The following is a 144179-nucleotide window of genomic DNA, read 5'->3' as shown; positions in this document are numbered from 1 at the left end:
CCTTCCCAGGGCCTGCTGGCATCCAGAGAAAGGTGGATGTAAGGCCATGAGGGCCTGGACACCTTCGCTGTATTTGGCGCACCTCTGAAGATCCATCCAGCTCCAACTACAGATTGCTAGAGGCTGGTTGTGGCTACAATAGAGCCCGGCTCCAAAGCTTTGACCACATTTTCACTGTGAGCCATCACAGGAGGGCAGGTGTGGAATTTTCCACTTGCGTCATCTTTTCAGTGCTCAAAATGTTTCAGAATTTGAAGCATTTTGAATTTTGGATTTTCACATTAGGGATGTTCAACCTATATACCCATACTGGACCCTTCATTAAAAGCAGGTAGCATAAGGAACAATGATTTCGGACTGCAGGTAATGAGAAGCACACAAAAACCTGAAATTTCGTTTCAGAGTAATTGTTATTATATCCAGCTGATCAAAACTCATAACTAGCATTTAAATGATACTTCAACTTTGAAGATCAATGTGAAAAAGACAAAATACAGCAATGGAATACCTCTAATTTAACATTTGCCTCTTTGAAAATGATTGCCTAAACTCCTGAAGCTAATTTACAAAGCATAATTGAAATAACAGCTTTAAATGCCTATTTGTCTAATCTAGAAACAAAACATGAAATCATGAAAAAATACAAATTGCAACATTTTCCATACCAGATAATGAAAGTTACTTTTGCATGTTTTATTACAACACATTACTTAATATTCCAAAATAAAATATTTCATTGTTACTGATTTATTTATTTTTAAATCACTTTTCTTGTATAATTCATTTAAAATAAATCCACCAAAGACTGTCACTTATTAAAATAAATTAACCAAAGGATGTCACACATTAGACAAAATGCTAAAATTTGTCTGATGTGTCTTAAGAATGATAATAAAAATATATTAGGATTGAACATATGATGCTAGTGTGCCTCAGGAAACACTGTTTCCTGGTCTACCTCTGCAAAGAGAATACATTTAAGTGAAACACTGGTGCAATGTCCAAGAGAAATTGGGAGGCAATTTAAATCTTTACTGCTGCTTTTGGAAAGCATTAAAGAGGAACTGTATTTTTAACAATGAGCAAAATGTGTTAAAATCTCTTTATCTGAGACTCTCTTTTAATCTTACACAGTGTAGCAAGATAGTGGCTATCAATGTTCCTTCTCTCTCTGTCCAGCTCCCTCAACTTTTTCTCTCTATATTGTTGCAGTTGCTTCCATTGTGGTGAGAAACACATAATTTAAAAATAATAATAGAAGACGAAGAAAGTCATTATATAATGTTAAGGGGTTAATTCAGCAAGAGGCTATAACAATTTGAAATATATATGCACCCAACACTGGAGCACCCAGATATATAAAGCAAATATTATTAGAGTTAAGAGAGAGATAGACCTCAATACAATAATAACTGGAGACTTCAGCACCTCACTTTCAGCATTGGACAGACCTTCCAAACAGAAAATAAATAAAGGAACATTGGACTTAATCTACGCTATAGACCAAATAGCCCTCACAGTTATTTACTGAACATTTTATGTAATAGCCACAGAATATGCATTCTTCTCAGCACATGGATCATTCTCAAGAATAAACCATATGTTAGGCCACAAAATAAATGTTAAAAAAATTCAAAAAAGTTGAAATCATATCAAATATCCTCTTTGACCACAATGGAATAAAACTAGAAGTCAAAAACAAGAGGATTTTTGGAAACTATACAAACACGTGGAAATTTAAATAATATGCTCCTGAACGACCAGTGGGTCAATGAAGAAATTAAGAAGTAATTTTAAAAATTTCTTAAACAAATGATGTTGGGAACACAGCATACCAAAACCTATGGGTTACAGTGAAAGCAGTACTAAGAGGGTTTATAGCAATAAACACCTACATCAAAAAAGTAGAAAAACCTCAAACAACTTAACAATGCATCTTAAAGAACTAGAAAAGCAAGCGCAAATCAAACCCAAAATTAGGAGAAAAGAAATAATAAAGATCAGAGCAGAAATTAATGAAATTGAAATAAAGAAAGCAATACAAAAGATTAATCAAATGAAAAGTTAGTTCTTTGAAAAGATAAAGAAAATTGACAAACCTTTAGTCAGACTAAGAAAAAGAGAAGACTCAAATAAAATCAAATATGAAAAAGGAGACATTACAGCCAATGTCACAGACATTCAAAGGATCATTAGAGGCTACTACAAGCAACTATATTCCAATAAACTGGAAAATCCATAAGAGATGGATTTTTTATACAACTTACCAAGATTGAACCATTAAATCCCAAACCTGAACAGACCAATAACAAGTGACTAGATTGAAGACGTAATAAAAATTTTCTGAGCAAAGAAAAGCCCAGGACTTAATGACTTCAATGCTGAATTTTACCAATTTAAAGAAGAACTAATACCACTCCTACTTATACTATTCCAAAAAGTAAAGGAGGCAGGAATACTTCCAAACATATTCTATGAGTCCAGTGTTATCCTGATACCAAAACTAGACAGTGACATATCAAAAAGAGAAAACTACAGGTCAATATCCCTAATAAATATTGATGCAAAATCGTCAACAAAATACTAGCAAATCAAATTCAACAACACTTTTAAAAGATCATTCATCATGGCCAAGTGGTATTTATCCCAGGGACCCAAGGATAATTCAACATATGTAAATCAATTAATATGATAGATCATATCAATAGAATGAAAGATAAAAACCATATGATCATTTCAATTGATGCTGAAAAAGCATTGGATAAAATTCAACACCCCTTCATGACAAAAAAACCCTCAAAAAACTGGGTATAGAAGAAACATACCCCAACACATTAAAAGCCATAAATGACAGACCTGTTGCTAGTATCATACCGAATGGGGAAAAATTCAAAGCCTTTCCTCTAAGATCTAGAAAAAGACTAAGATGCCTACTTTCACCACTATGATTCAACATAGTTCTAGCAAGAGCAATCAGACAAATGAAAGAAATAAAGGGCTTCCAAATTGGAAAGGAAGAGGTCAAATTATTGTCTGTAGGACTCCACCAAAAAACAAATAGAATTGATAAATAAATTCAGTAAAAACGAGGAATAGAAAATCGACATACAAAAATCAGTAGCTCAGGTAATGGCTTCACTAAAATCTCAGACTTCACCACTACACAACTTATTCATGTAACCAAAAAGTACTTGTACCTTAAAAGTGTTGAAATAAAAAGTACTTTTTAAAATCAATAGCATTTCTATATGCCAACAATAAACAATTTGAAAAATAATCAAGAAAGTAATCTTACTTATAACAGCTACACATAAAATTAAATACCTAAGAATTAACCTAACCAAAGAAGTAAAAGATATCTGCAATGAAAACTTTAAAATATTGATCAAAGAAATAAAAAAGACAACAAAATATGAAAAAAATTGATATTCATGGATTGGAAGAATCAATATTGTTAAAATGTTCACACTACCCAAAACATTCAATGGATTCAATGCAATTCCTATCAAAATACGAATGGCATTCTTCACAGAAATAGAAAAAAAATTCTAAAATTTATATGAGACCGCAAAATACTCAGAATATCCAAAGCTATCCTGAGCAAAAAGACCAAAACTGGAGAAACCACATTGCCTGACCTCAAATTATACTACAGAGCTATAGTAACCAAAACAGCATGGTACTGGCATAAAAGCAGACACATAGACCAATGAAACAGAATAGAGAACCCAGAGACAAATCCATACATCTAAAGTGAACTCATTTTCAACAAAGTTGCCAGGAACATACATTGAGCAAGGGACAGTCTCTTCAATAAATGGGGCTGGGGAAACTGAATACCTATATACAGATGAAAGAAAATAGATCTCTATCTCTCACCATATACAAAAATCAAATCAGAATGGATTAAAGACTTAAATTTAAGACCTTAAACTATGAAACTACTAAAATAAAACATTGGAGAGACAACAGGACATTGGTCTGGGCAAAGGTTTCTTGAACGACACCCCAGAAGCACAGACAACCAAAGCAAAAATTGACAAATGGGATCATATCAAGTTAAAAAGCTTCTGTACAGCAAAGAAAACAATCAACAAAATGAAGAGACAACCCACAGAATGGGAGAAAATACTTGCACACTGTCCATCTGACAAGGGATTAATAACCAGAATATATATGAAGTTAAAAATCTAATAAACCAATTTAAAAATTGGCAAAGGATCTGAATAGACATTTCTCAAAAGAAGACATAGAACTGGCAAACAAATATATGAAAAAAGTTTTCAACATCATTGATCATCAGAGAAATGTAAATCAAAACTACTATAAGATATCATCTCACCCCAGTTAAAATGGTTTTTATCCAAAAGACAGGCAATAACAAACGCTGGCAAAGATGTGGGAAAAAAGGAACCCTCATACACTGTTGATGGGAAAGTAAATTAGTACAATCACTATGGAGGACAATTGGAGGTTCCTCAGAAGACTAAAAATAGAGCTACTATAAGATCCAGCAATCACACTGCTGGTATATACCCAAAATAAATGAGTATATTGAAGAGATATCTGCATTCCATGTTTATTGCAGCATTATTTACAATAGCCAAGGTTTGGGAGCAAGTGTCCCTCAACAGATAAATGGATCAAGAAAATGTGGTACATATATGCAATGGAGTACTATTCAGCCATATAAAAAATGAGATCCAATCATTTGCAACGATATAGATGGAATTGGAAGTCATTATGTTAAGTGAAATAAGCCAGGCACAGAAAGAGAAACTTCACATATTCTCACTTATTTGTGGGAGCTAAAAAGTAAAACAACTGAATTCATGGAGATAGAGAGTAGAATGATGGTTACCATAGGCTGGGAAGGGTAGTCAGAGAGGGAAGGGATGGTGGAAGTGAGGATCGTTAATGAGTACAAAAACATAGAATGAACAAAATCTAGTATTTGATAGCACAACAGGATGACAACAGTTAACAATAATTTATTGTAATTCTTAAAATAGCAAAAAGTACTGTAATTGAATTGTTTGTATAACAAATAAAGAATAAATGCTTGAGCTGATGGATATTCCACTTACCCTGATGTGATTATTATGCATTGCATGCCTGTATCAAAATATCTCATGTACCCCATAAATATATACACCTACTACATACCTACAAAAATTACAAATTAAAAATGTATTTATTAAAAATCAACAAATAAGCCGGGCGTGGTGGCTCACACCTGTAATCCTAGCACTTTGGAAGGCCGAGGCGGGTGGATCAGAAAGTCAGGAGTTCAAGACCAGCCTGGCCAAGATGGTGAAACCCCATCTTTACTAAAAACACAAAAAAATTAGCCAAGTGTGGTGGTGGGCACCTGTAATCCCAGCTACTCAGGAGGCTGAGGCATAGAATCACTTGAACCTGGGAGGCGGAGGTTGCAGTGAGCCAAGATTGCGTCACTGCACTCCAGCCTGAGTGACAGAGCAAGACTCCATCTCAAAAAAAAAAAAAAAAAAAAGAAAGAAAAAGAAAAAAAGAAAAAAAAATAACAAATAGAAAAAAAGTCCTGAAAGCTATTAAACAGTAAAGGAGTTTTTCTTTTAATGTGGGAGTGGGAAGAAAAATTGTGGATGTTCATATTCAATGCTTTTTCTTTGATCTCACAATTTCACTTTCTTCCTGTACTCTTTTGTTAAAAAATTGATGTGTAATTTACATTCTGTAAAATGTACATACCTTCAAATGTACTGTTTAATGAATTTTGACAAACACATACACCTGTTAACAATTCCCAACTTTCAAGCTACACAGAACATTTACATTAACCCAGAAAGTTCATTTGCACCCTTGTCAGGCAGTTCCCCACAATAACAGAGCTGATCAGTATAATGATTTCTACCACCATTTTATGATTTGTCCATATTTCTCATGTATCAGTATTTCATTCATTTTATTGCCGAGTGATATTCTATTGTATGCATACATTATTGCCTGTTTATACTTTCTATTGTTGAAGTACTTTTGAGTTTTTCCATTTTTTATTCTCCTGCTACTTTGTGTTTAATAATATATTAAGTGTTTTTACTTAAAACCACTTTGTTAATTTCACATCCATCATACCAGCTCAAATTTAAATCTAACAGTACTACATTTTAGGAAGATTATAAAGCAACTATAACTCTTATATTCTACTAGATGTAAGGTAAATTATTATCACTTTAGAGAACATGTGGCAATATCTAAGAAAGCTAGAGAGGCACTCTTCACTCTCTAGTAATTCTACCCCTAATTATATGTTTTAAGAAACTCTCAGATACATGCATAACAACACATATACAAAAATGTTCATAAGTACCATGTTTATGAAATAGTCAAAATAGCATAAATGTCTTGTAAACAGAACAATTAATACATTGTGATATAACCTTAAAATGAACACGATATGGCACTGGAATAGCTAAACATGGGCTCCTTGTATCTACTTGCATAATTCTCACAAATATTGAGCAAAGGAAAAAAGCAAATTTAAAAGAATGTTATACTATTTATTCAAGCACTTAAAGTAATAAAAATAACAGCACAGGTGTAGAAAATGTATCAAGAACGATATAAGAATGAAAATATCAAATAGAGGATAATAGTTACCTCTGCACAAATGGAAGTGGGCTAAGAGATGGGAATTTTCCATTACTTTTCTTTACATTGGGCTGTGAATACATGAGAGGTTATTGTAACAGCCTTTGTGTCTTGTATTATGACTGAAATATTTTACAATAATAACAAATTTTCTTTTATAGTACTAACCCACTCAGAAGTGAACACATGATTCAACAAATTCCTAAGAGGACCCTTTAGAAAGTATAGTAAGTAAGAAGACTTTAAGCTAGAATGCTTGGGAGACACAGAAGTAGCTTGTATTAATCAATTCTCATTCTGCTATAAAGAACTCTCCGAGACTGGGTAATTTATAAAAGAAAGAGGTTTAACTGACTCACAGTTCAGCATGGCTGGGGAAGCCTCAGGAAACTCACAATCGTGGTGGAAGGCGAAGGGGAAGCAAGACATCTTCCTCACGAGGTAGCAGGAAGGAGAAATGCTGAGTGAAGGGGGGGAAAGGCCTTTATAAAACCATCAAATCTTGTGAGAACACCCTCACTATCACGAGAACAGCATGGGGGAACCGCTCTCGTGATTCAATTACCTCCACCTGGTCTCTCCCTTGACAGGTGGGGATTATGGAGATTATGGGGGTTACAATTCAAGATGAGATCTGGATGGGGACATAAAGCCTAACCATATCATAGCTGAACTTCCAGGCCCTTCATTATGTGAATCAGCATTACCAACAGCTAAATACAATGTGTAAGGGACTGGATAACTATTTACTATTTATATTGGGTAACTATTTTTATGTACTGGGTATACTAAGAGCATGCGGTATTTTTTTAAGACTGGAGCAGTTGCTTTGAAAAGACGTTTTGATTTTTTATTATCATTTATGCTATAACATAACACATTTAAATATATCAGAATGTATATTAATGTGTAGATAATTGGGAACAGTGGTATGCTGGTTAATGTTTAACCACCTGCTTGGGGGAGAGGAGGACAATAAAAGCCCTGATTGGTAGCGATGGAAAATTCCAATGGTGTAATTACTCCCACCATGCTTGATCTATGTTACCAACTTCTCTTTGACAAATGCAAAGTTGGGAGGAGATAAACACAGTCAGCTGGCATGAGCCAGCACTTCACTGCAGCGAGCTGAGGTGTCACAGAAGACCTCCCCAAGACAGTAGAGCTGTCTGGCACTATGGAAGTCACCCACTGCCCAAGATGATACTGGGATATTCCCAATGCTCAAACGAATGCAAAATGACTCAAAAAAATACAATGAAGAAAGTATAAAAGGGCAGAATCTTAATAGAGAAGTTTACTACTTCCCATGTTAACCTAACAGTACAGGTTTGTAACTTTTCTCGGATTTTGTAGGCTAAGCCTTTACGTTTTCGGAAAGCAGATCTATTCCCAGTGAGATGTTCCCAATGCCGTGAAAACTCTAAATTGGTGGTGGTGGTGGTGGTGGTGGTATATTGTTAGCACAATAAAATGGTAATGTTCTTGATGGAAAGAGGTCAACAAACACAGTTAAAATAGCTCAGCTGACAGCAAAAAATATAGGAATGTATGGATTTAGTCACATAAGGAGATTACACAGAGGTACAGTTTCTCAGTTCCCAGAAATATCATGGAAAGAGCTAGGGAAACACAGCTGTTCATGCTTCCATCTGTGAAGAGAGAGAATACAACCAGATGCGAGAAGTTTCCCATGCATTTATTTAGAGGTTTTAGGTCACACACACACACACTCACACACACCACCCCTTCTTCCCATCACTGAATTTTTGGAAAAATTCAGACTTTTGCAAAGAGTCTACAAGCCCAACTGGTGCATAAATCAAGTGTAAAGCAACCACATAATGTTTCTAATGTTTCCTGACAGGCAGGGGTCAATATTCTGGGCTCTTTCCTAAACCCATCCAAGTTTAAGGCCTGCTTGAGTTTTACTCCTGAAGACAGATTCACACTTTGTGGTAAGATTAAAATTTTAAATAACATGGAAAATACTGTGATTAAACCAGAGTTTTTGTCTTGTGTCTCATTACCTTTAACTCAGCACACCAGCAACCTATAGTCATTAAATGATGGTGTTTAATACGCAAACTTTTTCTTTAACCTCAGCTGAGACCTAGAAAGAGGATCCCAACTTTCTTTTTTTTTTTTAAGTAAAACAGGATGAAAGCCTGTACCATGCGGTTTTACAAGATCCTTTTCCAACCCAATGCCCCAGCACTGAGGACATCCTTGGGAAGAGGAGCGAATGTTGGATTGAGAACTTCAGGGACCATATTCTTACCAAGAACATTACTATGTCAGCTTCTTTGTTAAAGAATTCATATCAGATAAGTTTCTAAAATTTTAACTGGGAGTGTTCCGTAGCTGGCTAATGGTAAATATTGTTACATATATGGCTTTTTGAAAAACTTCCATTATTGCCACAGTGCCATAAAAATAAATTTTGCTGTTCTCACTGTTTAATAATAGATTTTTAATTACTGCTTACTTTTTCCTTGGGATTTGGGGTTTGTTTGATTTTCTGCCTACTTTATGAAGAAATAATATACTTGTGAATTATTTTTTCAAGGATTTATAAACACATTCAAGAATTTGTTTCTTATGTTGGTTCTAGGATCTCCCCAGCTATCAAGGCTATAAGGCATGTTTAATGCAAATAGTAATGCAAAAGAGAGCTGCTTTAGTATTTTTTCTCATTTTTATGCCCTCAACTAAAATGCCTTTTAAAATGTATTGTTTCAAAAATCTAAACTCTAATTCAAAATACTGTCTTAGGGACATCTGTTTAAGAATGGCAGATTACACAGATATATTTTCCCATGCTGCCTTCAGAAATCTAACCACAATGACATCAAAGAGATTTTTTAAAAAGTAAAAGTCAGAATCTCACACAGATAAAGAGAGCAGTAAAGAGACAAGTGCAGACAGGTCAACACAATTTTAGAAGCTGGAGAACAGACAGATGAGTAATAACGGATTTAGCTGGCCAAAGAAAGATGAAAGCTACCTGACTGCCCAGAAAGCAAACCTGCTGGCCCTGCTGAACTGCTAAAAAAGTTAAGGAATTGAACGTGATGGGCAGATTGAGCTCCAAACGTGAAGGATGCTTGAGATTCCCTATAAGAAGCAATTTAATAATCAATCTCTCCCCAACCCAATGCCCCAGTATTGAGCACATCCTTGAGAAGATGACTGAATGTTGGATTGGGAACAGTGAGAACCATATTCTTACCATACTCTCTCCCAAACCCAGACAAGAAGGAGGGAGGGGGCGGAGGGAGAAAAATTTTACTTCCTTTTATACCGCCCCATTGTGTAATAATGAAGCGCTGAGGTCAGTACTTGGATTTAAACAGGCATCTCTCTTGGGAGGCTGTGGCACATAACTCAAATGAGCATATAATTAAAAAATCATTTTCTATTTAGCTTTGAACTGCATTATGAGGATTTCAGCTTTTTAATTTTTTACACATTTTCTTAATTATGTTTTGCCTTGCATAATATTAAAATTAGTTTTAATTTCCTGTTCACTTTCTGATGGAGAGAATGAGGAGACGCAGTGGAATGGGTGCTTAAAAACATATCTACAAGGATGGACGTTGGCAAACACATACTTGCCTACAATGTCAATTAACTTAAATTTATACATGGCCACTAAAATGAGCTAATAAAATCTCAGCCATCTTAAGAACCAATAACAGTCAGTTATGATTCTTGGAATCAAGATGATCATTAAGGATAATGTTTATTCTAAGTGCATTTACTGAACAAAAGACACATAACTTGAATCCAGAGCAAAATAGTCACAGAAAAACATAAATGCAAGGAATGACTCATCTAAGCCAGCTTTGTTTCCTAGAATGGAGGCAGAAAGCACGAATGTAGTCAGCAATGTATGCAAAATGTGTTATCCCCATCCTATTATTTAACAGATTAAAATATGCATATCCCTACACATTAATTTTGCACCATTGGTTTGATGTGAATATTTCTTATTAAAAAAAATGCAGGTCACAGACTTTTACTGAATTTGCAGTAACAATCACGTGCCCCAGGTGGATCTTCAGCACGTTTTTGTGAATCGCCAGAGTGATTGGTAGTCTGAATTTTCCATGAGCTATTCTCATATTCTCTTTGCTGATTTATAAAACGTACCCTTTCACAAAATACTTTATCCCAAACCAGCTTATGCCCAGAGAAAAACCACCTCTCTCTTCTCCCTGCCTCACTTTATTTTATTATTTATTTATTTATTTATTTATTTATTTATTTTTTAATTTGAGGGAGTGGTGGGTTACTTCCGTTGGTGAGATGTCAACTACCATAAAAATAATTAAAACTACCATGGAAATAGATTGAGTTCCCCATCACACAGGGTTGCAGTGATATTTGACTTCTGTCGAATATCTTCCTTTCAAACCTAATTCTTTATGTTTAATGTAAATTAATGGAGGAATAGAGTGTTTATAGAGAAAAATGTTATAAAGTTTATTCAAATAAAGTAAATATGTTTTTCTTGACATTTTGATGATCAACCTATCAATGATTTAGAGATCATCTTTCTTGTTATACTCATAGGTGTTAAGACTTTCAGTTAGGGTTGCTATTTACTTATTTGATGACTGTATTTATGTCAGAAACTCTAATGAAGGGATTACTGATAAACTAGGCCAGGTCATTTCATAAATCTCAAACTTGAATCTTACCACTGACCACATAGAAGAAAAAGAGACCCAAAAGACAACAGTGCCAGGGTTCCAGAGGGATGGCCAGTCCAGTCTCAGTGGAGAACAAACACGACTAATTTTACCAAAAGATCTCAAGGAGAAAAGAAAATCAGTTGAGCTGGGTGAAGGAGCGCCTCCTGTAGGCATGAATCGATTGTAGTGCATCTTTTTTCGCCACTGCGGATAAGTGACAGAAGACAGAGCCATGACCATCTGTGCACCCATCTGTGCACAAGGTCACCTGCCCACTTGCAGAAGTGCCCCCAAGTAAGGTCTCATATTAATAGTCCATCTTCCTTGAGTGAGGAAGAAGCTTCCTCTCCATCCCCACCACTCTAAACTCAAAAAAAACCTCTTAACCTCACTCAGGGCTGACACCCAGCAGAGAACCGTTTATGCTTTTGAGATTATCAGAAATTTGGTCTTCACTAAAAAACTTCTTCATTTTGCCATTGAGGATACTGACTGTCAAAGAGACTAAGCAACATCCCCAAAGGTACGGCTCTTTTCTACCAGTATAATCTCATATTAACACACAGGTAGTCATTTCTATGGTACTTTATATCACAACCTAAATATTCCTAAATTGTCCTCTATGTGGGTTCAAATAAAATCTTGGACTTTGATTATAATAAATGAATCAATGTTTTTAATATTTCATATTTTAATGTCATGAATTACGCCTTTATAAGAGAGAATCAATCACAGCCAACATGTTCACACCTGGATTGAAGCTAAGTATTTTTTATGAATCAATAATTTTCTTTAATTATACCACACCCAGAAAGAAAATGAATGAATGGGCTAATTATTCTTTTAGTTGCCATTAGCTGGCATTAGGTTTTAGATTTGTCACTATACATTATTAATGTACTTTAGGTTTTGCTAATTTGTTCAGCCTTAGAAAATTGTCTTATGATGTTGTCATGGACCAAATGGTGTCCCCTCTAAAATTTATGTGTTGAAGGCCTAAACCCTCAATGTGATTGTATTTGGAGATGGGGCCTTTAAAGAGCAGTTAAAATTAAATCAGGTCATAGCATGGGATCTTAAATCAATATGACTTGTGTCCTTCTAAGAAGAGAAAAAGATGCTGGAGATGTGCACACGGTGGAAAGGCCGTGAGAGGACATAGTGAGAGGGCAGTCATCTGAAAGCCAAGGAGAGAGGCCTCAGGAGAGCCCAACCCTGCCAACATCTAAATCGTGGACTTCCAGCATCCAGAACTGTGAAAGTAAACACATTTGTGTTATTTAAGCTACCCAGTCTATGGCATTTGTTACAGCAGCCCTAGCAGGCTAATACAGATGGCTATTTTCATATACTTGCTACTACCTTCCAAACAAAAATTCTTTGCTCTGAAATTTTACCTTTTGGCAGACAGATGATTCCATATACACTTTATTATAGTGTGGCTAAGAAAATCCAGTAAAGGAATATGGATCTGCAGCAATTGATGAACTGAAAATGCTTCTTTCTATAGATGACAATGCTTATTATTATTTTGTCTAAATTCCCAAGGATAATAATATTGATTGCATAAAGTTTTAACTCTGGATTATAAAAACCAAATGTACTATTGAAAATATTTTTATTCTAGTGTCTCAATATAATATGGAAAATGGCACATTAATTACTATTAATAGTTTTAAATATTTCTATATATGTCTAGCTTTCACAGAGTCAGGGAATCATGATTTAGAGGGATGTAAGAGGCCATTGACTGGTAGAAATAATAACATAGGTGTGTATATCTTTTGCATATATCATTTAGTTATTCTTACTATGATACCAGCAGAGAAGATAGAAGTGTTCTCCTTGCACTATCAAAGAAATAAAAACTCAGAATGGTAAAATAATATAAGAATCCACTGTTAGTAAGCATTAATCAGGACTATAATCCTAACTTTCTGATGTCTACTGTACTGTTTCCCATTTTTGTAACCTGACTCACTATTTTTTCCACTTTCATTCTAACCAAAACTTACCTAGAAATTGCTTTCTCAAATGTGGTCAAAAATCAACATCCAACTTACCACTTATAATTCCTGGGTTTATTTTTTAATTGATCACTCTTTCCCTGCCATTCCTCTGGCAATTTCATTATCCCTCAGAGGTTACAAAGAGTACAATAATTATTTTTTCACTGCATATTTTCAGGGTTAGAGGCAAGAGGTATTTTTTATTGTGAGGCAGGAGGGGAAATGAAGGACTATTGAAGATACTGTTGTGTTCTCTAATCTAAAAGGTAACATGCCTGTGAATGCCATGACTCTGAGTCCATTTAATAATCTTCCAATTATATCTCTAAGTTTCCCAGGAGCCTTTTTCACATGTGCTGGCCTTCTCATGGAGTTGGTCACTGATGCTCTGGCATAAGATTTACACTCTGCCAGGCCCAGCCTGGTGCCCATCTGGTGCCCATCACTGGTGCCCATCACTGCTATCATCATCCTAGGCACATCTGCCTATATTTTCAGTCATAGAGCCAAGAAAAGACTGAATATTTTAGGCCTTACTGGAGATTCAACGAAATTACAACACAGAGATTAACTATCAACTTCTGCTGTATGTAGATGATCTCACAGTCCCCAGGTTCAGGCCCATTCTCAGGGTCATACAATCTTTCTAGCCATATGGGATACACGGACTTATAGCCTCTTGATCATAAAATCCATGTCTCATATCATATATGTAAAGACTAGCCTATCTTCAATAAGAAACATGACAATACCAGGTCACACCTCTACAGAGTGCCAGCTCATACCTCTACAGAGTGCCCTGACTATATCATACCCTTGAGTTTAATCTTCACTGCCCCAAGACCTTAAATGGGAAAAAAAGTCTTCCTTTCACTATACCATGAGCTTTGACTTCTTGTTACAGGATGTTCATTTTTCCTAGTCGATTAGCTGAAGAAATATCTTCTCCCTTAAGGACAGACCTCACCTTCACAGAGATGTGGCTCTTCCTCTGGCCCCACCAGGACAATCATATCTGAACACAACAGTTCTCAACAAAGTCATTTCCCAGCATCTAGGTCATTTCGTCTTAGACAATGCCACTGGTAAGAAATCAAGAATTCCCTAAAATGTTCATACACACATAAAAATGTCCTTCCTTTTATGAGTTCTTTCAGTATCAATTTAAAACTGTGCCTATATCTCTTTATTAAAGCCCTCTTCATTTGAGATCCTCATTCCAGAAAACAGCTGCTCAAGCAAGAATACATGCAATCTCAAAGAATAAATTACAGTATACAAGCAGACTACATTATAAGTATATTCATAAAACAGAAACATATCTCTCAAAGAAGCAACAAAATCTGTAGAGATATAGCTTTGCCAAAAACTTACGCACAACAGTTAAAATTACCAAAGATGCTACACAGCTTCTCAGTTTATAACATCTGCAATCATGTTTACATACTGAAGAAAAGAGCCAAAGGAAAAAAAAAAGTCTAAAATATGAAATAAGAGATACCTATAGGGAAAAATATCTTAAGGGGATAATAATTAAGAGATAGAAGGAGGTAGAAGTCAAAACACAAGTGTATGGACCAACCTTGGATCAGAAGAAAAGCTGATCTTGGCTTGGGAGTAGAAACCTGGGAGAAGATTCTATACTAAAATTGAAATCTCTAGTAAGACGTGGAAAATAGGCAGGATAATACATTAATTTTTTTTAAGACAGAGTTTTGCTCTTGTTGCCAAGGCTGGAGTGCAATGGCATGATCTCGGCTCACTGCAACCTCTGCCTCCTGGCTTCAAGCTGTTCTCCTGCCTCAGCTTCCCGTGTAGCTGGGATTACAGGCACATGCCACTATGCTCAGATAATTTTTTTTTATTTTTATTAGAGATGGGGTTTCACCACATTGGCCAGGCTGGCCTCAAGCTCCTGAACCCCCGTGATCCACCCTCCCCAGCCTCCCAAAGTGCTGGGATTATAGGTGTGAGCCACCTCACCAGGCCTAATATATTAAATTTATTTCAGTTTCACAGTTAACTTCTAAGTGGTTAGTAAACAAGCCACTTTACATCTGTAGGTTTGAATTTACTTTATAAGAGAGAAGTATTGCATCCCTGCTTACTTCTCACTTTAGGATACAGAAATATAAAATGTGTGATCATAGATAAATAGAAAATGGCAAATTCACATTAAGTTACATAATATCCTGTTCATAATCAAGATGAAATATATAAGAGAAGATTTATATGTTTACTTGATAACTATGGAGCAGAGGCATTAATATCAGTAGATAAGAGGTGAGTTCTTCCTTATCAGCTTGAACATCTTGTATTGAAGGTAGGTTGATCATTAGTCCTATGATACGAAACATCGATTGTATCAAATGTTATGAATGAGAGGCTATTCATCCACTAAAGCAGAATATCGCACATCTGGAACGTTCATTTGTAAAGGCTGCCATATCTCAGAATTGGCACGATGGGTGGCAGTGGAAAGAGAGTAAGTTTTGAAGTCCTCCAATCTTGCTTAACATTCTGGCTCTACTGTTTATTAGCTATGAGTAGACAAGTCTATAATCCCATTTAGTAAGATAGTAATACAAGAAGCGCCTCACAAGTCTGCTGTCCTTTCTATCTCTTCTCTTAGTAAGGCAGCAATGGTATGAGTCATTGTAAAAGACATAAGCACAAGGACAATACCAGGTGTGTTAGACCATTTGTGCATTGCTAGAAAGGAATACCTGAGACTGGGTAAGTTATAAAGAAAATAGGTTTAGTTGACTCACGGTTTTGCAGGCTGTACAAACATGGCACCAACATCTCCTCAGCTTCTGGGGTGGCCTCAGGGAGCTTTTACTTATGGCTGAAGGTAAAGGGGAAACCAGGGTCCTGGTGAGGATGGGAGCAATAGAGAGAGTGGAGGTTGCGGGGAGGTGCCACACACTTTTAAGCAACCAGATCTTATGAGAATTCACTGACTATGGCAACGACGGCACCAATGCAATAGTGCTAAACCATTCATTATTTATGATCATGAAATTCTTCTTGAAACTCTCAGTATCTTCCTGCCATATTTGGAATGAATTTTGAGCTACTCATCATGGTCTACCAGGACTAACAAGGCTTTAGTGCGATACCACCATCTCATACCACAACTCCCCCTGCTTACATTAGTGCAGTCATGCTTCCAGTCACTGATTCCAGAAAGTCTCTTGTTCAAATTATCCAGAGTCTGAACATGAGGTACTCGTGGTGGTCAGGGAGAATTAGGAGTGGAGAAGGAGGGAGAGGAAAAGGGAAGCAATGCAATGGCATTTCATGGCAGAGGAGATCTGGAATCTACCCACTTTTATATACCCATTTTAAATCAGTCCTTCTCTTCTCAGCCCCAATTCTTATTGCTGCCTTCCATTTTACCTGGTACCTTCAAGCTCTGAGCACTGCAATTGAAATACCTTTCACAAGTACTCAGGTTAAATTGTCCATTCTTTTCTCTAGGTCAGGTACTATACCTTGACCGACTTTCTAGCTTCCAAAACTCACAGCAATCTCTTGTCAATAGTTTTCTTTTTCTCTCCTATTTCTTTGACCTTATGAACTGATACATTTTTAATTCTTCATTCTTCTTCAGTGAAGTTCGGGAGAGTAGATATATGTATATGTTCAATCAGCCCACTTAATAGGAAGTATCCTGTCTTAGATCATTCACGCTGTGATAACAAAATACCTAAGACTATGTAATTTATAAAGAGAAGACATTTATTTTTCGCAGTTCTCAAGGCTGAGAAATCTGACATCAATTTGCCAGGAGGTTCTGTTGTCTGGCCAGGGCACTCTGTCTCTTCTTCTAAGATGGCATTTTATTGCTGCATCCCCTGGATAAGACAAACATTGTGTCTTCACATGGTGGAAGGAATGAAAGCGCAAATAAGCCTAGCTAGCTCCCTCTAACTCTTTTTTTTTTTTTTCAACAGGGTCTCACTGTGTCACCCAGACTAGAGTACAGTGGCAGGATCATGGCTCACTGCAATCTCAAACTCCTGGTCTCAAGTGATCCTCACCTCTCAGCCTCCCAAGTAGTTAGGATTATAGGTGTGTGCCATCACTAATTTTTTAGCTCAGCTATTTTTTTATTTTTTTATTTTTTGCAGAGACAAGGTCTCACTATGTTGCCCATGTTGACCTCGAATTCCTGGCCTCAAGCAATCATCCTGCCTTAGCCTCCCAAAGTGCTGGGATTACAGGTGTAAACCACCATGCTTGGCCTGCCCTAGCTCTTTTAAAAGGCACTAATTCCATCCCTGAGAGCAGAGCCCTCATGTCCTAATCAACTTCTGAAGACCCTACCTCTTAATACTGTTGCCCTTGGGATGCAGTTTTAACATGAATTTTAGAAGGGACCCAAACATTCAACCCATAGCACATCCCTAGGATTAACTTGATTTCTCCCAACTCTTCTATTATAAGTTACAGAAAACCCTGGGACTTGAGGGCAAATCCTACATGAAATCCTATATCTGATACTATATCATCTGCTTAAGAACAATGATAATTTAGTCAGTTTAGACAGCATGCCACCTTAAAACAGGGTTTCTCAACCTCAGCGCTATTGATGTTTGGGACTGCAAAACTCTTTATTGTGGGGAGCTTTGCTGTGCATTGTAGAATGTTCAGCAGCATCCTTGGTCCCTATCTCCTCTTCCCTGCCCAAGTTGTAATAACCAAAACATCCCCAGACATAGTCAAACATGTCCTGGGGAGAAAGTGCCCCTGGTTGAGAACCAATGATTTAGAACTTGAGAGTATCGTTACCAGAGTGAGGAGGGGGGCAGGTGGCAAACGCAAGAAACGTCTCTATTTTATCTGATCAACAAAAATATAACTTGCAAAACCTTGTGGCAAGACATAGCCTAATACTTTTGACCCTGAATTACTACATAATCCCAGGAAAAAGATATCATACTCCCAGGACAAGTGGAAAATGGAGTGAGCCAAGGTAGTGCTAAGGATCTCAGCAGTAGAATTCTGTGATCCTCACACAATCTTCATTTCCATTTCCATAACTGTTGACAGGCTCACCGGCTTTGCAGCTCTTGGTATTTTTTTTTTCAGTCTACCAATTTTGTTTCCTATGTCATCTGCAAATTTATATTTATTACATATTCTTTTAACAGATATTTCCCACTGAAAGAACATCAGGTACCACTGCAGACACTGCACATAGAGTACTGTATGTGAGATATACTCTCCTAATTTCATGCTGTTTATATTCATGTAGGAGCAATTGACAGTAAATCGTAAACCAATCAATACAAAAGTTAACTCAGATAGTGATAAGTGTTATATGGACAATAAGAATATATTGTGTTAGAAATGAAGGATGGGGCCAGGTGCAGTGACCGATGCCTATAATCCCAGCACTTTGGGAGGCCAAGGTGTGTGGGAGTTCAAGACGAGCCTGGTCAACATGGTGAAACCCCGCCTCTACTAAAAGTACAAAAATTAGCTCCGCATGGTTGCGGGCGTCTGTAGTCCCAGCTACTCGGGGAGGCTAAGGCAGGAGAATTGCTTGAACCCGGGAGGCGGGGGTTGCAGTGAGCTGAGATCACACCACTGCACTCCAGCCAAAGAAATAAAGGTTGGAGGGGAAGAGGCAGAGAAGGCAAGATTAGACTAGGAAGTTAGAGAAGACTCACTAAAAAGGAGACATCTGACTCAAAGCCAAAAACACAAGTAGAGGACGTAATTAAAAGTTTCCCATACGAAAATTTAGAAATACAACTCCAGGAAAAGGGAACATTCAGTGCTGTGTGTGTGTATACACATATGTGTGCACATGTGTATGGATACATATATACATTAAATTGACATTTTTCTCTACTTCCTTGTTTCTGTTTACCCATCGCCGCTCCTCCCTCATTAATTTAGGCCAAAAATGGCTCGGTACAGCTGCATGCTCTCCCCTCTCTCACACGCTGCATTTTCAGCTCCCACTGTCACCTGCCTCATTATTTTGTTGTTTCCTAATTTTAATTCTCAACTATTCTAATCTGATGGGCCAAGCTTATCGTTTTATTCCAAGTAATGCTGTAAACTGCTTGCTAGTCGAAGGATTGACTACTCTGGGATCAGATGCCCTTTCCTAATCTAATCAACAAGGCTACAAGAGAAAAAGGTCATTTGGTACCAAAACATCTGCCTGAAGTTTCCCTTCGGTATGACTGCAGTCAAGTCAATTTTCCTTTAAAGAGCGAGGGTAAGCAAGCTTCCTGATTGACATATCTTGTGAAATCACCAGCTGAATCATCCTTTGCTATGTACTCAAGGTCATCCTGCCCTTCAGCTCCGCTGTAATTCATGTTTCATTTTTAATTTATCGTCCAGAGAAATCCCTGGAAGATATCAGAAAAATAGTCTTGGCAGTAGCAGAGGTTAAAAGCAAATAGATAAGTATATGTCTTCTCCACAACAGTGTAAGATTGAAACTAATTTTCCCCAGACACTGAAACGAACATATGTTTTATATTACTTAGTTCACTTTCCCTGGTGTAAATCATACATTCATTTATTAAAGCAAAAATCATTGCACACTTATAGAAGCCAAACCATGTTTACAAGCTCTCGATAAAACAGCCATGAACAGAATGGATCCAGTCCCTGCCTTTGAAGGCTTACAAAATAATAGGCACATACAGTGGATATAGGAAATATGTCTTTGAGTACCCAGCACTTTTTGAGTTTTTTTTTCCCATGTCTTGCAAATTTTCCAGGTAAGGAGGACTGCCACCCCCATGAAGATTCCAGAAGCTCCACATCTCAGAGTTCCAACTAGAGCTCAGGCATGATTTGGCTCTTCCTATCCAATGCATTCTTGCAATATTAAGTGCAAATGAAAGGGCATGGAGATGAAAGCATAAAGAGTCTACTTTTTGTAAGTGTGGACTGGCATGGCAAAGTCATCCAGGCCCAAGAGGGAGCAGCAATAGCCATTCCCATAATGATCTTTGGTACCTAAGATGTGGAGTCCTCACTTGAGCAGCCTCATGGCATAATCTTAGTATTACCTAGATTTGCACTGTCCAATATGGTCACTACTAGCCACATGCATCTTAAAATATGGCTTAAATCATGGCTACTTAAAATATGAATAGTGCAACTAATAAACTAAGTTTTTCGTTTTATTTCATTTTAATTAATTTAAATTTTAATTTAAAAATACTTCAGTTACTGGAAAACTGAAGTAGAATTGAAGCAATTTTGATATGTGAATCTACTTTTTCAAATGTACATTTTTTGAAATGTAAATATAGGTCAGGTATCTTTGATAAACATTTAGTGCCCAAGTTGAGATGGTTTGTAAGCGTAAAAAGCACACAGGAGGGCCGGGAGTGGTGGCTCATGCCTGTAATCCCAGCACTTTGGGAGGCCGAGGTGGGCAGATCATGAGGTCAGGAGATTGAGGCCATCCTGGCTAACATGGTGAAATTCCATCTCTACTAAAAATACAAAAAATTAGCCGGGCATGGGGGTGGGCACCTGTAGTCCCAGCTACTAGGGAGGCTGAGGCAGGAGAATGGTGTGAACCTGAGAGGCGGAGCTTGCAGTGAGCCAAGATTGCACCACTGCACTCCAGCCTGGGTGGCAGAGCGAGACTCCGTCTCAAAAAAAAAAACAAAACAAAAAAACAAAAAAAAAACAACCCCACAGGATTTTGACGACCTTGTGTTAAAAACCATGTATTATATTTCATCAATAATTATTTATATCAATTACATGTTGAAACTTGTTCCTCATTGAATCAGTAAAAAAAGAAAGAAAAAAATTAATTACATGTTGAAATATTTCAGATTAATCAAGGTAAATACAAGACATTGTTAAATTCACTTCTTTTATTTTATCCTTTTAACATGGCTATGAAAAATTTTAAATTACCTATGTGGCCCACATATTTTTATTAGACAGCAATTTTCTAGACTAGTGGTTCTCAAATTCTCATCAGAATTACCTAGTAGGCACGTTAAACCAATATAATGTTTTGATTGAGAATGAGAGAGTGTGAGCCAGGAAGTGATCTCTGACAAAAAGTGATAATTAAGGTGAAATCTAAAGGTGAAGATTTGTGGGGAGGATTGCTACAGAGAAATGAAACAGCATGTGACAAGGAAATGATCAGTACTTCTGAAAGGCTCTTGTGGTCAGATTTAGGGGGAAAAGAACTCAGAAAGGCAGAAGGGAACCAAATCATGTGTGACTCTTTAGGCCTTGGTACAAAGTTTGAATTTTATTCAAAGTCTAATGAGAATGTCTGAAAAAGTTTCAGTCAGTAGAGGATTGGAATACATTTTCATTTTTAAGAGATTACACAAGTAATGTCTGGAAAACTATTTGGATATGAGCAAGAATGGAAATTGAGAGATAAGTAAGAAGGCTATTCCAACAGTGAAGGGAGAGCTGAGTAAAATAGCTAAAACAACCTGGTGGAATACTAAGCAGCTATGGCAAATAGCAACTATGGAGGCTTCACAGATATGGGAAATGCTTAGGATACAATATTAACTTTAAAAAGAAGATAAAATTATACAAACATTATGTAAGCTTCAATTACGTGAAGTTATGTATGCCTATAAAGTCTAAATAAGAAAGTAACCCACCTCCCTCAAAAAAGAAAAGAAAAATAGTAGTAAGATGGATGATACTTTTCCTTTTGCAAAATTCAAATTAACATAGTGTTATTTTACAAACATAGAGAGTGGGAGACTTGCTTTAATTAAACAAAGAATGTTTCCCATTTTTTTCTCTTTGTATGGTGAAATATTTGTATGATCCAAAAAGACAAAATTGTCATAATATGAATGACATTTATATTTGTTTATTACTACAGAATAAATTTCCATGTTTTAAGCAAACAGGCATTCCATTAGTTTTTCCATATCATTCTCTGTACTGCAAGCATAAATAAGATATCATCCACTAGAAGAATTTCCAGTTGTATTAAAATCAATGCATCAGACCTTCAATTGGAAAACAATGATAGTCATCAGATTTCAAATCTCCACATAGAACCTCTCACCAACAAAAGAAACATAGCTTTACCTAGTTATAATTCATCTATTTAAACGGTATTTGTTGTTACATGCTAATGTATATCCTGCTACCCTACTGACTTATGCATCTAACAACACAGAAATAGAAATGTATAATATGAAACTGCATAAGTATTATTATTGAGGGTAAGTTCCTCTACAATCTGAGAGTGGAAAAAGACTTTCTGCCCAAAACTTCACAACCCAGACACCACAAAAAGAAAATTATTACATTTGACCTCTTTAAAATTAAATCCTTTGTAAGGCATGAACACCATAAGCGAAAGAAATTGCAACATATACCACTTTAAAAAATCTAACATCCCTAATATACAAAGAAATTTTTAAAATTGAGGGAAAAACACCAAAATCCTAAAGAAAAATGGGCAAAGATTTGAATAAGTAACTCACAAAAAGATTATAACTAACAGTCCTGTGATGTTCAATTTCACTCATAAGAGAAATGCAAGAAAAATCAACTCTTCCATCAAATTGGCAATAAAGAAAAAAACCAAAAGCTCAGCAATATATTATGTAGGCAAAGTTGTAAGGAATACATTACTGCTGGGAATGCAAAATGTCACAGTCCCTCTAGAGCAGGATTTGGCAATATTTAGCAAAATGCATTACCACCTCTGCAAATTTACCCTGAGATATAGCTCCAACAACAAGAAAATACATATTTTCAAGGTTATTAAGGTTATTCATTGCAGCATTATTTGCTATTGCAAATACCGATAAGTAAATATTCAAACATATGAGAAAACAATGGTACACATTTCAGGTAAACTATGGAGCAACAATAGATGAATGAGGACAATCTCTAGGAACTGATATGGAATGATCTCCTGGATATATCATTCAGTACAAACAAAAAACAAAAATAGTGCAAAAGAACATATACAGTATGCTATCTTCTGTGTAAGAAGGAAAGGGAAATAATGAAATCTATACCAATAACTCTAATTTCAATCCATCACCACGAGGTTCTTCCTTGCTGTTACCCATTCCACAATCCTATAATACATCTAAAATAATTTCAGAATTGCTTTGCATATATCACCACAAAAAGCTACTAAAAAATCTGCTTATCTTTATTAAAAAAGAAACACGTTAGAGAGAAACTAGAAAATCATGACCACTGGTTATGTTAGAGGAACAGGGAGATTGGAATGGAGGCATACGGGAAGGATTAACACTTCCCTGAATATAGCCCTCGGTATTTTTTTTTTTTTACTTTTAGAAGCTCTCTAATGTTCTACGTATTCAAAAAACAAATCGACAATGATGGGAGAGAAAACAAAGCAAACAATAGCAGCACCAATAGCAGCAACCTAAGTAAAACCGAAAGCAAATGGAAATAAATGAACCCAAATGCATTTCAAGTGAATTAAAGTTGGCAGGGGTAGGGGAGCACTAACTCAAGTAAGTGATGAACACAGTAATTGACTATATGCCCTCAGTCTTGGGCGGAGTTGGGGGGAGAATTAATTGAAAGCACAACCTAAATTCTTTTTAGTGTTTTTTTTTTTTTGTATTGTTATTTTATGTTGTGGTATGGACAGAGCAATTCAATTCTGAAACTGTTTTAGATGTATTACAGGAGTGAGTGAAGAAATAGCAAGTGTAAAAAGAGTTACAAATATGGAGTGAGAGAAGTCAAGGAACAGCCCTATGGTGATGATATATATATACACACATTATATATATATATACACACAGCTACATATATACATATATATCTACATATATACATATATATATCTGAGTGCCCGTGTGTGTGTGTGTGTAAAACATGCATATATTTCCTAGCTCTTATACTGAAAGAGACAAGATACAAAGGCACTCCAGCAGTAACATGCACTTTGATTTCTTTCTTTTCCCCATTCTTTTTTTTTATTATTATTATACTTTAAGTTCTAGGGTACTTTGATTTCTAAGACCATTATCCACTAAAAGGAGCCAGAACTCCTCAGAGAAATGACTGATTTCAGGGCTGGAGCAGAGAAGATTCAAAATGAACCTGGGATATCTTTTATGTCAAAAAGTTAAGAAATTCCCAAAACACTTGTGGGGTTGTGTCACAAGGACACAATAGCTAGCTTGAAGATGCTCCACTGGCCCAAAATGGGACATTTTAAGATTAATGAATTATAAACTCTTGAAAAAGTAGGAATTCTTAAGTCCATACTCGTAATCAATCAATCAATGAGGGAGAGGCATTCTTATTTTGAATGACGAGCAACAACTGGTGAATAGACAGAGGGAAAGCTGGAGTTCAAAACATGATAATTTGCATCCATAACAGTAAAGATTGCTTCAAGCAAAAATTTCTAATGTGTGTTAAACCTAAAGGAGGAAAATTTGCTGAAGAGCAGGATATTTGCATGGCTTAATGTCTCCCTGTAGATTGCATATTGGTAGGAAAGGAAAAATTAGCAAATATAGGTTGGAAGTTTCCAACAGATTAACACACATACTGAAATATTTAGGGGGAAAGAGCTACAATGTGTGCAACTTACTCTTGAATGATTCAGAAAAACAGTAATATGTGCACAGATAGAGAAAAAGAACAAATGGCAAAAGAGATAGAACGCTAATAGGTGAAACGGAGTAAAAAATATGTGAGTGCTTTATAACACTCTTTCAAATTTTGTATTTGAGATTTCCAAATAAAAAGTAACAAACAAAATTTAAAAACAGGTTTATACAAATGCCATTGTTTCATTGTCCTCGGAGTGAATGCAAATGTCACAATTAATAGGATACATAGAAAAATATTCTAACAGTGAAGCTTCCATCTTGTCCTTTTTCTTTGAGTTAGGGACAGATTTTGGAGTGTTTTTCCAGAAGCAAACAAACAAACAAACAAAAAATGATGAAGCAGCTGATTAAAATAATTAAATAAAATAGGACACATCACGTACTTAGTAGTAATTGTAGTATATTTCCTGAAAAAATATGAAGTTCTTAAGCTAAAATCTTTAAGAGCATTTATGCCACCAAGATTGATAATGAAAACAAAATTATTTCCCTATAGATAGACTTTTTCAACAAAATTAATATATCAAAGCACATGGTTTGAATATGAACTGTCTCCCAAATTTCCTTTGAAAAGCTAATATGGCCATATTTAAAAGAAAAAATAGCCACAAACTCAAAGCCAACTTTTGATTTTAAGATCATCATCATAAATCCTTGTTAGGCTGAGGACATTGAGAGGATAATTTTAAGAACAATTTTGAGGCCTTAAGAACAAAACCTTGGTGAAAAGGCAAAGGTGAGAAACAGTGGTATGCTAAAGTGGACATGAGATCTAAATAAATAAATAAATAAGTAAAACCTGGATTTAAAAGTTGCTTTTTCCTCTTAGCAGCAGCTAGAGACAAGGGATAATATTCCTAAAGTCAGAATTTTCTAAATCAGTGGTTCTCATTACGGTACTTGGCCAGCAGCATCTGCATCAACTGATAACTTATTAGAAATGCAAATTATTTGGTGCCAACTGAATCTGGGACAGGGTCTGGTGATCTCTATTTTAACACACCCTGCAGGTGATTCTGATGCACACTAAACTTTCAGACTGATACTTCCAACCATAGTGTAACAATGATGGTAATACAGCACATTTTAGGATTGTTAGAATGATTAAGTATATTACACATGTGAAGATGATTTTTCTAAACTGTATTTAAAAAATCATTGTTAATGGTTGATTATTGTTGTGTGACATAGAGTTGTGGGAGAAAAAATGCTAAATCAATAGTTACTTTGTGATTTCATCAAAACCATCTTCAAAGAAACTTTAAAGAAGATTATTTCAAATGAAAAAAGAGACACTACATACCAAAATCTCCTGGATGCAGCAAAAGCAGCATTAAGAGGAACATTTATAGCACCAAATACCTACCTCAAAAAGTTAGAGCAATCTCAAATTAACGATCTAACATCACACCTAGAGGAACTAGAAAAACAAGAACAAACCAACCCAAAGCTAGCAGAAGAAAAAGAAATAACTAAAATTAGATCAGGACTAAATGAAATTGAGACCAAAAAATCCATACAAAGAATCAATGAAACCAAAAGTTGGTTTTTTGAAAGGATAAATAAGATCAATAGACCACTAGCTAAGTTAAAGAAAAAGAGAAGATCCAAATAAGCACAATCAGAAATGACAAAGGTAACATTACAACTGATCTCCAGAAATACAAAAGATTCTCGGAGACTATTATGAACAAAAATGGATAAACTTCTGGAAACACACAACCATCCAAGATTGAATTAGGAAGAAATCAAAACCCTGAGCACACCTATATCAAGTTCTGAAATTGAATCAGTAATAAAAAATTTGCCAAACAAACAAAAAACCCCTGGTGTATTAGTCTATTCTCATGCTGCTAATAAAGACATACCCAAGACTGGGTAACTTATAAAAGAAAGAGGTTTAATGGACTCACAGTTCCACATGGCTGGAGGGTGGGGTCTCACAATCATGGTGGAAGGCAAAGGAGAAGCAAAAGCATGTCTTATGTGGTAGCTGGCAAGAGAGCTTGTGCACGGGAACTCCCATTTCTAAAACCATCAGATCTCATGAGACTTATTCACTACCACGAGAATGGTATGAGGAAAACCGCCCCCGTGATTCAATTATCTCCATTAGGCCCCACCCGCCCTTGACACATTGGGATTATTACAATTCAAAGTGAGATTTGAGTGGGGAAACAGCCAAACCATATCACCTGGACCAGATGAATTCACAGCCAAATTCTACCAGATGTGCAAAGAAGAGCTGGTACCAATTGTACTGAAACAATTCAAAAAAATCCAGGAGGAGAGACTCCTCCCTAACTCATTCTATGAAGCCAACATCACCCTGATACTAAAACCAGGCAAAGACACGATGAAAAAAGAAAACTATAGATCACACTATCTCTGATGAACATAGACACAAGAATCCACAACAAAATACTAGCAAACCACGTGGAGCAGCATATCAAAAAGTTAATTCACCACAATCAAGTAGGCTTCATTCCTGGGAAGCAAGGATGGGTCTATGTATGCAAATCAATAAATATGATTCACTGCATAAACAGAATTAAAAACAAAAACCATATGATCAGCTCAACAGGGGTGAAAAAAGCCTTCAACGAAATCCAACATCCCTTTGTGATAAAAACCCTCAACAAACTAGGGATCAAGGGAATATATCTCAAAATAAGAGCCATCTATAACAAATCCATGGCCAATATCACTGAATTGGCAAAAGTTGGAAGCATACCCCTTGAGAACTGGAACAAGGCAAGGATGCCCATTCTCACCAATCTTATCCAACATAGTACTGGAAGTCCTTGCCAGAGCAATCAAGCAAGAGAAAGAAATAAAAGGCATCCAAAGAGAAGAAGAAGAAGTCAAATTATCTCTTTTCACTGATGATATGATTCTATACTTTAAAAAGCCTAAAGACTCCATCAAAAGGTTTCTAGAACTAACTGACAAATGACTTCAGTAAAGTTTCAGGATACAAAATCAAGGTACGAAAACCAGTAGCATTTCTGTACACCAATTAAGTTCGAGCTGAGAGCCAAATCAAGAACATAATCCAAATTACCATAGTGACAAAAGGAATAAAATACCTAGGAATACATCTAACCAAGGAGGTGAAGAATCTCTACAAGGAGAACTACAAAACATTGCTGAAAGAAATCATAGATGACACGAGCAAATGGGAACACATTCTATGTTCACGGATTGGAAGACTCAATACCGTTAAAATGACCATTCTGCCGAAAACAATCTGCAGATTCAATCCTATTTCTATCAAACTACCAATGTCATTTTTCACAGAATTAGAAAGAAACTATTGTCAAATTCATTTGGAACCAAAAAGGAACCCAAACAGCCAAAATAATTCTAAGCAAAAAGAACAAAGCCAGAGGCCTCACATTACCGAACTTCAAACTATACTATAAGGCTACCAGTAGCCAAAACAGCATGGTACTGGTACAAAGACAGACACATAGACTAATGAAACAGAATAGAGAACCCAGAAATAAAGCTGCATAGCTACAGCCATCTGATCGTTGACAAAGTCAACACAAACAGGCAATGGGGAAATGACTCCCTATTCAATATATGGGGCTGGGATAACTGGCTAGCCATATGCAGAAGACATGAACAGACACTTCTCAAAAGATGACATACAAGCAGCAAACAAGCATATAAAAAATGCTCAATGTCACTAACCATCACAGGAACGCAAGTCAACACCATAATGAGATATCATCTTACCAGTCAGAAAGGCTATTACTGAAAAATCAAAAAATAACAGATGCTGATGAGACTGCAGAGAAAAAGGAACACTTATACACTGTTGATGGTAATGAAATTAGTTCAGTCCCTGTGGAAAGCAGTTTGGAGATTTCTCAAAGGAATTAAAAAATAAGCCAGGCACGGTGGCTCACGCCTGTAATCCCAGCACTTTGGGAGGCCGAGGTGGGCAGATCACCTGAGGTCAGCCTGGCCAACATGGTGAAACCTCGTCTCTACTAAAAATACAAAAATTAGCCGGGTGTGGTGATGGGCATCTGTAGTCCCAGCTACTCTGGAGGCTGAGGCAGGAGAATTGCATGAACCTGGGAGGCAGAGGTTGCAGTGAGCCGAGATTGTGCCACTGCACTCCAGCCTGGGCAACAAGAGCAAGACTCCATCTCAAAAGAAAAAAAAAAAAAAAGACTTAAAACATAGCTACCATTAACCCAGCAATCCCATTACTGGGAATATATCCAAGCCAGAAGAAAATAAACCATTTTACCAAAAGACACGTGCATTCATATGTTCATTGCAGCATTATTCACCATAGCAAAGACATGAAATAAACGTAGGTGCCCTTCAATGGAGGATTGGAAAAAGAAAATGTGGAACTTATACACCACGGAATACTACACAGCCATAAAAAATTAAAAAACAAAATCATGTCCTTTGCAGCAACATGGATGTCTCTGGAGGCCATAACTTAAGGTGAATTAATGCAGGAATAGAAAACCAAACAGCACATAGTCTCACTTATAAGTGGGAGCTAAATATTGGGTACTCATGAACATAAAGACGGCAACAATGGACTCTGGGGACTTATAGAAGGTGGAGGCAAGGGATGAAAAATATGGGTACTATGTTCACTACAATCTGGGTGATGGGATCTCCCACATCCCAAACCTCAGCACCATACAATATACCCATTTAACAAACCTGCAGATGTACCCACTGAATCTAAAATAAAAGTTGAAATCATTTTTTAAAAAGAAAGTTATTTCCTCAAACCATCCCACACTTGATGCTAGGTCTTGCACAGAGGAGGTGCCTCAGTAAAGCATTTTTGATGCTAATAAAAACATTGCTGTTGAGAAAGGTCATAGGAACGTATTATCTTCTGTTTTTTACATAGTCAAAACCAAGCAAAGCTATTTTGAAAAACAGTTTACATTTGATGGGTGCGGGCAGAAGCTCTGCTCTGGAGACACACTCTCATGGCACTTAGACGTGTGACCTTGGGCAGAGTTACTTAACCACTCTCAGTCTCAATACCTGTATTCATTCAAATAGAGGTGATAATAGTAGTATCTACCTCACTGAGATTTTGAGAGTATTCATGAATAAACTTAAAGAACTTAGAAATGGACTTGGTACATAGAAACATTTGATATTCCTTCCACACCTTAAATGCGACACTTAAATCATCTCCCCTTTTCTTCATGGTTTTTCTTCTTGTTTTCTTCTGGGGTTTTTGCATGTTTCTGTATAAGTACTTTTTTTTCCTTGGCATTCACACGTCGTCAAATGAAGATGAAGAACAGATACAAGTAGAGCCCTTGCGTGTACATAAAATGTTTTTGTTGTATTTATTAAAAGGTAATTAATTGTAAGACATTATACTACTCCGTTTGATTCTATGGTGAAATAAATTATTGGAAGAGAGAAATGTGGGTCAGAGAACTCAAAAGGGGATTATCATCAAACTTGAACACACTCTATCACATCATGGCAAAATCTGCTATGTGGCCTCTTGCCATGGGATCTAGCCTGCCTCTAACTGACTTGGTAATTTGGCCTTAGTCTTCTTACGTAAGAAACTGGGAAACTGACCTAGACAATCTGTGGAGTCCTGTCCTATTCTAACTTTTTGGTCCTAAATAAAACTATAAGTTAAAACTACTTACTTGTCATATTTCACCTATAGCGTTTTAATCATCTTCAAGCATTTAAAATTTCAGCATATACCTCATTCAGAGGTACTTTTTTTTTTTAAAAAAAGAGATACCCAGGAAGAAAGTGGGGAAAAAGAAAGTTCAATAAAAGATGAAAACATTAGCTGCATTTTTCCACTGTTGAGATCATTTTGTATTCCATTTCTTATTTAACTATATATCTTAAAGATCTTTTCAACAATTTTAAACATTAGATATGAGTTCATAATGTGCATATACCCTAATTTACTTAACTGTTTTACCTCTGTTGTACAGGTAAACTATTTTTTAAAATTGTAATAAACATTGTTCTAGATGTCATAGTGGATCAGAAATATTAATAAAACCTGATTTAGAAGAGGATTCTTGGATTGCATTCTTTATCTTTCAGTGGGTTAAAAATAGTTTCACCCTCTTCAATTCCAGGGTTGCAAATGAGAAATCTGATGCCTGTCAGATTCTCTTTTTCAAGGAAACATAAAAATTATATATGAAAATGTATATGATTTTAAATTTATACTTGTTGAAACTGGTCTCTAAGATATGTACATATTTGTGCTTCTTTTCAAAAAAAATTTCTCGGAACTAACTCACCATTTTAAATATGAAAATTCAAATTTTATTACAGCTCAGAATTTTAAAACATTATTTCTTTGACGTTTGCTTTTTCACTTTGTGTTTCTCTGGAAACTATTAGCCTGCACATTATTCCCATTCTTTGGGTTTTTATATTTTTATTCGTGGTTTCTATTTCTTTGTGTTTTTTTTTCTCTGTTATATGAAAAATACTCCTTATTTGATCTAACAATTTCTTTTTCTTTTTTTGAGACAGAGTCTCACTCTGGAGTGCAGTGGCATGATCTTACCTCACTATAACCTCTACCTCCTGATTCTCCTGCCTCAGCTACCCGAATAGCTGAGAGCTGAGACTACTGGTGCACACCATCACGCCCAGTTAATTTTTTGTATTTTTAGTACAGATGAAGTTTCACCATGTTGGCTAGGCTGCTCTTGAACTCTTAGCCTCAAGTGATACCCACCTCGGCCTCCCAAAGTGCTGGGATTACAGGCGTGATCCATCGCGCCTGGCCTGATCTAACAATTTAAGTTTTTTTTTTTTAATGTGACTATTTTATAATTTTTTTCTGTAAATTTTAAAACCTCAAATCACATTTATTTTAATTTCCAGGAACTCTTTTAGTTCCTCTGATGTTGTATTCTTAAGGTTTCTCATTCCATACATATTTGTATATACATCTTTTTTTCCTTCAAATCCTTTCTTTTAACTACCACAATTTCTTAAATGGCTTGCCATCTTTCTTTGCCTTTCCATGTCAATTGAGTTTGGTTTCCTGAGCATCAGCATACTTCAAGGTAGCAGCTCTGGAAGGTACACTTGCAGGCAAGCTTGCTCGACCAATCTGTTGAACTGTATGAGAAGTCTTTCTGTTCTCAAAAGTAAGCTGAAAGAGACTATCCTGACCAACACTGCAACTTCCTATGGGCCTCAATGGCAACAGCCAGCCTCTTCCTGATCTGTGTCAAAAAGTGGGTGGGAGAAGCCCCTTCTTCTATCACAGCTACCAGCCCATCAAGGATCTGTATTCAGTCTCATCTGCAAAGACAATCATTTTTCTATTCCAAGCAGGCTGGATACCATTCTTCAGCTCTGCAAACACTGACTTCCATCTGTATCTTCTTCCTTCAAGACTCAAAGGGCTTGTATGCCTGGGATTTTCTCTAGGTTCCCACCATTGTCCCAGTTATTTAGAAATTGTGCTTCCCAGTGGAATGTTTTGATCAGGCTACAAGAATGACAGGACCTAGTGAACAAGTTCTTGAACACCCTGGATTAAATGTTTGAATTTTAACCTAAGGGCAACAGGATGCTACTGAGTGAGTGAACATGATTAAATCTGTAGTTTAAGAAGAAATATTCCAGCTTCAGTCTGGCAAACATCTCTGAAGGCAGGGAGGCTGAATATAATCAAGACTATAAAAGTCTAGATTAGGACAGAAATAGATGATAATTTAAAATGCGTTTGGGTGGTGTTCAGGTGGACAGATTAGGTGAACTTGGTGATAGATTGGCCAGGGAGGATGAGAAAAAAGGTGGAACTGATCAGTCTTCTTTAGAACATGGTGGATGGTTGGGCCTTCACCAACGTGTAAAACACAGTAAAGAGCTTAACTTAGGTTTATTTTGGGGGTGATGTTTCCTCCCACTCTCGTATTCCCTTGCAGCACTGCATTTACAGGAAAAAATTCCTGGAAGAGAACTGACTAAATTAAGTACACGTGTATTTGAATTTTCGTACATATAACCACACTGTTTCCCTTAAGAGTTCATTTGGTTTTGTATTTGGTTGGTTTGATACATGAAAAGTGATGTCTCACTGTCAATTTTATTTCTATATTTATATTTATTTGTTTTGTATGAAGTGTCTATTAATATCCTTCCTCAGTTATCTCTTGGTTGTTTTTCCTATTGATTTTTTTAAGCTCAGTATAATAATGAGATTAGGACTTTGCATTGCAAATATTTTTGCCAGTTAAATGTTTGCCAACTGGAAGTATTAATTCTTATTTAGTCAAGTTGGTCAATATTTTCTTTTATGGTTTCTGAGTTTTTTATAATGCTTAGAAAAGGCTTCCCTATTCCACAATTATTTGAATGTTATCCTCTTATTTTTTAATCTAATATTTTCATAGTTGTATCTTAAATATGTCATTCATATAGAACTGATTTTGATGTAAAAAGATAAGGCTCCACAGATGGCTATTTACAGCCTCAACACTTTTCACTGAGTAGCTCATCATTTCCCCTACTACTTTACATTGATATTTCTTTAAACCATAAATTAAATTGCTGTACATACTCATGTCTACTTTTGGGTTACCTTTTCTCTTTCACTGAGCCTATCTATTCCAATGTTAATCTAAACTGTTTTAATTATTGTGATATTATATGTAATATCCCATTCATTATTCCCATTCATTACTCTTGTTTTAAATAGATATTCTTACATATTTTTTTCCACATAAACTTTAGAATCAGATTGGTTTGAAAAAAATCATGTTATTTTAAAAATTGGGATCAATTTTATTTCCAAATGTATATAATAATTTGGGGAATCTTGTTGTCTTTATCCTACTAAATTTTCTTAGTGAAGAAAAGTATCTCTTTACTTATTCGTATCTTTTTTTTTTCCTTCATGCATAACATTGAGAACTTTCTGATTTTTGTTTGCAGGAAAGAAAACTATTGGTTTGCTAAACAAGAGCTTTATAGTTGATTAACTTTGATTTTCCATGTATACACGTATTTCATTTGCTCATGACAATTTAGCTTTCATTTTTTATAAATCTTTTTCTTTCTCTTGTTTAATTGCATAGGCCAGTAACTCCAAAACGTCAAAACATAACGACAGTGTGCACTGTTGTGTTTTTTTTCTGAATTTACAGGAAAAAATAATAAACATTTTATCAGCTTTCAGCAGAGATGCCATACACTTTCTGTACTTCCCAATCCTGAGTTTTCTTCACTGTCACTCTTTGTCCAATACCTTCAACCCTGAAAATTCCTTCCCTTTGTTTAAAGATAAAAAGCAAAGTTGTTCATCCGTTGCTTAGAAAGGAAAAATTGTAGTGGAGGCAAGGCTAAAAAGGAGCAGGCTGAACTCCATAGCAATCGCCAAAGCAAGGGGTTAGGAAAAGTTTCTTGGTCCCCTAGTCACTCTTTAGAAGGAAGAACCCGGGCTTGGGGAGGAGTCGGGGCCACCCCCGCCCCCTGCCCGCAGTCATTGCCACCCGCGGAGATGAAATGTGAGCCTGGGTGGCCAAGGACGCCGGAGTGGCCGCCTTCCCCGCGCCTGAGCGCAGTGGGGCGAGACAAAGAGACCTGGGCCCCCAGCGCAGCCCGTCTCGGGCCACGGGCGCCCCAGCTCCACGGAGTCCCGCAGTCGCTGGCCCGGGACGCGCCCGGCCCGGGCTCCCTTGGAAGGCTCCCTAGGCAATGCCCGGGTCTCTGCTCCACCCGGCTCTCAGGAGCGCTGCTCTCTCCATCTGATCGCCCTCCATCCTCCCCATTCCCTCCGGTTCCGGGCTCTCCCTTCGCTCCAAGCCTCAGGCCACCGGCTTGGATGGACGCTCCGAGGCTACCCGTGCGTCCAGGGGTCTTGCTTCCGAAGTTGGTCCTGCTCTTTGTCTACGCAGGTCAGTGACGGAGGGCGGCGGAGAGGGTCAGAGGCTCGGGGCTGCTCTTGGGTCACGGTCCGGGCTAACGTGGGTTGAGCTGGACGGATCGGGACCTTTGCAGAAGGACCTTTGCAGACGCTTCTGCCTTTTCCGCGAGGCGACGGCAGAAACCCGCGCACTTCCACCCGCACGCGGTTTTGTTTTGTTCCTTTTCCTTTAACTTTTACTTTTTGCATTTCTTTTCTTTCCCTTTCCACCTTGGAAATAGCAGTCTCGTGTTTAGGGGATTTGACTCTCTGGATAGAGTAAACTATATCCAGATAAACTTATCTGGATAGGCTAGGCAGTGGCCTCTCCATCTTCTGCTTTCTAAATAGTCCTGGTTTTCCCTCTTATGAATAAAAAAAACTTAGAGCTTTGTTTTCGTTCTTTGGGAGATTCACAAGTGTGGTAGACTGAGCTATTGGACTGAAGTCAAACACAAGGTTTTTGAGAAGCATGAATTCACCCAGGGTCTAATCTGTACAGGTTCGTTGATTTAGATAGACACTTGTTTATAAGAGAAGGGCATCTCGTTTCCCTTCTAATTATTCGTAGTAAGAACTGCTAATAATTAACGAAGCAAAGTGGGTTTTCTTGTTCTGTGATTAATATGGAGCCCCAAATGGCCTTTCATTGGTTATTCAGGTAGGAAGTGTCTTACACATGTGGTCTTTGCATCAGTTCATATTCACAAAACAATGCAAGCTAAAAGCGAAGTTCTTTGTAAAATGTTTTTGTGTCTCTAACGTCCTATGACAAAAATCGCAGGCTCACCCATGAGCCTCCAATACTAAATGTATATATAGCACTGAAGTTTACCTTTGATACTCAAAAAGATATTGCAACTGAAATGATGTTCTTCAGTGTTGCACCTGAGTATTAAAAGAATTGAATTTCTCATTCAACCTTGCTAGAAAAGAGTCCCCATAACTTCTGTAGACATTTTTAGCCTGTTTATTGAAATGCAAATTAGTGGCTGTCTAGGAGTTACCATTTTAAAGATGTTTTATGGCAGGAAAAATGCTGACTTTCTAATATGAAAATTCATAAAAGTAGGATAAGTTCTTCGTGTTTAATGAAGAGAATTACATTTAATCTGTTTACAACATTTATTTCTTTTATTAAATTTGTATAAGGTTTTCAGAATTTGAGGGATTAACAGTCAACTGCATAAATATTCATTTTCTATTGAAAAAATCTCTTCATTAGTTCTTTCGAAGTAATTATGCTTTTCACTTCTTCTGCTCGACAATATTTAATACTTTCACTCACACTTATTCAACCACTCCATTGAACCACAATTTTGTTTGTTTGTTTGTTTGTTTATTATATTCCCTGTGGTAAACTGAAAGCTTCTGCTTTACACATCTGCCCCCTCCTCCTGTTTCCCCAGTGCTAGGTGCCCAGCTCCTCAGGGCTCAGGAAATCAGCGAAGCTGGCCAGCAACAAGGGTGGTTAGTTTAGAAAGTTTTCAGTCCATTCATTTCTCTTCTTTGGAATCCCTCTATCATAAGCTACAAAGTAGTTGTAAGCCAGTGCTAAGTTGACTTACTATCTTTGCTAAGAAGTGTTTAGCTAATAAGCTCTTTGGTGTCAATTCCTGGACTTGTTATTCAGAGGCCTTTTTTATGCTTTTCATATTCATTCAACTGTTACTTACTGAGTGAGGTATGTTGAGCCGTAAGAGGTCATGTTCTTATCAGTCTTCTCTGGGAACTACGGTATGATCATAAATTACTTTAAGGTATAAAAGGTTGTGTCATAGGAGAGGTCAAATCACGTGCTATAGATGTTCAAAGAAGAAAGTCTTACTGCTGGCTTAAAAGAGTAAGCTTCATGAGGACAATGTCTATTTTGTTCAGCAAAAAGATCGATCAGTATTTGCTCAGGAAAACTGAATTGAAGAAGACTTGAAGGAACTAGACCTTTGAAAAATATAGACGCCCTGAACCCAACGAGACGGAGTGGGATATAGTAGGATATCGTGTGATCAAAGTCAAAAATCAAGATCTGTACATGCAACAAAGGATATTTCAGTTTGGTTGGAACTAAGAGGTATGGCTAGAAGTAAGGGTTGAGGTTAGATGCTGGAACACCACAGAAGTCAAAATAGTTCATACTATTAAATGAATTGCCAGCTTTGTGGGACAAAAATCTAAGTAGATGCACTGCTCATAATCTAAATTATTTTCCCCAAAGCAAATGCATTAGATTCACATTTCATTTGGCTAAACAAATAAGAGCAAGGTTTCTATACCTGAAGCATCATGTTGTACTATAGAGTTACTTTTGGAAGGAGACCCAGTGAAGTGTTGATATTATTGTCTGACTCCCACTGCAGGCTACAAAGACAGGATTCGGTCAAGGTTTTACCTTCCGGGCCTCAGCCAGTAACTTCTGTCCCCTCCCTTTCCTTCCTCTCTTATCTTAGCTACAGCTTGCAAGGGCCATTTCTAAGCAAGTGCTTCAAGCCAGATACTGCTTTTCCTGTTCTGCGCATTCCTTAAGGTGGGAGGCAGGGTGAGTTGGGAGTCAGGGGTGAGTTGGGGAACCTTCTTCCAGACCACACCTTTCAGCAAAAAGTCATTGAAGAAAGTTTAAGTTGGCTGATTTTCATGGATACTAACTTGGACATTAGAAGTAATATTATTTATCTTCTGAAGACAAATTGGAATGATCTGTTCTTTCTCCAGTGAGAAAAAGCTCCTGTATGGCGCAAACACTGATCTTTGTCAAATTATTCTCAAATATCCCAGAGAAAGCAACCAACATAAAAAAGGCTTTGAAGTGTGGTTGAAATTTCATTTTGGAGAGGTTGTGATTGTAAATGTATTTGCCATTCTGTTAAATCTCCCCTTTTGGGTAGTTTAATTCTGGGAAGTAGACAAGAGCACTGGAAAATGCCATAAAAACAATGACCAATGTGTAACATGATTCAGATGTTTGCTGCAGGTATAATCCAGCTTCTTGGCTACAAGATTTTGGGCTTGGTTTCCTGTAACGTTGGCTCAAAATATTTTGGTAACACCATGTCTTTATAAGAGTAGTCACCGGAATGCAATGGTAGCAATTGAATCTTTGATATTGATGGAGAGTTTAATAAGATGTCACTGTCCTGGACATGGTTCAAAAGGCACCCATGAAGTTACACATTGGTTGTCCTACTCTGACAGAATAGTGGGGACATTAGCTCTCTCACAATCAGAATGGCTTTTATTTATTTATTTTTTTAATAATTTCAACTTCTTTAATTTTAGACTCAGGGAGTACATGTGCAGATTTGTTACCTGGGTATATTTTGTGATGCTGAGGTTTGAGGTACAATGGATCCCGTCACCCAGGTATTGAATACAGTACCCAATAGTTAGTTTTTCAACCCCTCCCCACTCCCTTTCCTCCCTGCTCTAGAAGTCCCCAGTGTCTGTTGTTGCCATCTTTATGTCCGTGAGTACCCAGTGTTTAGCTCCCACTTGTAAGTGAGAACATGCGGTATTTGGTTTTCTGTTCCTGAATTAATTTGCATAGGATGATGGCCTCCAGTTTCATCCATGTTGCTGCAAAGGACATGATTTTATTCTTTTTTTCTGGCTGCATAGTATTCCGTGGTGTATATGTACCACATTTTCTTTACTGAGTCCACTATTAATGAACACTTGGGATGAATCAGTCTCTTTACTATTTTGAATAGTGCTGTGACGAATGTACAACTGCATTTGTCTTTTTGATAGAATGATTTATTTCCCTTTAGATAGATACCCCAGCAATGGGATCACTGAGTCAAATGGTAGTTTTGATTTAAGTTCTTTGAGAAATCTCCAAACTGCTTTCCACAGTGGTTGAACGAATTTACATTTCCAATAGCAGTGTATAAGTATTCCCTTTTCTCCACAGGCTCACCAGCATCTGTTGGTTTTTTGACTTTTCAATAATAGCCCTCTGTTTTGATTTGCATTTCTCTGATGATTGGTGACTTGTTGAACATTTTTTTGTTGTGTTTGTTGGCTGCTTGTATGTCTTCTTTTGAGAAGTGTCTGGTTGATGTCCTTTGCCCATTTTTTAATGAGATTATTTGGTTTTTGTTTGTTCAATTATTTAAGCTCCTTATAGATTCTGGATATTAGGCTTTTGTCAGATGCATAGCTTACACATATTTTCTCCCATTCTGTAGATTGTTTACTCTGTGGATAGTTTATTTTGCTGTGCAGAAGCTCTTTAGTTTAATTAAATCCCGCTTGTCAATTTCTTTTGTTGCAATTGCTATTGAGGACTTAGTTATAAATTCCTTCCCAAGGCTGATGTCAGGAATGGTGCTTCCTAGCTTTTCTTCTAGGAGTCTTATAGTTTGAGGTCTTTCATTTAAATCTTTAATCCATTTTCAGTTAATTTTTGTATGTGGTAAAAGATAGGAGTCCAGTTTCATTCTTCTGTGTATGGCCAACTGGTTATCCAACACCATTTATTGAATAGGGAGTCCTTTCCCCATTGCTTATTTTTGCTGACTTTGTCAAAGATCAGATGGCTGTAGGTGTACATTGAATGGCTTTTAAGAACATGAAGCAAAACATCCCCACTAAGCCCTTCGGATAACTGACCAGTCTAAATATTTGAATAAATTAAACAGCACTAACAATGAGAGCTATGGAAATTCACCAAGAAAACTGTAAAATGAATAGCCTTTAAAAGTCTGTTGTACTCTGCAAAAAGCATCTATTGTCAATATATTGGCTTCTCCCTTGTGTCTAAATCATTAGATTTTGTTTCTGTTTTCAAATTTTAAAAGTGGACTTAAGTACTTACTGAATCTCACAAAGGTAATTATTTTTCACTTTCATTCCTTCGTACCACAATCCAGAGGTAAGCCTCAAGGGTCATGTTTGACAATCTGTAATGTAAAAATAAAATTGAGGAGAAGAAAATACGAACTTTTCCATTTGTTCCACAAAAGCCACACATAATTGTTAATGGTGACTGAACTTTGCTGCCTTTTAATCACATCTCTTTGTAAAATATCATCTTAGCAGGGAAGTGATTTAAAAGCAATGTAAAATTTCCTTTCTGGATAAATAAGTTACATGGACATGCAGACATAAATATAATATTTTGTATTTTTAATGTTATAGCTTTGATAGGGAAACAAAAGTTTTATATAATTTATATAATAATTAATATTACCTTCAGGAATTGAGCTGGAAATGGATTATTTTGTGACTCTTAAATGTACAACATAAATTATCAGACTGTACTTAATGTTTTCCTAATCATGTATCTGAAACTTATATATCCATCATAACTTATATGACTAAGTCAGTGACAACCTTTGCTTGTTAAACATAAATCATTTAGGTGGAATAAAGAATACTTAAAAGCTAGAGTAATTTTAATCCAACATTTTTAGTATAATTTTTCTTGCAGCAAAATATATGGAAAAAATAGTAATTTCTGATCCTTTATTCAGAAAATAAATCGTCCCCCTTCACATAGTACTGTTTTATATCTTACTGATTCCTCAATCTGACATTAAGTAAACTCTTCATTATTTACAAAATAATTGTCTATGGGGATTTCTTCCTATAACCAATCATCTTTTCATCCAGATGAATTTACAGGATGCAGACTCATTGTGTTACCACACATATGCAAACTGTAATTATACAGGTAAAAAAAGTCACAAAATGAAAAGCATACAATGCACTATCATGGAAAATATACATCATTTTGAAATTACTCCTTTTTGGTATTATCCATGCCACTAAACCTTCTATTGATTGAGGTCAGTTGGGAATACAAGACCCTAAAGTAAGAAGACTTTTTTTTTTTTTTTTTTTTTTTTTTGAGACAGAGCCTCACTGTGTCGCCCAGGCTGGAGTGCAGTGGCATGATCTCGGCTCATTGCAATCTCCATCTCCTGGGTTCAAGTAATTCTCCTGCCTCAGCCTCCTGAGTAGCTGAGATTACAGGTGTGCACCACCACACCCAGCTACTTTTTGTATTTTTTTTTTTTTTTAAAGTTCAGCTTTTTATTGAACACGTTATAAAAGAGGTTTAGTCAAAAAGACCAAAGCCCATGTCATCATCAGACTCCTCGGATTCTTCTTTCTTTGCTTCCACTTTCTTCTCCTCAGCTGGAGCAGCAGCAGTGGAGGGGGCAGGACCTCCTGCTGGTGCAGCACCAGCTGCTGGAGCAGGTCCACCAGCCCCTACATTGCAGATGAGGCTCCCAATGTTGACGTTGGCCAGGGCCTTTGCAAACAAGCCAGGCCAAAAAGGTTCAACATTTACACCGGCTGCTTTAATGAGGGCATTGATCTTATCCTCCGTGACTGTCACCTCATCGTCGTGCAGAATGAGGGCCGAGTAGATGCAGGCGAGCTCGGAGACAGAGGCCATGGCGCGGGCGAGTGTAGGGCTGGCGCTGCCGGACGCGGTGCTAGTCGCCGGATGAAGTGAGGGCCTCACCCCAAAGCAGCCTTAGCTTCCTCGGAAGGACCGAGCACCTTGGCGGCAGCTGAGGAAAAGGGCTACTTTTTGTATTTTTAGTAGACACGGGATTTTATCATGTTGGCCAGGCTGGTCTCGGACTCCTGACCTCAAGTGATCACCCGCCTCAGCCTCCCAAAGTGCTGGGATTACATGCGTGAGCCATTTTGCCTGGCCAAGAAGGCTTTATCATTTAAAAATTATTATAAAAACTCTATGGACAAATCCAGTGACTGAGTAGTTTAACTGTTCTTTCATTCCTTCCTTCATTATCGCATTCCACTAACCCTGACTAGTAATTATGGTGCTTGGTGTAGAAGATTCAAGAATTGTCTTTGTCTTTACAGCTTAGAGTCTAATGGGGAAGAGAGGCTAATTTAGATCCTTACAAATGTTTTTGAATTCTGAGGATGAAAATGAAGATTTGAAACCACTAAAGGGTGGTCATTGGCTGATTAAGATGTGAAATAGAATAATTTTTCCTGAAACTGTGATTTTACAACTATAACTGCTCACAAGTGGTTTTTGTTTTGTAGATGATTGCCTTGCTCAGTGTGGCAAAGATTGCAAATCTTACTGCTGTGATGGAACCACGCCCTACTGTTGCTCCTACTACGCTTATATTGGGAATATCCTCTCGTGAGTATTAGTCAGATTTGGCAATACTGATGCTCTTCCTCTTGTCCAGTTGTCCAGTTATGTCTTTTAAAAGTACTAAGTGATAGTTGTGGGCAAGAGATTTGAAGATTGGTTATTGACATGAAATCTTTACTGGAGATATTAACACCACTATCTAATGGACTATATTGTTTGACAAAATATGCAAAATAATATACAAAATAAATTGCCTTCATTATAAAGGAACTAAAAAGAGTTATTCTTTTATTGTTTTACTTTGTGTACTATAATAATGTTTTAAGTAGACATCATTTTATTGATAATTTTATAACATCATCAGTGGTATGGTTTTGTCTGTTTTGTGCAAGTTAAGATTTGTTATTTAATTATAGCCAGTTTATTTTGTCATCATGTATTAATTTAATACATCCAGTAGATGTCAGGAAAAAGAGAGGTTATGAATAAAAAACAGTTGAGACATGAAATGTCAGTTCTCACATAATACACATACAGCAACTTCAGGAAACAAGTTTAGAGCCTAAGACAAGCTAGGTATGAGTAATGCAAAGTGATAAACAACAAGGCACAAAAACACAAATGAAATATGTACATGTAGACTCTGTGAAGCATTTCCTTGTAACAAATTAGAAATTTATTTTAGAGCCGATTCTGGACAAAGGGAAATATGGAAGCTGGACCTGCCTCCAGGGCTGTACGGCTGGAAAAGTGTGCACTTGTCAGTTCCTCAAGAGAGGAACCCACAACTGAGAAACGAGGGTTGAGAATTGGGAACATAAGAATTTCTTGAGTCAAAATCCCCATGGCTTTCAGAGAGCAGCAACGGTTGTGCCTCTGTCTTCTGTTCTTGTTTTTCAAGTCAGTATCATGATGATTTGGGAAATGTTCTGTTTAATTCATGCCCTACAAAGGCTCAAGTGGAAACGGGAAACATTAGGCGCTAAGTCATATGTGCCTGGCTGTTTTAGGGAAGTGTCCATTGAGACAGCTTGTTACACATCCTCCATTTCCCGAGAATAGAAAACCTGGCACCACATAAACTTTCTAGAATCAGTGTTGAGGCTCCTATTAGAGATCATGACTCTGAGAATACAAAATAAAAAATCATACTTTGGGATACTCTTGAACACTATAATAGATGTGAAAGAAATGTCAAGCTATAATAAAAAACCATGTATAGAATTTAAGCCTTCCTTGAAATGCAAATAAGCTCCAATAAAATGTTTGAATTTTTCTTCATGGATGGTTTGGTAGAAAAGAAATTAAGCCCACTTTTTACATTACAAAACTGTCAGGATGATTTTTTACAGTAACTTATCAGCTCAAGTTTAAATATATAATGATGTTTACAGTGGCATATTACTTCGCAGTATTTAAAGTAACAAAATATATTATTAATAAATTTAAATTTTTTTTTTCTCAAACGGTCTCCACATGCCAGATGCTGCTGTCCCAGGTAGAGGTGCGAGTATAACTTGGAGAATGTGAAGTCCAACTGATTCTGTGATTCTTTGGTCATCTGGCTCCTAGCTTAGTTCTTGATTCACTAACTATATCATGGAGTGTGCTGTGCCCTCTTTCTCACTCCATAGCTACCTCCACCCTGGTAAATACATATAACTCATAACTACTTATTAATCAGAATATTTTTAAATATTTGAATTTATAGATGTACTTGATATGATTTACATTTGCAGTGAAGTTCACATTTTTATGGTACATGTTCTATATCTTTAATTTCACCGCTGGTTAAGTGAAGAATTGGTTGAGCTGATACATGTATCTAGGTTATTAGGACCAGGTACTTGCTATGTTTGGGGGAAAAAATCGTGTTTCAGAAGGGAAAATAAACACAGATGGCATCATATTTCAGGCAGTTATAACTGAACTTCCTGTTCAAAATAGAAACCTCTGAGTAAATATCATGCTAAACAATTCTTAGCAAAAAGAAAGGTGGCAATGGTCGGGGGATACTTTAAAGCGTTTTCCCACTTGATAAAAGAGAATACATTTTCAGGATTTCCAGTTATTGTTTAACATTTGAAAGGAATTCTTAACTCCACCCAAAGTGTTTTTTTTTTTTTTAATGGGTGGTCGGGGATGCAGGAGGTAGGAAAAAAATTAATTCCATAATGCTTACAAGGGTTCCTTCATACACAGGTTGTCAAATATTTCTGTTTTGAAATTCGTAAATGATGTTTCCTCTTTTTCAAGCATCCAAGCACATTCTTAGTGAAATCATTTTAATTGTTGTAACAGAAAGTTAAACCCTTGTGGTTATTAGAAAAGTAATAAGGAACAGAGCAGTAACACAATGAAATATTAGGTAACTTATGAATATTTTTATAATTTGGTTTATATTTTTGTTTGTTTTTAAAATAAAAATGTTTGCTCAGTTTAAAATGAGCTAAAAAGAGAGCAAAATATAATTTGGGCATTTTAGAGTGTAAATTGGTTGGTTTAGGGCCACTTGACTGTCCTTGCTGAGGTCTTCCCCTAGTCACCAGCTGAAATAATCAGAGTTGCTGTTTAGCCCTTAATTCTGCTAACTTCAATTGCCTTTGCTGTTTTGCAAACTAACCATTAAGATTTGTTTATAAAGCAGTCACAGGAGCTAATTTAGTTGAAAAGTCTTATTTTATTCAGTTTGCTCTCCTTTTTTATTTATTGTATTTATTTATTTATTTTTGAGACAGAGTCTCATTCTGTCACCCAGGCTGGAGTGCTGTGGCACAATCTCAGCTCACTGCAGCCTCCGCCTCCTGAGTTCAAGCAATTCTCATGCCTCAACCTCCCAAGTAGCTGGGATTACAGGCAGGCACCACCATGCTTGGCTAATTTTTGTATTTTTAGTAGAGAGTGGTTTTCACCATGTTGTCCAGGCTGGTGTTGGACTCCTGGCGTCAAGTGATCTGCCCACCTCGGCTTCCCAAAGTGCTGACAGGCAAGAGCCACTGTGCCCTGCCCTCTCATTTTTTTTTTTTTTAGATTCTTTCTATTCTAAATATGAGTGAATTTTGGCAAATAAATTCAGGTGCCCTTTTTCTTTCTTGCTTCTGCTAGGAATTTTAAGATTTACTTCTGTCTTATGAAACACTTTAAAATTGAACTTAAAAGATAGCCTATCTACTTCTGGTCATTATAGTCACAGATACTGGCTTTAGTATAGGAGAATCAGTATTATCCAGAATTTAATAATAATTTTTACAGTATTCAGCAAGTTTAATTCAATCGATTATTTATAAATGCACATTGAGTGCCTGCTACCATGGCAGTGGTGGCCTAGGTCCTGGGATCCAAAGATGAAAAAATGATGGACTCTGACTTCCAAGACCTCAAAATCTGATAAGAAAAGAGAGCATAGACAAATAATTCTAATTCAAAGAGCTAATCTATGAAGTATTATTGGAGGACTGGAAAGCTAAGTCTGTCCGTGTGTGTGTGTGTGTGTGTGTGTGTGTGTGTGTGTGTTTGTGTATGTCTCTGTGTGTGTGTGTGTGTTTAGGAGGAGATGTTTAGGGAACACATCATCAACATGGAATCCGATCAGAGTTTTGAAGGAAAAGTAGATATTTACATAAATAGTGAAGAAAGGGACATGCTTTTTAGACAGACTCTTGCATACAAAGTCAAAGATACAAGAAAGGAAATGATCCAGTTGAGAAAGTCCTTACTGATCAGTGTGGCTAGGGGGGAACGGGTAACCTTTGAATATAATGTAGGAATATGTAGGTCAGACAAAAGATAGATCCTTTAATGATGTGCTTTTGTTGGTCATGCCTAGCAAAACTGAAACAAAATAATTCAGTACTTTTCTGGAAATCAGATATCTGATTTTGTATAGAACTGACACATTCTTAGGCATCATTAAGACAATAGACAAAGATAAGAAGGCTCCAAATGAAGTTGCTTTTTATTTATTCCATAAATGAAATATTTGGAATGCCAACTTTGAGATGTTACACTATTTGAAACCATTTATGACAAACTATGTGACCTTACAATTATTTCTCCATTTAAGAGATTTTTGACCATGAGGGCAACTACCCGAAGATAGAAGCCTCAGAATATTTAAAAATGAGAATTGGGCCAATTCAAGAAATAAACAATTTCCCACCAGATTGATTCTCAAACATTTGATTCAGTAACTCTGCTTCATGGAAGATAGATCTGTGATGAATATGGAAAGGGATGTTTAACTTTTTGCTGCTAATGAGATTTAATTGGCATTCCCCAGAAAGTAGATCCAGTGTAAAAATGTGGTTTATAGAGTCCTCTTTGGAGTTGGTAGAATTTAAGGGAATAGAGGGTGCAATTGAGTGGCTAATTACTGTTATCCAGTAGAACAAGCTAAACACGGAACTGAAGTAAAGTTGAGGAAAATGAAGGTATTCTCTTTTGTAAGAGAATAATTGTACAATACTGAATATGAACAAAATATTGACTAGTTTGGACATAGTGAGCTAGATGACAATATATCGCATTTAATTTCCTAACTCAAAAATAGATTTTGCTTTTCCACCTTGCCATTGTAAAGCACTCATCGGTCTGTGGATTCTTCAGAGCCCCATCTGGCCAACATAAAATCCCCACAGGAAAAAAAACCAAGAGAGAGAACTAATAATGGAGATCCTGGTGAGATTAAATTTCTTTTCTTCTCAATGAAATGTGAAAGATGTATTACCCGCAGTTTGGCAAAGACAGCTAATAAATATCACAACTGTGATTTGAGAGCCATGCTATGCATGAAAGCGAAACTGAGTTAAAAGATAAAGGTTTCATATTTTCGAATGGCATTTGAGGTCCTATGATCATTAAGTATCTTAGTGTTCTGGATTAATCAGGTAAGGCTATTCAAACACTGACAAACGTAAAGCATTTAAAAAGGCCTTTGGCATTAGTAAAAAAAAAAAAACCATTTAAATTAATTAAGTTAAAATAATCTTAGTAATTAGATATGAAAAGACCTTTAGGAGGTACATACTGAACAAATCAAAGTTTGTGGGAGTCTTATTTTTGTTTTAATAATGACACAGATAAGTAACTAATATGATGTTAAAATAAATATGAACTTGATTTAGAATGTAGCAACAACTTATGTTTGCTATAAGAAGGAAGTCAGTGATTTTCAAATGTATATTTGCATTCTATGAGTTATTGTATTAAAAGAAAATATAAATGTGTAGATAACTAAAACTTTTCTCAGTCCAATTTCTATGCTGTTATAACTGTCTTTGTAAATTAAGCCTAATTGTCAGAAACAGAATTGGTTTTGAGGAAGGAAAAATAAAGTTTCTAGAACATGTTTTCCACAATTTATCTTACAGCTATGTACAGTTTTTAGTGATCTACATCAGGTGCCGGAGGATATAGCCATGAATCAAACATCACGTTCCTGCCCTTGAGTTGCTTAGAAGCTACTGAGGAGCATAGACACATCAGCAGATGAACTTGCCACTGGAAGCACAAAATGCAGTGGGATCAGAGACGAGGAGCTTTTATTCCAACTTTAGATTGCTGGAAAGGCCTCTTAAAGCAGGGTAATTCTAAGATCAGTTTTAAAAGGAAAAGCAATTAAAGTCATCACTCAGAGTTAAAATGCTTAGCAAACTAGGGATATAGAAGAAACAATGTTTAACCTAATAAATATATATTTTAAAAACCACCACCCTGTCTCAGGCACCATAATCAATGGTATGTTGTTATAACCCTTGCCTTTAAAGGCAAAAATATGACAAACTAGTGCCTTCTACCACTTCTAGTCAGCATTGTACTGGAAGTCCTGGCCAGTGCAATCAGCAAGACACATTTTTAAAAAGGTAATAAAGATTGGAAAGGAAGAAAGTAAATTGCCCTCATTTACAAATGAGATGATTGTCAGTATTTCTCAGACTATGAAAAATAACGGAATTCACCAAAATTGCAGGATATAAGATCAGTGTCCAAAGTGGTTTATTCCTACATACCATCAACAATCAATAAGAAAATGTAATAGATATGTGCATAAATAAATCTAAAATACAATATTTAAAACTATAATGTATCCAGTAAGGAATCCAGTAATAATATATGCATTTAGTGAGTATTATAACCATGTAAAAATTACAAGGGATAAAGAGAGACCTAATGAAATTAAGAGACATATCAAATTGTGGATACAAGTATTGTAAAGATGTCAATATTTGAAAATGGCAGTTCTTCCTGAACTATCTGTACCTTCAGTGCAATTCCAATCAAAATCCACAAGAACATTTTATGTTGAATTTGAAAGAATGGGCCTAAAATTTATGTGGGACAGTAAAGATCGTGGGAAGAGAAGAGAGTTATGAAAAAGAATAAGGTCAGAAGATATGCCTTACAGACATCAAGATTTATTATAAAGTTATAAAAAAGAAATTGTGTGATATTGGTTAATGGATAAACCAAAAGAATATGGAGCTTAGAAACTGACTGATGTATATATGGAAACTTGATGGATAACAGAAATGGCATTACAAACTAGTGGAGGTGGATAGATTATGTAACAAATGTTGCTAAAATAACTAGCTATCCATATGCATAAACATTAAATGAGATCAATTCATCACTCCACAATAAAAAATCCACTCTTATCAGACTAAATATGTAAAAACAAAAAGCAAATAATTACATTTTTTTAATGGGAGGAGAATAGCATTTTTGGTATCAGGATAGAAAAAATGTCTAAAACAAAAGATTAAAAAACACAAAAGAAAAGATTACTAAAAAACACCGAACTGTACACTTTAAAATGGTGAGTTTTGTGGGACGTGAATTATATCTTGATTTTTAAAATTTTTAATATAGAGAGCAACAGAATTCCTAGATAAAAATGTAAGGCAAACCCTCACTTGGAGAAGATATTTGCAATTCATATGATTCACAGGAGATTAGTATCCGCAATGCCTGAATAGGATAATGGGCAATGTGTGTGCACAAAAAAAGGCATAGAGCAGAAAACTGGATGGTCCATAAACAAGTGAAAGATGATCCACCTGGCTAACTAAAGCAGGACAAACCAACTTAAAACATTGAAATACCGTCTCATACCCATTGGGCTCAAATACTCCGTAAGTCTGATAGTGCCAAGCAATGTGGGCAAAGATAAAAGGGCTCTCACATTGTTGATGGGAGAACAAGAACTGTTCCACATAGAGAGCAATCAGACCCCATATAGTAAAGCTGAAGATAGACATACTTTAGGATTTAGCAGTAACACCTCCTCAAGATATATTCCCTAGGAAATTTCCAAATATGCCCAAGGAGACATTTATACTGTTGGTTGACGTATTATTTAAAAAATAACAAAACATTGGAAGCAACCCACACCTCCATCAGAAGACCAAGTGGATAGAGTATATTCGTGCAAAGGATACAGCAATTAAAATAACTCAGTTCATGTTAACATAACATTAGAGTAAATCTCAAAACGAATAATGCTGTGTGAAGAGCTAACTGAAGAGCAATGTGTACTACATGATGCTATTTGCATAAACACATAAAATAATTCTGTGTATTATTTATGAAAACAAACACATGTCATGAATGTGTAAATATCTGAGGGAGAGAAGAGTACCAATGAATTTCAGGATTCTCCAGGACTGAGAAGTTTCCAGGGATTCGATACTTTGAGTGCAGCAATCTGGATGGTCCCGGGCAAACTGAGACACATTGGTCACCCTAGGGAGGAGTGTTGGGAAGTGGCCTTCAACTCTGACATTTCATTGCTTAATCATGGTGGAGTGCATCTGCATTCACAGCTACACGGGAGGCTGAGGTGGGAGGATTGCCTGAGCCAAGGAATTTGAGACCAGCCTGGACAACATAGCAAGACCCTGTCTCAAAAAATTGTTTTAAATTAAATATCTCAAGAAAGTATAATTATTAACATATAATAAATCCAGTTAGTGGCATATGGGTGTTTTATATTATCTATGATTCTTGTATGTTTGAAAATTCTTGTAATTAAAAAAAGGCAACGGAAAAGTTTGATCATAGTTGTAATGGAGTCGCCCAGACACCTTTTTAACATGCCGATTCAGATTTGGTAGGTCTGGGTGGGGCCTGAAATTCTGCGCTTGTAACCAACTCCCAGGCATTACTGCCACTACCTATCTGCCCAGTACACCTGGAAAGCAAAGGTTGGTGCTATTTGACAGTGTCTTGTGCTACAGGATGAAAGGACAGAAGAGATTAGTACTTGAGGACTGATGGGATGTGGACCTAAGGATTGGGGCTAGATGAGAGGAACATGTCTGAATTAATTCTGAAGTTTCTGCTTTGGATAAGAGGCTGGATGGTGTGCTGGGAACTAATGGGGAATATTCAGGAAGGTTCAGAAACGGGAATGAATTCTACTTTTAGTACATTAAACAAGGAAAAGCCTGTAGGGTATGAACCAAACTCAGTGAGCTTCAGATGGTGGAATGTTCCATTCTGAAGCCCAGTGGAGAGCATGAAGCATCACATATAGGTCTGGGAGCAAAAAGCCTGGAGATGCTGGGGTTGAAAGGTGTGTGGGAATGAATGAGATATTCTGAAGAGAGGTATAAGAAATAGAACAGCAAGCCAACAACGGAGCCTTAGGGAAATTCAGGAATACACTGAGATTTCTCCCCTCTTTACATTCAGATGCTATTTTAGCCCTCTTTACCTCTATCAAAACTGATCTGTCCTTCACTAATCAACCTGAATACACTCCTTGTGGTGGTGGGGACAGTCGATGCCTTTATTTTCTTCTATTTGCTTGTTGCGTTTTATGTTACATAAAATGTAGGATTTGTGATATTTCAGTTCATTCTGAATTGAATATGTTACCATAACAAAGCAGTCTATGTGAGCGCCCATTTTTATTGACTTGGATTGTTTCCAGATCAGATTACCTCATATCTGTTCATATAATCTAGGTTTAGGAGCTGCCTTAATTAGATAGACATCACAGTTGGATATTATAAAAGAAAGTGTGTTTGGTGGCAGCAGAAATTGTTGGAAGAAAGAGAACTACCATTTATTTAATGCGTTCTCTGTCACCGATGTTTAAAACATATAAGTTAATTAACCTTCAGAATAGTCCTTGTGACCTATGTATTATTCCTGTCTGTTCAGATGAGGAGGATGAGGCTCAGAATAAGTCATTTCGTATAGCTGCTATGTAAAGGGCTGGCATTTAAAATGAGACATACTTGGCCTGTTTCTGCTACTCCTCACTGGCTCTTGAAGATCTGAAGAAGGTTTCAAGATGCCATGAGTGAAAATGATTCATTGCTATCCTTATGAAGACCTAAACGCTATATTTTGGAGGGAACCTTTTCCTACCCACTATATCTGGATTTGATTCCCTGCTGTTTGCTGCCGTAGCATTATCCCATCTCTATTTGATAGGTTTGGATTTGTGTCTCTACCCAAATTTCATGTCGAATTGAAATCCTCAGTGTTGTAGGAGGGGCCTGGTGGAAGGTGAATGGATCATGGGCGTGGATTTCTCCCTTGCTGTTCTTGTGATAGTGAGTGAGTCCTCATGAGATCTGGTTGTTTAAAAGTGTGTAGCCCTTCCCCTTTCACTGTCTTTCCTGCTCTGGCCATGTGAGGACGTGCCTGATTCCCCTTCACCGTCTGCCATGATTGAAAGTTTTCTGACATCTCCCCAGTCATGCTATCTGTACAGCCTATGGAACCATGAGTCAATTAAGCCTCTTTTCTTTATAAATTACCCAGTCTCAGGTATTTCTTCCTAGCAGTGTGAAGACAGACTAATACACTATCCTGTTACTATTTATCAGTTTATTTATGTTCCTTAATTATCTGTCTGCCTTTCCACATTCCAGACCTAAGAGGATGAGAAGCTAGTCTGCCAACTCACTATCAAAGCCACAGGGCCTAATAGATTGAAGGATCCAGAATAGATTATTTAAACACAGATCAATTCTTCATTTAAACATGAAAAATCTGACATTTTGTGGGTTCTAAACTAGTGTTCATCATCTGGAAAAATATTTGCTTAGCAAAATCAAACCATCATTTGAATGTGTTATTGGTTTCAAATAGTATCTTTTCATGGAATACAGATTAGGTGTCATTACAGAGTAAAAGGAATGATAGAATCAATTGTCACTTTCTAATCACACTGTTTATGATAAATTATAATCAGATGATAGAGACTAGAATTGAAAAGCCAATTTGATTATAATAATTTAACCTCCTGTCATGTTTCTGGGTTGAATGTGCTCCATCAATGAGGCAATATGATCTGCCAGCCTATGACTGTTAAGACAACAGGCTCCTGTGCAACTCACCTTCATGATTTTTGGAGATAAAATGTTTTGTTGATAAAATTGAGGAGGGAAGAATTACACACACCCAGTGATTTTTATTCCATTATGTTGGAAGAATTCTGATGGGCAGCTGCAACCCAGAACACAGTGTCTCCCAGCTGTCTCCCGACTGCAAAATGTTAGGATGTACACACCCATAACTAATGAAAATTTCAGAGGGTGATGATAACCTCATAAGGTATAATAGGATTCCATCTGAAAGTGCTATGGGTGAAAGCCTCAGCTATTTAGCCGATGGTAACTCTGTGACTCAGAAACAAAGAGAATTTTTAATTTCAATATTCATGGTTACAGAAAGGAGAGGAAGAAAAAGACCCTACAGTAATAAAAAACAATTTATGCCTTTGCACAAATCTGGCAAAAATAGAGAAAAACATGACAAATTACTTTAAACATATTTCTGTATCAATTCACACTGTCAAAAACATAAGCAAAACTATCTCTCTCTATGCTGCATTTTGCAAAAAATAAGAGCTACCTGTGGTTGCAAATAGCCACCTCTACTGTGTGGATACAACATTTTTTTTTAACAAACATCAGGCATAATGTAGGATCAGCCTCTGAAGTATTACACATAGAAATATATTAGAATTTGAGTTTATCAAATAAAGGCTGAAAACTCTACTTTGAGGTTGCAGTCTCAAGTAATATTCATTCTTATATTAAGTAAATAGACCCTCTTGGCTTTTGCCAAGTAGAATTAAACAGGAAACAATGCTTTGTAATTCTATTCTTGATTAACAGTACTTTTGTGATAGGAAGTTGTAGGAGAAAGACCACAGAAAAATCGGGCTTGGGTTCCTGATGCTGTGTGAACTTAGATCTCCTAATATCACTGAGCCTCAGTTTGTTCATGTGTAAACAGGGAATAGTAACTTGCCCCCCTGACATATATATTTATACAAAGAAGCACTTAGAAGGGCTTTACAAATTTTTCCTGTCATTAATGAAAACATTGGGCTTTGAAAACATCTGGGTTTTAAGCTGGGCATGGAAATGCATGCCTGTCATCCCAGCTACTTGGAAGGTTGAGGTGGGAAGGTTGCTTGAGTCCAGGAGTTCGAGTCCAGCCTGAGCAGCAGAGTGATCAAAAAGAATCATAATAATAATTTTAAAAATAAAATAAATAAAACATGATGGGGAGAAAAATGACTTCTGCAAGGTCATTTGGAAAGTCTGTGACTGAGCTGCAGAGTGTCACTTCTGGTCACAGGCTGTCTCTCTGGCTCTCTGGACTTCATCAACAGGAGAGTACCACCTGCCTCTCCCCAGGAGAGCACTCTCGGCCTTGAGTGAAATAAATGGTGCCCTTAATCAAATGTGATTGCAGTCTGATAACTGCAAAAGCAGCTAATTAAGTACGGTGTCCTGCTGCCCAGTGGTTGCTGAAGGCATAATACTGCCTGAAAAGTCATGTACATTAGATACACAAGTCTGCCATGTTACCCTAGGCTGGCTTGTGAATTAGAGGGAGAAACCCACTCAGAAACTAGGAAATCAAATCTAAATAAAAATATATAAACCTGATTTATAGAAAAAAATTACATATATAATATCAAAAATCAGTGGGTAATGATTTGCTTTAAAAATGATTCATTAAAGAATTCCAATGGCTCATCTCCATTGACAATATGTCAATAAATAATGCACACAATGGTGTTCTAACTGCTAGCTCTTTTGGCAGAGTGATCCTAGTGCTGTATAGATTGAGTGTTCCTTTGTATGTAACAGTTGAGAATTTCCCTGATTAAGCTCTTTAAAAAATTGTGTTAATCAGCAGTTTTCTCCATTTAAGTCAAGACTTGTAAGACTTAAAAGAACAAAAAGTGCAACAACTTGCCTCCGATGATATTGTGCATAACCTACATTTGGAACAATCTCCAGACAGAATGTATTTTCAGTGGAAGCAAATAAATGCCAGATGGCATGCCAAATAAAAAGTCATTGATCACAGTGAGGATCAGCTGAGGTCTATCAATTCTAAAATGAGTTTCTTTTTATTCAGCCTGTTGGCTTTACACCACCAGCTTAATATACATGTTATATATTTTGTTTAGTGTTTGTGGTAAAATAGCTTTTGTCTCATTATATTTAGTTGGGAGGGTTGGTTCCAGTTCTGAGTAAGATGAAGAAAACAAGCTCCACGCTCTGCCTCCCACTGAGCATAACTGTGGAGCGTGGACAGAATGCACGAAGCAGCTACTCCAGGACTGTGGAAAGTAAATACTAGCAGGTGGATTGGGGAACCAGACAAAATTTGAAATACTGCCCAACTAGCCATAAATTTACCAGTTGTTTCCCTCTGTTACTCGACTCTGGACTAAACGCAGCCCAAAACATAGAAATAGGCTTCAGGACATGGACAGAGAGCTGCAGGAGAAGCCCTCTAGTTCTGTCTAAGTAAGCAAGCATAATGTGAACAGCGTTTAGCATCTGTGCCATCAGAATCCCAGAAGAAAGGAGAAAGAGTATGGGGCTAAAAAATCCCAAGTTTGGTGAAAGAAATAAATTACAGATCTAAGAAGCTGAGGAAATTCCAAACTGGATAAACCCAATTAAATTCACACCCAGATACATCATAATCAAATTGGTTAAAAGCTAAAGAAAAAAAATTTGGAAGCAGCCAGAGAAAAACAAAACATTACCTATAGGGGAGCTGTGATTGGAATGACTTCATTTTCTCATCAGAAACCTTAGAGGCCAGGAAAGTGGCATATTTTTTAAGTGCCCAAAGAATAGAATTGTCAACCTCTATATCAAGTAAAAAATATTCTCCAAGAATAGAGATAAAGACATTCTTAAATTAAGAAAAATTAAGAAAATATTAATCCAGCAGACCTGATGTAAAAGTTATTCAGGAAGAAAGCAAATGATACCAGAGAAAACATGGAATATCATAAAGGAAAAAGAAGAGTAAAAAATCAAAGTCCTGCCCCACTAGCAGTACTAGTTAGTAAATATGGTAGGCTGTTTTTCTCCTCTTGAGTTTGTTAAAATGCAATCGACTATTTAATGTGAAAACATATGATATGTATGACAGCACATTCAATGGTTTAGATGTAATATTTAACATGACTAGCATAGGAGGGGAAAGGTTAATGGATCAATAAGATGATAAGGTTTCTATATTCCAACTAAAATGATACAAAATTGATTCTAGGTGATGATGAAGAGTTAAGTATATATCCTGTAATCCCTAGAGCACCCACTAAAAAGAACAATAAAGAACTACAGAGTAATATAGTCAAAATCATAGTAGATAAATTAAAATGGATACTAATAAATATTCTTATAACTGAAAAGAAGGCAGAAAAGGGGAGTCAAAGGAATGAAAAACAGAGGGAACAAACAGAAAGCAAATCACAAAATGATATACCTAAATTCAAACATATCAATAATTACATTAATGATATAAACATACCAGTAAAAACAGCAAATGGATTTTGTTCTGAACCTACTCAGATATATGTTATTCATTTCAACTCTACTGAAATAGGTAACTTAAGTAAAAGGATGGAAAAAGATATACCATGCAAATATTAACCAAAAGAAAGCTGGAGTGGCTGACAAAGTACAATTATACCTTGCAGACATTGTAGGTGCCATTCTGGACTACCAAAATAAGGCACGTATGGCAACAAAGTGAGTCACATGAATTTTTTGGTTTCTTGGTACATATAAAGTTGTTTATACTGTAGTCTATTAAGGGTGCAGTAGCATTATACCCGAAAAACAATGTACATACCTTAATTTTAAAATAGTTTGTTGCTAAAAATCATCCGAGCCTTCAGCAAGTTGTTGTAATTTTTTTGCTGGAAGAGGGTCTTGCTTTGTTGCTGATGGCTGCTGACTGATCAAGGTGGTGGTTGCTGAAAATTGGGGTGGCTGTGGAAATTTTTAAAAATAAGACAACGGTGAAGTCTGCTACATCAGTTGACTCCTCCTTTCATGAAAGATTACTCTATAGCGTGCAACGCTCTTTGGTAGCATTTGACCCACCGTAGAACTTCTTTCAAAATTGGAGTCAAACCTTCTAAACCCTACTGCTGCTTTATCAACTAAGTTTATGTAATATTCTAAATCCTTTGTTGTCATTTCCACAGTGTTCACAGCATTTTCAACAGGAATAGATTCCATCTCACAAAACCACTTTTTTGCTAATCCGTAAGAATTAACTGCTGTTATGTTCAAGTTTTATCGTGAGACTGAAGCAATTCAGTCACATCTTCAGGCTCCACTTTTAGTTCTAATTTCCTTGATATTATCACTATACCTGCAGTTACTTCCTCTACCAAAGTCTTGAACCCATCAAAGTCATCCATGAGGGCTGGAATAAATTTCTTTCAAACTTCTATTAATGTTGATAATTTAACCTCCTCCCATGAATCATAAATGTTCTTAGTGACATCTAGAATGGTGACTCTTTTCTAGGTTTTCAATTTACTTTGCCCGGATCCGTCACAGGAATAACTATGTGTGGCAGCTATAGCCTTACAAAATTTATTTCTCAAATAATAAGACTTGAAAGTCAAAATTACTCTGTGATCCATGGAGTACAGAACGGGTGTTGTGTTAGCAGGCATGAACACAGCGTTCATCTCCTTGCACACCTCCATCAGAGCTCTTGGGTGACCAGGTCCATTGTCAAAGAGCAGTACTATTTTGAAAAGTATCTTTTTTCCTGAGCAGTAGTTCTCAGTAGTAGGCTTCAAATATTCAGTAAATGATATTGTAAACAGCCATGCTGCCATAAGGGCTTTGTTGCACATAGGCAGAGTAGATTTAGCACAGTTCTTAAGGATCCTTAAGTTTTCAGAATGTGCAGTGAGCACTGACTTCAACTTCAAGTCAGCAGCTGTATTAGTGTCTGACAAGAGAGTCACCCTGTTCTTTGAAGCTTTGAAGCCAGACATTGACTTTTCCCTGTAGCTATGAAAGTCCTAGATGGTGTCTTCTTCCAGTAGGACTCTGTTTCATCCACACTGAAAATATGTTGTTTAATGTAGCCACGTTTATCAATGATCTGAGCTAGCTCTTCTGGAAAACTTGCCACAGCTTCTACATCAGCATTTGCTGCTTCGCGTTGTATGTTTATTTGTGGAGATGGCTTTTTCCTGAAACCTCCTGAACCGACTCTTCTAGCATTTAACTTTCCTTCTGCACTTTCCTTACCTCTCTCAGTCTTCACAAACTTGAAGAGAGTTAAAGCCTTGCTCTGGATTAGGCTTTGGCTTAAGGGCATGTTGTGGCTGGTTTGATCTTCTACCCAGATCACTTTTGCTTTCTTATCATTCATGTGTTCACTGGAGCAGCACTTTTAATTTCCTTCAAGAACTTTTCCTTTGCTTGCACAACTTGGCTCCCTGGTGCGGGAGTCAGCTTTTGGCTGTCTCAGCTTTCAACTTGCCTTCCTCACGAAGCTTAATCATTTCTAGCTTTTGATTTCAAGTGAGAAACCATTTTACACTTCCTTTCATTTTAACTCTCAGAGGCCATTGTAGAGTTATTAATTGGCCTAATTTCAATGTTTTTGTGTTTCAGGGAAGAGGGAGGCCTGAGGGGAGAGAGAAAGATTGGGAACAGCTGGTCAATGGAGCAGTGAGAACACACACAACATTTATCAATTAAGTTCACCATCTTATACAGGTGCAGTTTGTGGTGGCCGAAAATAATTACAATAGTAACATCATCAAAGATCACTGATCAGAATTACCATAACAGATGTAATGAAAAAGATATAGTGAAAAACAGATATAATGAAAAAGTTTGACATATTGTGAAAATTACCAAAATGTGACACAGAAACACAAAGTGAGCATATGCTGTTGGAAAAATTGTGCCAATAGACTTGCTCAATGAAGGGTTGCCACAGATCTTCAATTTATAAATAACATAATATCTGTGAGACTCAATAAAGAAAATACACTAAAATGAGGTATGCCTGTAGTTTCTTGAAACTCACCTGACAAGGGAAAATGAACAATCTGTTTATGCTGACTTACACAGAGGGTAAAATGAAGTTATTTGCATTTTTTCTTATTCTTTTTAAATTTTGTTTATGAGGCGTGTCAGTGGATTACAAATAATACCGTGGAAGCTTAGATTGACTTTACTGTAATTCTAAATCATTCAAAAGCTTGACAGTCCCTGGCATTTCGTACATGTATAAACACCTCAATTCGGATTTGAGATCTTTGAGGATCTGGCCCACACTCTACACTTTTCTGTAGTGCATCAAATACCCATTGCAGCCATGGTAGAAATATTAATTTAACATACAGCATACAGAATGTGCCCTGTAGGTGACATGACATGAAAACAAAGACACAGAAATAGAAAATTAAGAAGGTTGATCATTAAATTTTGTGATGAAAATGACTAAAATAATTCATTTTAAATTAGGTTTATTAAGAGAAATGTACAGTCCGATGAGGTGTGAGAAAGAATTTGGGAAGGGAAAAGAGTGCAATATTAAAATGAACACTCTTTAATCACAGGCTTCCCAACCATGTTCATACATTTTTAAAAATTCATTAAACTTTTTAAAAGAATGATCCTGGCTCTTTTCTTCTAGTCTAAATATTTATGAGATGGGAGTGCTCACATAGAACTGCAGAACCCCAAAATTTATTGTTTTCTGGGTACATGAAAAAAGTAGCACATGAGAGAAAAGAGCTTATCCTGGAACGATGTATCCTAAGCCAGTAAAACCTGCTCTATTTTTCAGATTATGCCTCTAGGAAGACTAACCCCTATGTGTTTCAATTAGTCAAAGGTCTGATTTAAAGGTCTGTAAAACTTGTAGTTTCTTTTTTTTTTCTTTTACTGCATCATTTGTTTCAAACAACACTTTTAAGCCTATATTTGCACACAAGGAACAAAAACATATTTATCATGTATTCCTGTCTTAAATCACATTCAAGCTTATAAATGTCTTGCAGTTGTAAACGCTAGACCTTAATTATGCCTACTCAGTGAAAAGTAGAGATTTCACAGAATTTGAATTTGTTTAAATTAGAGATTCTCAGACTTTATTATGCACTAAAATCACCTAGGAGTACTTTCTAAAAATAACACTTTCCCAGACTCTAATCTAGAAATTCAGATCCAGTGGGTAGAAAATTAGGGTAGAAAATCTACATTATTATTAATTATCCCTCACTAGGAGATTCTGTAACAAATGACCCTTAGACCACACTGGTTTAAATAACCCATACTGGCTGGGCTTGGTGGCTCATGCCTGTAATCCCAGCACTTTGGGATGCTGAGGTGGGAGGACAGTTTGATGCTAGAAGTTTTTAAGACCAACCTGGACAACATAGCAAGACTTCATCTCTATAAAAAATGAGAAAATTAGCCAGATGTGATGACACACGCCTGTAATCTCAACTACTCAGGAGGCTGAGACAGGAGAATTGCTTGAGCCCAGGAGTTCGAGGCTATAATGAGCCATACTCATGCCACTGCACTGCATCCTGGGCACAGAGCACAACCCTGTCTCTTAAAAATAATAATCATTAGACAAATAAACCTTACCAAAAAACATTTCATTGTCTACTCCTATTATCCTATGTAATTATCAATTAAGGGATGTAATCAAACCATCATTTCATAAACTAATTTCTTCACACTTATATAGACTTACATAAAGGGTTACTTTAAATTACCATGGTAAATATATTCAGAAGTATTGAAAATAAAATGCTATAAAATTCATTTGTGTTTGATCAAAGTGATTGAATAGCTAACAGAGACCCATGGGTTCTCAGTAAGACCCCAAACAAATTTACAAAGCTTTGCCTGTGCCAAAAATAAGTGATAAAATAGTGTAATAGGTGTAAAATAGTGATAACAGTAGAATCTGCCCCATAGGTTGCTACAAGGTTTAAATGAATTAATACTTATGAACCACTTAGAACATCAGCTGGTACTCAGTAATGTTTAGCTACTTTCTATTCTCTAATGTATGCTTCCATTATTCATACATGATGGGTAAACCAGGGAATGGTATTAGTATAACAGGAAAGTTGTATTGGTTGAAATTGAGTTTTCCTTGGCAATGGGAGCCAAAAAAAGAAGAAAAAAAAAGTAGAAATAGAATTACAACTTTCAGCAGGAAGGAACAAAACCCGTAATCTGAATGCTGCTCTAGGTGCCAAGGGAAAGCTTTTCCTTTGCCCTCTGAAGGTTCTTTGAAAATTATCTGACAAAAGTCACATTAATAGATGGCATATAAAATTATTAATGCGAATGGAAGAGAATCATAGAGTGGTTGCCCCACCACACACTGGGGTACAGATGGTTATATACCCTTATCTTCAGGGTAAAGGGAGATGGGGAAGTGTGGATGATCTTAGGGGGATAGCAAATTGTTTTTAGGCCAATTAAATGGGCTTGAAGAACATACAATGGCCTGGGACAAAGTCTCTTGGGCCCACAAAACAGACAATGGTTTGTGACAAGTCTGTCCAGGTGTGTTGACAGACTTCAGTCTTTGTTCCTCCCATATGACTTCAGTTAGTGAAAAATCAGGGAGGGGATCATAGGTAATTGTTTTTGTCTTTGGCGAGTCTGGACTTTAGCCAGATGAGGGAACTTCAGGGAACAACTTCATCCTGTGCTTGGAGAGAGACAGGGAATTGAGAGACAGGAGTGGGAAGAAGGTCAAAGTGACCTTGAAGATCCTTCAGTTGAGTATGTCGAAACACCGTATTTCAGGCGATCAGTTTCTGAGCCTGAACATTGCACAACCTGGACCCCTCTGTGCTTGATTTTAAGAAAAATAAAAATGAGTCCTTGCACCCTGGCTCCCTAACCAGAAAAATGCACCTTCAACCTTGCTCAGCTCTTGACTCCTGGCAAGTTGCACTTCCTCCTGTGCTCAGGGGCCACTTCCGCCTTCATTGTCTAGATGCTGGGAAGCTGGCATTTCCACTGGGTTGTTTTTGTGCCTTTTAAATGTCCTCTGAAGCAGCGTCGAGCCACAGTGAACTTCCTCCCTGAGCTGGGCAAGTTATTTCCTGACGTATCCACTATTGTTGCTGTAGGGCTGTAAGCAGAGTAGAATCTCTCCCGACGTTAATAAAGCTTTCTCTCTCGGGTTGCTGTACTGCATGGGCTTCTTCCTTACACCTAAGACGGTGCATTCCCATGGCCATGCATTTTGCAGCAGTTGCAAAAGTAAGATATTTAAATGATCTCTTTCAAGACTATGATCTCTTTCTACTTCAATTTCCTCTCCCTAGAGGCTTTAAAATGACTTCACCATTTGGGGGTTCCAGTTGGGGGAAGTGGAATTGTGAGTAAATTTAGTCTGCATTTAGTACATAGGTCATAATCATTTCCACGTATAGTTAAATTATTGCTAGCCATTCCAATACAGGAATAGCTCCCAAGCATGATCAACAGCCCACCACACCAACTCATTCAGTATTCTGATGCCTAGGGGCAAAGCAAGATCAGACGCCAACATGAATGTGTGATCAAAGTGACTCCTACAACTAAGCAAAATGGAAGTGACTGGGTGGTGATGAAGAAACAAAGTTTCAAAATAGGAGTCAGAAGAGAATCTGTGGCACAATTCTTCCAAGTACAATATTACTACTTGTATTTGAAAGAAATCTAACAGAAGTTTTCTCAAATTTGCTAACAATTCTAAATATTTACACATTACCACTAACATGCTGTGAGACTAAAATAGTTTTTTAAACCAAGAATAGCCAAAAGCCAATTACAATCCATCATCTTAGAGGACATACTATGTTACCTTTCTCTTCTCTGTTTGGAGAAAGATACCACAAAGTTGTAGTCACAGGAAAAGGAGCTCAAAAAATAAAGTTATTTTATTCTTCATTTATTTTGCTTCAGAAATCTCTGATATTCAACCTGGACAGCCAGGTCCATGTCTCACCTAAGAAAACACCATATTTACGTGCTTAATTATCTGTTTAATCTCTCAATTATTGAGAAGTGGGTAATGTAAACTATCTTATTTAATTAAGAATAAACTGTAATCTCAGCACTTTGGGAGGCCGAGGCGGGCGGATCACGAGGTCAGGAGATCGAGACCATCCTGGCTAACATGGTGAAACCCCATCTCTACTAAAAAAATACAAAAAAAATTAGCCGGGCATGGTGGCAGGCGCCTGTAGTCCCAGCTACTGGGGAGGCTGAGGTGGGCTTTCTTACAGGAGACTGGCGTGAACCCGGGAGGCGGAGCTTGCAGTGAGCCGAGATCGCACCACTGAACTCCAGCCTGGGCGAGACTCCGTCTCAAAAAAAAAAAAAAAAAAAAAAAAAGAATAAGCATCTTATTAACCAGAAGGTAGAAACCATTACACAGTGCAACTGTAAGCCTGTACTATCACTCATTAACCTTGCCACCTTGGAATTAAACTTTCAGGTTGCTTATTATTATCTTTCTATGAGAAAAGACGAAGAAGCCTGAAGGATAGGGTGATGTGGATGCTGCTTCCCACTGGATGGTCAGGGATGAACACAGAAGAGGCCCTGAGGAGGTGACATCTGAGTAGAGAACAGAACAAAATGACTAAGTCAGCCACGTGAATATTTAGAACAATTCCATTCTACCAAGTGGGAGGCAAACCCAGAGACTCTAAACAGGCCATGATACATGAGAAAATTGAACCTTAAAAATAAAATAGTTCAAATTAACACAAATACTTTTCATTTGTAATAAAATATATTATATAATTTTAATAAAAAAGTAATATGTTTGTCAAATTAGGAATTAAAAAGGGACTGGTATATCTAGTAGAGAAATTTTGTCATTTAATGTCTTCTGAAACATTTAATCTACTCTGAAATGATTTGGGAGTTGAGGTAAATTATCCTTTACATGTCATTTTATACTCAAATAATAATTTATCTTTTTCTTTTTTGTTTTTGTTTTTGTTTTTGTTGAGATAGGATCTCACTCTGTTGCCCAGGCTGGAGGGCAGTGGGGTAATCACAGTTTCTTTGCCTAGGCTGGTCTGGAACTCCTAGGATCCACCTCAACCTCCCACAGTGCTGGGATTACAGGCATGAGCCACCGCTCTAGGCCTTTCTTATTATTTAAATATTTAAACCCATATATTCACAATTCAAAAATATAGAGATAGATGTTGTTTTTACTTACAAGATCATCCTTTAGAATTTATTTAAATAATGTTTAATAATTTTAATACAATTCTCTTTCCTCTGACATTATCATTGATCCATGTTTCTTCAGGGTCACCAGGATGTATACCCTTCAAAAGCATCATTAGAGATGGGCCCTGACTGTAGAGTTTGTGAAATTTAGTTCTGTAAGTCAAAAGAGATTTATAAACACGGCATTCTTATGGTAGACATTTAGCTAATAAATCCTAAATCAGTTTTGATTTATAAATCCTTTTATTGCCCTTGGGATTCAGGTGACTGATTTATGAGTCAGTATGCTAAAATCTATAATTTGACCAGGCATAAATCTTATTCTACGATTTCTGTTTTAACATATGATTCATAAATCCTGGTCAGGTTCTGTGTCTGGTTTTCTAAGCACTCTGCATTTAACAGTGAGTCTCGTTAAGTTCATATTTTAGGATTTTGACGACTAAAAGTGATTATTCGTACAGAATTCAAGTAAATAAAAACAGCAGCTGAACAGTTTTCCTGTATTCTGGTTGGTGGATTAGTAGAAGTGAGCTTTAAATTCATTAATGATCTCAAAATGTTTTAGCCTTCAGAACGGTAAAATATCGCCATTAAAATTCTTCTTCACTGTATCTGTCAGACAGTTAGAAATGGTATGTTAGTGACAACAAGTTGTCTTCTAATGTCCAATCTCCCTTATCTAATATTGATATAAATTTAATAGAGCACAATAGCTTTCCAGGGTAAGCACTACAATCCCAGCCCTCCTTGCAGCTATGTGTGACCATTTATTTTATTTTATTTATTTATTATTATTATTATTTTTTGAGATGGAGTCTCACTCTGTAGCCCAGGCTGGAGTGCAGTGCCGTGATTTCGGTTCACTGCAAACTCCGCCTCCCGGGTTCAAGCAATTCTCCTGCCTCAGCCTCCTGAGTAGCTGGGATTACAGACGTCCACAACCACACCCCCTAATTTTTGTATTTTTTAATAGAGATGGGGTTTTACCTTGTTGGTCAGGCTGGTCTCGAACTCCGGACCTCAGGTGATCCACCCACCTCGGCCTCCCAAAGTGCTGGGATTACAGGCGTGAGCCACCACGCCCAGCTATATGTGACCATTTAACTAACTTCAGCCAATGGTGCGTGAGCAGAGATGATTGTGTGCAACTTCAGTACATGCTTTGCTGGGGTGCCAAGGTAGCACAGGTCCCAGTGCGGAAGGAAAGGAGCACAGGCCCCTGACATGTGGGTGCCATTCTTTGAGCCCTGCTGCACTTAAACCTGGACAGAGAGATGAAGGAAAAAACAACCTGCAATTTTTGTTTTGAAAAAGATTACTTTACTGTCTCTTTCTACATTGAATTGAATATCATAACTTTTTTAATTTTTATTTTTATTTTAAGTTCTGGGGTACGTGTGCAGGTTTGTTACATAGGTAAACATGTGCCATGGTGGTTTGCTGCACCTGTCAACCCACCACTTAGGTATTAAGCCCAGCGTGCATTAGCTGTTTTTCCTACTGCTCTTCCTCCCCGCATCCACCACGCAACAGACTCCAGTGTGTGCCGTTCCCCTCCCTGTGTCCCTGTGTTCTCCTTGTTCAGATCCTACTTCTAAATGAGAACATGCAGACATGCAGTGTTTGGTTTTCTGTTCCTGTGTTAGTTTGCTAAGGAATTTTTAAAGACTTTAACTTGAATCTTTTTATAGCAGACAAACATTCTTTAGCTTTTCAAAAAATTGTGTTGAATATGTCATTTAGGCATTGTGCTAAACATTGTGAAAATGAAGGTAAATGTGAGTCAGTCCTTGCCTTTGTTAAATTTCCTAAATAGTAATTTGCTTCTTAACACCCTAATATGTGGAATTGTTATTAATTTTGTTTTCTAGTTGTTTGTTGCTGCAGAGTATGAAAATACAATTGGTGTTAGTGTATTGATCATATATATAACAACATTGCTAAATTCACTTTGTACTTCTAGTAATTACTTTATACATTGATTAGGATATTCTATGTAAAACAAATCTTATCTGCAAATAGAGTTTTACTTCTTTCTGATCTGTATGTCTTTTAATTCTTTTTGGTTTTTACTTTATGTCCCTGGAAATATTGACTAGAAGTTGTTGGAGTAGGTATCTTTGCCTTGTTCTGGAACATAGGAAAAAAACAATTAAGCATGATGCTAATTGTAATGTTTTTCATTGATTCTTTTTATCAGATTGAGGAAATTTCTTTCTGTTCCTAATTCGCTGAGAGTTCTGTAATGAATGGAGGTTGAATTTCATCAAACGCTTTTTGCATCTGTTGAAATGATCGCATGTTTAGGTCTCTTGTAAGGTGAAATATATTGATAAATTTTCAAAATTTAAATGATGTTTGCATTCCTGGGAAAATATGTCTCTGTCACACACACACACACACACACACACACACATATTCTGTCTCTCTCTCTCTGTCCCGCCCCGCCCCCGTCCCCCATCTTCTTATGCTGTTTATGTTGCATGGTATAATAGAATATCTTCCCAGCCCTTAAGGGAGTTTCTGTATTCAGAGGGCATCTACTTGATTTTTTTGTATTCAAAATACCTTTCATGTAGACAACAAATAGTTCATGCTTTTTAAGTAATTCTGACAATCTCTGCCTTTTAAAATACTTCATTTCCTATTGATGTGGTGGGATTTAGTCTTTCGGTTTACTGTTATCTTTTCTGTTTGTCCCACTTGCTTTGTGTTTCCTTCATGCTCCTCTCCTGCTACTTTTGAGTTAATTGAAATTGCTTTCAGAATTCCATTTTAATTTATTTTGGCTTTTTAGCTTACCTCTTTATTTTATTATTTCAGTGGTGCTCTAAAGATTGCAATATGCACCCTTGATTTTTCTGTTGAAAGTTAAGCACGCCTTCTCATAAAATGTAATAACTTTGCAATGCTATAGGTCTTTTACCTCCTATAATTCATTCTGTATTTTCATGTTTATTACATAAGATGCTATGCAAACTGTTATTTTTATTTTAAACAATCATCAGTATTTTAAGGAAATTAAAATCTGAATTTTTATCTGATCTCATTTCACTTTTGCTTGAAGAACTTCTGTTAGCTTTTCTTGTAGAGCAAGTCTACTTGAGAAGAGTTACCACTGTTTCTGTTCATCTGAAATGCCTTTATGTCATCTTTATTTCTGAAAGCTATTTTTGCTTCACATTGAATTTTAGGTTTTCAGTGTGTTGCTTTCATTTGGCACTTTTAAAGATGTCATTACACCATATTCCAGCCTCATTGTTTCTGCTAAGATGTCAGTGGTGATTTGTATTTTTGTTCTTATATATGTAATCTGTCTTTTTTCTATGGATGCTTTCAAGATTCTCTTTATCTTTTGTTTTTATCTATCGAATTGTGATATTTTCAAGGTGTCTTTTCTCTATTTATACTACATAGGATACGTGAGGTTTTTGAGTCTGTAAAATGGGGGAAATTTTTAAACATTCTTTCTTCAGATGTTGGGTTTTACCTGTTCCTGCCTCTTATCTCCTTCTAAAACTCCACATGTATTAGATTTTGATATAGTCCCACAATCACTGAGATTCTAATTTTTTAAATATTTTTTCTCTCTGCTCTCTAGATTATATAGTTTTGATTGAGATACCTTCACGTCACTGACTCTTCTTTCATCCTTAACATCTTGTTAAGCCCATACAATTAATTTCCTTTTGTTTCAGATATTTTCTTCCTCATTTCTAGAATTTCCATTTGGTTCTTTTTTAACGTTGCAATCTCTCTGCTGAGATTTTCTGTATATCCATTCATCACAAACGTATTTTACCTTCTACCCTTGAGCATAGTTATAGTATCTATGTTAAAATCCTTGCTAGCCTGTTCTAACATCTGGTTCATTTCAGGATCAGTTTATTTAATTGCCTTTCCTCTTGACTATGTATGGAATAATTTGGAATTATACCCTGGACATTTTTTTTTTAAAGAATACACTGTAGAGACTGGATTCTGCTATTTCTCTGAATGTTGATTTTTATTTGTCTGTTTTATTTGTAGTTAATTTAGAAGAACTCAAATCCATTTTTTGTCACTCCTGCAGTGGGTAACTTCTAAAATCTTTGTTCGGTTCTTTTTAGCCTTAGATGGGCTGCTGGGAGTATGCCCCACGCGTGCATAGTGTAGAGGTCATCCTAAGATTTTCCGCAGAGTTTATGTGCAAAATGTGATGCTCTACCCTATATAGTTTCTCCTTTGCATGATTTCCCCTCTCACTTTTCGTCTGTTTTCGTAGTTCTAAACTCTGTCCTCTGGTTTTTAAAAGCAGTACACCCCGAGGGTTTCAGTTCAGGATTTAGCTAACTAGCTTATTCTGATTGGGGCATGCCGTTAGCCAAAAAGCCTTATCAATGGAACACTACTCAGTTCTATTTCCTTCTTCCCAGTTTTGATTCACTTCCAATTTATGGTGGCTTTGGGTTTCTCTCCAGGGATTTCAGGGAGTCTTTATACTTTCTTAAGAGCTTGCAGTTGTGATCTGTGGTAGGGTTATACCAATAAGAGCTATTCCACTTCTACCACTCTACCAAAAAAGAAACTACATACATCCTTTTGAAGAACTCATAGTCTAATGTCTTAAACGAAAATGCTGAAAGCATCTAGAGAGAGTCTGAGAAAAGTTCTTTTAAGAAATGGTTTCCTTAAAACACAAAAAAGAGGCCTTCCTTAAAGTGACATTGCACGTCAACCTTGTTTCTCCTCTTACTTTTATATTAAATCAGAGAAAAGGAGATATGCCGTTATGAGAGGGAAAAAGATGTGAACCCAAACATATTAAAATGCTACTTATGAATGCATCAAAGCTTCTGGTTAAATAACATAGGTTGAATGCAAATGTCTATCTGTACTTCCTCCTGAGTCTTCACAAAGCAATGACTAGTAAAGGAACTTAGGGGGGAAAAAAAAAACCTCAAAAAGAAGATACCAGACAAAAGAAGCAACATTTTGAAATCTGGGAAATAGTTTAACCACTGGGAACTGTTTTAGACTAGAGAACATAGAGATCTAAGTATGTTGAGGCAGAATATCAAAAAGCTAATCATTTCAACACAAAGCTACAGAAATCCTCAGGGATTGGAGACAATTGCTGCTTTAAAGGCAGGTGTGCAAAAAACGGGAATGAAAACTACAGTATGGATTAAATATCTTTAAAATAGGACTTAGACTTCTCATATTCTCTCTCCAACCCTGATGCATCAAGAGAAAACCTAGGGTCTATTTTTGGATTGGTTTTATCAGACAGTATTTGAATTTGGAAGACAGCAAATAAATACATTTTTGGTTGGAGTGTGAGTTACTGTGTTGAAATCAGAGGGATTATAGGAAAAGTCTCCCCACTGAAGAGAGATTTGTCCCCTGCTTGGCTCGTGAAAGGCTCACAGCCACACTTATGTACTTAAGGTTGGAGATGGGTGAACTGATTTCTAGAAAAATCCATTCACCCAGAAGTAAAGACCTACAGCAGGAATTTTTAACCAGCGGGTCTGTGAACTTGAATGAGAACAATAGTTCATTTTTATTTTAAACTAACTTCTGAAAGTTAGCATTTCTGGCATCTTTGAATATAGGCAACAAACCATCGTAGTATAATTGGTACCTGTGGCTTTGTGACCAATAAAAATCACAATTGTTTTCGTATCACATTATTCGTTGCCTGTATCTCCAAATTGCATTTTCACTCATCATTATTTCAAAATTATAGTAGTTATTAGATACAACTCTAAAGTTTATTAGGTGGTGCATTAATTAAAAGCACATATGACTATATCACAAATTTAATGGTTTAATAGTTTGATAACCAGATTGTGATATAATTGGTTTCATGCATAGGACATAATTCTAAAACAGGATCCTAGACTTTACCAGGCTGCCATGACACCAAAAAGTTTAAGAACTTCTGAACTAGACACAGGTATTTGGATATTTGTATTTGGATATTTCCCCAATTAAAAATATGATACCACAGTAGCAAACCTACAGTGAGATTCACAAATTAATAAGCCACACTCTTGCTCCCAAATGGGGTTTTTCTGAGTCTCACTTTTATATATGACAGCTAAAGACCTGATATTTGATGAAAGCCTCTATTATGGAAGATGGAGATAGAGAGCAAAACAAAATAGAATCAAATAAAGAAAAAAGAGTGGCAAAAACAAAGTGGTGGAAAAATAAGCACATGAAAGAAACACCATAATTAAAATATTGAGAGAAATAAAAGACTATATTGCATTCATAAAACAAAACCAGTACACTACATACAGAAGAACAAAGAATAACGAGCTCTTGGAAATTAAATTAAGATAGATCCAATTAAAAAATCAACAGATAATTGGAAAATATTATTAAGGGCCCATTACCCTTTTCCTTCTTCCAGAAAGTAGACGAACAACTCAAAGATTGGAAGTGGAATTTTATCCACTATACCACCTCTTAGTAAATACTTTCCAACTTCCACTTCTGCACACTATGACTTCACTGCAATGTCATCACCCACACACATTTACCTGTGCAGTGACAAGTTGTTGGAATTAAGAGAAGGTTAGAAACAAGTTAGTTGCAGTCAGAGCGCCAGTAATGTGCTCTTGCCATAGACTGCAATACCTGATGAAGGCTCATCTCCGTGGTGATCGCTACTCTTGCTCACTGTCTTAGTCCATTCAGGCTGCTATCATAAAACAACATAGACTGATTGCTTACGAATGATAGAAATTTTCTTCTTGCAGTTCCCTAAGCTGAGAAGTCCAAGATCAAGGCATGGGCATATTTGCTATCTGGGGAGATTCCTTTTTCTTATAGATGGTGTCTTCTCCTCACATGGTGGAAGAGGGATAAGGCAGTTTTTTGATAAGGGTGCTAATCCCATTCTAATCATCTCCCAACAGACCCCACCTCCTGATACCATCAAATGGGTGATTAGGGGTCAACGTATGAATTTTAAGGGGACCCAAATATTCGGACCATAGCACTCACCAAATATTTCTAGCTTTCTACTTACCAGCCTGAAACATCAGGCTGGCTCCACCCTGCTGCAGTTGGAGGTTAAGCATTGCCCTCGATTTGCTTTCCCCAGTGAAAGGTGCAACACTTCTAGAGAGAAGTTCTCAGAGCTGGTTAATTATTTGGCATGTGCTCTTCTCTGTAACAGTAAAGCCTCTGCCGGCCAGAATCACTGAGTACCAATAAAGAATGAAAGCTCCCTTTCTGCCTAGCCAAGGTGGACATAAAACTTGAGCAATAGGTAAACCTCGATTGGCCCAAGCACTGAGAGCTTTTTAGTATTGCAATAAAAGCCAGACTCTCCACCATCTACCTCTCTCCATCATCCCTTTATGTGTTCTGAGTTGTGAAGCAAAAAAAGGATTGTTACACGAAAGAACAGGATAGGTAAAGCAGACTTGGATCCCTTAAGGTCTGAGCTTTTACCTTGTGCATGAGTTCACTGGAGTACAGTGGTTTAAGTCAAATCCATACCTGATTTCAGCACCACATAGTCTCTGAGTCCCTGCATATGCCATGCTTTCTATCTAACCCCTTTCCTATACCTACTCCTATGCTCCTCAGTTAATTAACCTAGGCTCATCAATCACAACTCTCCTCCAACATCATAACCTAGGAAAACTCTGAACCCGCACACCAGATAAGATTCCTTACCTTATGCCCCTGCACTTAATGCTTTTCCATCACAGAACATACCAGTATTTACAATTGCACATTCTTGGCCCTTTTGTTTGACTGGAATTTCCATGAGTGCAGGATCTCTTTCTGGGCCTGGCACACAGTAGGTGCTCAGTAAATGTTTATTGAATCAGTGAACAGGCAAATTTAGCATCCAGAAAGCTGAGAATAAGTCTAAAGAGTATAGAAATGATGTCGCTTGGTGGGGGAGAATGCAGAAGATCAAGGAACAGATGAAAACAGACCTGGTTAAAGGACTGTGATGCAGTGGTGCCCAGGTAACATCAAGAGGCATAGATATTTCCAATCCGGTGTCTCAGGGCTGCTAGTGTTATAAAAATAGTGAATAAAAATCAAAGGGAAAAAGTTATCATTTTCTTTCTACCTAAGTATTGAATTTTAAAAGCAAAGCTTCGGGCCCTTTATAATCACATTAGAATGACTCTTGTTATGCTTTCCTGAAACGAAAACCTCTGAAGAATGGAGGAAATGGTGTTTAAAATGTACTCAGGTAACTTTCTTAGACCTTCCAAAAAAAGTCTGAAGTTCCTGCCTTACCTGATTTTGAAATGTTATAATTTGACATCACCTCCCTTTGGTATACCATTTCTTAAATCACACAGACTATAAACATACCCATTTATTAAAAGCATAATAAAGCATCTCATGGAAAAGCAGGGCTTAATGCCTGTGTAGCTTTCAACAGTAAGTTATGTCTACTCTCTTGATATGATTTTGCTCTGTGTCTCCACCAAATATCATGTCAAATTGTAATCCACATGTGTCAGGGAAGGGGCCTGGTGGGAGATGATTGAATCATGGGGGTGGACTTTGCCCTTGCTTTTCTCATGATAGAGTTCTCATGAGATCCGGTTGTTTGCAAGTGCATAGCAACTCCCCCATCACTCTCTCTCTCCTGCCGCCATGTGAAGACATGCTTGCTTCCCCTTCACCTTTCACCATGGTTGTAAGCGTCTCGAAGCCTCCCAGCCATGCTTCTTGTACAGCCTGCCGAACTGTGAGTCAATTAAACTTCTTTTCTTTATAAACTACCCAGTCTTAGGTTGCTCTGTATATCAACGTGAAAACAGACTAATACACCTCTTTCTCATGCTTCTCTGGCAACTTAGAGCATAAGTGGCAAAGGGAACATACAAACTCACTGAGTTTCACTGCATAAGTAAGTCACAAACATCTTCCCATGGAGGTGGCTCAGAATTCACTCCACTCTTGAGCCTGATAGAAAAACTGGAGTAGATCTTAGAGGATGGAGATCTGAGAGTGGCCACTGACTCACTGTGGCAGCACAGGTATGGAAAAGAGCTCTCAGAATGCAGAGATTGCATACGAAACAAGTAAAATTGGAGAGAGCCCCTAGTTTTTAGAGGGTGCTGTAATAATATCTGGTTTAGAATTCATTGACTTAACCCCATAGCTATTAGGCTAGGTATTAATAAAAATTTCACAAGCCTTCCTTGCTCTATTCAAACGAACAGAAGGAGCAAAACTTTATTAGTACTGTTGTTTATAATAGCAAAATTATTCTGAGCTGAGCCTCTTCCATTCATTCCTTCTTTTATAACTTTCCCTCTCCCCCTTTTTGCCCACATTCAACAATGAGCCCTCTTAAAGCGGCCTACTCTTTTATCCAGTGGAGACACTTCCTTTGTGCCAGGTTGTCTCTGTACCACCCTGCTCTAGCAGTTGTATCAAGAGATAAATTTCCTCTTATTTAATTTTTTAAAATAATTTTAACTTTCATTTTAGATTCAGGGGTACATATGCAGGTTTGTTACATGGGTATATTGTATGATGCTGATGTTTGGGATACAATTGATCCTACCACCTGGGTGGTGAGCATAGTACCTAATAGTTAGTTTTTCAACATTTGCTCCCTTCCCCCAAACACCCCCACAGTAGTCCCCAGTGTATATTCTTGCCAAGAGATGAATTTCCAATGAACTGTGGGAAATAAAAATGAATGAATAAGTTAAGTAAATAAATAAATAATAAAATAAGAATTCCAGGTAGAATACATTTGTATCATAGGTATTCTGTAAAATGGGAATAGTTATATTTACTTTGCAAACTCAAGGAGTAAAATTAATTACATAAGATCGTACATACAACTATTACAGTACCTGTCTATAGCTGTCAATCCCAGCAGGAAACAAATAGCATACTCAGACAGGAAATTGAAGAGAGTTTAACAAATGCATCTTTTATAACAGCGCAGGCAGGATTAAGGAAATCAAGAAAATATGGTGCAATATTCTGGGTTATTAACAACAGAGATCCCTTGCCATTTCTAAGCCTGAAAGGGAGGGAACAGTTACCAAAATGCAGAGACAGCAGGTATATGAAAAGGATGTCCATGAGAGTCATGGCAGTCTATAGTGCAAGGTGGTTAAGTGGCAACGATACTGAGAGGGAGCCAAAGGATCAAAGGTTTTATTCTCCCTTTCCTCTCAATCTCCAGTCTCCTGCACCAGGCTTTCATTGGGCAAATCCAAACAGAAGACAAAGGAGAAGTTGGTCTCTTGATATAGTCACCATGCATCAGCCTCCCTGATGACTGAGCAAGATGGAGCAAGGTAGAGAGTAGATCAGGAGGGGCAAGAAAAGATTCAGCACATTAATACATAATAGAGTTGCAATAGAGAGGCCACTGCCTCTGAAGCTGAGTCTGGAGAAGTTGAGAAAGCAGTAATTCATTCATTAACTTACTCATTTAACAGTAATCCTTTATTAAGCCCTTATTACGCAAATAAAATGCAAGTTTCTGAAGATATAACAAAATAAGACATCATTTCTGTCCTCAAAGTGTTGTAATTGAGAAACTGGACAGGTAAACAAACAAATGCAAATATATCATAGCAGTATTAGTGAAATATTGACAAATATTTTTGCGAGGCCATTATGAGATTCTGGTTGACAAATGGCTTAAACTGATTTGAATGAACTGCTAACATAGTACCAGAAATAATGGTGAGTGGCATGCTATGTGTGCTTGGTGCTCTGTTTCTGTGGCGCAGTTACACTGGAATCCTGAATTTTATGTCATTTGAATTAATCTTAGGTACCCCTGTGTCCTCAATTCCTAACGAAAGCTTCTAGGTCTTCTGCCATGAAAAAATAAGTGACTTTGGTGGGTTTTATGTAAATTTGTGTTTGCTAACATTCACTTTTATAATCTTTTCACTCTCAGAAGAACATCAAGCATTGCACAGAAAATACATACACACGCACACCAACAACAGCAGCAATAACAACAGCAATAGCAACAACCTAATTGTGATGGTGAATTTTATGTGTCAGCTTGACTGGGCTAAGGGATACTCACATAGCTGGTAAACATTATTTCTGGGTGTGACTGTGAGGGTGTTTCTGGAAGAGATTAGCATTTGAATTCGTAGACTGGGGGAAGAAGATCACCCTCACCAATGTGAGTGGACATCATCCAATCAACTTACAGCACAGCTAGAACAAAAAGGCAGAGGAGGGGTGAATTTGCTCTATCTGAGCTGGGACGTTCATCTTCTTCTGCCCTTGGACTTCAGTGTTCTTTGTTCTCAGATCTTTGAGCTCCAGAACTTATACCACAGACCCCTGGTTCTCAGGCCTTCAGACTTAAATCGTATTAAATCACCAGCTTTCCTGGTTCTGCAGCTTGCAAATGACGTATTGTGAGCCCTCATAATTACCAGTCCTCATAATTCCGTAAGCCAATTCCTATAATAGTAAATATATATAAATATTTATAAGTATGTATAAATATACTATGAATATAATATATATGTATAAATTAGTAAACAGTAAAAATATGTGTTTACTATAGTAAATAGTAAATAATATTTACTACAATAAATATTTCTTATAATAAATAAATATATTTACCATTATGGGATTTGGCTCATGAGATTCTGGGTTGAGTACCCCTTATCCAAAATGCATGGGAGCAGAAGTATTTCAGACTTAAGAATTTTTTGGATTTTGGAATATTTGCATATACATAATAAGATACCTTGGGTATAGAACCCAAGTCTAAACACAAAATTTGTTTATGTTTTATACATACCTTATAAACATAACATAAAGATAATTTTATACGACATTTTTAAATAATTTTGTGCATGAAACAGTTTGTGTACATTGAACCATCAGAAAGCAAAGGTGTCACTATCTTAGCCACCCATATGGAAAATCTGTGGTTGTTTGGCATCACCATCATTTCTGACTCTGAATTTATGTGCCACCAATAAACAAGCATTTTCTTACACTTATTCGTACGTAAGTACTTAGTTGAAAATATGGAAAACCATTAATACAGTGAAAAATCAACATGTTCAGAGTAGCTAAGCAGCACAGTAACAGAATACCTGTATCAGCTATTAAACAACAGCAGGAACAAACAACGGCAGCCTTTCCATTTCCACCTACTATGCTGTGTTTTAATTAAAAGGGTTCTATACACTGTATTTTATTTTTTTAGGTGAGAAGAAATGTCAGAAGCAGTGGAGGGACCAGGAAATGGGTCCCTAGGGATAAGAGCATTCTGCTGGATGGCTTTTTAAAATGTTTCCTCCAGAGTCATCTGCCTCCTTAACAATAGCTTTTGTCTTAGAAGCCTCTCACTGACTTTATAAACTGACATGATTTCCTGTCCTGTTACAAATGCATGCTGCTTTAGTCCTTCAGTAAGCCCATCACACATTTTCACCAGGTTGTCTATAGGCACCTTTTCTGCAGTGTTGACATCATCTTCATTGTTACTGTTTTCATGATCACCTTGATTCAGAACCATTTCAGCTATTTCATCATCAGTGAATGAACTAGAGCCTCATTATTGATATTAAAAATGTCTTCGATATTCACCTCTTCCAGCTTACTAATGAACTCTGAAGATATATTTTTTGCATATGTAAGGAAATCAGACATTCTTTTTTTCTCGCTTTACATAATCCTTCAAATTACAGAATCCTTCAAAGTCACCACCTTGTTCATCATCATCACTGAACTTAGTTGCAGGCCAGAGGTTGTGTCAGGCATGCACAACTGTGACTTTAATCACTATGTTTCAAGCATTGGCAACAGTATGTATGGCATTCTTCATGCTAAACTTTTTTCAAACCTTAAAGGTTTGAAAACTTTCCACATTCACACCTCTGTTCACTGCTGGCTAGCATGCTGTTCAAGAAAATGTTTTTATATTTACTCTTTATCGATCTGAGGATACCCTGGTCACATGACTGAGTTAATAAAGTCATTGTCATAGCCCATTCTCACACTGCTATAAAGAACTACCTGAGACTGGGTAATTTATGAAGAAAAGAGGTTTCATTGACTCAAGAATTCCACAGGCTGTACAGGAAGAGTTAGTTCCACAGCTGGGGAGGCCTCAGGAAACTTCCAGTCATAGTGGAAAGTGAAGGAGAAGCAAGCATGACTCCCCATGTTGGAGCAGGAGAGAGAAAGTGAAGGGAAAAATGCTGCACTTTTAAACAACCAGATCTCGTGAAAACTCTATCATGATAACAGCAAGGAGGAAGTCCAGGGATTCAATCCCCTCCCACCAGGATTCTCCTTCAACACGTGGGGATTATAGTTTGACATGAGATTTGGGTGGGGACACAGAGCCAAACCATATAAGTCATATTTAGGGGAAAGTACATGACATAGACATTATTTTTATGGGAATTTCAGCTGCGGGATGAGAAGAACGGTTGTCAAGGAATAACACAATCTTGCAATAGTCATCCAATCCAGCTTCCCTGTGGTGAGCATGAGCCACTGATGCAAAATGTTTGTGAAACCAATCCGACGAGGTGTCCCTGGTGATCCATGTCTTTTTATTAGCGTAATAATGGACTGGTTAAAAAAATTACTCCTTGAAAACAAGGAGGATGCAAGCTTTTGACTATTACAGCAACTTTACACTTATGCATGCCTGCTGCATTAGCACCTCTCAGCACAGTTATTCTCTCTTTGGCATTCTTAATTCCTGTAGGAGCTGTCTGATTGGCTGTAGTCAGTGTCTTTCTGGGCCACTAACACTAAAACAGTCACGTTGCATCATCATTATAGACTTGTCCTAGTGTCACATTTTTATCAGTGATGACCTTGGCAAACTTGTCAATGAATTTCTCTGATAGACTGGATAAAGAAAATGTGGCACATACACACCATGGAATACTATGTGGCCACAAAAAAGGATGAGTTCATGTCCTTTGCAGGCACATGGATGAAGCTGGAAACCATCATTCTCAGCAAAATAACACAAGAACAGAAAACCAAACACTGCCTGTTCTCACTCATAAGTGGGAGTTGAACAATGAGAACACATGGGCACAGGGAGGGGAACATCACACACTGGGGCCTGTCAAGGGGTTGGGGGATAGGGGAGGGATAGCATTAAGAAAAATACCTAATTTAGATGACAGGTTGATGGGTGCAGCAAACCACCATGGCACGTGTATACATATGTAACAAACCTACACGTTCTGCACATGTATCCCAGAACTTAAAGTATAATTAAAAAAAATAAAATTAATATTAAAAAATGCCCAATAAACTCACATTTTAAGGCTAAATTTAAAACAAAATCCTAACAATTAAAAGAAAAACTATAACTGGAGGCAACATTTGCAGAAAATGCTGCAGACAAAAATGATTTTTATAGTTATTTATATTATACTTACAACTTTCTCTTTAAGTTTAGGATTACTTCAAAATTAAAAAGTATATATTTATGAATAAAAAATAATTTTATTATGGGCAAAACAATCATTCAGGCTGCTGGAGCAGATTGAATTCTGTAAGTAGTTTCTCAACTCAGTTGGCTTTCAGAACATACAAATACAAGCAAAATAGGCTGGCAAAACTAAGCTTCACAGTAATATCCAAAGTCATATAGCTTAGGTTTGCCCTAGTCTCTGATAGAAGAATGGTTTATTTATTTACTGTAGTTGTAGAGTTGTTTACCAACACTTATGTATGTCAACATATGTCAGTATTTCCGTTGATATATATTAATGTTTCAACACATTTCATCATTGTCACTAGAAAAGATGGGATGGGTAGCCATAACATAAAGTTTTCAAGAAAGGAGCCTTTGAGGATAAACTATTCAATGTTACCAAAGGTCTAAGGGCTAACTCTGTAACCTCTCTGAATACACAGCTCTGCCCCTCCATCATTCCAGCAAACAGCTAAGTGCTTAATAAGATAAAATCCAATAGCATTGAACCACAGTGACCTGTGTCAAAAATAGCACTATGTACAGCTGATAATTTTTAATTAAATGAAATAGAGACTGATGATATCATTCTTGGCTGTTGCAAACCGCACTCCCCTATGTTTTCAGGATCTGCATTTATATGCACTGTGCTACTGGTTCAGCTAGCCTGCAAGTCTGCAAGAGGGCACCTATTCCCAAACCATGCTAATGAGTGCTGCTGGATCCAGCAAAAGCACACTTGGTACAGATTTAATCCATTTTAGGCAAAGCTAAGAGTTATCATTTGTAGTTGAAATTTATATAAAATTGTGGTTACCTGTTTTCTTCATGAATTACTTTATAAATGCATTGCATGGCATTTGTTGAATGAGTGAGTGCTTCCAATATATATTAATATGTGACTCTGTTTATAAAAGGTAATTTATAGCCAGTTTATCAGAAATGCAATTATTTCATAAAACTCTGTATATCATTCTAAAAAAGATGCAAAAGAAACATATGTAAGATTATCTAATGTGATAAACATAGAATGGACTTTGAGCTAGACATGCTTCTATTCAAATTGCCACCTCTAAATGCCACTTACTGAGTGACCTTAGGCAAGGTACTAACCTCCTCTGACTCTCACTTTCATTATATGTTAGGAAACAGTGGTAATACACATCTACTGAATGGTTGTGACTAATAAGTACTATATATAAAGTATCAGTGTAAGAGCCATCACAAGGAAAAACTGAGTAATTATTTTAATCTCACCTGTGGCCCTTTGTTTGCTTCTAATAATGGACTGTGTTTGCATGAAACATACTAAACCAACAAAATTTTGTAGTGTTAGCCCACCTGTTCCAGAGAAATCTCTGTTGAAAAGGCTTATAAGAGATCTTTTTGAATGTTCCTCCATCTCTTACATGTTTTCTTCTCTGACGGCCACATATAATCAGTAATTAAGCTCCTGTAACCGTAGGTCAAATTGATTTCTGATCAAGAAGTTGCTCCTCTTTAAATATACAAATAATTGTACCATCCAATAGATTGAACTGAGTCTTAGACTTTCCCTTTTCCCCTCATTTTAAGTGCTTTACAAAGTTGCTGTGTTAGTTCATTCCTTCATTTCTGTAAAGACTTGAGGAAGGGTAATTTATGAAGGAAAGAAATTTATTTTGGCTCATGGTTCTACAGGCTGTACAGGAAGCATAGCACTGGCACCCAGTTCTGACGAGGGCCTCAGGAAGCTTCCACTCATGGCAAAAGGCAATTGAGGAGCAGGCACATCATATGGTGAGAGAAGGGGCAAAAGAGGGAGAGCAAGAAGGAGCCAGTCTCCTTTAAACAACCAGCTCTTGCTTGAACTACCAGAGCAAGAACTCCCTCCTTACCATGAGAGTGGCACCAAGCCATTCCTGAGGGACCTGCTCCATGACCTAAACACCTCTCACTAGGCCCACCTCCAACACTAAGGATCACATTTCAACATGAGATTTGGAGGGGACACATATCCAAATCATATCAGTTGCATTAACAAATTTCTGGAAAATAGTATTTAATAGGAATTTCTAAAAGAAATCAAAGCTTTAAAAGGGAAACCTTTTGAACTAAAAAAAGATATTTAGCTATTAACAAAAATGATGTTATTTTTTGGAATACAATGAATATTTTTATTTCTATTCTGTCAAAATCGTTTTTCTGTAGTGATATTTGCTTCTTTTTGATTGACTGTGGACTAAGATTTCTACCAGGATGTCTCTGGATTTTTACTCGTTTTAAGTGTTGCTGAATTTTTTTCCTTTACTCTTTATTTATAGAATTTCTGTAGTTTATTTTTGAAATTTCTGTATGACACTTCTATGAAACAGTTCATTCCTTTGTCATTTTTAAAAAGGTAATGATGGCTTAGCCTTCATTATCCCTGACTTTGCAGAATATTATATTTCTAGAAAATCAACAGGTGCACACACCCTCAAATCACTGGACTATTATTTGAAGAAAATATTCTCCCGGGACCTAGAAAAGATTCTGATACCTCAAACCTGAATTTAGCTTTGAATCTGGCAGCAGTACTCTTTATACAATAGCAGTGTTCTGGAGGAGCTGAGCTTTCTTTATATATGATTCATCTGGCCATATTCAGGCGAAATAAAAGAAATGTACAAAAGTAGCAATGAAATGGAGTATATTCATGCCAACATAAGCCATTTTTACTGGATGATAAAAACACATATTTTCAATAATAATTGTCCATATAATGAAAAATTTCTAAACTCAGGAAAAATATAAAAAGCTGCCTATTCTGCATTTTTTTTTGTTGGCTTTCTAACCTCTGAGGTTTGTACAGAACTCAATAAGTAAAATTAAAAGTGATTTGACTTTATTTGGTTATGTAAGTTGGGTTATATTTTACATAATTAAAAGGTATCAATTTTACCCAACTTCATGCCTTTAAAAAAGAGGCCATAATACTTGAGAAATTATGCCTGGTTAATTCCAAATTCCAAACCCTAGTTTATTGATGAGACTACTTATTTTGGTAATATTTTGGCCTGGGGAGAAAGCAAGAGGGAAACTGGCAGTGTTTCTGGCCTTTACTGTAGCTCTAATTTGTTCCAAATGTCCAAATGCCTTTATATGTGTTTCTCGTGCAGAATAGAGTTACGTGGGATAGCCCAGCATCCCCTGACTTCTGATCACTCATGTTGTGAACACACTTGCATATTGGGAAGAAAAAAAGGCCCAGATCCTTTTCACCTTTGGGGTCAACTTTATTTTCTAATTCATTATAAGTGCTTAACATAGCTTGTGCCTGCTCTGAGTCAGGTGTTGAGAATTAACAAGGCCATAGTGTTCGGAGGACACATCATGTGCTCCCAAGTAGGGTTCTCAAATGTTTAAATGCTTTCACCTTCCTTCTTTCCTTTGACACCTAAAACCCTGAAGTAACAGCAGAAATTATTATACGACTTAAAAAAGCTTTTACCCAAAAGTTAAAGAGGTAAAGAGGCTTACACAGTGTTCACAAAGTCACTTAGCTAACACCTGGTTGACCTAAGATTGGAACTTGGATTTTCTGAATATTATAGCAGGATACCAAGGTGGAAGAAAGAGGTGTTCCTGAAATCCTTATTCGGCATTAGAATTCATTCATTATTTCTTTTGAAACAGTTAATTATTTTAAATACTTTTGAAATTATCATATTTATAAAATAATTCAAATGGTTGTCATAATCTTAACATGGAATAGCTTCTATTTTACAAGTAAGAGGTTTAAAATGGAACTTTTGTAAAATGGTTAATTTTTTTTTAACTTTTTTGTTGTTGTTGTTGTTGGGGGGTGGGGCCAGAATTTTGCTCTGTCGCCCAGGCTGGAGTGCAGTGGCACAATCTCAGCTCACTGCAAACTCCACCTCCCAGTTTCAAGCGAATCTCCTGCCTCAGCCTCCTGAGTAGCTGGGATTATAGGCTCCCATCACCACGCCCAGCTATTTTTTGTATTTTTAGTAGAGACGGGATTTCACCGTGTTGGCAAGGCTGGTTTCGAACTCCTGACCTTAAGTGGTCCACCCACCTTTGCCTCCCAAAGTGCTGGGATTACAGGCGTGAGCCACCGCTCCAGCTTAACTTTTAAGCTCAGGGGTACATGTTTAGGTTTGTTACATAAGTAAACTTGTGTCGTGGGGGTTTGTTGTACAGATTATTTCCTCATCCATGTATTAAGCCTAGTACCCATTAGTTATTTTTCCTGATCTCTCCCACACCCTCCACCCTCCAAAAGGCCCCAGTGTCCATTGTTCCTGTCTGTGTCCATGTGTTCTCATCATTTAGCTTCCATTTATAACTGAGAACATGCGGTATTTGGTTTATTGTTCCTTGCTACTTTGCTAAGGATAATGGCTTCTGGTTCCATCCATGTCAGTAAATTAGGAACTGCCTGTAACTAACTTTCAGCAAGCTAAAAAATAATAATAATAAGTAGCAATAATTCTTCATTCAGTGGGAACCATCCATAATGTTAGCACAGTAAAATGATTCACATGTAGGCAATGACTATAGGGATTTGGGGGGTCAGACAGCCCAGCACACCTTTATTTAATAAGTGGATCCTTTCAGAAAACAGATAAACTTCCATTTAACATAGTGCTATAAATTTACTTATTAAATATCCTGAACACACATAAGAATAACATCTTTTTAGTTATAAAGTTACAGGGATCAAAAATGAGATAAATATCTTCATGAGCCAAAAATAGGAATAGAAATCTAAAGGTGATAGTGCTGAAGCCTCTGGGGAAGGAAGGCGGCAGGGGCAGCAGGAACTAAATTCCAAAGTCCTCAGCTCAAGGCGGGAGGCCCTCATGGTTGAGGGCTGGAACCACGCTCACTGCTTGGACCTTTGAGCTATTATGGGGCTGAGGTCAGCTCACCCATGTATCCAAGAGGATGAAATGACTGCAATAAAATAATACAATGGAGCCATTGAAAATTAGTTCAAAATAATACTTTTTAATGTTCTTAAAGACATAAAGGTAGAAACTCATTGAAAAAAATTTGAAAGAGCAATGAAGGAAAATAGGCAGAAATGAAAAAAAGTGTAGGATAAAAGGGAAGAGAAGAAAGAGGAGGAGGAAAAGGAAGTAGAAAGACTGAAAGTAAAAATAATGTGGCACTGAAATCTTTTTAATTGCATAGAATTAGATCTGTAGAGAGATTTAATGAATTGGAAGATGGTCCTGAGGATTTCATGTAGGCATCAGAAAGGGGATGACAGAGGGAATGTTCTATAACTCCCATTCCAGTAATCAATTTATTGCCTCTTAGCTCCAAATTCACCCTTCAATACATGCTCTGTGAGAACAGATGGATTCCTTTCAGCATTTCTCTTATAAAGTGAGCATGACATTGACATTTCTCAGTCAAGGGCACTGGAAATAAGGCTGTAGAGGGGAATATTACAAACATCGTCTTTACCTGTAGTCATTTATTTTCTTAAAAAACAAAATATGTGGAGCAAAGTGACAAAATGCTCATGGCAGTTTATTCTTGATAATGGGTACATGGTTATTTGCTAAGTGATCTTTTATATGTGTACACAAAAATGTTAAATTAACAAAATTTTTTAAAAAGTCAATTACAGAGAGAGAGAAGGGCAAGACATTACTAAGTGGTTGGCTTCCAGGTTGATGACCAAGCATGTTCAGCTTCCAGCCATCTGAATCCAACAAAACTGCCTAAAGCAAGGCTAAGCCTTTATTTCTCTACCACAGGGTAATTTGTTTTTAAATGTCTTGTACAGTTTGTTGCTGAGGAAAGAGAATTAGGATTTCAGACGTACAGGCCAAATATATTTTCCTGCTTTCCACAACATCAACTTTGATTGGAGTGGCCAAAACATTCAATGTAAGCAAATTAATCCAACAATGTTTGAAATTGTTGGATTAAATTCAAGAGTAGCAAATTTGGTTAGCCTAGTTGATTTAAGATGAGAGTAAGCACTTTTTAATGATATAGAATTGCATTTAATGTCAGAGCAAACATATATTTTGAGAAACAAAATAGTTAAGGAATAAGAAGTACAAATATCTAAATACATATACCTACATGGTTCGAGCTCTAATACCAACATGCAAAACAACCCCTGGCATATGAAATGTTTAAATGTAGCAAGTATAGGCCACCCTTAACCTACAAATGAAATATATACACATATGAATATATTTGTCTTAATGGTAAACCTGGACCTTAGAACATATTTTTCTGATGGAAATTATGTAATCTCTGGTGGCCAGGATGCTAACTGTCTCACAAAAGCTCATTCATTGAGCCACAAATTTACCAAAACTCTGAATTTTTACTTTGTTCTTATGGGGAAATAGTCCCAGTTCCAGTTGGTGGAATTGGGCCACATGCCCATCTACTCTAATCTTCCCTACTTTTGATCATTACTCCAGAGGGGAGTAACGCCTATTGTCTGTGGCTCAGAAAATGTACTGAAGGCAAGATGGTGTGATGAGTTTGGGCAGCCTACATTAGGTTGAGCGGTCACAAAGGCTTCTCTGAGAAGGTGACATTTGATCTAGAGCCTGAAAAGGTCCCAGAAATGAAGGAGAAGAGTATTTCTGGCCAAAGATTTAGGACAGGAAAGAATTTGAGGTGGTCCAATAACAGGAAGAACACTGGAGTGGCTGGAGCATCATAACTGAGTGAATGAGTGGTAGAAAATGAGATAGTAGGCAGAAAGAAGTTGACATAGGTCAGATGACACAGAGTCCGGCAGACCACAATGCAGAGGTTGGATGTGACTCCTAAGCATAGCAGAAAGCCATGGGAGTTTTAAATAAGGGAATGGAATGATCTGATTGGTATTTTATTTTAAAAGGTCACTTGCTGCCATGTGGTGAATAGATTGTGAGGGGTAAGAAAAGAAGCAGAGACACAACTTTGGAATTATCTCAGGGGAGCAAGAGAGAGAGAAAGGGGGCATTTCCTCAGATAACAGCACAGTCATAAAGACAAATGAGTAGATTCAGAATATGTTTTAGAGGTAGCATCAATAGTAATTGCTGACAGATTAGAAGGACAAAGTTAGACAAAGAAAAGTAGGATAACGTCTAGAAAAGAGGCCAGAACTATATTATGTTATTAATTCAAAAAATTCCCTTTTTTTGGCAGCTTCCTATTATACTTTCAATCTGTCCTCATCTCGTTCACCACAGTTAAACTTCGAAAATAATTCAGATTATATCTTTCCTCTATCTTACCATTTTCAATATTTCCTCATCACCTAACATGCACAAGATCCTTTGCCTCCTGACGAAGTCCAGACTTCCCTTCAGCCAAGCCTTCCTCAAAGCCTGGGCTCCCACCAAGCTGAACATTCACGCTTTCATGCCTATTGTTTGTTGTGCTTAGAACACTCTTGATTTCTTCCTGTGTCTGGAAAAACGTATTCACCTTTCCAGTCTTAATAACCTCTGGCAGAATTCAATTATCCTGAGAACAAAACTGCCCTTGAATTCATTTCCTTCGTTGGGTTTTTTCACTGTATATGATCATCAGCTGTGTCTCCATCTCTCCTGATAGACTGTAGATTTTCAAGGGCAGGAACTTGGTGTTTTATCTTTGTGGCATCATCATATCCTCCAGTGTAGAGTGAGTGCTCATAAATGTGGTTGAAATAAATTAAGGTTTATCCTACTATGGAACATTATAATTGGTAAAATAAAATATTTTCTCTGGAAATGTAAGATGTGAAAGCAAAAAGTCCATTTTAATCAAAACAGAATTAAATTTTGCAAGCAAACTGTCCATAATTTGGGAGAGCATTCTCCCTAAATATAAATAACCCTTAAAAATACCATCTTTGCATATTTCTATGTCAGTGTTTTTTTAAAGTTTTTTAAAAAAATTTTTGAGGGGAAGTGCCATTACAGATGCCTTTGAAGTTCTGATAAAAGCTACTGGATCATATAACAGATTCACAACTTTGTGAATAATTTTAGGGACTTTCAAGTCCACTTAAACCCATTTATGGAGTAGATCAAGACTAGGTCAAGGTACCTTCTGTAAGCTTCTAAAAAATATATGGTAAATTTTCTCTATGGTGGGAATATTGTCCACATTGCCAATTTTCATTAACCTCCTAGTGGAAGTGTCTGATACCGTGGTTGGTTGAAATGTGCTTAAAAATAAAGGTGAAATCTTTGTTCAAGAAGGCACATAGTTTTGACAGAATACCACATGGAACAACACAACATCAATGTAAAACTGTTGGTGACTTTTCACTTCAGATAGAATTCATTTGTAAGGTGATGACAGAGTCAACTTTTCAATCCATACCACCACAGGTCCTTTCTTGAAGGACAGAACAGCTACAAAGGAGACAGTACGGCTCCAAAACAAAGAGAAAAACATTGAAAATACTACCTTTGACTGATAAAGAAGTGCACTGAATTTTCTTTATAAAACATCAGCAAATATTTTATCTGTCTTTTCATATTTTCTTCTTTGATATATAATTGTCCTGCCTCTATCTAGAGGCCCTGTCATGAGTAACCTATGGGTGGGGGGACTGGAATATACAGCATGTATCCATGACCCAAATGAAACAATGTTTTGCTCACCATTCTCTTTGGAATGAGATATACTCAAGAGTTCAATAGAGGTAGCAGTGCATCATGAATTCTTTCCTTAGTCAAGATCAGTACAAGATAAAGTAGGTCATTATTTGCTATTGCTGATTGATGTTAATTTGAATGTTCCTTTTGGATAAATTAGTCCCGATGTTTCTTATGGGAATTTGTTATTGAATTTGATGTCCATTCAGCGTACCACCTATTTACAAAATGTAAGAACTAAGAAAATACCTGAGCATATCTCTAGGTGAAAATTGATTGGCAGTGCTATTTAATTTAACCAGATGTCTTTCGTATACATGTAAAGCAATATCAGTCTGGGCTGGTTAGCATGATGGGTTATTTGATGGGGAAACCAAGGATGCTGATTTAATCTCTTAAAACGGTTTCACCTGGATTAGTGCCTCTTAATTCATCTCCCTACTTTATTCTCTTTTAAAAGTTTTTAATTTTATTTTAAGTTCCAAGATACATGTGCAGGATGTGCAGGTTTGTTACATAGGTAAACAGGTAAACATGTGCCATGGTGGTTTGCTGAACCTATCAACCCATCACCTAGGCAGTAAGCCCCGCATGCATTAGCTATTTATCCTGATGCTCTCCCTCCCTCCGCACCCCTTGACAGGACGCAGTATGTGTTGTTCCCCTCCTTGTGTTCATGTGTTCTCATTGTTCAGGTCCCACTTACAAGTGAGAACGCGCAGTGTTTGGTTTTCTGTTCCTACATCGGTTTGCTGAGGATAATGGCTTCCAGGTCGATCCATGTCCCTGCAAAAGACATGATCTCCTATGTTTGTTGGTTGCATAAAGCTCAACATCACTGATCATCAGAGAAACACAAATCAAAACCACGAGGAGATACCATCTCATGCCAGTCAGAATGGCGATTATTAAAAAATCAGGAAACAATAGATGCTGGCGAGGCTGTGGAGAAATAGGAAAGCTTTTACACTGTTGGTGGGAATGTAAATTAGTTCAACCATTGTGGAAGATAGTATGGTGATTCCTCAAGGATCTAGAACCAGAAATACCATTTCACCCAGCAATCCCATTACTGGGTATATACCCAAAGGAACATAAATCATTCTACTATAAAGACACATGCACACATATGTTTATTGAAGCACTATTTACAATAGCAAAGACATGGAACCAACCCAAATGCCCATCAATGATAGGCTGGATAAAGAAAATGTGGTACATATACACCATGGAATACTATGCAGCCATAAAAAGGAATGAGATCATGTCCTTTGCAGGGACATGGATGAAGCTGGAAGGCATCATCATCAGGAAACTAACACAGGAACAGAAAACCAAACAACACATGTTCTCATTTATAAGTAGGAGTTGAACATTGAAAACTCATGGACACAGAGAGGGGAACAACACATACCAGGGCCTGTTGGGGGGTGGGGGTTGAAGGGAGGGAACTTAGAGGATGGGTCAATAGGTGCAGCAAACCACCATGGCACACAGATACCTGTGTAATATACCTGCACTTTCTATATATATATATATATATATACATATATATATATATATATATATCTCCTGGGTTTTTTTTAGAAGAAGAAATAAAGAAAAAGAAGGCATGATTTCATTCCTTTTTATGGCTTCATAGTATTCCATGGTGTATATATACCACATTTTCTTTTTCCAATCCGTCATTGATGGACATTTGGGTTGATTCCATGTCTTTGCTATTGTAAATAGTGCTGCAATGAACATACAAGAGCATGTATCTTTATAACAGAATGATTTATATTACTTTGGGTATATACCTAGTAATGGGATTGCTGGGTGAAATGATCCTTGGTTCTAGATCCTTGAGGAATCACCATGCTATCTTCCACAATGGTTGAACTAATTTACATCCCCACCAACAGTGTAAAAGCATTCTTATTTCTCTACAGCCTCACCAGCATCTGTTGTTTCTTTTTAATATCTCTACTTTATTCTCAATTTAGATAGTCTGTTCTCAGCCCAGCAACCAGGGTTATTTCTTTCAAAAACCTGAGATAGGATTATGCCACTGCTCTGCTCAAAACGCTTCAGTACTTTCCCTTTTTCACACAGAGTAAGAGCCAAAGTCTTAAATGGCCTACAAGTTACTCCACGACCTGGCCCCTTAACCTCTGACCTCATGTCCTGCCATTTTTCCCATATGCACTTTCCTTCAGCCACATTGACTTCACTGCTTGAGTATGTCAGATTCCCTTCAGGTCCCTCTCCTAGCTGTGCCATCTGTCTGGAATGCTGTTACCCAGATGTCTCTTTGGCCAACTCCTTCACCACTTTCAAGTCTTTGTTTCCCAATTCTTCTACATCCCTTCCCCTGATCCTGGCTGACTCATTCTTTTATACCTTGTACAATTTTATAGCTTCTGACAATATTTATACTTATTTATTATGTGCATTGCCTGTTCCCCCGCCCCTCCAGGATGTAATCTCTTGTAGGACAGTTATCTTACTTAATGATATATTCCAAACATCTGAAATAGTATTTGGCACATAGTAAGCTCTCAATAAATATTTGTTGAATCAAATGAATGAATAGATTGGCTATACAGCCTAAGATTTTCTTATTAATTCATTCTAGGGATACAAAAATGTATAAGACTTGGAACTATCTTCCAAAAACCACCTCTAACCTTAGGAACTATATTAAATTGTTTGCAGTGGATCACAAACAGGCCTGAGTGAAGGAGCAAGGATGGTTTACCCAAAGCTATTCTACTTCAGGAAAAAAGTTGTAAGGATTCCAGTGATACTCCAAAAATGTAAATTACTGCCTAATTTCAGAACTCATTGTGATACCCTGATCCTGACCCCCACCCTTTTCTTGAGGTAGTCAATTGTTAAAGAACTGGGATCAAAATTTATTGAAGCATTTGTTAAGTGTCAGAAGGCTGAGTTTTAGGATGATATTGGTCAGGCAGCATCATAAATGATGGAGCTGCCATCAATAAAAGTTGCATGATTTCTGCATTTCACAAATGAGGAGATTAAAGCAGCAGTGTCTTAGTCTGTCTGCTGCAGCTATGACAGAATACAACAGACTGGGTAATTTATAAAGAAAAGAGGTTTATTTGGCTCATGATTCTGGAAGCTGGGAAGTTCAAGAGCATGGTGTCAACATCTGGCAAGGGTCATCCCAAGGCAGAAGGCAGGAGGCAGAAGTGAGCACAGGAGACAGAGAGAGAAATCGGGTCAAACTCATCCTTTTATCAAGAGCTCACCGCTGCAATAACTAATCCACAGCTGGGATAATAACTTTAATTCATTCATCAGGGCAGGACATTCATGACCTCCTCATCTCTTAAAGCCCCAACCTCCCAATACCATTACATTGCCAATTAAATTTCAACATGAGTTGTGGAACAGATGTTCAAACCAGAACACAGGGCAAAGATGTTAGTGTCTTAGACAACCAATGTCAGTGGTCTAAGTTTGGAATTTCTGGTGGTCACATTCACATAGCAGCTGATTTCTACTTTCATAACCAACACACTGTCTCTGCATTGCCTTCCCAAATCCTCAGGGAGTGATCACACCCAAGTTTGAAATCACTCCTTTCTTAACAATCCAACCTGTTCAACATGGCTGTGTTCAGTCAATCAGTGTGAGTGCTGAGAAACAAAGGTTCGTTGTTATTGTGGGCCAAGACCTCAGGGTCAGGTGAGAGGAATACTGATAAGCCTTCAAGTCACAGACAAGCGCTGAGGTCCCCCAAGAAATACCTGTATGTTCTTGTGTGGAAATCTTCTGGCATCTCTTACAGGTTTAATAAAGAATTGTCTGGGGCTGGGCACGGTGACTCACGTCTGTAATCCTAGCACTTTGGGAAGCCGAGGTGGGAGGATAGCCTGAACTCATGAGTTCGAGACCAGGCTGGGCAGCATGGTGAAACCCTGTCTCTACTAAAAATACAAAAATTAGCCAGGCATGGTGGTGTGTGCCTGTAATCCCAGCTACTCGGGAGGCTGAGGCAGGAAAATCACTTGAATCCAGGAGATGGAGGTTGCAGTGAGCCGAGACCACGCCACTGCATTCCAGCCTGGACAACAAAGCAAGACTCTGTCTCCAAAAAAGAACTGTCTGGGCTCTCTTGAATTTTGGAATTCTCCTCCCCATTCCAGGAAGTTTTAATATACCCCATTCCCCATCTGAGTCTTCTTTTAGATAGAAGAAAAAGGAGGAATTTTTTTTTCAAACTAAATATAGTTAGATAAACAAAGAAGTTTTTCTGCTACATTTTTCTTTCAGTTGCAAGCCACTTCTCAGAAATAATTAGATTTATCTGACAAGATACTTGAAAGATTAGAAGTAATACCATATTAAAACTGTCTAATAATATGAAGTAAACAATGGATTGTAGAAGGACAGGCTTGACTAATCCTACTATGGAGCTGCCCTATTTCTTTCACAATAACTCACTTTATTGATAGGTACCTTATTTTTAACCTCTATTATAGTCAAAATTATAATTTGATAGATTATCCCAGTGAATTCTTAAATCCTGGCTAAACATTGCTTTTATTATTCCCTAGAATCCTTTCATTACTTGCTAGCTTATAGCTGAATGTTAATATTCAGTTAAGCAAAGGATTTTGAAGCAAATCAATTATCACACATTCCTTAAAATATATCAAACATTCTAGAGGCCAATACCAGTGAATCTGAGTTTGACCATTATCATACATAATATGTACAGATACTATTGCCTATTTAAACAGACAATTAAAAATTGATTATATTTTGGGAGATCTCTATAAACTCATCAAAACTAGAGAACTTATCATGTAACAGAATCGTTCAGCTTGATATTCTGCAATCAATATTTTTAGAGTGCAACTTTCAGAAGAATGCATTTCAGATTTTTAACTTCAATAGCAGTGGATTTGCTTGTAGTCACTGAAATCTCAAACTTTTTTCATCATTTAGCAGCCATTGGTCATCTATTAATAAATGCATTAATATGTATCAAATGACAAGTCTTTTTTAATGTGCTTTTAAAATGTGCTAAATACATTTTGCCCTACAGTTCAAGTTGGCTTTCAAAGGGCCCTTATAAACTATCAAACTGTCACAATGCAAATTACATAGTAAGAGAAATTACAGAGTGATTTAAATAGAACTTCTTGGAAGGATGCGTGATCCTAGGATGCAATCAGTATTTTTCATTAAATACTGGTAATCAGATTATACACCAAATAACCTAGTCTGTACATGTGATTGGCAGTGAAAAGTATTTTTAGACTCAGGTACTCACATTGGCTTTGCAAGTAGTATAAAGCAAAGAGCCATAGTCTACCTTAAATATGCCAACTTCTTACATTTCATACAACTGCTTCATTCTATAGAATTTCAGGGACCAGAAAGAATTGCATTGACTGGAAAGAATCAAGTCAAAAAAGGTGGGGAGGGCTAGTGTGGAGACAAACTTCTGAGGGAAAAATTGCCCATATGAAAGAGCCTAAGAAAGTGAAATTTCACTTATGCCTTTTTTTAGTACTTAAAACATATTTTAAGCATGTCTTTTGTGTGAATGACAGTATAAGCATTGTGGGAGAAAAAGGATAAGTGCAAACTCTTTTGGAGATTTATAGTATAGTTATTGGAGTTTTTAGTATTATTTCAGATCAAGCATAGAACCATATAAATGCTCCATGAGTTGGGGAGAAAGAGAGCAGTTCTGAATAAAGACATCAGGGAGGCTGACATGGGTGGATCACTTGAACTCAGGAGTTCAGGACCAGCCTGGGCAACATGACAAAACCCCATCTCTACAAAAAGTACAAAAAATTAGCCGGGCATGATGGTATGTGACTATAGTTTCCAGCTACCTGGGGAGCTGAGGCAGGAGGATCACTTGAACGCCAGTGGTTGAGGCTGCAGTGAGCCAAGATTGTGCAACTGCACTCCAGCCTTGGGTGACAAAGTGAGACTCTCTCCCAAAAACAAAAAGAAAAGAAAAGAAAAAGAAAAAGAGATCAGGGTGGATTTTACTGAAAAAGTAGCATTTAATATGGAGGAGACAAGGTGTACAGGAGTTGATTGGAAAACAGTAAGTGGTCTAAGAGGGCTGAACAAAATAAAATAAGCCTGGAAAGGAAGTTTGGACTAGTTTGTGGAAGGCATTGAAGGCCAGAGATCCAAAGCAATTCCCTAGGGCAACTAGTATGTTCTTAGATTACTTAATGTGCCTGTTGGCACATAGGACACAGAGTATGCATGAGTTATTAATTCACTGAACCAGTGATAAAAGAGACAAATGCTCTTTAACTTAGAAGAGAAAACATGGGGAAAAAAGATTAGTACTATCATGCATACCACATTGAATTATGAAAAGCATGTCCAGTTATAATTTTTCTATCTTCATTATTCACTTAATAAATATTTATTGAAGAAGTGTGATATAGTGGTGGGAAACGTGAAGGAATTGGTTTGGGTTCACTTAGGCCTGCCTTCAGATCTCATGTCCATCAATTGCTTAGTCTAAGCCTCAATTTTCTCATCTGTTAAATGGGCATAATGCTGCTTCCTTGCAGAGTTACTGTGCACATTAAGTGAGATACTGTGAGTAAAAGCCTTATTACATGGCCTGACATATGGTTAGTGCTTAAAATAAGTTAGTTCCTTCTGACTCTGGCCCTTTTTATACACTCTTTCTCTTCCTGTAGTCTACTGTCTCCCTGCACTAGGAAACTAGGGCCACTTTTGTGTTGCGCTAAAGGAATAGCTGAGGCTGAGTAATTTATAAAGAAAATAGCTTTATTTGGCTCATGGTTCTGTAGGCAATAAAAGAAGCATGACAGCAGCATCTGCTTCTGATGAGGGCCTCTGACTGCCTCCATTTACAGTGGAAGGCAGAAGGGAGCTGGTATGTACAGAGATCACATGGTGATAGAGGAAGCAAGAGCAGGGGAGGTGTGAGGCTCTTTTTGACAACCAGGTCTTGGGAGAACTAACAGAGTAAAAACTCATTACCGCGAGTACCAAGGCATTCATGAACCATCTTCCCCCACAACCAAAACACCTCCCATTAGGCTCCACCTCCAACACTGGGGATCAAATTTCAACATGAGATTTGGAGGGGGGTCAAACCAATTTAGAGCAATAACTTTCTCTATTCTGCAGACCCTAGGATTACATCTAAACATAAGCAAGAGTAATTTCTGGAGCCCCCGCCCAACGTCTGGGACTCAGCTCAGGTCATCCTCTCTATAGTAGTTTCTTTCTTACCTTGGGCATGTTTTTTTTTTTATTATTATACTTTAAGTTTTAGGGTACATGTGCACAACGTGCAGGTTTGTTACATATGTATACATGTGCCGTGTTGGTGTGCTGCACCCATTAACTCGTCATTTACATTAGGTATATCTCCTAATGGTATCCCTCCCCCCTCCCCCCACCCCACAACAGTCCCCGGTGTGTGATAGTCCCCTTCCTGTGTCCATGTGTTCTCATTGTTCAATTCCCACCTATGAGTGAGAACATGCGGTGTTTGGTTTTTTGTCCTTGCAATAGTTTGCTGAGCATGCATGGTTTTTCCCTCTTTGGACTTTTGCCCCAGTCACCCTTTTAGAGCCCTGGTCTTTCTAAGACCAAGCCTCTGTCCTCTCCTTGCTGAACTCCACAACTCCCACTTTATCCCCTTTTCTTACTGGCTGTGCTGCCCTGGAACTTGGTCTGGTCAATAGGTTTTTGCTACTAATGAACTTCACTGATAGTTAGGGTTTGACTAGTCTCCACAGTATTGCCTACTTCTGGATTGGGTCCTGGGTTTGTGTCTTTCAAAACCCTTGCTTTTTATGGAACTAAGCCACCTCTCCCCACAGCAGCTTTATGGGAGCACTCACTTGGATCTTTTGCCACACCACTGGAATTTCCCCTGGACCCTGCCACTAAGGAAGTGACTGTGTGTGTATTGAGGGTTGGCATGGCTCCCAGTCCTAGTCTCAGCCTCCAGGGATCTGTGCCAGGCCTGCCCATGTCTGCAGCACTCTTAGAGGTACAAAGATGACCAAGCCCAGTTCTTAGACTTAAAGATCATATAAGATAGTAGGCAATATGAAATGAGTGCAAGACTAAGGATCGTGCAAGACAGAATATGGTAAGTGTGTTAGGGAAGTACAAAGCACCCTGTGAATTCACAGAAGCAAGATTTCAATCACATTGTTGAACTGCCATGGTGAAAGCAACAGTTGAGCTAGGCTTTCAATGATAGATATCAACAGACAGATAAATGAAAAGACATGGCTAGGACAGGGAAGCAACATGAGCAAAGACACAGAGGTAGGTAAATGATACCAAGGGAAGAATATGTAGTAGGTGGGCGAGCTGGAGAGAATCTGGTCTGCATCCAGATTGTGAAAAAGGTTAAACGCCTGGCTAGGAGAAAAGCACTTACTTTGATGACTAGTTGAGACCAGGGCTATAGTATACAGCCACACAGGTTATGCACAGCCAACTCCAGGGGTCCCATTCATATGCATTAGGGGTTGGTCAACCTTTTCTGTTTTATCTAGCCTGATAGTAAATATTTTAGGCTTTGCAGGCCACATGGTCTATGTTGTAACTACTCAACTCTGCCTTTGGAGCTCAGAAAAAGTTATAGACGATGTGTAAACACACGAATTTGGATGTGTCCCAATAAAATTTTATTTATAGACACTGAAATTTGAATTTCACAAAATGTTACTCTTTTCACTTTTTAAGCCACTTAAGAATGTAAAAACAGAATGTTCTTAGCTAACAGGTCATACAGAAACAGGCAGCAGACCAGATCTGGCCCCTAGGATGTAGTGTGCTGACACCTGATAAAGACTCTGTGGGCCAGGCGCGGTGGCTCACGCTGTAATCCCAGCACTTTGGGGGCCAAGGCAGGTGGATCACTTGAGATCAGGGGTTCAAGATCAGCCAGGCCAACATAGTGGAACCCCGTTTCTACTAAAAATACAAAAAAACATTAGCCAGGCATGGTGGCATGCGCCTGTAATCCCAGCTACGTGGGAGGCCGAGGCAGGAGAATCGCTTGGACCCTGGAGACGGAGGTTGCAGTGAGCCAAGATCGCACCATTGCACTCCAGCCTGAGTGACAGAGTGAGACTCTGTCTCAAAAATAAATAAATAAATAAATAAAGAGGGACTGAATGTGAATGATACTCCTAAGTTGTAAGACACATGGACCATGGTGGAAATCCATTGATGGTGTTTATTAAAGACCAGCATGATGCAGTTTTGTCTGTATAAGAAATAGACGAGAGGAAAAAGAGATGTGAAAAGGGAATCCCATTCTGATGGTACTGCCATACTTCAAGCAGTGTGTGTGTGTGTGTGTGTGTGTGTGTGTGTGTGTGTGTGTGAGTGATATTGTTGACGTATTTCTGAACTGCCATGTAGAAAGTGACATTTGAACTAGGCCTTCTATTTGAATACACCTATTTTTCTATACTTTTTCCTCTAAATTGTCTACACAATGTATCTTCAACTTGGCACCATGACCAGCTCTCTGGATGTCTTTTATAAAAGTGAATGGCAGAAGTGTCTTAAAAGAATAAAAGGAGAAAAGCAATCATTCTCAAGGTTATAATCTTTGGGGTTAAAGGGGAAGAAACTCAAACCATTGAGTGGAGGCAGTAGTATAAAGTTTCAGGAAATAAAACAAAGAAGCCTTCACTTTGCAATCACTTGCTCCTCTTTTATCACAACATCATATAAAACATCTTATAAAATTCATTGTGCTTTCTGTTACCCTCCATTTTAAAAGCCAGCACTTGGGAATGTTTCAGAATATCGATTCAGTGAACTTCTATTGTACAAAGCTTTATCTCATTGTTGATATGCTGTCTGCATTCCAGCATATGACTATGGGCATCTATTTGTGTCTGATCTTATTGGATCCATCTTCTTTTGTTCATCACAGTAGAACTATGTGAGCCAATGACTAGGCAGGAAAATTCCATGACAAGATTCGATTAGAAAATTATCATCTAGGTTTTTATGTGTTTGTTACCCAAGTACTAACTGGTTTATCATCTTTAATAGTTTAGTCTCTGAATCTACTATTTTTAAATGAACTGTAAAGATGTTACTAATATTGAGTATGTGTGTATAACACAGATACCAGTGGCAAGAAACATCTCCAATCTAAAATAATGGGTGAAGTGTCTACTGAGGCAAATATCTGTTTACTATGTGAAATACTTCTCTATCACATATGGATACACACAAAGGGTAAACTTTCTCACAGATAATAAATGGCATGCTACAATAACGTCAGTTAGCAAGAAATTCCCCATAGGGATAATGTGTTCATTTGGCAAGGAATTGAAACAGATAATTTGGATTCCTTCTACCCTAATGTTGTAAAAGTCTGCTGAGGAATTCCAGAAGACCCAAATCACTAGTAAAATAATAGAGAAATCCACATATTTGACTATTTTGTATTAAATGTATTTAAAAGTTTAGATTTGTTATTTATAATACTTCTTTGAATAGATAACACTGACAAATAGGATATCATTATTAATGCTAATATTTTACCATCCTCAACAAACTTGAAGTGACTCACAAAATTATTATATATAAATTCAATATCTTTTTGAAGTCTGACAACAAACGTACTCAGTACTCAAATCTATAAAATCTAATATTATCAAAAGATTTTAATATATCCTTAAATACATTCTAATGAGACTTTTCAAATAGCTGATATTTTGTCAGTATCATACCTTGTGCTAAATACACATGAATCCTTGCAACAATAGACTACATTGCACAATAGCCAATGTCCTCCAGCAACAGAACAGAAGATACCACACAAGCTGCCAGTATTGGATTCATTCACTGTTGAATGAATTTTGCTTTCGGTAATCTTAAGTGTTTGTTATATATCTGAATTTCCTTGGCATTTTCTTCATGCTCCATACATACAAAATGAACCAGTGCTGATACATAAACAGCTCCCTACTTCACTGGCTAGGTATCACAGCTGTTAAGCCAGCAGGTCTGGAAATGATAGCATTCTCTATGGCTCTAACAATGAGATAACTTTATAAATATTGATGTAAAATAGGAATGTAATTCATTTTATCTTATCTGGGCAGGTTTCCTATGCTCCATACTGCATTATTCATGTACTGGCATTTGAACGGTTGCCTACATTTGGAAATGCTGTTTACAAACTTTTATATTTGGGACTTACAAACCTTTCTGATATAAGCAGGATAAGTATTTTCCCCGATCTCATGAGTTTGAAAATAGAGTTCCAGAGCGGATACCTAAATTGAAGCCATGTGAATAGTGATTAGTTCAATGAGATCTTACATCCAGCCCTGCTGAATCCTGTTCTGTGCTCCCTACATTGCATCACACTGCATCTTAAGAAGATCATTCCAGAGTTGGTTGCTGTGTAAACCTGAGGAGTGCTCACCAATAGCCAAGTCTCCTCTCCTTCCAGAGCACTTAGAAGATCATACTTCCCAGTCAGCCTTAACGCCCAGTTGGGTGAGATCATGGTACTAGCTCTGACCAATAGGCTATGAGCAGGAATGAGGTGTGTCACTTCTGGAACGAGCTGGATAAAAGCCTTTGTGAGATCCTCGGTAGCAAACATGGAAGCCATAGATTGAGATGGTGGAGCTATAGGGTGAAAAATCCTGGATCACTGAGTCACTGCATAGAGGAGAGCTACCCTGGAGAGTCATCTGACTTAAGCAGGCTTTGACTGAGGAAGAAATAAACTTTTTCAGTAAAGCCACTGAGATCTGAGGGCCAGTTGTCACTGCAGCATAAGCTCAGCTTATTCTAACAAAACTCATGCACATCCTTTCTACAGCTGCTATCAGCATTATACCATTATTATCTCCTAATATATCATCTCCAGTTAAGATGTTAAAGGAAGTACAAAAACTGGTCTTTGGTTCTGTGGAGAAAATAAAATAGTAAAAAGGGATAGGAAGTTATTAAGGTTTAGGTGCCACAATTTTAACTCAGTGGTCAAGAAAGAACTCACGTAAAATGTAACATTTGACCAATGACTTAACAGCATACGGATATCTGCAAGAAATACATTCTAGGAAAAAGGGAATTGTCGAGCATTTGATGTTTTAGGAGCAGCAAAGAGGTCAGTATAGCTGAATACAGTGACTGAGAGGGAGGAGTGTAAAGAGCAATGAGGTTAGAGAGACAAGGAGAACAAGGCATATCATGGAGGGGTTTGTAGGCTATTGTAAGGACTTTGCCTTTTACTCTGAGTGAAATGAGAAGCCTTTGAGTGTGATGCAGTGTAGCAATATGGTTTGATTTCTATTTTTAGAGGACTGTTTTCTAAAAGCAGATTTATGGCATTGAACAGTTATTTACAATGGAGAGTGTTGCAATATAATGTGTATTCGATCATGTGTTATTTTGAGGCATGGGCTAATCCTCACTAAACCAATGCTGGTGGTCTTAGTTCACAATGCACATTATACTGATGATAATCAAGCTTCTATCTAAGTTTCCTAATACCTTAAGCTGCAATCCTCTGATTTGAAACACTTGCCATAAAGTTATCAAATAGATCCTTGCAAGGATCTTTATTCTCCAGAATCTCCATAGTAAATCATCAAAACTAGTTGGATATAATTCCATAGCATATGAAACCATCACTTGGAGTGTCCTAAGTGATGATAGAATGAATGCATTGATCTTACAAACTACTTTGTCATTTCCACCTCAGTACCCAAACGACAGCATCTCCAAAAAGTAAAATCATTCTTCATTCCTAACTACCTATTCCAGAATTTGTGCCCACTGTATTCCTTTACTCCATTCAGAAAGCCCCCATTACCACAATAGCTTAAGTCAGAAACCCCAAAGATTGGTAACCATTTCTAAAGTTTTTTCTTTTACCTACCCCCTCAAATTCAGCTTTCCCACAATCCAACCCAACCTCAAATCTAGTCCTTATTCCCTTTCATGTGAATTGCTAGAACAAACCCCACGGGTCTCTCTGGCCTTCTGGTTGTGTCACTCTCCTTTCTGCAAGAATGTGCTAAACTCTTTGGGCCTAAAGACCCCTCATGATCCAGTTCCTGCCTGCATTTTCAGGAGCAACTCTTGCTGCTTATGGATTGCAACATTTGCTGCAGCCACACAAAGCTGCTTGTTGTTTTCCAAGCATCCTAAGCTATTTCACACATTCGTGACTGCAAATGCCATGCCCTCTCATGGGATATTTTCTTGCCTTCTCTAACTGGCAACTTTCTCTTGCTTTCAGCCTCTGTTTATACATTGTGTCATTTATAGTCTTCCTTGACCTCACCTTCAGGATCCCTCATAGGTAACTTACTTTATTTCAAAGGTGACTATGAGCTTACATCTGTCATCTCCACAAGACAACTCTCTGTATGTCACATCCCCAAAACAAAGGCACATACATAATAGGTGTTCATATGTGTTGAATGAATTAATAACTCTAAATACCATTCTGGCTCCAATGCCCAGTATTACCATAATTGGGAAGATGTCATATCTGTATCTCAACACCCATCGTGTGATGCCCAATGGGTAGAAAATGGCATTTATTGTCATTTCCTTCATGAGAGAAAATGTAATTTCTTTCAGCAGTTTGTTGGGTAACTTGAAAATAAAACAGTATTTTAATATCGAACTTGTTCTTACTTGAGGTGGCTGCCTGTTTTTTGGCATTTTATCACCCCAGTTTGATTTATCTTTGTAATTCTTCTTTGGCTCACAGCCATTGCTATTAAATAATTGCCTTGCTTCTTAATGCTGACCTTATCAGATGCTATGAGTATAAAGGAGAAATCCATTGAGAAAAATCAGCCCCTGGTTTGTTGGTTCTTCTGGAAATCTGAATTTTTAAATTTGTGTAAAGATAGATTGCATTAAAGAGAGCATATTCTAAAATTAATAATAGAATAATGAGAAATGTAAGGACATCTAATGTTTTAAAGGGATTACATTTCAGCAATGCAACATTGTTTAGTGTTTATATTTGGCTCTTTTTTCCTTACTATAGTATAGCATATGTTCTGAGATGGGACATTGCTGTTTTTGCCTCATCAACTTGAAACCTCTCTCTAGTCAGCATAAGGCATGTTTTGTTGAATACTGCAATAATATGCTGTTGTAACTGGTGGCTGAGTCATCTGTTTTTACAGGATTGGTACTGTAAGGAGCTGAGACATATGTCTCATGTGTCAAAATTGAGTGTGAATTTTAAAGTCGAAAATAAAATGAACCCTTGAGCATACTCAAGTGCAAATCACAGCAACCTGTGGGCTGAGGGCTTTCACAGCTACTCTTTGATTTTTTCGAAGTTGCATTATTACACTATTGGTATTTTCATGCAGTAAGTGGAAAAATACAAACTCAAAGCTTATAAGTACTGCTGTGAAAAGGATGATATTATGGATTTTTCTACTTTCTCTGTGATCAGCTTTTTAAACCCAGGATCCTGTGTTTCTGGTCACTAAGGGCTTCTTTGCTTGTAGAGTTACCAGTGGTCAAGTGACGAAATGAGGGGTCAGGGTCATTTTAGCAAGTGGGCACCCACCTAGATTGGCTAGGAACCTTAGCCATGGGAGGTCCATGCATCTTTTGTACCTCTTTCTCTTTCCTACAATGAAAGAATTCACAGAATGGGCACCTGGGTCAGGTATCCAGGGTAAGATTAAGAGCACAGGAGATGCTGATGATGGAAACACATGGAGATCTTCATACCAAAAACACTGAGTTCACTCTGCTGTTGCATTATGATTTGACACTGAAACTAGAACCAGAAAACCTTCTTCAGGAAAGTTGAGTTTGAGAGTGTAGCTGCCCCTAGAGTTCACCTCCATGTCTCCTTAAAGCTCCTCTGTCTCCTTACTTAGCCTTGGCCCAGGATGCCTTGTAAAACACAATACAATGACAGTCAAAAATAATAGTATTTATGGGATTCGTGAATCCAAAAGTGCAGTGAAACCTCATTAACATAATAGCTAAGAGAAAGCCCCCTCAATGTCAGAAGAATGTCACAATGCAGATAAATTAAGCAGGGGCATTTCGATGGGAGCATGACTGTAGGCTAGAGGCATGATGACCTAGAATTAAAGTAAAATTAATGGATGAGAATTAAAGTCTAGCTAGGGAAAAGAAAGAGGACTTCAAATTTCTCAAGGGCCCCTTTTCTAGATTAAGAGGGAAATCTGAACCTTCCTATCATCTGAACCTTTGGGAAATGGGTGGTCGATTGACTGTAATGGGCACAAGGGGGCCTATTGAGATGACGGATGCATGCTATATGTTGGTGTGGTCATGGTTCCATGGGCATATACATAAAATCATAAAATTCATCATGCAGCATATTTAATATGTATATATTGTATTGGTGTGAATTATATCTCAATAAAGGATTAACAAAGCAGAGAAAGGGTCAAAGTGGGGCAGTACTTTGATTTTATGTATCTCCCAAGACTAAATAGTTCCTTAATGCAACGTTATCTCAATTTCTTCTCTCGCGCTTACGAAAAGCATTAAAAACCTTTTTTTAAAAATATGTATTAACCTAGTTTCTCCAAAATGTCCTCTTTGTATGGTGTTATGTAAACAATAACTTCCTTTCATTTTGTTAAACAGCAGCTCATGATTAGCTAGGTGGCTTTGCCACTGCCCTCATAAACTCAGCTTCCAACTTTATGATTATATTGGCTTAATTCAACTTGATAATAATGATAAGGGTAATAGCTAATGTGCATTAAGCATTTAATGTTCCAGGCACTCTGGTTATGTACACACACTCATTTAATTCTCTTAACAACCTTCAGGTACAATAAATACATATATTTTTCTTACACAAAAATATTAAAGCTTAGCAAGGTTGAGCAGCCAATGCACAGTCACATTGTGAAATGTGGCAGAAATTTGGGTCTGTCTGTTATCAAAGCTCAATCTTAAGCTCTCTGGAATGCACCACCTTCCAGCAGCCTCCAAATGCTCTTCTAGAAGCACATCTTTCTTTGCAACTTGGGCTTTTATTGCTTTTTACTTTTTACATGCTTGGGGATAACAATTTTTGGAGGGAATATTAATTCAAAATAATTTACCTTACTTTGGTCACCATGAGGCATCATATGAAAAACAAAGTGTAATTAACAGCATCAAAACTATGAAGTTTAGCAAAGAGGAGCCATGTTTTCTTTCAGATTTCATCTCTGAGCTATGTTTTAATTCATATAAATTTTCTAGTTCACAGAACTTTTCCCTTTCAGCATAAACATTTTTAAAATATTTTAACCATCTTTCAAAAATGCAAAATATAGCCTGAATATGTTCCTAACTTCTTAAACAGAGCACAGCTTCTACCATGTATTAATTTGTATTCGGGGACATGGATGGAACTGGAGATCATTATGTTCAGTGAAATAAGCCAGGCACAGAAAGACAAACATTGCATGTTCTCACTTTTTTGTGGGATCTAAAAATCAAATCAATTCAACTCACGGACATAGGGAGTAGAAGGGTGGTTACCAGAGGCTGGGAAGGGTAGTCAGGGAATCGGATGGAGGTGAGGATGGTTAAAGGGTACAAAACAATAGAAAGAATGAATAAGACCTACTATTTGATAGCACAATATGGTGACTATAGTCAATAATAACTTAATTGTACATTTTAAAATAACTTAAAGAATGTAATTGGATTATTTGTAACTGAAAGGATAAATGCTTGAGGGGATGGATACTTCATTCTTCATGATGTACTTATTTCACATTGCATGTGTGTATCAAAACACCTTGTGTACTCCATAAATATATACACCTACTATGTACTCACAAAAAATGTTTAAATAATTTTTTAAAATAATAACAATTTCAGCCTAGCCAATATGGTTAAACCCCATCTCTACTAAAGATACAAAAAATTAGCCAGGCGTGGTGGTACGCACCTGTAATCCCAGCTACTCAGGAGGCTGAGGCAGGAGAATCGCTTGAACCCGGGAGGCAGAGGTTGCAGTGAGCCAAGATGGCACCACTGCACTCCAGCCTGGGTGACAGGGCGAGACTCTGTCTCAAAAATAAATAAATGTGACAGGGCAAGACTCTGATTCAAAAATAAATAAATAAGTAAATAAATCACAAAGAGTAAAGTAAAATAATAATAATTTGTACTTGGTGTCTGTTACTGGTGACAAATTCTGCCATCATATTGTGAGATACTTGGACACTGTTAAGATATGCTGGATTCTTGAACCCTCTCCAGAATGCCTCAGGTTGAGGTGGAATTCTTTTGGCTGCATCATGTCTCCTCTCATCCACTATTCCATTATCCTTATGCCATTTATTGAATTTCTGCTTCAAAATTCCTTTGGGCCACAGAGAACGATAATACATAATAGAGTTCAAAATATACGTAAAGCCTTTTTGAATAGTTTTTAAAATCTGAATAAATAATTAATAGGAGGACTCGACAGCGTCTTCCATGAAGAAAATGCAGATTTTATTTTTTGTCCCATCTCTCTTTTGTATGGATTTGTACAATTCAAATTTTTCAAAGGTATTTTTCCCCTTTGCATCCTATACTTGAGCTGTTACGATTATCTGAATAAATAATATCCAGATAAGTGTTTTATTGTGACTTAAAAATATTACTTACTGAGGAGCAAATTGATGATTTCTGTCAGCTCTTCATTAGATGTCTTAAATCTTTAAGAGGCCACAGCAGTGGATGTTCTTCAAGAGTGGTCTCCAGGCAACAGGGTTTCCAGGCAGATACTCTGTGGACACAAAAGTGAACAGAAATGAGATGGTAAATTTGGAATAGGGAAGAATTTCACACACATACGAATATTATAGTGTGTTGAAGAGAGGATTTCAAAGGAAAATTTTCACTCTATAATTAATTTATTAAATATGAGATTTTTAGTTATTTATTCAATATTTGTTTCACAATAATTTAATTTTTTACCAAGAAAATATAATACTCAGTAATATACTGTTTAAATAGAGTTTTTATTTAATTTTGATCATATACCTCAAATTACTATTTTCTTTTTTTAAAGAGTGAAACAAGTGACTCAAGAAGGCAGCATTTAAATATTTGCAAGTATGTCCCACACTCAGGAACAGGTTCCAAATTATCTCACTAATGTCCTACATAAATGAAGTCTCTCCAAGTACTTTTAGTGGTGTTAAAATTATTCTACCAAAATTAGAATTATTGTCATAGAGACTGATTGTTTTGTGGACTACAGCACAGCTCTAAAATTGAGCCCTGTTTAAAAAAGAAATGATAACATTAAGACCACCATGAGTTCCATCTACTTGCATTTTCCTTGTCCCACCTAACTCCAAAATCAAGTATAAAACAGAGACTTTTGACTACAGCAAATTCACTCAGACCACATCTATAGGGCAGAATGTAAACACTTTGGCAAAAATAAATTAGTTTATGTGAATAAGAAATAAAAAGAAAAAATTCATCACAGAAATATTCATCTATGAGAGCAGACTACCACCTGTTTCACATATGGTATGAAAGATAAGAGATTTTTTAAAAAGTCTCTTCTCCAACATTACCTATAGCTCACTGGCATATTACAACATAGAAACAAACAATAGAAAACAGAAAATATATGTGGAGGTAAACATAGTATATAATGAGACTTATGAGGACACCTGCTTATATATACAACAAATCGGAGTCCTCTAGAAGAAATAGACACTGTCATATCTTGCCCTTGTGTGCATCAAGACCAAGATAAATTATAAAAGCCAAAATAATTTTTTATTTACTTGCTGGAGAGTTCATAGCCTGAAATAATTTGTGTGCAGGAAGGAAACAACTACCTTAATTTTCTTTAAATTTATTTAACTTCATAAGTGACTTATTCTTCTCTTATTGTTTTGTAAATGTAACTAACCAAAGTAATTATTAGTTACTCTTCCTGTCAAATTTGCTGTGCATTTTTGCCCACTCCCAGAGTGTCCTCCTAAGCAAGCAACATTCACATATCCATTTCATCTCCTTTGCAAGATCAAAAAAAAAAAAAAAAAAAGCAATTCTCAATTCTATACATAGCAAATAAATTCTGCCCGTGCTGCCTTTTGCATTGGGGAGCAGAGTATCTTTGATCTGTTTGGCTTGACTCAATTTCTGAACATCTTTGTCTTTAGTACTTTGCCTTCCTACATAGACTGTTCTAAATTTCCAAGACATACTGCTTGATTTCATTAGATTTGGGGTGCGTAAATCAGTGCTTTATTTTTAAAATTTAGAATGAAATATTTTAGGATGTAAAAATGATTTCACTACTAATGTCCTGGATGGACAGATATTTTTTTACTGCTTTTATTTTTCTACTCAGATATTATACATATTTCTTTTTACCCTAAGGCATTGAGGCACTAGGGCAAGCAAGCCAAGATCCTTTGGTGTATGTGTTTATCCACATTCATTAAGATATACTTATCCTTTGACACTTTTAATAAAACTCATCACCTCTCTTTCTCTCATGGTGTGTTCTTCATCGTCAGTACACTTTGCAGGCTGTCATTAATTCTTACAGCACTTCAGAGAGGTAGATAAGTGGGTATTACTGGTCAGGTTTCATTCAGTCTAACTGTGGGAATCCTTCCATCGAGATAACATAAAATGAAATTGGGACCCATTATCTCCACTGTACAGATGACGAAAATGAGACCAAAAGATTAAGTGGTGAATCAAGGGGGAAAAGAAGGTCCTTGTGAACAGAATAGAAAAGTCTTTTCAATTCCAGTTTTCAATTCTGAGTCTTTTGTGTTTACCATGTTACAGACCTCTCTTGGCTAGGGAAAACAAATGGAATGTGAATGTGATGCTTTAGAAATTTCTGTATAAAACCTGTAAGAATTAGAAGTGATAACATTAACCAAATACATTGCACAACATGATTTGTCTATCTTAAATTTAGCACTAGAGAACTAGGGAAGCATCTATTCAGAACAGACCTTTGCCATCTTGCTGATTTTATTTGTTTATTTATTTAGACAAGTCTCACTCTGTCACCAGGCTGGAGTGCAGTGGTGCAATCTCGGCTCACCGCAACCTCCAACTCCCTGGTTCAAGCGATTCTCCTGCTTCAGCCTCCCGAGTAGCTAGGATTGCAGGCATGTGCCACCACGCCCAGCTAATTTTTGTATTTTTAGTAGAGATGGGGTTTCACCATGGTGGCCAGGATGGTCTCGATCTCCTGACTTCATGATCTGCCTGCCTTGGCCTCCCAAAGTGCTGGGATTACAGGCGTAAGTCACTGTGCCCGGCCTTACTGATTTTATTCTAAGGAAATAAGTCACTCACTAGGATTTCCTGGATGAAATGTCCATCCTTTTCTTTGAAAATCTAAATGGTACATGGTACTAGTATGATGCTTAATAGATAAGCAAAACACAACTCTGTCCCACTACTGTTTTATAGGAAACTTTCTACTCTGATGGCTGAGTCCTCAAGTCTTCTATGTCTCAAAATACTCTAATTCAGAAATTTTAAATGTCTAATCTAAGATGTCAGTAAACATCTTAGACTTCATGCAAGGCTTATCCCCATCTTCCAGCTGAGGCCAGCAGTCAATGGGTCACCTGCCCTTGGGGAGAGGGGTGTGGCCAATTGCTCTCTCTTCCCACTCATTTCCCACCCAGAAGTCCTCCCCACCTCCAGTGCAGGCCCACCAGTGTGAGAGCTGTGGTTGGGGAGAGAGAAAAAGAGGAAAGTTCTTGTTCAGCTCCTGATAAGTACTGTCCTAAGTCACTGGGCCTCTCTAATAGCAGCCTCCAGTACTTAGACACAGCCTCTCCCCTGCTGGCCTGGAAGCCTTGCTGGCATCTGCTACAAGTGTCTGCTTTCCCTTCCTCCTCGCACCACTTCCTGGCCTTCCATCATCCGCTCCACAAAGACTCAGACTCTCCTATTGTAGCCCATTACCCTTCCAGGTGGTACTCTCAGGACCTAGAAGAGCTCCAGGCTGACCCTCTTTCCTATGTGGCCCACATCTGATGCATGGATAGTTTAATTTCTTGCCTGTTATGGACTGAATGTTTGTGCCACCATAAAATTTATATATTGCAGCCCTAATCCCCAACATGATGGCATTAGGATGCTGGGGCCTTTAACAGAGAATTAGGTTTAGATGAGGTTAGGAGGGTGGATCCCCCACCATGATGGGATTAGAATCCTTATAAAAAGAGGAAGAACCACCAAAGGTTCTTCTCTCTGCAATGTGAAGACACAGCAAGATGGTGGCCAGAAAGTAGGTCCTCACCAAGAACCAAATTTGCCAGTACCTTGATCTTGGACTTCCCAGCCTCCAGAACTATGAGAAATAAATTTCTATTGTTTGAATCACCTAGCCTGTGGTATTTGTCATAGCAGCCCAAGGTAACAAAGACATTGCCCTATTTTGGGTAGGGTATAAATTTCCCCAATCAAGCCCTTTCCAGTTCTCTCCCTGAACTACCATAGACCCCTTCTCTGAAAAAAAAAAAAAAACAAAAATGTGTTCTGTTCATTGCTCCTCCCTTTCCCTTTCCAGTTTTCCTTTCCACTGCTCAAAAATGTAATCCTCTTCCAGCCAGTCTGATCCACTCACTGATCTTCTGGCATTTCATGTGCAATCAGACCCAGCAGCCTTTCACAAACATAACCTCCTGCTTATCTGTCCAGCCTCATTTCCAGCTTCTCACTCACAGATATTGTTAGGTCCTGCACTACTGGACTTGTACAGTGACCCAAATGCACCAGGTTTTCTCCTTTTCATCTGCCTGTGTTTTGCTTTTGCCTTGCTATGTTAGTTACCTGTGGCTGCCATAACAAATTACCAAAAAATTTTAACTAAAAACAACAGAAATTTGTTCTCTTGACGTTCTGGGGACCAGAAGTCTGAAAACAGTGTGTCAGCAGAGCCATACTCCCTCTGGAATCCCTAGAGAAAAAACCTTCCTTACCTCTCCCAGTTTCTGGTGCTGTCAACATTCCTCAGCTCATGCTGAAATCTCTGCCTCTACAGTCACATGGCCTTCTCTTTTTCTGCCTGTCACATCTCCCCTGTGTGTCTCTTATAAAAATACTCATCATTGTATTTAGGGCTGACCCAGGTAATCCAGTATGAACCCTACACCTCAAGATCCTCAATGTAATTACACCTGCAAAGACCCTTTCCAAATATGGTTCTGGGAATTAGAACATGGACATATCTTTTTGGGGACTATTCCTTTCCTCACATCAGTTACCATAGCAGCCTCCCAATTAGTGTCCCTGTTTCCATTCTTGACTTCTATTATCTATTTTTCATTCTATGAATATCATTTTGAAACACAGCTGATATGGTTTGGCTGTGTCCTCAACCAAATCTCATCTTGAATTGTAGTTCCCATAATCCCCATGTGTTGTGGGAGGGACCCAGTGGGAGGTAATTAAATTTTGGGGGCAGTTACTCGCATGCTGTTCTCGTGGTAATGAGTGAATTCTCATGAGATCTGAGGGTTTTATAAGGGGCTTTTCCCCCTTTGCTCAGCACTTCTGTCTCCTGCTGCCATGTGAAGAAGAACGTGTTTGCTTCCCCTTCCCCATGATTGTAAGTTTCCTGAGGCCTCCCCAGTCATGCGGAAGTGTGAGTCAATTAAACCCCTTTGCTTTATAAATTACCCAGTCTTGGGTATGTCTGTATAGCAACATGAGAATAGACTAATACAACAGCTCTACTCTTGCCACGGTTATTCTTATGTTCCAGTTTTCATGTTAGCATGGCTCATAAGGCCCTTCACAAGCTAGACTTAATTCTCCAAGCACATTCACAACCATTAGTCAAACACCCTCCTACCATCAAAACTGAATACAGACTTGCTGTATTGAACTTTTCTCTCTTAAAACAGGCCTGTGCTCTTTTGCCTTCCTACTGGTTGTTTCCTCTCCTTGAATACTCTTTCTCTTCTTCCTTGACTAACTGATCTTTCAAATCTCATTTAATTACTTCTTCCTTAACATCTTTACAATTTGGACGTGATTCTATAAGAAAGACAAGGTCATTTTTAAAAAGCAAATCAGCTAGCAAGAATGCTATGAGAAGCATGCCAACAAAGAAAAATGGCTATAGGGCCTTCAAATAAGATGTTATTTTTGTTGTCTGTCTTTCTCCCTGAGAGAGGCCAAATATGACACCTTCTAGATCATTGTTGTATCCACAGCTCCTAGAAAAATACTGACTAGGTACTTCATCTGTAGTAAGTGAATATATGAAGAGATGTGTTCCTCACTCTTTTTCAAGAACTTAGCAAATGTAAAAGGTAGAAATCTTGGAAAGCTGACATCAAATTTAGCTTCTTGAAATTTCAAACCAAATAAAAACATATGACACAAATGAAATATGTCACCTGAATAAGACATACAGTTCAAACTTTAATTCAATAGAGGGCATAAGATCAATATTTACACATATTGATCTTACAATAAGAGTCTGCTGAAGGGAAGCGGTCACCTGTCTTTCAATGTAGAAAAGAATGTGCATTCTGTAGGTATTTTGCAACATAACAGAGGGGCTTTGATTCTAAATTGATTGGTTCCCCAAAAATTAATTATTAGTTTTACATTATTAGGATATCATTGTACGAGGCAGTGTGTATGACTCCTTCTAAGGTGGGTCATAGGGATATGAGTCATACTTCACTAGTCCATGGTAGTTTAATAACTTGAATTTCAAATAGTAAAAGAGCAAATTATATTTCTTAGCCCCATGTGCTACTGGAACTTCCCTTAGGGAACCATATAAGAAGCAAACTATCTCCTAGAAGCAGAAGGGAAAAATATAAGTCAAGATTTATGGGATAGGGCTGAAGGCTGTATAACCATTTTTCTTTGTAGGCATTCTTCTCATAGCACTCTTGCTAGCTGATTTGCTTTTTAAAAATGACCTTGTCTTTCTTATAGAATGAAATCCAAATTCTTGTTAAAGGGCTTATTTTATGTTCTATGACATGAATGATACAAAATTGATGAAACAATCTTTGAAATCATGGACTGGTGAATTGATTGGCATAATCCAAAACTGTTTCTATAAAATAAGTTATTGATGTTGTTCCCTGGAATTTTTAGGATCTGGATTTCCTGCTGAGCGCACATTAGTAGGAAAGGGCCCCTTATCGAATTAAATCTGACCAAATATGAGGATGTTTTAAGGACCAAAGTTACTAAGAAAGTTGACTCTGATTCCAAGTAAAGAAAATTTTAAAACTTTGGCACAAGTGCAACTTGGTGTAGCAAAGTTGTGTGTTGTTTGGTAACCTTTTTAAATTGTTAAAACTAAATAATAAGTTACTGTTCAATAAATATGTTTCATTACCAGAAGATATTTTCAAGTTTGTCATCCTACTAGATGTTAATGGTCCAAAAACAAAGAAAATTTTTGAATAAAAGTTATAAATGACTAAATGAAATTAATGTATACCTTTCCATTAAGATTCACTCACATCTGGTGGGAAACTGATCTTCCTTGCTGAACGTGGGTTAGATCAGCAATAGGGTATTGCATAAATATTCTATAAGTATTGGATAAATATCAATAAATATTCTATTTATCCGGGTCTACACAAATTTGGAAATTTCTGGCTTGCTAGAGTATTCTCCCCATTTGGGATGCACTGACCTGTCTATTTTCATATAATCAAACATATCCTTCAATGGCTATATATAAACAAAAAAGATTGGCAACAATTGCTCAGTGTCTCTATTTCTGTAACATCTTGTTAATGTTTACTAGTTTTGTATATTTACCAGAAAAAAATGATTCTGTTAAATATTCATTTTGTACATCCATGATTTCTTCCTATATTTTAAATGCATTTTGTAGACTGAGAAGAAAATAATAGTAATATTCATTAACAGCATTTCTTTCATATAATCTCTGTTGATGGAAGTACTTTAAGTCATTACCTCTTTTTTTCTTGAGAGATTGATGCTAAAATATTCTTCTTTTCCAGTTCCACATATCTGAATCTGGCTGATATTTCTTTCCTTTGGACTCTGTCCTAGGCTTCCTAACCCAATTTCTATTGAGACAAAGCTCTTAAGCAGCTTCAGACCCCTTTGTGAAAATATTTGCCTCTAGTTACATCAACTCAGGGATTCCCAATCTAGCTACGTATTAGCACTACTAGGGTAACTTTAAAAATATAACAATATCTTCATCTCATCTCCAGAGATTCTGATTTAACTGATTTGACTTAAGGCCCAAACATCAGCATTTTTGTGATTTAATTGAAACCTAACTTGAAGCCAGAGTTGAGGATCACAGCCTTCACTCCAAGACAAAATGGGTTTGGCCCTCAAATTCTTTACCAAATCCGGTGCCCTGCTCTGCACATTCAGCTAAATAACTGGGGAAGCCTAACAGCCACGCCCAAGTCCTTGGAAGTTTCATCTGCCTTCTAACGTGGTATTTCCAGGGATTCACCACAGTAGTGCTTCCATTTTGTTTCCTGAGTTTAAACCCCTTTGATATCCTATTTTGATAAGATTCTGGAATCCATATCCTCTTCTTTTAATCGTGAAGTTGATTATGCTGCTGAAACAAATAAACCCTGAAATCTCTGTGGCTTAGCCCAATACACTTTCATTTCTTGATCACGTCAACAGTTCACCCGTGTGGCTCTCTCTCAAGTCACGGCTGTGTGACTCCGCCTCCTTCCATATTGTGGGCTGGCCCTCCCAGGATCCTTTGCTCCTAGTCACGCAGATCTGCTCCAGGAGCACAAGGGGTGAAGTGGAAACAGGTCTTTGTGCAGTTGGAGTCTAATTGGATGACATAATGCCCAATTAGACAACGCTCCAATGCAGTTGGAGGTGACAGGAAGTAAACGTGACTTTACTGAAGTGACAGGAAGTAAACATTACTTTCTTTAAGTCTGTTGGGAAAAGTTAGTCACATGGCCCTTCTGAGACGCGTGGGAAGCTGGGAAATGTAGAGCCTAGCGCAGATATTTGGCAAGCCCTAACTGTTGCAAGCTTGCTGCTAGCACTCACTTGATTTAGATGGATCTGTGGACCCAAAGATTATTACCCCTTTAATTCCTGTTGCTGTTAGATCTACCGCTCTCTGCCCAATCTGCATTAATGTGATCAGAAGAATCTCTATCTGAAGTGATAACCCAGACTGTAATTCTCCTTATTCCGCCTGTCCACATAGGCAATATAAGTTATGTGAATAACTGCAGGTTGCCTAATTCTCCCAGTCTACACAGCTTATACTGACTAACTTTCTGCTCCTCTGGTAGAAAAACAGTCATTTCTCAGGCTGTTCCTCTTTCCTTTTGCCTGTCCTGGTACATGAAACAGAATTCAGTTTCTCTGACTTCTGGGACATAGAAAAGAAACAAAGTTGTGGTGTAAGAACCATCACTCCGATGGCTCAACCCTGGCGTAAATCTCCTCTCTGGTAAGTTCCCTGTAACACATTACTCTTACAAGAGTAAGTAGCACCCTGGCCTATGGGAATTTCAAAGAATACAGTTAAACATTCAAACACATTATAGTAACTGCTTCTAAAAATACATCTGATTTTTAAATCTTTTTTTCTCCTTTTAAAATTGACAAATAGTAATTACATATATTTATGGGGCACAATGTGATGTCCCAGTTCGTGTATACAAGCATAGAATATTCTGAAACTGTTACTCTTTTAAGGGGAAAAAAAAAATCACAGAAGAGATCTTCCACACCAACTACTGCGTCTTGGTGTAGCCATCTTTTGCTAAGGTTTTTGAGACAAAAGTATATCTTTCCAAATTAGAAATAAGTAATTAAAGTTTAGCTAGATAATATGAATGAGTACATGCAGTTATAATTACTTATATATTTAATATTACCTTGATAATTATTACATCTCCACAGACTTGAGATTGTTGCTTATCTTGACAATACATAAGAATTCTTGAAAGAAGATATTCTCTTTCTCCCCCCTCAGAAATGGAGGTGATGTTGGGGGAGATAATTGTGTGAATAAATATAGGTTAATTACAGCTAGTCAATATTCATAGAATTTTGTTCTTGTTGGACTGTAATTAATTATCACACCGAAATTTAACTCACTTCTAATCTTTTTTCAATGTTCATTAAGCTGAGATTTCCATTTCTGCTTTGCTTTTCTTTCTTGACCTGCAGCAACTGTATTATTAAAGTAGAATTTCTGCTAATTAGTTGTGGTACTAGGGAGCTGGAGGGAACCTCGGGCATTGTCTGATCCAATTAGATTCCAACTGCACAAAGACCTGGATGGAAAGATCAGACTGCAGGAAGCAATGTAAGAATAACTAAAAGATTATTATTTTTAATTTATGTTTAACAGAAGTTTAAGAACATTAGTTTCAGAGAAGGACAGTTAAGAGTCCATTGATAATACAAGTAAAGCAAACTTCCTATCTACGCATGCTCATTATGCTGAAAGTTTATGTAATGCAGTATTAAAGAGTAGATATGCATTTTACAAACATGTTCATCTTTGGAAAACAAAGGTGGTTAAAGTCAGACCAGTAAGCAACAACAGTAAGCAAAGTTTATCTCCTGCACTCTTTGTGATACCTTTCTGGGCCTGATCCATCCCTTCTTTCCTACAAGGTGTCAGAAACTTCCCTTTCTAGAGGTCACTCCTCTGGGAACAGTAAGAGATCTAGTAGACCAAATTTACCTTAAAATTTCACACACATTCAGGGTGCTATTCCACAGTGGAATAAACTTCCTCCAGACTTAGTTACTTTTAAATATTAGGAGTGTCCAATAGCTTTGGGTGACTTGGAATAGGATAGAGTTGTAATAGTCCTTTAGGAGTCTGAACTTGGTAACTTTAAGACACAACTAACTTTACCTTCAATGTTTTTCCTGAATTCTTTTCTCCCCACCTTCTTTCCTGTCCCACTGCCATTGCCAAGTTAAGTCTTTTACCATCTTTTGTCCAGATATTTACAACAGTCTTTTAATTAGAATGCCTGGATACAGTCTGGTACCCATCAAATCCACTCTCCATGTTACCCTTAAACGTATCCATGTTTAGACCATTTCATTTGTTTCCCATGAACTCCAATAAAAAGTTCAAGTTCTTTACAGTATTATTAAAGACGTTCCTTATCTACAAGACCCCACCCAAACCTCTGCTTATTCTCCAGCCTTACCTCTCTGTTTTTTATTCCAGCAACTGTCGACTTTTCATGGTCCCTGAAGCACATCATGATATATTACATTCCTATGGCATTTCTGTGTTCTTTTGATCTGAAATGTGCTTCTGCTCTAATCCCGTCAACCCTTTAGGATTCAGAAAGGGTTAACTCCCTAAGTTACCCTTTCACACACACACATATACACACAACTTCTCTCTCACACAACCAATCTCTACTCACACACACTCTCACACATGCTAACATATATGATAGATGCCAACCTCTCTGATCTCATAGAACCTAGTTTGCACTTCCCCATTTGCGTTTAATCCTATGCATTGTAATTACATGCATATGCGTGTGTCTTTCCCAGTCTTAGTCTTCCTTAAATTTCCAACATCATAGGTAGGCTAGAGATATTTAAAATTGTTTCATGCTGCATAATTTATTATTCTCTTCGACCTTGAGATTTTTTTTTTTTTTGAAATATGATCTGCCAGAACAGATGGCCACTAGAACTCTTCATAGCCTCACTCCTGCAAACGTGCCCAAAGGTACGTTTCTGACTTTGTGGTACCACTTATATGTTTAGATGAAAGATAAATGGAACTGAGATTTGGGGGAACCTGTCTCTGTCATTCATTCTTTATAATTCTAGCTCACATCTGTAGGTTCAAACTTGAACCTAGAATTCAAATAATGCCAACCATACAAAGTTGCAGTGTGTGTGAATGTCTGTGTCATTGTTTGCCAATTCCCCTGCCTCTGCTACTAAACTGAGCACCTCTATTTCCCTCATGTCTTTCTCAGTGGTTACAAATGGCAGGTCTAAGGACAGGTATCTAATTAAAGCTAGGCCAATTACAGTATCTCTGGCCTTGGCCATGTGAATTGATACAAAGGTAGGTTCCCAACGCCAATCACGTTCCTTCTCTGGGATTGTATATACTGGAATAAGATGAGATTGAGATCTAATGGATAGACATAAAACTCAGAAACTATTTGGAGCTGTGTATTAGCAGCATCTATAGTGAAAGAGAATGATATTGATGCTATGATGAAAATAGGTTGCTTGTGAATTTTAATGCGCACGAAGCTAGACCCTAAGAGGAAGCCAAAGTATGACAGCTCCAATCAATCACATCAGGCTGACACAGGTAAGGTTGTGAGCAAGACATTTGAGGAGGTGTGACTGGGCAGGAGCTGTTGAGTCTGGGCAGCCTCAGGCTTGTGAGAGTTGTGTGCAGATAATAAATGTCAGAACCAGGCAAATCACTGACAGCCCTAGAACAGGAGATCTCCCCAGCAGACAGCGATCAGTCACAGGCTTGTCTCAACAGAGAATGGGAACTTGCGAGGGCCCAGGCAAAGGATCACAGTGGCCTGGGTGGGCAGGCCAGCTTGTAATGTGTAGACAAAAGCAATCAGTAGAGCCACAGGAGAAGACACTGGGTTAGGCACGTGGACTCATTGTCTGGAGTCTACTTGCCATCAGAGTTTATTACCTCCTTCAGCAGTTACTTTGGAAAGGTTTACAATCTGCAATATCAACATGAGTTTTATTAGAATCTTTAAATATTTAATCCTTATTAAATCTTTAAATATCCAGCTGCCCCCAAAAAGCAGATGCTGTTCTGCCAGGTCATTGACTGTGTGAGCCTCCATATTTATTTGAAACACTCCATCTTCGAGTCAATGGAAAGGAAAGAGTATTAGCTCTGAATTTTCATATCGCATTCAATCTTTTAAGTCTTATATGCTCTCAGGACTTAAATCTCAACAAATGGACTTTCAATAGAAATCCTTGTAGTCACTATTAAAAAACCGGTTTGTGACTTTTTATTTCCACTCAAAGCATGACAAAAAGGTACAGAAAGAAAAAGAAGAAAGTCCTGTCTAAAGTAATCACCATAAGCAAGTTAAGATAATTAGCTCAGTGGGAAGTTTCAGCAAAGGTTACTTCAAAAGGGTGAACCATGCCAATGCATTATAAATGAGAGTATTGTATCTGGAAGTAATTGAAGATTTTTTAGGTTTGGAATGAGAAAAGCAGGAAAGCCTGTGTGCAGTAGCTGTATCTATTTGACTCTAGTTTATAATTCCATGTTTCATATTTTTCTTTTCAACACATTTTGATAGACTGTATTGTGTGGCAGAATGCAATCACCCATAGGGAAAGCATTCTACACTCTTGCCTTTCACTCACTCCCCCGTTGGATCAGTCATCAGGTCTTAGAGCTTAAATTTCACAGACATTCCAGGAATTCTTTTCTCCTCTCTTTCTCTACTTCCCAAGTAGAATTTTTTCATCTTTACATGCCTAGTGCTTAGTAGAGTGTCTGGCACAAAGAAGATACACCATAGCATTTGTTGAGTGGATGAGAAAATGAGAGCAAGGCAGGCCATTGCAATCTACTCAGTTCCGTGGTGGAAATTAGGACTGCCAAGCTCCAGTTTGAACTCTACCACAAAACTAGCTGGAAGAACTTTGGCAACTATTTTATTTTAGGTCCTCACATATTTGGTTTTCTTACCTTCAAAACACGTGAGTTGTGGTCAATGTACCAAAAGTACTCTCTGATTCAAAAATCTGTTACATGTAACCAAGAAATAGCATTAAGAAATTACTACTATTCTCTCTAGTGTATTATATTTATACTTTAAAAAGAAAAACAATTCTCTTTTGCTGAGTATGATCAAATTATTTCATTGTTGCCTTGTCATAGTCTTCTATGCCTGGAGATAGTTGACCTTCAAAATCTCTTTGTTTACTATCTAGTACATGGCTCTAAAATCTTTAAAGTCAAGTATTATGTATCATCCAACTTTGTATCGTAGTACCCAGAATAGTGCTAGCACGTAGTGATGCTCAATATATATATATATTTTTTTAATTTTTTGAGACAGAGTCTCACTCTGTCACCCAGGTTGGAGTGCAGTGAGGCTATCTTGGCTCACTGCAACCTCTGCCTCCCAGGTTTAAGCGATTCTCATGTCTCATCCTACCAAGTAGATGAGACTACAGGTGTGTGTCACACACCGGCTAATTTTTGTATTTTTCGTACAGGCAGGGTTTCACCATGTGACCAGGCTTGTGTTGAACTCCTGGCTCAAGGGATCAGCACTCCTCAGCCTCCTAAAGTGCTGGGATTACAGGTGTGAGCCACTGCCCCCAGCCGCTCAATATATACTTAATGAGTGAAGTCGTGAATGTCGCTATCTAGTGGTAGTCAGTTAGAATTGTAGGCAAAATGACTGAGGGATAAATCAAACATCTAAGGTGTTTTGTTTTTCAAAAACGAGTTTGTTTCTCCCTCATGTAAAGGGAACAGGAGTTGATATAGCATCTCCATGTTTTTACTGGGGATACAGTTATACCTGTTTCAGTACTACTGAGTCAATACTGCTTTTCCAAATATTGGTGTTAAACAGTTAAATGAATCACTTTCATGTACGTAGCATTAAAATGTTCTAGAAACTTCTGTAACTATGATTTACTGCATTTAGATTTTGACATATAGTATGCTGTGTTGTGCAGTCTCAAAGCTGTACTAACCAAATGATGACATTTGGTATCCACACAGTTAAATATATATCTTATATTATATATATTATACATACATAAAACAATATGTATGTGCATGTATATAAAACCTTACAGAAAACTGAAAAATCGTGTTTGATTTTTTTAATATGACCATTTTTTAATCATATGTATTTGACTCTCATTAAATCTATATTGGCACAAAATCAGGTAGGAATTTGGCACTTGTTCAGATAATTCAGTCAGTGCAAATAAATGCTAACCAGGCAGTTCTTAAAGGGTACTTTTTGTTCATCAATCAAAGCATTTACCATTGAACTCTAGTGATAAAGTGTTATTCTGTAGATCACCCTACAATCTACAACATATTCAAGAGCACTTTTTATTCTCATTTTGTATACTACTTTGACATCGAAGTAATGTATAGATTTCTTAAAGATCTCTCACTGAGCCGTAAAATTTAATTCTACGTAAGATATGAGGAACAATCCCAATTAATGAAATTGAATGCAGTCTCTTGCTTTCCTGGTTCTGAAATGCTTTTTTAGAACTTTTCTACAGGATCCCAGAGTACCTGTATGTTCCTTAAAACTGCCATTTCCACATTAAATATTTGTTTTTGTTTAAACTGTATAGCAATTTTGGCAAAGGAATTGTATTAGGTAAGATTAGGTTGGGTAGCATATCACACACACATACATTCACACTCAAACTAGAATAACAGAGACTTTAATAATTTTTTTTAAACTAGTTTGTTTCTCATGCAAAGGAAATGGGAGTTGATACAGCATCTCCATGTTGTTATTAAGGATACAAACTCCATCAAACTCATACCTCTTCCATCCCTAGGATATGGCTCTTGTCTTCATGGTCCACCTTGGAGACTAGAGCTCAGCCATCACACTCCTATTTCAGAAAGCTGAAAGGAAGGTAAGACAGAAAATGGGAGAAAAATCCCATTCCAGCCATCTTTTAAGGAGGTTTCCTGAGAATTGACACAAAATATTTTATTACAACTTATTTTCCAAAATTCAACATGTAAAAAAAAAAACAAAACAAAACACTAGCTTTAAGGCTACCTGGAAGATGTAGTACTCGCCAGGCATGGTGGCTCATGCCTGTAATCCCAGCACTTTGGGAGGCTGAGGCAGGCAGATTGCTTTACCTCAGGAGTTGGACACCAGCCTGGCAACATAGCGAAATCCTGTCTCTACAAAAATTACAAAATTAGCTGGTAATGGTGACTTGTGCCCATAGTGCCAGCTACTAGGGAGGCTGAGGTGGGAGAATCACTTGAGCCCAGAGGTTGAGACTTCAGTGAGCCACTGCACTCCAGCCTGGGTGACGCAGTTAGACCTTGTCTGGAAGGAAGGAAGGAAGGAAGGAAGGAAGGAAGGAAGGAAGGAAGTAGGGGAAGATGTAGTCTTTATTTTAGTCAACCCTCGGACTTCTTTTATCAAGGAAAATGTAGAAAATGAATATTGGGTTACACAATTGTCTCTGTCATGGGGCTTGAGTCAATAAATCACGTAAATTTATTCATTCAAAGAGATATTAGTTTCCAGTTTTATTATCATGAGGCTAACAGAAAGAAGTTATCTATAAAGCCCCAAGAAAGAGGATATATTGAGTGAAGTTATTAAGGGGAGTCACCAGAATGAAAGAAAAAAAAAGCAAAATAAACATTATTAGCATATTTGGATTTTACAGATTTTTTTTTTTTTTGCAAGTAATGTGGACTTACTGGAAAAATTACATGGATTGGTCTTCCTACCCTCCTAAGCATTTTACACTTGGAGTAGTAACAATATTTAATAACAATTTAACTATTCGATATTATGGTTTTCTTATCTGATACACGTATACATAGATGTACATGTAACCAGACTCATAGAGATAAAAATAGAAAGAGAGATAGTTCTGAGATCCTACGATTAATATAAGTAAATACTGTTAATATTGAAAATGATACTCCATTGAGTTTGTTTTTCTATTATTTTCTGTATTTATTTAAGCAACAGAGAAGAAAATGCATTATTTTTAAGTTAAGCAAGTCAAAGTGTTACTAAAATTGCCAATGATTTATAATAAAACATTGTATTCAAGGGTATTACAATATTTTAATGAATTGGCCAAAAGAATGAATTATTGAGGAAGTAGGATGATCTGATATAGAATTTTGCCAAGATTTATTCTCATGTATGTAGTCGACTTTCAGTGCTATAGTCGGAATAGGATTTTTATCATTGCTTAATTCATCTCATGTGTATCATCACAAATAAATAAGTCGACTAAATATTACCTTCTTTAACAAAAGATAAAAATGCTTTAGCTTCACATAATTTTTTTATTTTAATAAGAAATAAACCTACTTTAAGTTTATTCTTTTGAAGCTATGGTTACTTTTTCCAGAGAACTCTCTCTTCTGATACTTTTACCTTTGACTTATTTCAAAGGTAAAGGTATTTTATTTCAAACTCTTATTTCCATATGGAAGTTTATCCTAACAAAAATATTCTAGAATTTTCCCCACTTTTTGTATAGGTGTAAAATATCTGTGTGGTATCAAATATAGATATCAAATATCTGCATGGCCTTTTGAATTTTTCTACTTTATTGGGACTGCTGTTACTAAATTATTACATAGAATATTCATAAGCCCTTTGATTTATAGTTTTATAAAACGCATTTGTAAATTGGGTCGTATCCGAGAAGAAGATAAATATTACCCTGGCGTACTTTGCATATCTGCTATTTTCCTTAAATATTATTTAATATTAATAGAAAAACCACATCAAGATAACTAGTAAGCTGCTGTATAGCAGTGCTAAGCCTAAAAGTGTTACTGTAACATGGCAACATTATCAGAATCTTTTTTTACTCATGAAAAGCGATTTATGGAATAAAATATATTATCTCTGAGCTTTGTTATAAAAGACAGTTTCATATTATTTCAGCCACCATAGATACATTTAATATCTTGATTATAAAATCTCATTTTGCAAAAAAAGAAAAAAAAAATTAGCTAAATTAGAACCTAGAAACAGTCCTGCACAGGCCAACTGATTTTTGACAAAGGTGCAAAAGCAATGCGATGGGGGAATGAGGAATGCTTTTAATAAATGGTACTGAAGTAGCTGGCTATCCACAGGCAAAATAATCTATTAATAATGAACCTCAACCTAAATCTAATACCTCGTACAGAAATTAAACAAAAATAGATCATAGGTTTAAATATCAAATGTAAAACAATCAGTCTTTTAGAAAGAAACATAGGAGAAAGTCTTCAGGACCTAGGGCTTGATGAAAAGTTCCCACGTATGACCCCAAAGCAGAATCCATAAAAGAAAAAAAATGATAGATTGGACTTTATTTAAAAACTTTTGTTCTGTGAACGACCCTGTTGGGAGAATGAAAAGATGTGCTACAGACCAGTAAAAATATTCGCAAACTACATATTTTGTAAAGGACTCAAATAATTCTCAAAAACTCAACAGTAAAATAACCAAGCAATCCAATTAGAATATGGGCAAAAGACTTAGGTAGACATTTCACTGAAGAAGATGAATGGCAAATAAGCTTTCGAAAACATGTTCAACCTTGCTAGCCATTACGGGAATGCAAATTAAGGCCATGATGAAATACCACTACACTTAATGCTTTATCTGTTAAAACAGCTAAAAAACAGATTATAAAACTAGATACTGGCAAGGACGCAGAGAGGATCTCTCATACCTTGCTGGTAGGAATGTAAATAACTTGGAAGTTTCTTTAAAACTCAAACATACATTTATCGTACATCCCAGTAATTGCACTTCTGGGCATTTATTGCAGAGAAATGAATACTTATGTCCACACAAAAATCTGTACATGATTGTTTATAGCAACTTTATTTGTCAAACCAAAATGCCCTACAATAAATAATGGTTAAACAAAGTGTGTTATAGCCATATCATGGACTACTTGCTCATCTAGGAATGAACTACTGATACATGCAGAAACTGGAATGGATTCCAAAGGCATTACGCTGAGGGAAAAAAGACTATCTCCAAAACTCACATGCTGTATGATTCCATTTGTATAATCTTCTTGAAATGACTAAATTACAGAAATGGAGAACAGATTGCTGATCCCCGGGGTTATTGATGGCAGAGAGAAGGCATGTTGGATATGACCATAAAGCAAAGTAATAGCAAAAGGGAAATATTTTGTGATGATGGAATAGTTTTGTATCTTGCTTGCTGTAGTGGTTATATGACTCTGTGCATGTGTTCAAATGACATGGAACTATAAATACACCTTACAGTAATGTCAATTTCCTACTTTTCATGTTGTGCCATTGTTACTTAAGATGTAACCATCTGGGGAAACTGGGTGAAGGGTACATGAGCTCTCTCTGTACTCTTTTTACACTTCCCATGAATTTATAATTATTTTAAAATAAAAGTTTAAAAGGAGAGAGGAAAATGTGCAAAGCTTGCAAGGCGTTGTTTTAAAAAAAATACATTCCCTGAAATTTTTTCAAGGTTTTAATGATGCCAGATTTTTCAAATTAATAGCTTCTCACTTTCCAACAGTTGACTGAGCCAATTATTTATATGCAGGAAAGTTACTGTTTGTTTATTGTTTCTTTTTATTAATTACAAAGTAAATAATGCTGTAAATTTTATACTTGCCATGTCTTAAATAACTAATTTACGATTGCTAATGGGTATCAAAGGATCAAGGGCACCAACTTCATGATTTAATCAAAAAAACTAATTTAATACATTAGTTGCAACCTCATTATTGACCTCAAGAGCAGGCACTTTTGCTGGAGCTGCCAACAAGGAAACAAAATGTGACTAATTTTCTACTTTCCTCTATTTAAGAAAAGAATTAATGAATATAAATATGTCCCAATTGGATATCTTAACAGCTTCCAGAACACATAGTTTGGAAACTCTATGCCTGAATAACTGGGCCATTGATTATTTCTGGAACATAAATTAAGTCCTCCAGTTTAATCTTATTTGGACCTGAAACTTACAATAAAGGAAGTTTCCAGATTACTTTTAATTTTCTCACTTCAAATTATCTCCTTTCATAGATCTTTTTTTCTTGAAAAGATTTATTTATTAAACTACTGGACTCTGCTATTATTTAATTACTAATAGCAACACATCCAAATATGTCTCACATTCTGCCTTCTTAATAACAGTAAAAATGCCTATAGAAGTATTTTAAAGGAGTTTATTGATATTCTTAATGGCATTCTATTTTTGTATGTAGGTGGGGAAAAGTGTTAGAGAGAAAATATCCTCTGGAAAGTATAAATACAGCTTCACAATCCCTTATGTGCACTTTCAGTTTTCAGAGTTTTCTGTGGATTTCAGAATTGCAGATAAAGGTCAGTTGGTGGCCAGACTTGACCTGAACCAACCTTGGGCTTTTGTGTAGTCCCCATATAATCTAACAGCGTTAATATTCCCACCTTCGCTGTAGGAATATAAATGTTCTCAACATGCTGCCCTAGCTGCCCCTGGGAATATTTCACAATGCGTAGTGTATGTATTTTCTTTACAAAATCTGAAAATTTCTGACTATGAGACAGATCTGGCCCCAGTGGTTTGGGGTAAGAAATTATGGCCAGTCTCAGAAAAGTATAGGATAGGTGTTCAGGTACCACTGAGAATAAGGACCTATTTACCCAACAGATAAGTCCAGGAGCACAAGACTCATGACAAGAAATTTGGGAGGAGAGTCAAATGAGCACCAAACTGACCTTCCCTTTATAAATGAGGAAACTGAGGCACAGAGAGATTGAGCAACATGCCCAAGGTTCCCCAGCTATAGTTGGTACCTAGGTGATCTGCCTTCAGAGATCATGCTTTTACACCACAAAGAATGGTTTGTGAAGACTTAAACCCGTAAGCCTCCAGAGCGAAACCCAAAAGACAGCTGGCAAAGCGAAGCCAGAGACTGGGTCTCTGAGATGAAAGCGTAAGGATTTCATGAAAGTTCATATCCTTATGAGTACAATTCCAAGCTCCGGGATATTGGCAGTGAGGCTGATGCTCCCCAAGTATGAAATTGGAGAATGCTTTCATGGAGAAAAATGAATAGCCCCAAGGAAAAGATCTATGGTCTGATCTCAGTTTGTCCTGTTCTTTGGAGTTCACCTGTCAAATTCTGGCTTGCAAACTAAACTTCCAAGTAGCTACTTCAAGCTTTTTTTTTTTTTTTTTGATAGGAGAGAATTCAAGGATCACCAGACATTTGAAGAAAACATCAAATATGAATGAGATCAAAATGAACAATCAATAAAAAAGAACCCAGACAGGACGAGGAAATACAAACAGTAGAGAAAGTATCAAAGAATATATCATTGGTGCTTTCAAAGATTAACAGACTGCATCAATGGAAGAAACACAGACACTGGAAACAGGGAGGGGAGTGCAATAGAGGATGAGATAAAGCACCAGAAAATTAAAAATAAGATAACTGTAATTTAAAGTTCAGTACAACTTTGGAAGATAAAGTCAATGAAATTCTCCAGACAGTAGTTTTTTAAAAAGGATTTTTAAAAAGAGTTAGAGAATCGATCCAGAAAGTTCAAAAGCTTATTTCAGAATGAGTTTCCAGAAAGAAGAATACAGAAAATAGTGAAGAAAAAATTAACATTGTATGGAGAAGTTTCAACAACTGAAGGACGTGAGTCTCTGAACATAAAGAATCAAAAGGACCTGGAAAATATATATATTTTAAACCCAGGCACATTATGAAATTTTAGAATACCAAGAGTAAAAAGAAAATGCAAAGAACTTCCAGAAAGAAAGAAAAGAAAAAACGGTATCACACAAAGGAAAGTAATTATAATGCCATGGGAATTCTTTACAGCAGCTCCAAATTCTAGAAGACAATGAGCAATGCCCTCATATTTCTAAGAAATAATGTCTTGCAGTTTAGAATTTCATGCATAGATGAATTATCAATCACGTAAGAGTGAAGCATTAAGTCATTTTCAGGCATTCAAAGACTTGAAAAATCTACTTTCCTTTGAGTCCATTTTTAAGAAGCCATTCAGGAACGTGCTTCAACAAACAATGCAGTTCACCAAGAATTAGCAAGAATTGGGTCCAGAAACTAAATGTGAGGACCACCAAACAGGGCTCAAGGGGAACAGTTCCAGGTTCGGAACAACCAGTAGTCTTAGTTGCTGTAAGAAGGAAATCATCAGGGGAGCAGAACAGAACTGATAAGCTATTTTACTATGTTTGAGTATGAAAAAGCTACTGATAATGTGGGAAAGATTTCTAGGAATTTTTGCAAGGAGCAGATATCAATATGTATATGGAAAAATAAAAATTCATGGAAATTGTTTAAAAATAGTAAGTTGTAAAATAAATGCGATAATAATTTGTAAAAGTTAACTATGGTACATTGCTTGGCTCAGCAGATAGCAAAGTTATGGCAATGTAAATACTGAAGACTGATTTAACCAAGGATAAAGCCTGTCTGAGAGATCTCCATTCCCAAATACTATAAGAGGAGCCAATAAATAATGTGTAAAAACAAAAAATATAAAATAATGTAATAATAATATTGAGAAATAGGAGAAAGGGCATTAGAAAAAATAACTGAAAGGGTTGAAGTGGTTGCTTTTGTGGAATATGCAAATGAGAAAGTGAATATTTTTATTTTTCACATTTACAAGATCATCACTGTAGATAATAAAAAACTTGATACATAGAAATGCAGTTTTACCTCATGGCAATTATTCTGTTATTCCTGGTAGTATCCTGTTAATACTTGCTTTTCCATTCAATACTAATTACTATCAATACTAATTACTAGTATTCAATACTAGTAAGTATTGAAAATACTAATTAATTGAATTAGTATTCAATTAATACTAATTCATTCCCAGAGGAAAATGAAGCATTCTACCATAAAGACACATGCATGCAAATGTTCATTGCAGCACTGTTCACAATAGAAAAGACATGGAATCAACCTAAATGCCCATCATTAACAGACTGGATAAAGAAAATGTAGTACATATACACCATGGAATATTATGCAGCCATAAAAAAGAACAAGATCATGTCTTTTGCAGGCACGTGGATGGTGCTGGAAGCTAACACTAATTAACTGAATGAATACAAATTATTATCAATAGTAATAGTATTACTATTAAGTTAACCATGTATCATAAACATTTCACTTCAAACCATGTGGATCTCTTGACCCTTTTTAATCAATATGTAAGATTCCTTTTCTGACGAATTTTTTTCTGTCAGTCCTCTTTTTACGGACATTAGGATGTTTCTCCTATTTTGCTATTAGCCACAACACTGTGATGAACATCCTTGTTATAGTATTTATGCTTATGTGCTACATTTCCTTAGGGAGCATTGCTAAAAATGATGCTTCTTGGTCAAAATTTATATTTTGATAAAGATTTCCCCATTGCTTTTCAAAATAACAGAAAAATGTAGTTACCTACAAATTATATTCCACACAAACAATCATAATGTTGACTCTTTTCTGCTATTCGGCTTTTTTTTCTATTTACGGTTTTGTTGCATGAGCTAAAACTTTCTGGGGGAAAGAAACCATTAACATTAGTAGAAATCGAAGTTTTACTTACGTTCTTCCTGAATTAATGGGATACTTATTTGTCATAACAGTTCTCTGGGTAGTTTAAAAATATGAAGTTTGGTTTGGTTTTCTTTTATTAAGAAACAAATATTCTTGTTCTATGAAGAGTGTTAATCAGGAATGAGTGTTAAATTTCACTTAATATTCTGACATCTACCAAGTTGTTTTCATTAAACACATACATGCTATGCCCAACAGATAAATTCTTTGCTGTTTAGATACACAGCAGAATGGTTTTTTAAATTATTACTTTGGAGAGCATATCTAGAGAATTGTGCTTTGTATCAAAACATGAATTTTAAGAACTGGAATCTGAATGATGAATTGGTCAACGGTGCTAGAAGAGGATTTTTATAACTTTTTCATATCTATTGAAATACAGACTATTTGCTTTATCAATTCAGGGAACTTATGGGTTTTAAAAAAAAAGAAAAGAAAAGAAAAACACACACACATTATCCTTAAGAACATTTGTAAGAAAACACTTGTCCTATAATCATGGAGCTCTACTAGAAAGTCTAAAGAATGCTTACAAGTCTTTTGAGTAAACTTACTTGTTTTTCCTTTTAGGGGCACTGCAATTGCGGGCATTGTTTTTGGAATAGTATTTATCATGGGGGTCATTGCTGGGATTGCCATATGCATCTGCATGTGCATGAAGAACCACAGGGCGACCCGCGTGGGCATCCTCAGGACGACTCGCATCAACACCGTCTCCTCCTATCCTGGTGAGCAAAACTGTTGACTCTCGAAGGCTCAGATTTGCTAGTTATCCTCTGCTCCTCACAGAGAAAAGGAAACATTCTAGATGGTCAATGAAACCACCTTCAATTTCATAGAGTATTTCTAGGTACATGTAGATTGAAGTTCTAGCTGAATCAAGATTGCTTAGATCCAAGTAATACAATCCAATTCTTTTTTTTTGAAGGTATTCATATTTTTAATGTCTGTTTCATTGACTACAATTGCCAGTCAGCCAGAATTAAGACAAATAAGCAATTCACACCCACTGTGTCTACCTGCTAGTGAGTACTGACAAGTAATTATAAAGTATAATGTATGTCTCAATAAACTGGCATCTGATCCAATAGATATATATGTCTTGAGAAAAAGCCTTCAAGAAAATTTTCATATATCTTCATTAGGTCGAGAGAACAGCTTTAAACACAATATTAAAATTCTCAACAGGCCAGGCACAGTGGCTCACGCCTGTAATCCCAACATTTTGGTAGGCCAAGGTGGGTGGATCACTTGAGGGCAAGGGTTCATGACTAGCCTGGCCAACTTGGAGAAACTCAGTATCTACTAAAAATACAAAAGAAAAAAAAATTTTCAACAAAGAGCAAGGGCAATATATTAATAATTTGACAAATATTTATTGAGAATATGCTAGAAGTTCCATGTATTAAAATATATTGAGTACATGTGACTTCATAAACAAAATACTGCATTTTGCATTAGAGGATTTCAATAATGCTTTCTAAGTCAATCTGTGCATGTACAATTTGACATATAAAAAGCAGGCAAGTTCTAAATTTAACACACCCTTAGGAAGTTAATTTCCCATCCGTACTCATGTCTTTTCTTTCTCTGTCTCTACAGGAAAAGAGCAGGGTACCTTCTACATGCAACTGTGCTTTGTATTTGTATTAATTCCCTGTTCTGTCCTTCCTCTATCTTTTTTTTTTTTCCTCTATCATCTTCAACTTGAGGGAGCAAATTTCAGATCAATAAGGGTATGATAATTCCTCTTGTTCCTCTTTGGCCAGTTCTTCTTCTATAATATTTTCATACTGGAGTACCTGAAGGCTCAGTCTTGTCTTTTCTTCCATATTGTATCTACACTTACTTCTTTGCTTGTATTAAGAGTATTACAACCTCAGGGTGGTAAGTGCCATTTATATGCTAATGCCTCCCATGTATCTCCAGTCCAAACCAATTCATTTTATCCCAGTGCCTATTGAACATCTCCACTTGAGTGTCTCATAAATATCCCAAATTTGACATGTCTAACCTTGGATTTCTGATCCAACTGTTGGATTTCCCCCAAAACCCCTGTCCACTCACAGCCTTTACCATTTCTCTTGATGGTATCTCTATCCTAGTTGCTCAGGCCAGAAACCATGCACTCTACCAGGAAAACTTCTTGGCTCTACCTTCAAAATATATACAGTATTTTGACTACTTCTCACAGTGAGAAGTAGATATTGTTACTCCCCTAGTGGGAGAACTTCATCAGCTCTCACTTCCTTTACTCTAATAACATCCTGGCTGGTCTCCCAGCATCCACCCTTTGCCCCCTGGGGTCTATTCTCAACCCGGTAGCCAGAGTGAACCTTTTAAAGTAGATGTCAGATCGTATTACTCCTGTGCTCAGAATCTTCCAGCGGTTCCCCATTTCCCGCAGAGGAGGCACTAAAGCATGTGGTTCTTCATTTTATCCAAAGTAAAAGGCAGATTCTTTACTGAGGCCTTCAAGGTACTGCATGAATTGGCTGCTCTTTTTATTTCCCAGGCCTCCTTTTTTTCTACTCTCTCCCTGGCCACTCTGTCTCCAGTCACGTTTTTTTCCCTTGCTGTTCCATGAACTCACAAGGCCACACTTCCACCATAGGGCTTTGCCTAGAATACTGACTCCCTCACTACATTTAAGTCTTTAATCAAAGGTCACCTCCTGAATGAAGTCTGCCCTGATTTAATACACCCTATTTAAGATTGTAATGTGTCCCTTCTGACAGCATCCCAATTCTCTTTGTGCTGCTCTGCTTTTTAGCCAGAGTGCTTTTAATCTTCTAAGATATCGTCTAGGTTAGCTAATCATTATGTTGATTGTTTATTGTTCATTTCCTCTTCCTAGAATATGAACTCCATGAGGCAGAGATCTTGGTCTATTTTGTTCAACACTCTATTCCAAGCATGTAAGACCAGGCCTGGTACATAATGGGCACTCAGCTGAATGAATGATGAACACAACTCATGAAAAGACCTGAATTAATCATATATCAATACCCTAGGGAATTGACTTTAAGTTTCACCCTAGAATGTACTCACTACAAAAGTAACATGCAATTTCAAATATTCCCAACTTGCAAGAATATTGGTAGGGTTACTGTAAAGATGTTGGAATATAAGGAAAAAAATAGATGGAATTATTTTTATTATTATTTATACCTCTGAATTTTTTCCCTTGGTCAAACCATAACCCAAGAGAAAAACAGAAGAAAGTCAAGCAAAGACATTAATTGTAGAGAAGGTATGAAGAATTGCTTTGCAGATAACGTTCTAGATACTCATTAGCTTGATCAAAAAAGTTTAATTGAAAGTAATGTTTAAATATTTTTATAAAATGTTCAATATTTTATTTTACCCTTCTGTAAGTTCAAACTTTGAATAAAGTTAGAAAATACTAAATGTCACGATAGTAATGTAAGGTCACATGTTTTCTTGGGTTTGAAATTTCAATTAGCAGACGGAAACATGTTTTTAAAACTTTATAGTAGCATCATTTATACTTTCAGGTCACAGGAATGTGTTGCATTTTTATTAAATGCATTGTTCTCAGAACTGAATAATGGAAGAAACATAATGAACCTCATGCTGAAAACATTTTTACTGCAAAAAAGACTAGGTCTTCGAAAACATAATGTGCATGATTACTTCTCATTTCCTTCTCAAAGTCGCTAATTAAGATTTTACTTAAAGGTTTAGGAAGCAACACATAATAGTATTGAATACTTTTCAAAATCTTTCATCTATGGAAACACAAAATGCTTTTACCCTCACTAATTAATTAACCCTATGATAATTGAGATAACAACCCAACTTATTGTATAGTCCTACAGCCCACAGATCAGATAAATGCAGAGAGCATAATTTAGCAAAGGTGAAAGTGTACAGTGGGGAGCCCTAGAGTGAACATTATTACTCTACACAAGGTGAAAACAGTGTCATTCAGCTGTCATACCTGACCCTATGTTGGACAGTGACCTTCCAAAAGTTTTTCATTCTTGCCATATTGGGTAGAATGAACAGACGTCCTCTTTAATTGCAATTATTTTTTAAATTGTCCACATGAAGGCAAGAATTTTCAAGTTTTACATTTCCACTACTTTTCAGAACTTCAGTGCTAACAAAGGAAAGTGATCATATTAACCTTTTTTTTTTTTAAAGCAGGTTTGGGATATACACATCTGAAAGAAAATAATATAGTAAAACTGTAACAAAAGGCTTGCCAAAGATATAAAAGTCAAATACTAACAAAAGGAAAGCAAGAGATTTCAGTGCCATCAAGAAAAATGAGATTTGACGTATATTATTGAGTCCTGCGAAATGATTTATAGATAGATAGATAGATAGATAATAGAAGATAGATAGATAGATAATAGAAGATAGATAGATAGATAGATAGATAGATAGATAGATAGATAGATAGATAGGATAGACAAACAATTGAAGAGGGGAATGGGGCTCTTCCTAACAGAAGAATGTCAAAGAATAAATGTAGAAGAGAGTTATAGAATTGAAAAGAATTATTTTAAGACCATCATAAAGAAAGAGTTAGCCAAAAATCATCAACAGATGCTAAATCTAGAGGAGAATGTGCTGAGAAGGATATTTGCAGGTCTTAAAGTGTCCACCAGATTTCTTGTCAGTTATCAGGTGAAAAATAGTAACTTTACGGTTGCTAAAGGACAGATAAAGATCATGGACCTTTGAGTGTGCTACTCTGAGGACAGCACAATTTCATGTATGTAGGTCCCACCTGGAAGATCACAGCCTAAATCTTAGCATGAGAAAATATCTGACAAACCCAAGTTGAGGAACATTCAATAAAACAACTGGCCTGTAGTCTTTCAAGTCTCTTGGAAATACTTCATTAAGAAATAAATACCCCATTTGCATCACTGAATTCACACATGACAGAAACCTTATTAGTATGTGCACTGACATGAGAAGACTTCTGAGTACTCATCAAACCTTTTTAGAGATCACAAGCTCATGTTCACACTAAAGAAAACTTCTGTGTTTGTACTGAATATTAAAAACAATCTTCATCAGATGTGTAACTTCTTTACACATCAAAAATTCATACTGGAAAGATTCTCTATAATAATATTGTGACTATGAAAATGCCTTCACCTGGAAGACACTGGAAGGAAACAAAATGGATACATTAATGTCGTCAAGCCTTCGCCCAGGCAGACGTTTTTAGTACAAATCAGAGAATTCAAACATGAACTGAGAAAACCTTCTTTGATGTCATATTAACTGTGGTTACAGAATTAATGCTACAGACAAAATTTATGGGTATGATGAAGTAGAGCTAGCAAGTACAAAATTTTGCTATAAAATGGGTAGAGAAAACTGAGATGGACATGAAGTCAAGAGGTTTTGTTGTTGTTGTTGTTGTTGTTGTTGTTTTTCTTACTGAGAAATCCAGATGGTAGTGCCTTGTATTTTGCTAGTACACTGATGGTAAACATAAAGAGGGAAACTGATGAATACAGAAGATAGAAGGAATTGTTGGAAATCAGTGTCCTTAAGTCTGAGGAAGAAAGGAATTTGGTACACAAGTATAGGGGCTAGCCTTTGATGGGATCAGAGACAATTCATTATGTACAGCACGATCAGAGACAATTTATTTATGTACAGCATATGTAAGGCAATAAGTACATAAACACAGTTTCAATGAGTTGTAGACTTGGTGGTCAAAGGATGTTCTTTTTTGCTCGTGCCAATTTTCTCAGTGAAATAAGAAGCAAGTCTTCTGCTGAGAGTGAAAAAAACTGAGGAGGTATTTGAGGTTAAGAAGAAAAAAAAGCATGAAACAGGAATCTCAGAAAATGAAGAGTGTGAAATGTCTAAAGAAATGTATGGCTTCTGAGCAAGGCCAAAGACCGCAACACTTATGAAAATGGTCATTTACTCAAAGTGAAATCATTCAGCATCATTGTGCATTTTTCTTTAGTCACATTAAGCTCCTAGATATTGATCCAGGATAACCAAAGTGTTGGGTTTAATAAGGGTTGGGGTTCTGCCAGGCAATGGAGAAGGAGATAAGAACATTGACAATAGGTGCAAAAGAGTAATTTTAGTGATGGCCCATAAATCAGTGCTGAATAACAAAGGACACCATGACAGGAAAGAGGTGACATCAGTTTGAATTCCTTTAAAATGGCCATTAGTAAATTGGAAATCCAGGTGAGGTCCAAGATGCGGTGGAATGAGTATTCTAGAAAGATACTAAAGGGTGGTGGTCAGATTTATAATTAAGATTTACAAAATAGCACTATTATTGCCAACAACAAGGGTGAAGAGACTTTTGAAGGAAAAATAGTCAAGGGACTTGAGAGGCAGGGTTAGGTGGATGTTGAAATCACAAGAATGATAAGAGAAGTTGTGGAGGAAAGAGAGACCATGGGCCAGATGTTAAGTCTTCAGTGAATGAAAGTTTGGGGTAGGACAGACCACATATATTGATAACAAGAAGGAGTAGAAAGTAGTATAAGATCACCCCCAGCTACTACTGAGGCTAAGGCAGGAAGATCTCAAGTTTGATCCTGGCTTGGGCAAAATAGCAAGGCACCTACTCCGTTAAAAAAAAAAAAAAAAAAAAAAAAGCATGGTATATGCTTCTTTTTTCATGGCATATGTGCTAGAAAAGAACACATGGTAGGCTGGGCATGGTGGCTCACACCTGTAATCCCAGCACTTTGGGAGGCCGAGGTGGGAGGATCGTGAGGTCAGAAGTTCGAGACCAGCCTGACCAACATGGTGAAACCCCGTCTCTACTAAAAATACAAAAATTAGCCGGGTATGGTGGTGGGCGCCTGTAGGCCTGTCGTCCCAGCTACTCAGGAGGCTGAGGCAGGAGAATCACTTGCACCCGGGAGGTGGAGGTTACATTGAGGCAAGATCGCACCATTGCACTCCAGCCTGGGCAACAGAGCAAGACTCCATCTCAAAAAACAACAACAACAACAACAACAACAACAACAAAAACCCAACATGGCATGTATGCTACAAAAGGTTTCAAAGAATAAGAATAGATAATAGCTTGAAAAGTGGCTATGAAGATTATGAACAGCCTGAGCACCTCCTGGCCCTATAGGTGGTAGGACGTGGAAGAAAAAGAATAGCTGTGCTTTGGTAGTGCTGCTGAGGAAGCCGTGCTCTCCTGGAAAATCAGATTTTAATTAGAGTAAAAAGGTGATGTGAATGTTCCTTTCCACTTCCTGAGTTAACCATCTCATGCATTCTTCTTTCATCTCAAAACTCAAAAATCCCCTCAGCCTTCTCACTCTCAGCAGGTGATTTCTCAACAGATGTCATTTCTCGAGAAAACAGACAGGGTCAGAGGAGAACTTTCATTCTGAAAGCAGGAGTTGCATGGTGGAGGCAGGGAAAGAGGGTGAGGTGACAGACTGTGTTCCACTGAGCACAGTGAAGGGGGTGGGGAACTTTTGGAAAATTAATAAATCGATGTGCAAAGCCTTCCAGAATTAAAGGTCTACAATAAGGAAACCTGTCTTTCTCATGGTGACAGAGGGACGTGAGGCTTGATGGAATTTGTCTTGATGCTATCTGAGTGGAAGGGGAACAATAGGTTATACTATATCTTTGCATGTTAGGCCATTGTAGAGGATAAATGGGCAGTATTGAGTTTATGTGGCTGGGGATGGGGGTAATGGAGGTCTTGCCAGGAGCTGTGTGGGCCTTTATTTAAATCCTCTGTTCTGGGTGGGGTTAAGGAAAATTGTGAGTAGTGGGGTTTGGGGGAGAGTAGATGAGAAGGTTTGCAATAAGCAATTGTCTTTAAATATAAGGCATGAGATTCATCAGTTCTACCAGGTATCAAAACTATTTAAAATCAGTAATAATTAAATTGAGGTATGTCTGGTACAAAAAGATACACCTTGGTCATTGGAATAGAACAGGTATATTAGAATTTTATATACTGTAAAGGAGACATAGCAAAAGGATATAAAAATTGAGGATTATTTAATAAGCCACATTTAGATAATTTGGCCTAACCAATATTTAAAACTTAGAAAAAATAAATTTTGATGCAAAAATATACCAAATAAAATAACACATGTAGAGAAGCATTAAATATATAAATTTAAACGGGTAAACTCAGAAATAGGATAGTTATGTATCAACTATCTGAAAAAGAAGACTACTTTTTAAACTTGGAAATAACACAGAAGGGATTTTTTAAATGAATAACTATATTTTATTATGGTTTTAAACTTCAGAATGTCAGTAAGGTAAAAATTATATAATAAACCATTTTGACAAAGAGTTTTTATTAAAAGATATATAATTTTGTGTACTTTTTTATATCTTACTTATATCTTCATTGAAATTAAGATCCTCATTTAGAAACTATCACCAGTCCAGAGCAACAACAAAAAATTCACTCAACATGAATAACAAACAGTGGACAAGATGTAAAACAGTGTCAAATCTAGCTGTTATCAAAAGAAATGATCAAGTAAAATAAAGACCTAAATTTTTCACTTAATTTACTAAAATATTAAATGATAATGTACTTGTATACCCTTACAAGATGAAATAATTATTTTTGAAAGTAGTTTTATAATGTATTCTAAGCAATAAAATGTATGTGTTATTTAAGCCAGCTAATTAATTCCTGGAATTTTATTCTAAAAAAAAAACAAAATAATTAAAAAGTCTATGTGTAAGAAGATATTCATCATTACATTAATTATAATAAAAAATTAACCTCAAAATAGTGAAGAGTGGATGGAATAACCGCTAAGGCAGCCATTAATAAAACTTATGAAGAATATGCAGCAGAATGAAAAGACTTGCGTTGTAATACAAAGTGAAAAAGGATAGGCCATACTCTGTGACTGCAAGGATGCAACTACACACAAATGACTAAGAGACAGTATATAAAGATATTATTTGTTAAATTGGGGTGACAAAATTATGGATGATTTTCTTCTGTTTCTAAATGTTCTGAAATAATTGTGAAGAGTTTGGGTAACCCCACGCATCTTCCCAGCACATTAGCTTTAGAAATATTGGCCTGAGTGGGTAGAAAACATTACATTTCTTCTCCGAATTTCATGGTATTGCTAAATGTTTTAATATTGTAGACAGCTATATCAGATGTTGAGGATAAATGGCCTATTTACCCTACTTAAATAGGAGATTAGAATATTGGTTATGAAAGGATTTCAAAGGCACGTATCTCCACCTGCATACATACAACTTTTAAGTATGATTTCACCTGTAAAAAAAGAACAAAACTGCTTAGGATGAATCAGGAATTCTAAAATTGATACTTGAAAAGTTTACTTCCAGTGAAACTTTATTATGTGCAAGAAAGAAAGATAATACAGCCCACAATTATACAAATATTATTTCAAATGTCTTCCAGTGGCTGATATTATAAAAGATGTGCCATGTTTATATCTTGATGCGTAGTCCTCAAAATACCACTCTTTAACATTATATCAGAACTTTACCAAAATTCAAAGGTTGTATGAATGAAAGACCACTGTCATATCTTAGATTTTCATGTTCAACATGCAGCTGCATAAACCATAGGGATTCTTGCTGAAATGTCCTTCAGCAGTTTTTATGCAGATGGCAGAATATAAACGCTTTGTTACAGACGCATAAACACATGCCATGGCTTCATGACAAGAGAATGATGTAGAGTCAATCTGCAGAATCAGCTGGTGTATGCTCCTCAAGTGGGAGGCAGGGAAAAGCTTTGGCAGAAAAACAGCGTAGAACCACATGCTTATAAGAAACAGTTCAATGGGTTTCCTGCTGCATGGAGGCTGCAGTGTTTCATTCTTGGCTTGGGTGAAGTTTATTATAAATCTCTTTGTCTCAGTGCTCCTAGATATAATGAAGTCGAGGCGTGGGCATAATGCAGAGGGAATGTGTATTTAGACTCCACAGGACTTACTCCATTTTTTTGCAGGAAACAGAGCTTGGAGTAGCCCAGCCTCCAAGGGTCTGAGGGAGCACTGGGGAAACTGTATATATGCATCCTCGCTGATGTATTTACAGAGCTGTGTTCTCGGCTGAACGCCCTCAGCCTGCCCAGCGCACTAGAGACTTGCAAGACTTTTGCTCCACCAAGGAGTGCTCAGGGGACATCCCACTCAGTTCTGTGGCTCCTTCTTCCTCTTCTCTTTAGTGGCTCAATTCTGCTTCCTCACATCCTCCAAGTACAGGGCAATCAGTCAGTGGTTCAAATCGTCAAGCTCTTGGTAAAGATAGGCAAACTAAAAAGATCCAGGAGAAAATTGTATTAGTCCATTCTCACACTGCTATAAAGACATACCCGAGTCTGGGTAATTTATGGAGAAAAGAGGTTTAACTGACTCACAGTACCACTGGATGTACAGGAAGCATGGCTGGCGAGTCCTCAGGAAATTTACAATCATGGTGGAAGGGGAAGGGGAAGCAAGCACATCTTCACGTGGCCAGCACAAGACAGAAAGAAGAGGGAAGTGCTACACACTTTGAAACAACCAGATCTTGTAAAAACTTCATGAGAACAGCAAGGGGGAAATCCACCCCCATGATCCAATCACCTCCCACCAAGTCCCTCCCCCAACATTGGGAATTACAAAATGGCATGACATTTGGGTGGGGACACAGAGCCAAACCATATCAAAAACATAGTTTTTGTCTGCATATCAGTGGAAGCCCTATGTATGTCTATGTCTGTTTATCAGAACACTGTCAAATTCTTATTAGAAAGAGTAGAAATTAAGGTTCGCTTGCAAAAGCAATTGCAGTTTTTGCAATTACTTTAATGGCAAAAACTGCAATTACTTTTGCATCAACCTAATAGAAGACATTTAGAAAAGTTTGTTGAAATGTTGTCTGTTCCTTTCTGCCATTCTAGTATTAAGAGCATGCCCACTTATTTGCATTATTATGACACTGGTCTTGTGATTTGGGTTACATTCACAATAGGCAATTAAGGCATGTCAGTTTCCAAGCAGCATCAGGATCCTGATGATGATTCAGCTACTGGCAGTTCATCAGATTGGTTGCTGAGGGAGTTGCTCAGATGTTGCAAAATGATTCAGTTCTTGGAAACGTGGATAAATTTCAGCTCAAGGAGTACTTCTTTTTCAACACTAGAGAAAGGAACTGAGACCACTACAAAATAGACTTTTATGTATAGTCATCATAAAGTATATTAAAAGGTAGAACAGAGGATACTAGAGGCTGGGAAGGGTAGGAAAAAGGATGGATAGGGAGAAATTTATTAAAGGATATAAAATTACAGCTAGATAGGAGGAATAAGTTCCAGTGTTCTATACCACTGGATGACTATAGTCAACAATAATATATAGTTTCAAATGGGTAGAAGGAGGATACTAAATGTTCCCAGCATAAAGAAATGATAAATGTTTGAGGTGATGGGTATGCCAGTTACCCTGATTTGATTATTATACATTATGCATATCAAAACATCACTCTGTACCCCATGAATATGTACAATTATTATTTGTCAATTCAAAAAAATAAAATAATTTAAAATTTAAAAACTTTCTTAAAACACTGACATATGGTACAGTAACAAAATAAAGAAAATTTTTCATATAAGATTCAGAAAATTAAATGTTTCATCTTCATTTCCTAACCTACTTGTCCTCCTTTTTTGTCTTCTTCATATTTCTGTAATGGTTCCACCCCCCTCCAATTATAGGAGTCCTGTACTTGGTACCTAATACCTCAGCCCCTTCTTTCACTTTCTCCTCTCTTTCTCCACACACCCAGTCGTCACCTAAAGACGTGGCTGCTCAAGGACTGCTAGGATGTTTTTCCCTCACTGTCAGGAGTCCCTTATCATCCCTCACATATGCCATTACATTGTTGCAGCTTTTCTTTTATCTACCTCTGCCTCTGTTGACTGCTGAGAGTGGTTTTCTCAAAGCATATTCACTACCATGTTCAAAGAATCTCTGATGGCTACATGTTATACATTCTACATTGCATTCAGAGCCCACCATGGTGATGTAACCGGACTCCTCATTGTCTTTTCCCATTCTCCCTTTCATGTACTTTTTGCTTGAGATGAAGGGCTCTCCCGCTTCAGTGCTTTTGATCAACCTGAATTGTCCCTCAGCTTCTCTTTCTGCCACTTCAGCATCATATTTTCAAGAAACTTTCTCTAAACAACCAGTTCTTAACACTTTAACCCATGATACCACATTTTAGAGCACTTACCCTTTCATACATATGTGGTCTTGACCTAATAAAACTAAGATTTTTGCAGCCACAGTTTATGTCCCCTCCCAAAGTATCTAGCCCAGTGGCTTCAACACAGTAGAAATGCAAATATTTGCTAACTCCTTGATGTTCTCTTCCCCTTCTTTTTCAGCAGGACCACCACCCTACGGTCACGACCACGAGATGGAATACTGTGCAGACTTGCCTCCTCCATACTCCCCCACCCCACAGGGTTCAGCACAGCGTTCTCCACCCCCTCCTTATCCTGGAAACGCAAGGAAATAATCTATCTCCCAGAACAGAACATGTGCCAATGGGTGATCTTGCCTGGAATAAAATGCCTCTACTCAGAAACAGGCAGGAAAGAATTGCTCCAAGGAATACTTTTTGGGGTCAGATAATGTGTCAGGTGGAATATCCCTGCTAGGAGATATAGGATTTCTACTCTGCTCAAAGCTGACCCCATCTGGAGTATTAATGTTTGGTTCTATGGAACCACATTTTAAGAGATCTGCTGATCCACCTAAGCACATTCAGGGAAGAGTAATGTAATTGACAAAATATCTGATAATCATGTTGTTTAAGGGCTAGATGAAGAAAGTTTCAGTGTTGATCCTGGAAAAAAAGAAGATCTAAGTAGGATGGGAGAATGATTTGGCCCACACAAGGAAGCAACTTTATTCTATATAGCTTTAAAAGTCAGAACTAGAATTGTTCATTCTTTCATTCATCAATAAATGTATTTTGAGTGCCTAAGAGTTTACTATGTGCCTAGCACTGTTTGAGGTCCTGATGGAAGTTACAGGACGGGTACTCTGGTTTTAGTACAAGAAAGAGCAATGACTACATTGCTTTGTGAAGCTCTTGGTAGAGACACGCTCCAGAAGGGATAACAAAATCAAATAGTAGATGGGTTTATTGGGCCTCAGAAGTTCTGCTCGTATTTTAGGTGGGTGTGAAGTGAATTTCTATATGTCCAGGAGTGAATACAACAGAAAGAGTTGGATCTTATTTATTTAATTAGGGAGTTAAAACAAGACCAAAAAGACTCAACAGCCGCTTGAAGCCAAGAACTCTTCAATGCCAGCTACTGCCACCTAAAAATCATCTGGCTTTATAGTGGATCAGAATAAAGGTTATTCTAACTGTGGGGAGAAAAAAAAAATTGTATCAAGTTCCACAGGTAGCAGACACTTCACTTCCAAGTAAAAGATGAGAAATCAATTATTCCCACAGGATTTTAGGTCAGGGAGCAAAAATCTCAGAACTTGACCATGAAGATACACAACAGACTTGCAAAAATAAAGTGGGAAATGAAGTTCAGATTCCCTTCTGTGGAATTCCTTAAAACTATTATTTTTTTCTTCTTCGTAAAATTTTGATAATCTGTTCTCTTAAAAAAGTTAATGACACAATTAAGATACTGACATCAAATTGTTGCCTTTTACCAAAATGCAAATTTTATGAAGTGCCTACCTTTATATGTATAAAGCATTTAATAAATAATTCTAATGTGCCATATTTTGCTGTGAGTGACCTTAACATTTATATTTTTATATGAATTGTTTCATGTATTTATAAAAATTGTATATTGAACATTGGAAATAGATGATTAGATTTTTGTGTCATTTTACAATTAAATCTAAAATGCTTAATCCAATATCATCATCAAAATTCAGTGAAATCCCAAAACAGTGCCAAGAATTTTGCTGAATGAAACAATCAAACGAAGCATTTTAAGGTGTAAGTTATAGTACCTGTACTTGCAGATAAGAAGCTTACTATATCATTATTATAAGTAGCATATATTACTTTCAAATACCTATATTAGAAAGATATTGATCTGACTGAAATATAACCTACCTGCCAGTAAGGTCCAAAGGCTGAATTTGTTTTGAATGACTTCCTTGATTTTTAAGCACTGATGATTTTCTTATATATGAGGATGCAAAGCATTCAAGAGTTTCAGCCTGTTCTGGTGAGGGGCTCCCTGACTTACATAAAGTTTTCAGCGCAATTTTAATAGTACATATGCTTTAATTTATTTTTCTTCTGCGTGTGGTCAGACCCAATTACACTGCGGCTAAGACTCTCAAAGTGCCAGGGTTTCTGTGATGATTCTGAGAATGCTGAATACAAATATACCTTATATTCTTTAAGGAAAATGGAAAGGAAAGATCAGCAGAAATAGGGTTTTCTCATCTTCACCATCAATAAACATTTATTGCATACCTCCTATATTCTGCAAATTTTCCCCAAATAGAAGCCAGTTCAGTCCACACCATCTCTTCTTTGAGTTGTTTATGGCCTCCCTTGAGGCATTTTACAAACCCATAAGCTTACAATAGATGAGTATTTTTACTATTTGTATTAAGTGTCATAATAGCATAAATGTGCACATTACCAGTATAGACTGTTGGAGTTCACTGATTGTTTTCATAGATGATGCTTCTTGGGAAAAATAGTATAGGATGTGAAAGTTTTGAATTACGGTTATTTAAAAACTAACATTTGCTATGGCCAAAGTGTTTACAATAAGCAATAAAGTGAAAGAACCTATTATAACACAGATTATATTTTCATTGTCTTCTGTCCATTTTTTTCACCCTCTATTTCTGCTGACTTTGCTTCATTCTTCTGTGCAGGAAACACAGGGCTGGAGCCAGACAGACTTTATTTTGAATCCTGTCTCCTGCCTGTGTGATTTGAAGCAGGCTACTTCATCTCTGAGATTCAACTTTCTGCTCTGGAAAATGTAAATAATATTATCAGTCTCATCGCGTTCTGCAAAAACTGGATGAATATATACAAAACTCTAAGTATAGTGCCTGGCACATAGAAAATGTCCAATAAATATTAGCCCAAAATAAATTAACAAAACAACAATATAATGAGAACAACCTCTAGAACTATATTATCCAACACAGCAATCATCAGCTACATATGGTCATTTAAGTTTAAATTAATTGAAATGAAATTAGATGAAAAATTTACTTCACCTGTCTCATTAACCCCACTGCAAATGCTGCATAGCCTCATGTGGCTAGGGGCTGCCTACGTTATTGGGTAGTGCCGCTCTAGAGAAATCTATGCAAAAACGCAGTGAGATAGCAGGAAGTCATTGAAAAAGAGACAACTCCAATCACCTCCTCCAGGAGAAACTATGGACTTTGTCAGCTAATTGTGATGTCTTTCACTTATTTGTGTGGAGAGTCCATTCCCATGGAAGCAAGACAATAACTTGCATGAGAACCATGAGCAGCGAGAGGCTAATCTGGCCCTCTCCAGAGCCGTGGGCAGGAAAGCTGTTGCAAGAGCTGAAGGGCTGATGATAGGAGAGAGACCTTAGACCTGATGTTAGAGCTGGTGAAACAGAGCCACAGCCTGTTCTCAGAGTCTAATCAATTCTGCAGCTGCCTACCCAGCTTCAGAAGCCACTACAGGAGCATGCGGGGCTACCTAATCTTCCTAAGGTGCAGGGCTGTAGGCTACCCTTCTGTTTTTTCATAATCTTGTTCCCACCACCAAATGACGGCAGCACTCATCATACATCCACTCTACTTCCAACTTGTCCTTGTTTAACCAAACTCATTTTGCCACCTTTTGGTTGTAGGTAAAGTAGGGACTGGGACACATAAGATTGTATATTAAGCTCATCAAATAGGGGAGCTCTGGGTACTATTGTTTTAATTTTTCACTTAATTAAAACAACCTAACACCAGAATGCCAAAGTCACATGGTCACCTTGTTAATCACCACAGAGGCATCCAAGGACTACCATATTCTCAATCAAAACCTATCTGAAATGCATAGTTTTTATTCTCTGATTTGGGGCCAAGCTGCATGGGATATGGCTGAACTTGTGCAAGAGCAAAACTCTTTGGTGCAACTGTACTGTGTAGTGTGGTTCAGTATAAACATTGTCAGGACCTCCAGAAAAGGAAAGTGACATGATTAACTATAAAGCAACCCACAGGTGATTCTGATTTCCAGCCTACTTAACCCCACTCAGGCCTCTAACATCCCTCTAATGCAGGGGACAGAACCAAGGCTTCAGAGTAAGGGAGACTTTGTTTCCCCTCTCATCTCTGTCATCTTCTAACTACATGTACGGAGCCAAATAACAACATTTCCATAACCTCAGTTTCATTCAAAATATATGAATAACACCATCCTTGCCATGTGGTTGCAATGATTATAAACAATATATGTAGAACATCTGTTACAAAGATCCTACCTGGGTTGGTGACTCTGATAGTTGCAACTGAATATACATATTCTCTTTCCTTTATGCCCCACTCCGAAGCCTCACCACTTCTATAAACAGGTGCATTTGTTATCCATTGCTGTGTAACAAATTTAACTCAAAACTTAGTGGCTTGAAACATGTATTATCTCAGTTTCTATGGATCAGGAATCTGAGGGTGGCTTAGCTGGGTCTTCCGGCTCAGGGACTGTCACAGGCTGCTGTCATCTCAATGTACAACTGAGAAAGTATCTGATTCCAAGCTCACTCCCATGCATGGTCATTGACGAGATTCAGTCCCTCCGAGGCTTTTGTGCCAGCTTCATTTTCTCACTAGCTATTGGCCAGAAACCACCCTCAATTCCTTGGCATATGGGCCTCTCTGTAGGACAACTTTAAATGTGTCAGCTTGCTCCCCCAGAGCAAGCAAGAAGAGCCATGGAGTGGAAGAGAGTGCTAGGAAGACAGAAGTCACAGACTTACGAAATCCAATATTGGAAGTGATATCCCATCACATTTGCCATAACCTGTTCTTTAGAATCAGGACACTAAGTTCATCTCACATAAAAGAGGAGGGAATTGCACAAGGACACAGAAACCAAGAGGCAGAGAGCTTTGGGGGCCATCTTAGTAGTTGGTGTACCATAGCAAAGATATTTTATCTTACTCTCCTTAAGTTGATTATTTAGAGTTTAGGCAATGTAGAAAATAATACCTTCCCTCTAATAAGAATGTACCAACTCAACAGCTGAAAGAATCCCAAGCCAT

At 37.1% G+C, this 144179-nt stretch overlaps 1 protein-coding gene, 1 long non-coding RNA gene and 1 pseudogene across 3 annotated transcripts; 1 reads left to right on the top strand and 2 right to left on the bottom strand.

Annotated features, from left to right (window-relative positions):
• The first annotated feature begins 34333 nt into the window (after positions 1–34333).
• On the top strand, positions 34334–141741 carry CYYR1 (cysteine and tyrosine rich 1). 2 transcript variants are annotated; one of them, XM_001158941.7, is made up of 4 exons: positions 34334–34865; positions 41903–42005; positions 127496–127653; positions 139320–141741. In XM_001158941.7, the coding sequence occupies exons 1-4, from the start codon at positions 34469–34471 to the stop codon at positions 139448–139450; spliced, it is 789 nt and encodes a 262-aa protein (XP_001158941.3). In that variant the 5' UTR covers positions 34334–34468; the 3' UTR covers positions 139451–141741. The 2 variants fall into 2 exon arrangements, with proteins under 2 accessions (XP_001158941.3, XP_009446000.2); XM_009447725.5 differs by having other exon boundaries at positions 34340–34865; positions 139317–141741.
• LOC129138315 (uncharacterized) lies at positions 38476–112448 on the bottom strand. The gene is made up of 4 exons (XR_008541534.2): positions 111524–112448; positions 104222–104342; positions 56097–57905; positions 38476–39771 (listed from the first exon to the last, which is right to left on the bottom strand). It is a non-coding gene; the product is annotated as an uncharacterized LOC129138315 (long non-coding RNA).
• Positions 40871–41403, bottom strand: LOC744608 (ribosomal protein lateral stalk subunit P1 pseudogene; annotated as a pseudogene).
• Positions 141742–144179: the final 2438 nt, after the last annotated feature.

This window comes from Pan troglodytes, chromosome 22, assembly GCF_028858775.2.
Source record: "Pan troglodytes isolate AG18354 chromosome 22, NHGRI_mPanTro3-v2.0_pri, whole genome shotgun sequence".
NCBI classification, from domain to species: domain Eukaryota; kingdom Metazoa; phylum Chordata; class Mammalia; order Primates; family Hominidae; genus Pan; species Pan troglodytes.
Note: the sequence above shows the minus strand (reverse complement) of the source record. Positions and strands in the feature narration are given on the sequence as shown.

Bases quoted from the DNA above. Each gene is read 5' to 3' on its own strand.
- CYYR1 (XM_009447725.5), top strand. From the start codon at position 34,469: ATGAAATGTGAGCCTGGGTGGCCAAGGACGCCGGAGTGGCCGCCTTCC. The intron at 34,866-41,902 runs GTCAGTGACGGA...TTTGTTTTGTAG, and splicing joins CCTGCTCTTTGTCTACGCAG to ATGATTGCCTTGCTCAGTGT. The intron at 127,654-139,316 runs GTGAGCAAAACT...CTTCTTTTTCAG, and splicing joins CACCGTCTCCTCCTATCCTG to CAGGACCACCACCCTACGGT.